At 41.6% G+C, this 129656-nt stretch overlaps 1 protein-coding gene across 1 annotated transcript; it reads right to left on the reverse strand.

Moving 5' to 3' along the window:
- Positions 1-49347: 49347 nt before the first annotated feature.
- PAH (phenylalanine hydroxylase) lies at positions 49348-120693 on the reverse strand. Its single transcript, XM_007527923.3, has 13 exons — positions 120539-120693; positions 114437-114544; positions 108849-109032; positions 89137-89225; positions 74487-74554; positions 68017-68213; positions 66884-67019; positions 66153-66222; positions 61516-61572; positions 59637-59732; positions 57124-57257; positions 55963-56078; positions 49348-50882 (listed from the first exon to the last, which is right to left on the reverse strand). The coding sequence occupies exons 1-13, from the start codon at positions 120599-120601 to the stop codon at positions 50839-50841; spliced, it is 1362 nt and encodes a 453-aa protein (XP_007527985.1). The 5' UTR covers positions 120602-120693; the 3' UTR covers positions 49348-50838.
- Between the last annotated feature and the right edge of the window lie 8963 nt (positions 120694-129656).

The raw sequence follows: 129656 nt of genomic DNA on the forward strand, positions 1-129656 counted from the left end.
TAGATCTTTAGCCTCTCTCTCTTTCTCTGCTGAACAACCATGTAAGTGGCTCGCCAAGTATGTTTTGAGGGAAAGAAAGGGAACATTTTTTCCCCCAATAATAAGGGTTCATCACACATTATCTCAACAAAGAATTGAGGAGAAAGCATGATCTTCAGGTACTCTAAACTTTTATTTGGGGAAATTAAGAACACTCACATACTAGGACATGAGAGAGAGATGGAGAGATAGAGAGAGAGAGAGACCAATTTAACACTTACATGGCTGTCTAGCAGAGAGAAAGAGAGAGCCCAAAGGTCTAGCGCTTTTTTATTTTATATTTATAAAAAGGAAATATTGACAAAACCATAGGATAAGAGGGGTACAACTGCACACAGTTCCCACCACCAGCTCTCTGTATCCCATGCCCTCCCCTGATAGCTTTCCTATTCTTTAACCCTCTAGGAGTGTGGACCCTAGGTCATTGTGGGATGCAGAAGGTGGAAGGTCTGGCTTCGGTAATTACTTCCCTGCTGAACATGGGCATTGAAAGGTAAATTCATACTCCCAGTCTGTCTTTCTCTTTCCCTAGTGGGGAAGAGCTCTGGGGAAGCAGAGCTCCAGGACACATTGGTGGGTTGTCTGTCCTGGGAAGTCTGATAGGCATCATGCTAGCATCTGGAACCTGGTGGTTGAAAAGAGAGTTAGCATTCAAAACTAAACAATTTGTTGGACAATTATGGACCTAAAGGCTGGAATAGTGCAGATGAAGAGTTGGAGGTCCTCCATTTTGTAGATACCTAATAGGCATATTTTAGTTATATTCCAAATGGCCTGTGGATATACTAGTTTTTTTTTTTGTTTTTTTTTTCCCTGAGCCTAAAGTCTGATCTGCAGGTAGATCCAAGTTATTGTCTGGGAAGGTGAGGTCATGGCTGGAAAAGGAACAGAAAGCTGGATCAGAGAAGAGAGTATCTCCCTAGTATGAGAAAGGGGCATAAATATTGTTGACTGTAAAGCCCATAAATTTGATTTGCTCTGGGGCCCATATTCAGCTGAAGGTCTAGCTTTTTAAAACTTGAGCCCTGCCTCCATCTTTCCAAGCCACATCTATAACCACTCCTGTTTTCTGGGTGTTACCTTGTTCCTCAACAATTACTATCACTGACTTTTTGTTCTGAAAGATAAAGCATATGTGCAATTTATGTTCTTCTGCATTTGTGTTTATTAATTAAATCAATTGATCAATATTTCTTATTTTTAATTTTCAAAGTCATAAATATTGTAGATAAAATTTACATAAAGAGAAACTCTTTCCGGTCATCAATAGTTTTCAAAAGTGTAAGGAGATTTTGGGACCAAAATGTGTGAGAACATTTGCCTGGAAGTAGAGCTAGACTAGAGTTAGCATTCCAAAACTATTTATTGGGGATCAGGGATATAGTACAATTGTTACAGAGAGGACTTCTATGTGAGAGGTCCCAGGTTCAAACCTTGGCATTGTCAATCACCAGAACTGTGCAGTGCTTGGCTAAATAAATAAATAAATAAATAAATTTAAATACTTTCAATCTAAAATAAAAAACTATTGATTGATCCCAGTATGTATAAAATGATATAGATAAAAAAACTACTTTCACTTGTATAATATATCATGCCTCTGCACATTACAAAATTAGAATATTGTACCCATCTGAGAAAATAAGTGTGTTTTCTAGTGGCTCAAAGTAGGCAGTTCTCAAGACAGAGTATCATTCCCAAATATAATGATCTTGAAAGGAAGTCTCAATGTCCTACAGGCAGCCAACATCTCAGGTATTTTTAGAAGCAGGAAGTCTGCTGGCTGTTCTCAGAGGCATGATCTTCTAAGTAGTGTTTTTCACCTGTAGCCAAGGAATATTTATAAAATAAATACATAAATAATTCCAGTCCAGTCCGAAGGCAGCTAGTAGGTTCATATCTATGCTCTTCACATCAGATTTCCCAAAGAAATGGCAGGAAATGCTGTTTGAACAGGAAATGGACTTTGGAAACCCAGACAGTCAAAGTATGTCTTTGACAGAGATGTATCAAATCAAAGCCAAAATTAAAAACAACAACTGTTACTCCTCCTTGAGTTCCCCTTTTAGCCAAAGCATCATAACTTGAGAAAGCTTTTTTTGTTTTGTTTTTAATGAGATTAATACCTAAATTAAGGAACCTCTGGTAATGTACATTCTAAAGACTAAAATGGAAGAACCCCAAAATCAGCATTTGGAGAACCAAGATTCAGCTACAGTAATTTTTTTTCTATCCAGCAATTTCTAAAGTAGGCCATGGTGTTTATATTTATTTATTTATTTGCCACCAGGGTTATGGCTGGGGCTTGGTGCTATTACTAGGAATTCATTTCTTTCAGGAGCCATTCTCCCCCTTTCTATTTTATTTGATAGGACAGAGAAGATTTGAGAAGAGATGGAGAGATATAGAGAAAGATACACACCTACAAATCTACTTCACCACTCATGAACTATCTATCCATCCCCTACCCTGCAGGTGGGGAGAGGGGGTCTAGATCCACATCCTTGTGTATGATAATTGTGTGCTTAACAGGGTGTGCCACCATCAGGCCTTGTGGCACCAATACATTTTTTTTTCTTATCTTCATTTATTGGATTGAGATAGCCAGAAATTGAGAGGGTAAAGGGAAATAGAGTGGGAGACAGAGAGAAACCTGTAGCACTAGCACTGCTTCACCACTTGTAAAGCTTTTCCCTTGCAGGTGGGGACCGGGGCCTCAAAGATTGTAACGTGTGCTCCACTAGATGTAACGTGTGCTCCACAATACTTTTCAAGTATCCACAATACTTTTAAAGCAGGATTAATCTATGGTTTTCCATTTATCTACAGATATTGCACAATAGTCTCGACTAGTTTTCATAAGAAGAGTGCAGGGGTCTGCTTCCAGTTTGGGAACAAAATTTTTGCTTTCACTGAAATTATACCAATAACTTAGCTATAATTAAAGTAGTAGAACCTCTTAATCACACAGACATATTTTATTCTACATTTAAAAAATTGAAGTGATGAACCAAGTGACATAAATAATTTCATAAGTTTACTGTGATTTTTATGTCTTTGGTGACAACGTTAAGTCTATAAAATCTTTCAAACAGAAATGCTGAACATGAAAAACACAGTGAATGAAATGTAAACCTCCACAGAAAGCATAATAATAAAGACTTATTTTTACAGAGGAAAGGATAAGTAAAATCAGAAATAAAATTTCAATAACTCTGAGAAAAACAATTTATGAAAATTAAAGAAACACCTCAAGAACAATCAGGCTTCATTAGAAGAGAAAGCATAAGAGTAGTGGGTATACCAGAAAGTAAAGAGAGACAGACACACACACACAGACAGAGAAAGAGAGACAGATAGAAATTAACTTACCTGAGAATTCCCAGTTCCTAAGACAAGAAATATCATAGAAATACAGGGGGCTTATGGAATGCCCAATTTTCTAAATGAAAAAATAAAAAGTCATACCAAGATATATCATCTCTAGCTCATCAAAAGACAATAATAAAGACAAAATACTAAAGGCATTAGGGGGCAATTATGTAATGTGCAAAGGCATCTCCAGTCTGATTAACCATCAAATTTTCTAGCAGAAGCTGCACAGGCCAAGAGAAAGTGGATTGACATAGTTACAATTCTGAAAGACAAAAACTTACAGTCAAAAAATGTTCCAGATTTTAAAGTTATTTAAAATGATGTGGAAATAAAAGCCTTTCTCTGAGAAACTTTTTTTTTTTTCTGATAATGGAGCCTCCTACCATCAGATTGGCAGTTTTGGTGGTGGGTGTGGTGAAGACATACGCACATACAGATGCATCAACCTATTCTGAAGTTTTATAGCATTTTAAAGCAATAATAAATAAAGGTTGAGTGGAAAGTTGAAAAGAGAAATAACATAAATGAAGAAAGAGAAGAAAATTAACTTTGTTGCAGTGCTGTTATCAGTTAGGATATTAGAATTAGTTACAGACAAAATAATAAAATTTCATTTTGAGTTGCTGGGTGAGTACATTTGTGTCCAGCTATCCATGGGGAGGATTGATGGATATACTGGGAGGATTAACAAGCATCCACAGTAACATTAAAAAGGCACGCCATGCCAAAGGCAGAGGGGAATGTAAAATGATCAATGGATGGCAGGAACAAGACGAATCATCATCAAGCCCCTTTTCTGAATTCTGAAAATTTCAAGACTAATTGTCATTCCAGAAAAGCCAGTTCAGTTCCAGCTAGAACCCAAACCATTAATTCATTGTCCTGGAACTACTCCTGAGACACTTTGGAGGAAGAAGCTGGGATTCCATGACAAAATAATAAAGGATCTGGGCATTGTGTGTACACCCAAGATGTTTAGGAAGTCCCAAGAGGGAGAATGAGAACCTGGTTAGTCTCAAAAAAGTCAGGTCTGATAGCATCACTTCCTCTCTCAAGTCAGGAAGACAAAAGGGATTGTGACAGGAATAAGAGGAATGTGATGGGGCTAAATTTACCAGCTCAGACTTGCAACAGAAAAATGAAGAATTTCAATTTCACAAAACTCACTCAAAAGCAAGTTCTGTTAAGAATATCAGTGTGCTCCAGTGATTGAGTTTATTGGGGAGTTTTTTTGAGGATTGAGTACTGACCTCTCACTTGTAGGAGGTGAGTTTCCTCAGTACCATGACTCCCCAAAGCAATTGAATACTATGGTGGGTGGAGTACACAATAAAGTGCAAATAGAGACCCAAGTCCAATATACTTGAAATAAAAGGCTCCTTAGGAATAAATGAAAGTCAGTTACGGGTATGCAGACCTTTGCAAAGGGGAGAGTGAGCTGGGGACAGTATTTTGAAAAGAATATTAATGTACTTTGCTCTTACCCCATGCACAGCTCATCATATCCATCTGCAGAGAGGAGAAATTTAGAAATGCTGCAATTAAATGCAAAGAAAAAACCCACATTAATAGTTTGCAAAATTGGCCCCTTTAATAACAGCCTCCCACTCATTTGCATAGCAATGTGTTTTCTGAAGTGTGGCAGGGGTAGAGCCTGCGTCTCAGATGTGAATTGCACATATATTAGACATACCCCACAATGGGTCCCCTCTCTCTCAGAGTGTTTGGTCTTGGCACATCTCAGGGCATCTGTCAGAAACATAAATGGCACCCGTCTTGTGTGTTTGGGCAGGAAAGAGATTAAAAACAGCTGCTTTGCATGGTGACCCTATACTTTGGGTAGTAAAACAGTTGGTGGAGTATTAGAACTGGCGGTGAGAATTGGAGCTGAAAAGGAACACTCAAAGTAGGGTTACATTATGTTGAGTCAGTTACTTCACTTCTTCCACCTTTCTGTGGAAGGATGGAGCTACAGATGGCTTATCTTCTTATATGTATGTTTCTCTTATTTTCCACTTTATTTAGATGGTAGTAGTTTATGGTACAGTTGTTGATATATAGGTACACCTTCTCATCTCTCCATGATAGCTATTTGTAAGGCAATCTTTCTCCCATTAATGTGGCACTGAGAAATAAACCAAGGGCCTTCTATATGGGTTAAGGTACTATTGAACATTATTCCCTGCCTATTTTTTTTTACTCTATTACTTAGAAGGCAAGAGTGAGAGTGGAGAGAGAAAGAGAGACCAGCAAGGGAGAGACACCGAAGCACTGTCCCCCTGCTTCCCATTCATGAACTTCCTTTAGGTGCTATCCATGGTGCTACCATTGATGCTAGGGAATCACATCCAGGATCTCTCATCCAGTAGAAGAGTACTTGCTCCTCCCACTGAGCCATCTCCTGTCCCATAAAGATACCTTCAAAGGGAAGGATATTGATTCTTCTATGCCTCTGGACACAGGTGTGAGTTTCCTCACAAGCCACCCCCCTAAAGGCACCTAATAAGACCCAGCTATGTGCAGAGTAATCTCCCACAGGGCTCAGTAGGACAACTTGGAAGAAGGGTCATTTGACTATTGTTGCTTCCTCCCCTCCCCTTGCTTCTCTGACTTTCAGTTCCTCTGTCCTCGACACCAAAAAAATACACCAAAAATGTTGGGTAGTTGCCATCTCCCCCTGGCTTCTGCTTAACCATATGCCTATATAGGGATTTTACTGATCCAAAGCTTTGGTCTATTTACATAAATCACTTTTACATAAAGCACTCCAGGGCATTGGTGGTTCTATGATAGGATTCTCTCCTGCTCCACCCCCTCCTTGTCACACACTGATCCCTTCTTTGTCACACTCTGATTTTCACCAGTCACTTTTCTCTCCACCCTCTCTATATCACATCCTGTTTCCACCCTACTTGGAGAGTATAAAAACAGCTGCTCTTCTGATTAAAGACACTTGGAAATTGCTTTCTGGCTTCGAGAGTTCCAGAGTGTATCTCCTACGGAAGTTGGTGCAGCACGAGTTCCTGATCCCTCTCCCACACAGCAGCCTAGATCAGCTCCAGTTGAGTTCTCTCCAACCCAGAGAGCACTAGCTCGGGAAGAAGTACCCTCAGGCTATCCCAGCACAAAAAAGCTCTCTCTTATCAAAAAGTGCATCCGGTTAGATGGACGCCAGAAATGTAACACTGATGTGAATGCAAGCTACTTAGGACCACCACTGAGGAGTTGAACTCCCACACACAGTCTCTCTCTCTCTCTCTCTCTCTCTCTCTCACACACACACACACACACACACACTCTACACACCTTACACTCCCACCCACCTCACAGGTGAAAATGTGCCTTCAAGTCCTGTTCATGCCTATATAGTTAGTATTCCTTTACCTGAAACATACCCCTCCTGCTGCTCCTTACCAAATACCCAGCTTCCTCAGGCCCTATCCCTGGTAAATTTAATCCATCCTACAAGACATTGTCCAAATATATGCCACCTGTCCTGTGCAGGCTTTGAAACTCCAGTCTCCAGGAAGAGCTATTTGTTCTTCTGTATAGGAGCATTCCAACTAAATAACATTTAAATTGGTGACTTCAGGCTTAATGGACAGCTCAGTACCTAGATGACTGCATTCTATGAGTTGTCTATAAATTTTTCAAACATGAATGGGGTCAAAAAGCTTGTATGATCAACAGTTCCCAAACACAAAGTTTTGGCCCCTGGTATGGGAAAGGAATACTGTAGCTCACTGAGAGCAGCAGATCTTGGAATTAGATCTAGAATGTTTAGTACTCAGTTACCACTTACTGCTAGCTGAAGCTATTTACTCACACTCCTGTTGTTTGTCCTGATTCCTGCTTGAATTAGACTCTGTGAATTTTAGAATTTGATGTATTATAAAACATGTGACTAAAAGGACTCAGGCCCTAAACTCAAAGCTTCATTTGTTGCTGTGCCACTTTTATAGGGTTACACATCAGTGTAATCACCTCTGTGATCTCTCAGACAAAAGCTTGTGTCTTTAATATTTTCAGTTCACCTGCAGGTTAGCTATCAGACTCCAGTAAAAAATACTATTTGTCTTTAATATTTTTAACTCACCTGCATGTTAGCTGTCAGATTCCAGTAAAAATTACTAAAGTCAGATCAGGGAAGAAAGTAGCTCCCTAATATGGGAAAGGGATATAAATATTGTTGACTATAAACCCCATCAATTTGATGTGATCTGGAGCCCATATTCAGCTTAGGAGCCTATGTGACCTCTGTATCCCTGTAGATCTGAGCTCACATTCTGTGGTCATCAGTAGGAACATTCCAAGCTGCCCCAATATCGACCCATCTCTTCCCTGATCTAGCTTTCTGATCCTTTTTCCAGCCATGACATCATCTTCCCAGACAATAACTTGGATCCACCTGCAGTTCAGACTTCAGGCTCATGGAAAAAAGAAAAAGAAAAAAAACTAGTATAGCCACAGGCCCTTTGGAATATAACTAATATATGCCCACTAGCTATCCACAAAATGGAGGACCCCACACACACACCTACACACTCTTTATCTGCACTATTCCAGCCTTTAGGACCATGATTGGTCAACAATTTGTTTGGCTTTGTATGTTAACTCTCTTTTCAGCCATCAGGTGCTAGATGCTAGCATGATGCCAACCAGACTTTCCTGGACAGACAACCCACAATGTGTCCTGGAGCTCCACTTCCCCAGAGCCCTTCCCCACTAGGGAAAGAGAGAGGCAGGCTGGGAATGTGAATCAACCTGTCAATGCCCATGTTCAGCAGGGAAGCAATTACAGAAGCCAGACCTTCTACCTTCTGCATCCCACAATGACCTTGGGTCCATATTCCCAGAGGCTTAAAGAATAGGAAAGTTATCATGGTAGGGGATTGCATATAGATTTCTGGTGGTAGGAATTGTGTGGAGTTGTACCCCTCTTAACCTATGGTTTAGACAATGTTTCCTTTTTATAAATAAAAAAATTTTAAAAAATAACTAATATCATGGACCCATTGGAACATACAGAAAAGAGACCTTCTAGCTTCTTCCCACACAAATTTCATCTACTATTACCTCTTTATATTATTAATATCATCTATAATTACCTCTGGGTTCCTGATTATCAAACTATTTTTCCTGCTTTATATCTTACAGCCAGCCACCGAGTCGTAGGCTCTACTATGATGCCATCTGACTTCCCTGAGCAGATGATATCACTGTGTCCCTGACTTTTGCCAGGTCTTTCCCTGGCAGAGACTTAATTATTGTTACTTCTTGAAAGAGACTACTCCTCAGTGGCATGATTTTAAGTCCTCTTCCCAGTTATTCTCTAATCATACTTAAATGTCTGCATCTCACATTGGCTTTCCACAATTAGTAAATTCATAGATATGGCTCATGTATATTGTTTGTTTCTCTCTAAAAAGGCCTGACACCTAAAACGTATCCTGGAATACTGTGAGGACCAATGACCACTGTCAAATGATTGGATCTTGATCATTCCTCAAGTGTTTGCCATGTATCATCTGTGACAGAGACAGTTTTCTTTCTTTCTTTCTTTCTTTCTTTCTTTCTTTCTTTCTTTCTTTCTTTCTTTCTTTCTCTTTCTCTCTCTCTCTCAGTCACTTGCTCTCTCTGCATCTTTTTCACCATCCAATCCTTCTGTCACTCTCTCCATATACTGTCTTTCTTCTACTATCTTATTATTTCTAACTCTACCTCCCACCTTCTTTTCCTCCTCCCACCCCTACTCTTTATATTAAGTTCTGTATATTCAGCATCTAATCTGGTGCCTGGTACACACACTGAAGATATTTGACGGTCTTGGTGTATTTGGGCTTCTATAATAAGATACTCTAGAATGGCTGACCTGTAAGATATTTCTCATAGTTCTACAGGCTGAGAGGTCCAAGACTAGGTGTCTAGTGACCTGTTTTGTGTCTTTTGCTCCAGGTCTGATAACAGATGGTTACTTATTTTTCAGCCTAGAAGAGAGAGGGAGAGAGAAAGAGTGAGAGATTGAGAGAATAGTTAACTGGGGCCAGGTGGTGTAAGTGGTTGAGCACACATGATCCCATATACAATTTTGGAGCCCCCAGTCCCCACCTGCAGGGGAAAAGCTTTGCAAGTGGTGAAGCAGTGCTGCAGGTGTCTTTTTTTTCTTTCTCTCTCCCTCTCTATTTCCCCCTACCCTATTTATTTCTGTCTCTCTTTATCCAATAAATAAATATTTTAATAAATTATTTTTTAAATTTATTTATGAGAAAGATAGGAGGAGAGAGAAAGAACCAGACATATGTGCTGCCAGGGATCAAACTCTCAACCTCATGCTTGAGAGTCCAAAGCTTTACCACTGCGCCACCTCCCGGGCCACATAAACAAAGATTTTTAAAGTGTTTTTAAGTTTTGAAAAAAATAAAGAAAAGAAAAACTATTGTGCATTGTAAAATATGATCTTGACCTTATCCCTATTAACTATGAACACCTGTGGGCTATTAGCCACATAAGCTACACCTGGTACTTTCCCGTGTGGTAGACATACTATGTGAAAAACATCTGAAGAGCACCTGCACAGATGTGTGCACCTGCTTGTTCCTGATTGGATGTTCCCAAGGAATCACATACCATCAGCATACAATTGCCCATTTAAAACTAAAGGACTGAATCTCCCAGAGTCAACATGTGGATTTACTCCTATTTGTGTTCTCACCCGTTCTCTAAGCATATGCCCAATAAACCTTGTATGGACATAGTTTGGACCCTTGTTCATTTCTATCACATGAGAGCCTAAGAATCCAAGTCAATCACCTTTGTGTTTGAGTTACCCATCATTCACACCAGGCAAACCAACATTTTCCCCTCTCTAAGTCAACCTGCAATAAAAGAAACATATCTATTACTTCCACTTGATTTTTTCAATGAGTGTGTTGGTCTGCTTTTTAATGTTCTATGAATACTGACTGCTATGTATGTCTCCTAAAGCTCTGGATAAAGATCTCTACCATCCACCTAAAATATTGCTATTGGGGCCCCCTATAACAAAAATTTTTTACTTTTTCAATTTTCCACTTTTTACTAGTGATTTAATAATGATTGACAAGATTTGGGGATAAGAGAGGCACAATTCCATACAGTTCCTACCACTCCATTGGAAGCTTCCCTATTATTTATTCCTCTGAGTACAGACCAAAATTCTTTATGCAATTCAGAAGGTGGAAGGTCTGACTTCTGTAATTGCGTCTCTAGGGATACGGTCATTGACAGGTAGATCCATACCCCCAGCCTGTTTCTATCTTTCCCTTATGGGATAGGGCTCTGGGAAGGTGTGATTCCAGGACACATTGGTGATGTCATCTGCTCAGGGAAGTCAGAATTGACATCACTGTAGCAAAGGTAGTAAGATATAAAGCAGGGGAAACTGTTTAATAATCTGGAACTCAGAAGTCATAATAGAACAGATGGAACTAAGAGTCTTTGTGTAGGAAGAAGTTAGGAAGTCTCTTATGTATATTTCAAGGGGCCCATGACTTTAGTAATTTTTGCCTGAGCCCAATAGCTAAAATATAGGTGGACTAAATGTATTGTTTGGGAAGATGGTGTCAGAGTTGAGACTATAACCAGAAAGCTCAATCTTGGCAGAGAGTGGGGTGGTTTTTAAGAAAGAAACAAGAATGGAGAAGGGAAGAGACAAAGTGGTAGGGAGGTCAGCAAGAGGCCCAGAGGACAAGGGGCCATGGGCAGGAGTGACCAGAGCACTTGGCAGGTGACAGCCAGCTGTGTGAGCACAGGCTTTCACACTTGGCCTAAGAAATCTTTGCAAGGGCTGAAATACAACTTTTTAACTTAAAAAACTTTAGCTGTAATGACTTCCAGCTGTGTGGCAGAGAAAATTCCCAAGACCAAATAGTTTCCCTAGAAAGAAATAATTGTTGTCAGTCCCTGGTCCCTGCTGCCTTAACTCTTTCCTCCATGAGGGACCAGCATACCCAGAGCTGCTCTTTGACCCCTTGAAGGTGGAATGAGGTGAGATTCATTGGTGACTTTGGCAAGCTGGACCTAAAGGTAATGTATATGACTTTTTCTGTCCCAATCAGATCCCTGAGCTGGGAGAGGGCTGTTTTCCCACTTCTGAACCCCAGTTATGTATCACAGCCAACATCCCTTTAAAAAAAATATTTTTCTATTTATTACTGGATGGAGTCAGAGAGAAATTGAGAAGGGTGAGGGAGATAGAAAGGGAGAAAGGCAGAGAGACACCTGCAGCCTTTTGCTTCATCACTCATGAAGTTTTCCCCCTCCAGGTGGGGACTAGGGGCTTGAACCTGTATCCTTGCATGATTTAGAATTTTTTTTAATTATTATCTTTATTTATTAGATAGATACAGCCAGAAATCAAGAGGGAATGGGAGATTGAGAGGGAGAGAGACAAGAGACACCTACAGCCCTACTTCACCACTTGTAAAGCTTTCCCCCTGCAGGCAGGGACCAAGGGCTCAAACCTGGGTCATTGCGCATTGTAACATGTGCATACAATCAGGTGCTCCACCACCTGGCCCCTTTGCACACTTCAATGTGAGCACTTAACTAGGTGTGCCACCACCTGGCCCTAGTCAATAAAATTCAACTCCATAACTCCACTGGACTTGGACTCAGTGGCTGTCATGTGACAGGGATTCTCTGGATAGGGTAGGATACTGGGCCATCAGCAGAAGGGTGACTAAGTGGTCCTAAGGATGAAACCACTCTTGGGTTAGAAAACAGAGGCCATGGGGAAAAAGAAAGGAAATCTTTTGATTATTTCTGAAGCTCACCCCTCCCCCCTACTCCAGAACCAGCCCCCAGGGGCAGGAGGTCTGCTCCTAGCAGGCTCCCCACTGAGCTATTTTCTTTACCAAGATTCCTGACTCACCAGGGGTATCATTCCAAGCCTTTTCCTTTTTGTTTTCATGCTCTTTTTTTAAGTGGCTGGAGCTCTTTTTGTGTGACAAAATACCTGACCTCACCCCTGCCTGGAAAAGACTACCTGGAGGTTTTGTTGGTTTTTTTTTTTTTCTTATATAACTCTTACAATTGGCTGTATTTGCTCAGGCTGCCTGCAGCCAATCCATCCAGTCCAAGCTACAGACTGACTGTTAAGGTTTTTTATTCTATTCTATTTTATTATTACTATTATTATATGTGTGTGTGTCCCTTTATCCCCCTCCTTCTTCAGGTTGACCAAAATTAACTTGTCGTTTTTTCCATTGTTAGGTGACTGGGCATCCTATCCAGTGTGAGAGAAACTGTTTCTAACTCTTCCCTCCACTCTCCTTTTTCCTTTCTCCTAGCCAATTAAAAAAAAAAAAAAAAACTCTTTCCTTTCACTGATCTCTTTTTTTCTTTCTTGTTCTTGCCTTCTTTTATTCCTTTCTCCTTCTTTTGTTTTCTGAATTCACTGATACTCATTTGTGAGTTATTTTGGGGAAGAAATCTAACTCAGAGTGGACTCTCTGTGTGTGTCTCTCTTCTCTACTTCCCTTTCTCCTCTTGCTATTCCTAGAATTTACAGTAGACAATAGATTTGCATAGTTGTCTATTCCTGCTTTCCCTTTTCTCCTTTCTCTTTCTTTTTCCTTTGGATTTGGTCACTATTTTTTCTTGGACTGGAGATGTTGTTTGGCAAATTGGTATTGATTGAATTGAATCAATCCTTGTTTCAGTTACTATTGTTGTAATTTCTGAGGTTGGGTGACTACATTTTTCATAAAGGTATTTAATATAGCATGGCTTGTACTCAAAACACAAAAAATGAAGAACGACAGAACACATCAATAAAAGAAATGGTTAAATCAAGAACAAATAAAACTGCTACCATAATGAATCAAGACAAGAGCCCAGAAGAAACTACCTGGCCCTAGTCACAGCCATCATCTCAACCAGGGATTATAAACTGGAGTCCACAGGCCACACCCTGCCTGCCCAGTGTATCTGTTCCCTGTTTTACAAGTGTAGTTGCTGATGCTACTACTTATGGTGGTGTTCATGCTACAGTGTTGTATTTGGAGTCTAGTAGTTGTGACAGAAAGAGTGTATTCTTCAAAGCTGAAAATGCATGTGACCTAGACCTTTACAGAAACCATTTGTGGAGTGCTGGGCAGTAGCGCAGCAGGTTAAGCGCAGATGGTGCCAAGCGCAAGGACCAGCGTAAGGATCCTGGTTTCAGCCCCCCAAACCCCACCTGCAGGGGGTCACTTCACAAGTGGTGAAGCAGGTCTGCAGGTGTCTATCTTTCTCACCCCCTATCTGTCTTCCCCTCCTCTCTCGGTTTCTCTCTGTCCTATCCAACAACAATGACAGCAACAGCAAGAACAATGATAATAACAATAACAAGGGCATAGGGAATAGCCTCCAGGAGCAGTGGATTCATAGTGCAGGCACTGAACCCTAGTGTTTACCCTGGAGGCAAAAAAAAAAAAAAAGGAAAGAAAAGAAAAGAAAAAAATTGTGGAGCTCTTTATATAAAATGCAGTTACTAGATGAAGCTATTCTACAGGAAAACTCTGTAGATATCAGTATATCAGTGTGGTTTTGGTCTCTTTTCAATATGGGTTAAAAAAAAGCACATGCCTTCAGAAATCATTGACAAATACAGTTTATACTAGAAACAGAGGTTTCCAGACTCAGCCAGGGTTAGATAATGACAATTGGGATCAATACTGTGTTCCCTGCCTTATCTCCACTTCCACTCTCAGGCCAGTAGTCACCAAACAGACTACTTCTCTATCAATGGAGTGAACTCACACACCAAATCAATCCATGTGACAGAAAAGTCATTGCTTTGGATGACTAGTGGAAAAATACCTACACTTAATTGGTTTTCAGAAGGGAGAGTTTACCTTTTGCTATGATTTTGCTTTAAAACCTGAGTCCATACTCCCAGAGGGATCAGAATAATAAAGCTTCTAATGGAGGGGATGGAATATGGAACTCCGGTGGCGAGAATTGTATGGAATTATACCCCTCTTATCCTATTGTCTCATGCATCATTATTAAATCAAATACATACATACACATACACATATTGGCGCTTTCCAAAACCATACTCTTCAGGAGCTGTGGAAATAGCATAATGTTTATGCAAAAAAAAAAAAAAACTTTGTTTTTGGGGTTGGATGGTGGTTAAGCATACATTTGACCATGTGCAAGGATCCCTGGCTCCCCACCTGCATGTGGGGAGCTTTACAAGTGGTGAAACAAGTATAGTACAGGTGTCTCTCTCTTTCTCCCTCTCTATCTCCTCTTCCCTTCCCAAATTCTCTCTGTCTTATCAAATCAAGAGTTTTAGGGTACCAAGGTTCCAGGTTCCCAAGTTCGATCTGTAGCACCACCATAAACCAGAGCTGAGCAGTGCTGTGATCTCTCTCGATCTCTCTCTTTCTCCTTCTGTGAGTGTGTATATATATATATCCTTCTCTTGCTATATCTTTTCAATTAAAATACTTTAAATATAAAAAAAACATGTTTGATAGCTTGTGTGAGCAATGTTCTGGTATTTCATTGGCTTTGAGTATTTGGTTCTGGTGGTTGAATCCTGAAAGGCAGAATAAAAAATCAAGTACTTTCTGCTCATTCACACAAAGTTTATGAATAGTGGCAAAAACTTGCATAGTGATGTTAGTGAGCTCTTGCAATTATAACCAGAATAGAAAATAAGTTACTTGATGGCTAAATTTTACTATTTTTTAAATATTTACTTTGTTTTTGTGAAAGAGAACAGGGTATCATTTAATTCTTGCATGTGACAGTGCTGGAGATTGAACTTGGAACCTCTGGCATCTTAGACATACAAATTTCTACATTTCTAATAATCCTTTAATAATAAATCTTGGCTGACCAAATAGGCCAGCCATTGTGAAAAAGTAAGTATTTTTAATTGTTTGCATTTCTGCCAGTTACTTTTGGCAGCTAACAATCCATTTGCATAATAAAATAAACTCACAATTCACTTGAGTCACTCTAAATCAGAGCCTTCTAATAAATGAAACTCAGTTTTTCAGGTCATACTTCCCATCCCTCAGCATTTAGGGGAAAGATCTTCATAGCAACAAAACAAATGGATGGGAATGAAATTGAAAGAACTGACAAAGCCACTTCTGGAAAATGTCTCTGCAGTCAGCCCAGATGAGTAATTTCCTGGGGTCCTCACAGTTTGTTAGGTCTATGCCCCATTCAAGGAGGGGGGACAGTGGGGGGGGGGAGAAAGGACAGTGGATTCTGGGAATCATTGAGAGGAAAAGATGTAGTCATCAGCTGGAGCTGGAGAAGAAAGGAGATTCATGTTCCTACAGACAGCCCTGAATCAGAACACCCCCAGGCACTGAGGCTTCCCTTGACTCATGCTCACAGACCAGACTAGGCTCTCCCACAACACTCAGACTCTCCCACAGCACTCAGACTCTCCCACAGCACCCAGACTCTTCTCAAAAGGAACTCTATAGCTGTATTCCCTGGGCTCAGTTGCTCAGGGTGTTCTTGGTCATCTGTGTCACCTGGAGCAAGTTACCTAATCTCTCTGTGCTTGAGCCTTTGCATTAGTTAGAAGGGAATTATACTAGCATCTAAGTGACTGGCTGTTGTGAGATTTATGTCAGGCATAAATAAACAGCCTCCTACTTCTAGGAGTTTTTGCACAGGCAGCCGTTTTGCTTGGAACAGCCTCGCACCACTCTTAGAGAAGAGTGACTTTCCCTGATTCTCTCCCTCCTAACCATGTGCTCCTTTACTGTAGTTTTAGAAGCCATGTGCAATTCATGAGTGGACGAACTATCAAGAAGTAAACAAATGAAAGATAAATTTCCCTTTCATATCTTTCATTAGTCTGGACCCCAGATTGTGTCCTTGACACACTAACCAAGCTGGCTTTCGGTGACTTCCTTTCCTCAAGATACTTGAATTCAAGGTCAATAAAATAGCTCACTTGGGACAATGCACTGCTTTGACATGTGCATGGCCCAGATTTGAGCCCAATCCCACATCACATTGGAGGAAATGTTTGCGCTATGGTCTCTTTCACTCTCTCTGCCACTCAGTTTCTATCCAAATAAACTAAAATACCTCCCCACCTGCAGGGAAGAAGTTTTACAAGAGGTTAAGCAATGCTATAGGTGTCTCTCTGTCTCTTTCCCTCTTTATTCTCTTTCCTCAATATTTCTCTCTGTCTCTATCCAATAAATAAATATGCTATATATATATTTGGGCTGGGTGGTGGTGCATCTGGTTGAGCACACCTGTTACAATGTGCAAAAACCTGAGTCTAAGCCCCCAGTCCCCACCTACAGGGGGGAAAGCTCTGTGAGTAGTGAGGCAGGGCTGCAGGTATCTCTATCTTTCTCCCTATCTCCTTCTTCCCTCTTGACTTCTGGCTGTCTCTAAGCAATAAGTAAATAAATATTAAATATATATGTACATATATTTATATATATCTTCATCTCCATTCTCAGATTGCCATAATACTGTTGTTTTGTTAAAATGAGATCTTTGAACTTCATTTTCTATAAATCTTTAATAATATAATAAATAAAAAAAATACATCTTCAATGATGTAAATAGTGCCCCATTTTCATGAAAGAGACTGAGAACAGAATACTACATAGCTCTGGTATATGCTGATGTTAGGGATTGAACCTGGGACCTCTGGATCCTCAGATATGTATCTCTTATGCTCTATAGCTGAGTTACTTCCCCAGCAGCTTGATAAAATGACAGATTGGTAAGATATGATTTCTATGTTTCCTTCTAGTTTTTACAGCAACAAAAGTTCATGAAACTAAGATGTTTTGTATATGTATGTGGGAAGGGAAACTCACCTTTAAGAATCTAGACAGACTCTGAGATGCTGAACAGTGGTACACCCAGTAGAGAGGTCATGTTACCATGCATAAGGACCTGGGTTCAAGCCTCTGGTCCCTACATGCAAGGAGGGAGGTTTCATGAGTGGAAAAGCAGTGCAACATGTGTATCTCTTTCTTGATTCCTCTCTATCTCTCCCTTCACTTTCAAATTATAACAACAAGTAAAGGAAAAAAGATTATAAGAAGCATTAGATTTATTGTGCAGGCACCAAGCCAAGCAATAATCCTGTGCCAATAAAAAATAAGTAAATGAGTAAAGTAAAACAAATCTATATATATTCTGTAGATGATATATGTGGTTGTCTGGGAAGCCAACATATTTCCCCTGTAGCTAAAAGGCAGTCAAATACTGCTTGCAAATGTTAGTTTGTTGGAAGCTCTTTGGGCTCTGCTAGATTTATCTCCCAAGGAACAAACCAGTTGTGTGTCATCCCTTTAACAAAGGGATAGCATAACTTACCCAGAATTCCATGAGAAACCCAGGCATCCACCATATCTAAGTGGAGATACATTTGCCCATTTCCAACATGAAATTTCACTTCACCTCAACGACTGATCTTCCAATCTGAATAGAAGAGACATTCATTTTAGTCACAATATTATCTCATCAAAGCTCTAATTTACAAAGTCATAGAGCTCTAGGAGACTAAGTGTGAGAGATGTCATCAGCTGTCTCACCCTCTAGCAGTTAGGGTGACACATGGTGTCAGTGTCATAGCCACATTCCTTCCCCATGACAGTTTCTGCTCTGGTTACTTCTTTTTTAAAATTTATTTTATTTGATACAAAAGAGAAATTGAAATGGAAGGGGGATAGAAATGTAGATACAGGGGGTCGGGTGGTTGCTCAGCGGGTTAAGTGCACATGGCACAAAGCGCAAGGACCGGGGTAAGGATCCCTGGTCGAGCCCCTGGCATCCCACCTGCAGGGGAGTCGCTTCACAGGCGATAAAGCAGGTCTGCAGGTGTCTGTTTTTCTCTCCCCCTCTGTCTTCTCCTCCTCTCTCCATTTCTCTCTGTCCTGTCTAACAATGAACAACATCAATAATAACAATAATAACCATAACAAGGCTACAATAACAAGGGCTACAAAAGGGGGAAAATGGCCTCTAGGAGCAGTGGATTTATGATGCAGGCACTGAGCCCCAGCAATAACTCTGGAGGCAAAAATAAATAAATAAATGTAGAGAAAGAGACACACCTGCAGCACTACTTCAGCACTCATGAAGCTTTCTCCCTATAGGTGGGGAGTTGGGGCTTGAACCTGGGTCCTTGTGTATGGTAACACATGCACTTAACCAGGTGTGCCACCACTGCCTGGTCCCATCTTAGTTATTTCTAATCATATATATCCCATCTTAGTTATTTCTAATCATATATATATATATATCAAATACCACTGTTTCCTTTCCCCTAGGTGGGAAAACTTGAAGATGCCATATACTTTTATTCATCATAGTTTTCGCATGGAGCTGAAGTCTGTTTGCAGTAGTGGTAGTTGATGAGGAATACACCCTTTGTTGATTGTCTTTCCCTTCTAGTCTCTCTTCCCAGATAAACCACATTCAGCAGGACCCTTGCCTCGAGCTCTGCCTCTGCAGGAAAAAGTAAGACACTTCATTCATCAAAAGCTGTCCTTCATGGAAGCCAGTTACTTTAAGGGAGATGAGATAGTAGGAATTTCTATAGGTCAAAGGAGAGGACAATTCTAGAGTTAAGGCTGGAGTGTGGCCTGTGTACTTACTTAAGGAACTGAGCAATAATAAGAAGCAAGAAAGCAGGACAAAGAACATAAGAAGCTCATTTGTAAAGCTCTGACATAAGAAAAGGACTCAAAAATGTTTGAACCAGCCCTGGCGGGACAGCTTTTTCATTCTTTCTTTCAACAAATATTGAATGAAAGCACTTAAAATCCTGTCATGAAGGTGGACTCTGTGCTAGTTGAGTGTTCATTGTTGGTATGAAAAGACAACCCCTACCTGTAAGGTATTTCCAGTTGAGAAGACTTGGAAGACTCTAGAACCAGGTCACCTTCCCATTCAGGCTCCCTTGACTGGAGGTCTTGTGAAGAGGTCTTGGCTTGGCTCTGGAAAGGGCCGGCTGCACACTGTATTCTACTCATTCAAAGCAAACAAGCAATAATGTAATGGCAGAAAGCCTCATTTAAAAAGTGGAGATTTCTATTCCCGGACTGCTCTGGGGTTCCATCTAATTTATAAACATTGTTTTATGAAAAATTGAGATTATTCTTAGAAGTGCCCAGAGAGAGTGACCTTTGCTTGTTTTGGTGCAGTGTTTGTGTGTGAATGTGTATGTGGCTGTTGTTGCTAAGGAGATAATGGCCAGCCTGCACATTTCCTTGGGCAGAGTGGGAGGAACTGACACCCTTTCTCCATATCCAGCTCTCACCCAGAAAGAACTGGAGTCAGCTGCCCAATGAAGTGTCCACGAGAGGCTGGCCTTCCTATGGCACATGGAAGACAGATTCCCCAGATGCATTCCAGTCCACCAAGATCAAGATATAGTAGGTTTGGACACCTGCTTCAGCTAATTTCTCAAGGCCTCTTTACCTAATGGTCATGGGCAACAGACATTAGTGCTAAGTTCTCTCTCTAGAGATTTCTATCAAGTTCCAGGACCCATCACTGATGGAAAACAAGGCTGGCAGGTGATGGTGCCTGATGTGGGAGGAAGAGAAAATCAGTCTCCAGTGGAGTATAGGATTGATTGCTAACCCCAGGAACAAGTCAGCATAGGCATGAAGGACATTGAAGTGGCCTCAGTTGGTGGCTTGGCCTTTTAACTAGTTGTGTGTCCCTGGATATATTGCTAAACTTTTCTTAGCATATTTTCTCGTGTATTAGTGAAAATATCTGCTTCATCACTTATGAGCTCAATAGAAAAATATTTACAAAGTGTATAAAATGCATGACACCCAGCCCTTGACAAGGAATCCTTTTTTTTTTTTTTGGTGTAAAATGTTCTTTACTCAACATTCTTCCTAGATCATTCTTAGCCTATTGCTGAAATTTGTGTTCAAGTGTTACCTCTAAAGTCAAGAAGTCTTTCGTGGCCCCATTTTTAAATAGAAGCTCTTTATTCATTTTCTTTCTTTTTTTTCATCCTTTAAAGATTTTATTATATGCAAGTCTTATTTTTAATTTATAAAAAGGAAACACTGACAAAACCATAGGATAAGAGGGGTACAACTCCACACAATTCTCACTACCAGATCTCCATATCCCATCCCCTCCCCTGTTAGCTTTCCTATTCTTTAACCCTCTGGGAATATGGACCAAAGGTCATTGTGGGATGCAAAAGGTGGAAGGTCTGGCTTCTGTAATTGCTTCCCCTCTGTACATTGGCATTGACAGGCCGATCCATACTCCCAGCCTGCCTCTCTCTTTCCCTAGTAGGGTGGGACTCTTGGGAAGTGGAGCTCCAGGACATATTGGTGGGGTTGTCTGTTCAGGGAAGTCTGGTCGGCATCACGCTAGCATCTGGAACCTGATTTCTACCTCCTTCTTTGATTTCCTTTTCCTCATTTAATTTTGTTTTTATTTATTTTATTTTAATGAAAGAGAGAGAGAATAAAGCACTGCTCACCTTTGGCTTATGATGGTGTTGGGGATTGAACCTGAGATTTCACAGCCTCAGGCATGAGAGTCTTTTGCAGAATGATCATGTTATCTCCTCAGACCCCTGCTTTCCTTTTTTATTCAAAGCACTCATCTTAACCTAAAGCTATGCCACACATGTAATGTTTATGTGATTGTCTAATTTTCATTTGAATTGATTTGCTTTTATTTCCTGACCTTCTCTAACTAGAATAAATATATCATGAGGGCAAAGAATATTTTGTTCATTGTTATAACCCCCATGGTCACGATGATGTCAAGAAAGTAACAGTTGCTCACTAAATATTTGATAAATCAACAGTGGCTATCACTCCCCATTTGTAACCCTGAATGTGTATCCCGGACTGTTTTAGTAATGGGTGAGTCCAGATGGTATTTCAGTGTTCATAAAATTATCCTCATTAGAGTCAACCAGACTTGATTAGCCATATGATGAGAGGAATACATGTTCTTTTGACATCTAGAAATGTCGCTGTTGGGGTCTCCTTCTGTCCAGGCATATCCTATCTACTCCTCCCCATCATTCTTCACCACAATGTTTTTTAGTCCAGGATCAGTTTTGAAAAGGGACTCTTACCACTGTAGGATTATTTTTGTTTTTCTGTTGATAAGCCAGTGCCACAGCAGAGGGGATGCATCCTGGAAACACACACACACACACACACACACACACACCAGAAGCATGGAGAGGAGTCTGCAGCTCCTTGGGGGCCTTGCTGAAGCCATCACTCTGTAAGGCAATGGATATGACCCTTTCACATAGCCAGAGCACATGAGAGCTGACTTGACAAACAGATTTCAAGGCATCTGATATAACTGGCCTGGGGAGGGGTGTCTCTGAGTGGGGCCATGTGTAGAAGACAGACTTTTCACTAGTCTGCCTCAGTCTTGAACCAAATTAAACAAGAATTGACTGCTATGAATACAAAGACAGGAACACCAATGAAATGGGTGGCCCCACCCATTCTCCAAGGCCCTTGTGCCTTTATTGTCCTTATGTTGAACCAGAGATTAAACCACAAAAATGGAAATTCTGTGAGGTGTCCATCACTGACAGAGCTGGGTTTAAATTCTAGTTTGCTTATTCTGAGCTAGCCTGTAAGAATATTCAAGACAAAGATTGAATCTAGCTTATTCTTGTGAATTTCTCAGCACCTAGGACAGTGCCTGGTACTTACATATTGGAAACTTTCTATCTAATGTGTGCATCCAATACTTACAATGACTGTACTAAAGGTTGAAAGTTGAGTGGTGCAGTTATCCCTAGACTTTTACTGAGGCAATGTCTATCTCTGGCCTCAGTTTCCCCTCCCTCTTGGTTGTCTCCTGCCATTTTGACCAGGAAAATCTTTTTTCTAAGAGCTTGGAAATGCTTTTGTCAAGGTTATGGTTGAGGGAGAAAGCTAAGCACTGTTGTTTCTCTATTCCAGAGGAGAGAGAGAGAGAGAGAAAGAGAGAGAGAGAAAGAAAGAGAGATAAAGAGAGAGAGAGAGAGAGAACCCTTTTAGCCTTTTGATGTACACATAAAAACAAAAGGTTAGGGGGTCAGGCAATAGTGCATGTGGTGCTAAGCGCAAGGACCAGGGGAAAGATCCTGGTACAAGCCCTGGCTCCCCAACTGCAAGGGTCCCTTTACAGGCAGTGAAGCAGGTCTGTAGGTGTCTCTCTTTCTCTCCCCCCTCTGTCTTCCCCTACTCTCTCCATTTCTCTCTGTCCTATCAAACAATGACGATGACATCATCAACAACAACAGTAAAACAAGGGCAACAAAAAGGGAAAATAAATAATTTTAAAAACTTAAAAAAAAAAGGTTAGCACAATCTAAATCATGAACTCACCAGAAACAGTGGCTTGATCATATGACCAGAAATGACTAGTTAAGTAACTAAATAGATCATTATATTAAGAGGTGTAGTGGTTGGCAGTTTCATTTTCAACAGAATGCAGTCTCATTTCCCCCCCAGATATTGCCATTTTATGCCTATAACCTTGTGCAATACAAAAAGAATACTTTTTGTGCTTTAGGTAAAAGTACCTTCAAAATCTCAATTTAATCCCATGACACAGAGTGAGATAATCTGAACTGCCCTAAATCTAAGACTCTTAGATTTCATACTTATGTTCTTGTAGGTGGCACAAACTGAAGGTCTCATTAACTGATATATTGACCAAATCTTATTCCTCTTTCTTTGTTAACTAGGCAACTACAAGCATTAAAGAACTAGAAGAGAAAGTTGTGACATTAATTTGTCTTCTATTCAACACTTAACTGTTTGCCAGGCATAGTTCCAAGCACCATAAAACAGATATATCTTTACTATCTATGAAGCTGGTACTTTTTCTGTCTGAAAAAATCCAAAGCACAGAAATGTTAGGTGACCAGCCCACATTCACACAGGTTATAAAAGGAATTGATATCATTGCCTTGCTTAATAAGTAAATCCTTAGTAATCCTTCTTCAGCAAAGGAAATTAAAACTGGGGGTAAGTAAACCAGTTAATAATGTGTACAAAGAATAAAAAAGATGTTTCACTTCATATTCAGAAACTACCTTATAGATATGCTAGGAACTAAGTGTATTCTAAAACCCACAAGGATATAATGTTCAATAGTCTTTTTTTTTGGTTTTTTGTTCATTTTAATTTTTATATTATATTTATTTATTAATTGGATAGAGAAATAAAGAGGGATGGGGTGATAGAGAGGGAGAGAGAGAGAGAGAGAAACCTACAGCAGTGCTTCACTACTCACAAAGCAGGGGCCCAAACCTCAACAGTCTTGAGTTGGAACCCAGAGGTTCTAATTCAGTAGAGTTATGCTTTGGTCTATGAATACAAACTTGAGCAAGTATTCTGCTAAATACAGATAGCACCAAAAGCAAAGGTGTTCAGACACAAGAGTTCAGACACAAAGTTCTAGCCAAGTGTGTGCCTCTGAGTAAATAGGCAGACATATTTAATTTACTTGACCTCACTGGAGTGACCTTCTTATCTGGGTAGTAAGGATACAATTCAGATTTTTAAATTCAGAGTTTACTAGCTGATAGTATGCTATCAAGAAAAATTTGCAGGGCAAATTTTAGAGACAACACCTGGCATGAGCTCTGCAAGGAGGCTGCTTTAAACCTGGGATTACCAGGTAAGGGTAGGATTTCTAGGCCAGTGGTGGAAGAGGGATGCAGTGGGGATCAGGGTGGAACCAAGAAAGAGCCCTCTAATCCACCCTTGGGCTGGCAAACAGAGGCCAAAAAGGACAAAGGAAACAAGGATTCAGTCAGGAGTTTTCCTTTGGCTATTTTTCTCTGCACTCTCCCTGCCCCAAGACCAACCCCCACACCAGCTGCTCCTGGTAGGCCTCCTGTGGAGCTAATTTATTTATTAAGATTCCAGGCTCAGCAAGAGTGTCACCCAAAGGAGGGGAGATATTCCCAAAGCAAAGCCTTTTTTTTTTTCCTTTTGAAGGGGGCTGGAGCTCTATCTGAGTGACAGAATACCTGATCAATCAGGGTCTCTGTCTTGCCTGGGTTAGATTACCTGTCTTCCCTCTACCTCTTGAATCTGTTTTATAGTTGCTACTTTTTAATTATTTTTGCTTGGTTTAGGAAGGGGAGGAGGCTGTGTATAACTAATCTGGAGTGGTTTAATTTACAGACTGTTAGGGTTTTTGGTATTATTATTATTATTATTATTATTATTATTTGCACTTGTCTGTTTTCCCTCCTCTCCAGGTTGACCAAAATACCTGTTGTTGCTTTTTCCATTGATAAGTTACTGGGTGTGCTATCCATTGTAGGAGGAACTTACTTATGACTCTTTTCTCCACTTTTCTTATTCTTTCCTCCTAGCTGATCTGAAAGGTTTTTCTGTATATATCTCTCTCTTCTTATATTCTCTCTCTCTTCCCACAATCTCTTAAATTTATGCTTGATAGTGGATTTTTGTAATTGTCTATTCTTTCTTTGTATTTTTTTTTCTGATATTGTTGTTTTGTTTTTGCTTTTTGTGGGGAGAGTTTTTGTAGCTAACAGGTATTGGTTGAACTTCACTAATCACTGATTTTGTTGTATTTACTGAAGTTTATTGTAGGGAAACTAAGGATATGGTTGAGCTTGGTGGAAGCTCCCATTGAAAGATGGGTGCCTGAGGAACACGGTATTCCTGTCAGCCTCTCTCTAACAGAGATTGAGCATGGGAGAGAACGGCCTTCAGGTTCAGCTTCAGCTGTCAGACTCTCTGCCTCACAGGGACTCTGCATTCCCAATATAATAGCTTTCTTCCTTGTTTTTAAACCAAATGGTCTGCGTACTCAAAAGCTACCAGAAGTTATCATACCTGACCCATCTTCTCTCCACCCTCAGGACACCTCTCTGTCTGCTAGCCATAGATAACCCTACTTCCTCATTCCCAAAATGGCTCTCCTGCTTGCATAGATGCTATCATAGGCCCCTTTTCTCACTTCTTTGTCCTTGCCCTTCTGAATAAGACTATAACCAAACCTCACCCTTCTGATACTCAAGGACCCCTACACCCATGCACATTAAAGCTTAGCTTCCTCCTTCCTTTGATAACTCACCTGATAGTTTTCCCAACCCCTTACCTCTCTCTGCCCCTTTTCTTCTTTAACCATATATGGTATAAACAGGCTACCTCCTTCTGCAACCCCTTAAAAGCCTTGCCTCTCTGATCAAAAAATGGATCATTGCTATCAGCTTGGTCTCCAGATCATCTCTTGTCTCAGACACAGAGTGAGTCCTGTAAGATTCAGCCCCTGATGCCTTGGGTGACATTCTCCTAGACCCCCACATCTGGTTGCAACATGGTGGGCATGCCAGGAGTCTGAGCCCAAGAAGAGGCCTCCCCATAAGAAGAACGGCAGTTTGTGACCTCAGTTATAAGAGGCCTTTGGTTTAGTGGGACTTTTCCTCACTCAGCACAACAATTGAGTGTATATAGCCAAGGCACAAAAATACAAAACACACTAATAAAAAAATATGGTCAAACCAAAAACAAATAAATCAACTACAGCAGTGAATCGGGACAGAAGCCCAGAAAAAAAAAAATCCAAGTAAACCAGAAGCAACTATAAATAAGGAAAATATCCAAGCATTAATTGACCTATTAATCACAAAAATGAGAACAGCTATTGAGGAAAAGTCTATCAGAAATAGGAAAACAACAGGCGAGACACTCAAGGAAAATACTAGCTAACTCAGGGTAATTAGAGGACTGAAAGCTGAAATAACTGAGCTAAAAGGCCAACTAATAGAACAAGCTAATACTGTAACTGAACAAAGTAAAAGAAAAAAAATAGCTGAACTGAGGGAGAAAGCTGAGGGAAGAGAAATCAGATTAACAGAAGGAGAAAGCAGAATTAGGCAGATAGAGGATGAGTTAGAGAGAACTAAAAAGAAGATAAAAGAGCTAAAAGAGAGATTTAGAGACACTGAAAAAAAACAACACAGACATATGGGACTATCTCAAAAGAACTAGCATTTGCATAATTGGCATACCAAGGAAGAAAGAGAGGAAGGGGAAGAAAACATCCTAGAGGAAATAATAGGAAAAAAATTCCTAACCCTAAACAGCAGAAAGGGAATTCAAGAATTCCAGAGAGTCCCAAACAGAATCAACTCAGACCTGAAGACACTAAGACAAATGATAGTTACAATGAAAAGAAATAAGGATAAAGAAATGATCCTAAAGGCTGCAAGAGAAAAACGAAATGTCACATACAGGGGAAAACCCATAAGACTGTCAGCAGACTTCTCCACTCAAATTCTAAAAGCCAGAAGAGAATGGCAAGATATCTAACTAACTCTCAATGAAAAAGGGATTCAACCAGGGATAGTATATCCTGCTAGACTTTAATTCAGACTAGATAGAGAGATAAAAAACTTTCTCAGACAAGCCACAGTTAAAGGAGGCAACTATCACTAAGCCATCTCTGAAAGAAAACTTTGATACTGTAATGTTTATCAGAGCTCTGAGTATTCTTACACTTTTTGTCCCATTGAGTCTTTCTGGTAAGTATGCTAACATGAAACACGATCTCACATTTCAAATGAAGAATAACTGAGTTTACCTGCAAAATTTTTGCCTTGCATTTGATTGGTTGGTGCATTACATTCTGTTGGCATCTAATTATATGTTAATTTTATTTGATAATCCTCAAATTTTGGAGACAAAATATTTGTTAAGGACTCTAGACTCTAAAAAATCATAATCTATAGATATTATGTCTTTAGTACCTAATAGATAATTAGATATAATAATAGATAAATAGATAATAATAGATAAAATAAATAAATAATATATATAATAATATATATTATATTATATATATAATATATATAATTATATATAATATATAATATATATAATATATTATATATATTATATATATTATATATTATATATATTATATATATTATATATGTTATATATAATATATAATATATATAATATAATATATATAATATATATATTATATATATTATATATATTATATAATAATAATAATATAATAAATAATAGATAAAATAAATAGATAATAATAGATAAATAGATAACCTATCATAATTTTGTTGCATCAGCATAGTATTTTTAATTAAATGAATGGGGGATTAAAGGTTTATAATCAACAGTAAAATACAATAGTTTGTACATGTATAACTTTTCCACATAACAATACAACACCCCTAGGTCCTCCTCTCTACCATCATGTTTCAGGACATGAACCTCCCACCTTACCCCACAGTCTTTTACTTTGGTGCCATACACCAACTCCAGTCCATGTTCTGCTTAGAGTTTTCCCTTCTGACCTTGTTTTTCAACTCCTGTCTATGAGTGAGATCATCCCATATTCATCCTTTTCATTTCTGATTTATCTCTCTGAACACGATATCTTCAAGTTCCATGCAAGATGGGGTAAAGACAGTATTTCACCATGAACCCAGGACTTTGGAGCCTCATGAATAAGAGTCTCTTTGCAGACTCTTGTTTATGCCATTTATCCCTATTTACATTTCTCAGTTTTTTCACATAACAATGCAACCTCCCTCTAGCCCCTACTCTGCCATCATGTTTCAGGACCTGAACCCTCCCCCTATCCCGGAGTCCTTTACTTTGGTGCAATACACAAGACCCAGTCCAAGTTCTACTTTGTGTTTGTTCAACTTTTTCTTCTTTTTTGTAGTTGGATTCCTTTCGTGGAAGGTGCCTTTAAAATTTTGATGGAAAAGAGTTCTGCCAATATTTTGCTCTATGTATTTCATAGTTTCTGGTCTAACATCTAAAGGGTGTTTAAATCCCCTACTATTACCTTGTTGCTGTTAATGTATTGCTCTAGCCCTTTCAGTAGATGTTTGATGTATTTAGATGGCCTCCCACTGAGTGCATAGATGTTAACAAATATTAGGACCTATTGATTGACTGATCCTCTGAGTGCTAAGTAATGTCCATCCTATTTTTAAAATTTTGTTTTAAGGTCCATTATGTCAGATTGAGAATAGCTGTTCCTGCCCTTCTTTGTTGTCCATTGGCTTGTATGGTATTTTTCCATCCTTTCACTTTGAGTCTGTATTTGTCTTGTTGAATTAGGTGGAATTCCTGCAGACAGCATATTGTTGGGTTGTGTTTTCTGATCCATCTTCCTACTCTGTGCCTTTTAACAGGTGGATGAAGGCCATTAACATTTATTGATATTATAGAATGAAGATATTTTATGTTATTATTCTAAAATTTTAGAGTGTTCTGATATATGGTATGTTTATGATGATGTGTTTGTTTATAAGAGACCTTTCAGAAGTTTGTGTAGGGCAGGCTTAGTGATAGTTGATTCCTTCAGTTGTTGCTTCTCTGAGAAGGTTTTTATGCTTCCATCTACTTTGAATGAAAGAGAAACAGAAATGGAGGCATCACACTCCCAGACCTTAAACAATATTATAAAGCCATCATCATCAAAACAGTATGGTACTGGAACAAAAATAGGCACACAGACCAGTGGAACAGAATTGAAAGCCCATAAATAAATCCCCACACCATTGTACATCTAATCTTTGATAAGGGGGCCCAAAGGATTAAATGGAAAAAGGAGGCTGTCTTCAATAAATGGTGCTGGGAAAACTGGGTTGTAACATGCAGAAGAATGATATTGAACCACTTTATCTCACCAGAAACAAAAATCAACTCCAAATGGATCAAAGACCTAGATGTCAGACCAGAAGCAATCAAATACTTAGAGGAAAACATTGGTAAAACAGTTTCCCACCTACACTTCAAGGACATCTTTGATGAATCAAACCTAATGGCAAGGAAGACTAAAGCAGAAACAAACCAATGGGACTACATCAAATTGAAAAACTTCTGCACATCCAAAGAAACTATTAAACAAACAGAGAGACCCCTCACAGAATGGGAGAAGATCTTCACATGCCAGACATCAGACAAGAAACTAATCACCAAAATATATAAAGAGCTCAGCAAACTTTGCCGCAAAAAAGCAAATGACCCCATCCAAAAATGGGCAGAGGAAATGAACAAAACATTCATCACAGAGGAGATCCAAAAGGCTAACAAACATATGAAAAACTGCTCTAGGTCACTGATTGTCAGAGAAATGCAAATCAAGACAACACTAAGATAGCACCTCACTCCTGTAAGAATGGCATACATCAAAAAGGACAGCAGCAACAAATGCTGGAGAGGATGTGGGGACAGTGGAACCCTTTTACATTGCTGGTGGTAATGTAAATTGGTACAGCCTCTGTGGACAGCAGTCTGGAAAACTCTCAGAAGGCTAGACATGGACCTTCCATATGATCCAGTAATTCCTCAACTGGGGTTACACCCCAAGGACTCCATAACACCCAACCAAAAAGAGGTGTGTACTCCTATGTTGTATGCTTTACATTTGGTAGTTCTCCCCCGCCAAGAGAATTGGATCAGTCCAGTTAGTTTCGCGGGCCTGCTTGGCCCCGCCCTGAAGGAACCCCGCCAGGGTTTCAGAGTTCCAGAGTTCAGAGGGTTCCTGAGTTCGAGAGTAAGAGAGAGTGCTTGCGCTGCCGCAAAGAGCAGCAGAGTTCTGTTTGGTGATTAGTTTGGTTTAGTTTATGAATTGTTGTTCCTGAATAAAGAAATACAGCTTCCCTGCCCAGCTGTATGTCTCTGGTCATCTCTGTTACCCGCCCATGAAGCTAGCCCACCCAGCAAGAGCCTCTGAATTTTAACAACAAATGGCGCCCACGTGGACCTGACCTGCGCATCTCTCAGATAAGTAAAGACAATTTGGCTACCTATGCACTATGGCCTTCTCTTCTGCTTGTGAAGAGATCTCCAAAGGCCTCTGCTCTTTCTTCACGAGACTGTTTTGCTGTTTCTGGAACATTTATCTCTGGACCACTCTGTGGTTTCCACTCGCTCGGGCAAACTCAGAACAGCCAGCGGGAAGAGCCAGCGGCGGGAGGCGAGGTGCGGAGCTGCTGTTTCCACCTGGTCAAACAGCCAGCCAGCCAGCTGCGCCCAGACAACCCCGCGCACCACGCCCGCAGCCTCGCAGCCCCGCAGCCCGCAGGAGGCTGATGCCAGCCCGCAGGAGCCTGATGCCACCATGCAAGAGCCCGATGCCAGCACACAAGAGCCCGATGCCAACACTCTAGAACCTGATGCCAACACGCTAGAGCCCGAGGCCACCACACAAGAGCCCGAGGCCAGCCCACAGGAGCCGGCTCTCCACCGCTTGGCGCAGGGCACTGGATGCATGATCCCTCCACGCTGCTCGGCCACTGCGAGCAGGGCAACAGACATGTCAGGGCCATGGGGCAGGGCCGCAGCGGCCTATCATGGCCGCCACCCCTGGGCACCTAGGCTCACGCCTTCTACAAAGCTGGCCTGCCTGCCCTCTTTCTATGAATTCTGGAACCATCCCAGGCCTCCCGGACCCCCGGGCTCCCTGCCGAAACTGGGCACACAAGATCTCCAGCCGCCGGTCCGGTCTGAAGGCAGACAAGCTGGAGTACGCAGGGATTTGTGCAGAGATCGCAACCTGCAATTCCTAGAAGTGGAGCTGCTCGGGAGCCTGATGCCAGCACGCAGGAGCCCGATGCCAACACGCTGGAGCCCGATGCCACCACGCAGGAGCCCAATGCCAGCACGCAGGCCAGCCCACAGGAGCCAGCTCTCCACCGCTTGGCGCAGGGCACTGGATGCGTGATCCCTCCATGCTGCTTGGCCACTGTGAGCAGGGCAGCAGACATGGCAGGGCCATGGGACAGGGCCATGGCGGCCCATCATGGCCGCCACCCCTGGGCACCTAGGCCCATGCCTTCTACAAAGCTGGCCCGCCTGCCCTCTTGCTATGAATTCTGGGATGATCCTGGACCTCCTGGACCCCCAGGCTCCCTGCCGAAACAGGGCACACGAGATCTCCAGCTGCCGGTCCGGTCTGAAGGCAGACAAGCTTGAGTACGCAGAGATTTGTGCAGAGATCGCAACCTGCAATTCCTAAAAGTGAAGCTGCGCAGGAAGCCACCTCCGGATGGTGAACCCTCCCCGAACAACTAAGACAGTATAGATTTAAATTCGTGTTTAAAATGACATGTCTTCGTAACAAAGGTTTCTCTCTTTGTGTATTAATGACCATGTTTATGTGTATGTTTAAAGTTTGGTAAACAGTAGCTTTAAGGCTAAATTCTTACTAGTCAAAGTTAAATGAAAAAGGTTTTCAATGTAATTCTCATAAACATAAAATTAACTTACATTTAAAGTCTGAGGTAAAAATTAGTTAACAAGCAATATATTTTAACTAAGTTGGTCTAAACAAAAGGTTAAATAGACTTGTCGATGTGTAAAACTCTCGATTACCTTCTCTATTAGAAATGGTAGATCGCACAATGGCTATGCTAATTATTCTCATGCCTGAGGTTTCCTTTCCTGACTCCATCTTGAATGGGTGTAACAAAAGGTTAAAAGACGTTGTTGATATGTAAAAGTCTCAAATTCCTTCTCTATTAGAAATATGCTAATAACAAGTTTTGTTTCATAGTAAGTAAATTGCAGCCAGCTGCCTTTGGGACTCTAGGCCGTTCCCCACCCCCATACAAATGCCTGTCAAGGCAAGTACGCCCCCCAGAGGCAAGAAATGTTTTTTTTTTAAGCTGATAAAGTTTTGCCCACAGAGGCAAAAAAAATGCCCCCCTCAGGCCTTCCCTTGACAGCACACTGGTTCTTGTTACTTGCTTACATGTTTCTCCATGTTTGTGCCAGTTTCTTTTTTAAAAATGCCTGTATGATATATGTTTCTGTTCACCCCACTCCCTTGATACTATAGTCATTTAGTTAAAAAGAAAAGGGGGAATTGTTGTATACTTTACATTGGGTAGTTCTCCCCCGCCAAGAGAATTGGATCAGTCCAGTTAGTTTCACGGGCCTGCTTGGCCCCGTCCTGAAGGAACCCCGCCATAGTTTCAGAGTTCCAGAGTTCAGAGGGTTCCTGAGTTCCAGAGTAAGAGAGAGTGCTTGCGCCGCCGCAAAGAGCAGCAGAGTTCTGTTTGGTGATTAGTTTGGTTTAGTTTATGAATCGTTGTTCCTGAATAAAGAAATACAGCTTCCCTGCCCAGCCGTATGTCTCTGGTCATCTCTGTTACCCGCCCGTGAAGCTAGCCCGCCCAGCAAGAGCCTCTGAATTTTAACAACACTCCTATATACATAGCAGCACAATTCATAATAGCTAAAACCTGGAAGCAACCCAGGTGCCCAACAACAGATGAGTGGCTGAGAAAGCTGTGGTATATATACACAATGGAATACTATGCAGCTATCAAGAACAGTGAACCCACCTTCTCTGACCCATCTTGGACAGAGCTAGAAGGAATTATGTGAGCTAAGTCAGAAAGATAAAGATGAGTATGGGATGATCCCACTCATCAACAGAAGTTGACTAAGAAGATCTGAAAGGGAAACTAAAAGCAGGACCTGATCAAATTGTAAGTAGGGCACCAAAGTAAAAACCCGGTGGTGAGGGGTAGACATGCAGCTTCCTGGGCCAGTGGGGGGTGGGAGTGGGTGGGAGGGATGGGTCACAGTCTTTTGGTGGTGGGAATGGTGTTTATGTACACTCCTAGCAAAATGTAGACATATAAATCAGTAGTTAATTAATGTGAGAGGGGGAAAATCAATTGTATGTCTCAAAGTTTTTCAAAACACAAACTGAATCATTTTAATATATAGGCTGTGTATTTGATATGCGGACTCTCTCAAAAGCCTAGACCAAGTAGATTAGAAGCATCCAATAGCACAGCTATATACAAGATACTGGATACTGTACAGCAAACCCTAACAAAAGGACTTTTCAGAGTTAATCCAATTACCAAATAATGTGATGATACCATTAACTATCGATTGTCTTTTTGAACCCTAAGACAGCAGGAACCTCACATCTCCACTATAGAGCCCCTACTTCCCCCAGTCCTGGAACCCCTGGATAAGGCCCACTTTCCCATATGCCTCTCCCAATCCATATCAAATAATATTGCATCCACCGATCACAACCTAACCAACGCAACGATTGCCACCTCAACATGCTTCACCTCAGACTGTGTCCAGAGACTTCACGTGTGGAATGACAACCCTTCAGCTTCATTACTCGGGTGAGACCTTTCCTTTTATAGTACACTCTAATTTCATCTCAGGTGGTTCACTTTCTAACAAAGTCCCATAACATAGATATACACCAGTTTCTGTGAGAGAGAGCATATGTTCACTGCAAAATATATACCTGAAAGCAGAAGTACACTAGAGTTTGCAGTGAGTACCCCCTAACACTTCCTCTCCACTATTCCAAGCTTTGGGTCCATGATTGCTCAACAATTTGTTTGGCTTTGTATGTTAACTCTCTTTTCAATCACCAGGTTCCAGATGCCATCAGGATGCTGGCCAGGCTTCCCTGGATTGAAGACCCCACCAATGTGTCCTGGAGCTCAGCTTCCCCAGAGACACACCTTACTAGGGAAAGATAGAGGCAGACTGGGAGTATGGACCGACCAGTCAATGCCCATGTTCAGCGGGGAAGCAATTACAGAATCCAGACCTTCTACCTTCTGCAACCCTCAATGACCCTGGGTCCATGCTCCCAGAGGGATAGAGAATGGGAAAGCTATCAGGGGAGGGGGTGGGATATGGAGATTGGGTGATGGGAATTGTGTGGAGTTGTACCCCTCCTACCCTATGGTTTTTTAAATTAATCCTTTCTTAAATAAAAAAAATTTAAAAAAAAACTCAAAAAAAAAAAGAGTTCACAGTTACATGGTCTTATGTTCTCAGGTGATTTTTGTTTTTCTTAGTTTACTGGGGAGAGTAGAGATACGCAGCTGCCAGCAGATGGTGCTATTGTGATCTTTAGGCTACTCTTGTTTGTATGATCAGCTGTAGGTGGTACGAGGTAGGGGAGTGGTTGCTTTGGTCTGTCTTGTGGTCACAAATGCTCTGTTTTATGTTGTGTTCTTTCTTTAAATTCAGGAAGGTAAAATCCCCTTGAGTCAAAGATTGAGAGGTTTTAATCCCTTTCTCATTTGTTCTGGCACTCTGAACAACCTTCACTGCTTGCTAGCTTAAAGCAAAATTACCAAAATGGTGCTGCTCAGTGCTGTGCTGCCTGGAGCTCTAATTTGATTTTGCTGTTCTTCAACCTTGCCCTTTTTTGCCCCAACCATACGCAAGCACCCACCTGAGGCTGTAGATCTTTCATGGGAAAAATGTTAAAATGCTATGTAGTCATTTATTTATCTGTGCTATCTAATCATATAAATTAATATTCCTGCTAACAAATCATGCCTCTACCACATTGAACTGATCAGTGTATGTGAGGTATACAATTGGATCCACTCCATCAATCATTTAAGGTTATCGATTTGTAGTAGCTTTTTTTGCTTGCTGACAAAGCCAGGTGGGGTTGGGAAGGTGGTGGTACACTTGATAGAGTGTACATGCTGTAATGCAGTAGGACCCTGGTTCAAATCTTTGTTCTCCACCTGCAAGGGAGAAGCTTCATGAGTGGTGAAGCAGGATTGTAGGTTTCTCTCTTACTCTCACTTCCTAGTTCTCCCTGCACTCTCAATTTCTCCATGCCTGTGTCCAAAACATATTTTTAAAAGATATTTTTAAATGCCAAGGGGGAAGGGTGCCAAGGAGTTTTGACATGTAGAGCTATGAATTAATTCCATAGGCCTATATGGAAAAGTCATCAACAAAAAAAAAGTTATGCAAATAATATATGCACAGACTTCAGAAACTTTCTTCACACATAGTGCAAAGTCAATCTCTATAAGTTAAAGAAAGAAGGGGACGCAGAATAGAGATACAGAAAGAGAAGGAAAGAATGAAAAGGAAAGGAGGGAGGGAAGGAAGAAAGAAAGAAGAAAGGGGAAGATGGAGAGGAAGGAGGTAATGAGTTATACTCAGCAAAAGAAAGTCTTCTGGAATGGGGTTTTTGTTAAGACTTAATAGAGTAATAAAGACATAGCACCTAGCACATTTAGCAGGCCCAGAGTGAACACACAGTAGTGTTGATTCTGTACCACTGAAGAAAATCCAAGATTCTAGAAGACTTGCAAGGATCTTTTAAAAATTTTCAGTTTCTGGTGGTAGCTGGGTTAAGCGCAGGTGGCACAAAGCGAAAGGACTGGCGTAAGAATCCCGGTTCGAGCCCCCGGCTCCCCACCTGCAGAGGAGTCACTTCACAGGCGGTGAAGCAGGTCTGCAGGTGCCTATCTTTCTCTTCCCCTCCTCTCTCCATTTCTCTCTGTTCTATCCAACAACGACAACAACAATAATAACAACAATAGAAAAACAAAGGCAAAAAGGGGGAATAAATAAATAAATAATTTCAGTTTGACAAAGCCAGAGTTACCCAACCTTACTTGACAATGTATCTCTCTTCATGAGCCAGTCATTTGAGAAACCCTTCTCCTAAGGATTGTATCTAAAAATACCTGTGACTCAGAAAACCAGTTGCTTCTTGAAGAGATTTTTCTATGTAAGGATATGCTGCCCCCAGGTGGATGGAAAGGTCATTCATGCTAGAAAATTAAGGTCTGGAAAGTCAGACTCCCCAGGACACAGGTAAAATAAAATGAATGGAGAGAGGGAAAGAGGCAACAGAGAGAGAGAGAGAGAGAGAGAGAGAGAGAGAGAGAAGTATATGGGGCCTGGCAGTGGCACACCAGGTTAAGCGTAGATAGGGACAGAAGGAAAGAGGCGAGAGAGAGAGAGAGAGAGAGAGAGAGAGGTATATGGGGCTGGGCAGTGGCACACCAGGTTAAGCGTAGATAGTACTAAGTGTAAGAACCTGCACAAGGATCAGGGTTAGAGCTTTCCAGCTCCCCACGTGCAGGGAGGAAACTTCACAAGCCACAAAGGAAGTCTGCAGGTGTTTCTCTTTCTCTGTCTCCACTTCTCTCAATTTCTCTCTGTCCAATCCAATAAAATGAAAAAAAAATGGCCACCAGGAATGGTGGATTCACAGTGTGGGCACCGAGACCCAGCTATAACCCTCGAGGGCGAAAAGAGCACTATGTGTATGTACATATATTTTTTAATTTATTTATTCTAATTTAATTATTTTAAGGAAAGAGATACAGTGAGAAAGGAACCAGAACACTGCTCAGGTGGTACTAGGAATTGAACCTGTGACTTTAAAGCCTCACGCATGAAGGTCTTTTGCATACCATTATGTTGTCTCACCAGCCCAAAGTAGTTTTTTCCTGTTAGGAGGCACTTTTTAAAATTACCTAATAATTACGTGTTTTTTTTTTTAATTATTTACAAAAAGGAAACATTGACAAGACCATAGGATAAGGGGGGTACAACTCCACACAATTCCCACCACCATAACTCCTTATCCCATCCCCTCCCCTGATACCTTTCCTATTCTTTATCTTTCTGGGAGTATGGACCCAGGATCATTATGGGGTGCAAAGGGTGGAAGGTCTGGCTCTGTAATTGCTTCCCCACACAACGTGGGCATTGACAGGTTGATCCATACTCCCAGCCTGCCTCTCTCTTTCCTTAATGGGGCATGGCTCTGGGGAAGTGGAGCTCCAGGACACATTGGTCTGTCCAAGGAAGTCTGGTTGGTATCATGCTAGCATCTGGAACCTGGTGGCTGAAAAAAGAGTTAACATATAAAGCCAAACAAATTGTTGACTGCTCATGAACCTAAAGGCTGGAGTAGCACAAATGAAGAGTTGGGGGGTGGGGAGGTCCATTTTGTAGATAGCTAGTAGGCCTATTTTAGTTATATTCCAAAGGGCCCATGACTACACTATATTTTGTGCCAGAGCCTAAAATCTGATCTGCAGGTGGATCCAAGTTATTGTCTGGAGATATGATGTCATGGCTGCAAAAAGAATCAGAAAGCTGGATCAGGGAAGAGAATAGCTCTCAAATATGGGAAAGGTGTATAAATATTGTTGACTGTAAACCCCATTGATTTGATTTGGGCTAGTGCCCATATTCAGCTTAGGAGCCTATGTGACCTCTGCATCCCTGTAGATCTGAGCTCACATTCTGTGGTTATGAATAAGAACATTCCAAGCTGCCCCAATATCAGGACCCATCTTCCTCAGTTGGCACAGAGTATGTTGTCCATCCTCTCTTCAGAGGATGAAACATTCTCTACTGTTGTTGATCCAAGTTGAGGGCAAGTTCCTATGGGGACCCACAAGGGGGGGTGGTTATTGTGTTGTTCCTGATAGAAATGACTGGTAATTGTTTGGCTTCGTATGTTAACTCTCTTTTCAATCACCAGGTTCCAGATGCCACCAGGATGCTGGCCAGGTTTCCCTGGATTGAAGACCCCACCAATGTGTCCTGGAGCTCAGCTTCCCCAGAGACACACCTTACTAGGGAAAGATAGAGGCAGACTGGGAGTATGGACCGACCAGTCAATGCCCATGTTCAGTGGGGAAGCAATTACAGAAGCCAGACCTTCTACCTTCTGTAACCCTCAACGACCCTGGGTCCATGTTCCCAGAGGGCTAGAGAATGGGAAAGCTATCATGGGAGGGGGTGGGTTATGGAGATTGGGTGGTGGGAATTATGTGGAGTTGTACCTCTCCTACCTTATGTTTTTGTTCATTAATCCTTTCTTAAATAAAAAATTTTTTAAAAAAGAAATGACTGGTAATAATGGAGAGAGGAATTTATTTGAGGTCTAGGCCCATCATGTCTGTTTGGGAATCTCAGGACTCCCTGACTAGGGCCCCAGCTGATGGGGTGGCCTGCTAGTGACTAAAGAATCATCTTTAAAGTGTGCCAGTTTTTTGCCCTTATTCAGCTTTTGCAGTCCTTGCTTTAATAGGGTTAGCTTTGGAGTGAGGGAGGGAAGTGTAATAGGAAGTAGGTGAGGAGGGTATCCAAGTCTACGTGGGCACTATTTCATTATGAACTTTATACTGACTCACTGCAGACTATTGTGTACTTTTGCTTTCAGGTATATATTTTGCCTTAATTTATAGATACATGTGAATATATGCTCTATCTCATAGGACCTGGTCTATATCTAGGTTTTTAAAAAATGATGGAATGTCTCAAACTTTTTAATGCACAGACCATAGGCTGAGTCTTTGATATGTTAACTTTCTTAAAAGCTTAGACCAGGGAGAAAGAACAGAAGCAACCAGTAGCATAGCTATATACAAATAATGTCAAAGGACATAAATTATGGTAATGTTGTATATGATACAGCAAATCCTAACAAAGATATTTTTCAAGGTTAACCCAATTGCCAAATAATATGACTATAGCATTAACTATCTATTGCCTTCTAAACCCCTAAGACAGCAGGAACCTCCCGTTTCCTCTATAGAGCCTATTTCCCCCAGTCCTGGAACCTCTAGGGTGGGGCTCACTTTCCCGCATGCTTCTCTCAGTTCATACCAAATGATATTGCATCTGCCGATCCCAACCTAATCAGCATGCTTCACTTCAGACTGTATCCAGAGACATCAGGCGTGAAGTGTCAACCCTTCCGCCTCATTACTCGGGTGAGACCTTTCCTTTCATAGGAAGCTCTAATTCCATTCCATGTGGTTCACTTCCTAATAAAAGTATTTTTTTTATGCTAGATAATGGCAGACAACAGCAGGAACACACTGGGGAAGGCTCTCAGCCTCTTCTCCCAACCAATGAAAAAACTATCTTTTTATTTTTATGGGAGCTCAACCAGACAGGTTGATACTGCAAAAGAAATGCCTGGGTAGTTGATTTCTCTACCAAGAGGGCAGAAATTTCTGGTGAACAGTATCGATTCAACCCAATCTCTAGTTAACTCTATGAACTTTTGCAGACCTACATGAAATTTCAGGCAATGTGGCTTGGAACATCTACCCCACCCCCAGATGATTTGGTTGTTATGAAGGAGGGAAGCTAAGTTAACAACATTTTAACAAAGGAGAAATATAGAATAAAAATCCAAAGACAATTCAGCTAACCAAAATAGCCAATCCTGGGGCTGGGGAGGTAACAGTGGTTATACAAAAGGACTTTCAAGCCTGAGGTACAAAGGTCACAGGTTTAATATCCAGTACAGCCATAAACCTGAGCTGAGCAGTGCTCTGGTGAAAAAAAGAAGAAAGAAAGAAAGAAAGAAAGAAAGAAAGAAAGAAAGAAAGAAAGAAAGGAAGACTATAATCCAAAATAGCCAACCCTGTAATACAGATTTCCTCTGAAGCAACAGTATGAAAAGTGGAGTGTGTTCCCAGTGGTTCTGCCACACAGAGGTTCTCCAAACATTTCATAAATCCATATATTCTTAGCTGAAAAGGATAAAAAAAAAATTCAGCTATTTCAACACCCCCTTATCCCCCATTATCACCATGCCAGTAAAGAGTCTACAAAGCCAGTGGGCATACACTGCCAGCTGGATTGATTCTAGGCATTTAGTAAGAATAGTTTACATTTATTGAGAATTTACTCTTCGCATAGCACGACTCAGAGGCCTTTATAAAACATCTTCCAGTGTGGTGGAGACAGCATAATGGTTATGAAAAGAGACTCTCGGGCCTAAGGCTCCGAAATTTCAGGTTCAGTCACCAATATGACCCATAAGCCAGAGTCAAGAGACACTCTCGGGGGTGGGGGGAGTCCAAATAACTCAAGACAACCTCTGCTATTTTTCTTACCACTGGCTCCATTTCACAGAATATAAACCTAGGGCTAAAGAGTTAAGTGATGTTCCGCAAGTCCTACAGCCCATGGCTCTCAGAATTTCACCCAGGGATCTTCATCTCTAATTAGACCACCACCATGAGCCATGACAGCAGCTGCAGAAAACCCTAAAACTTCTCTTGCACTGCCTGAATATCTCACTGAAAATCCAGGACACAAAACAGAGCCATAGGTTCCTCTTAGCAGGCTGGTTATTTGCATTGAATTCATGAGTTTATCCTCAAAGCAAATGTTCTGACTGACTGAAGTATGCTATATCCTTGAAGATTTTAGCATCCTATATACTAAGGGTTCTCAAAGCTGGGGGAGTCTCAACTCTAGATGGATATCAGAACTAATAGGGAACTTGACAAAATCTACCAATACCTAGACCTCATTAGAAGAGATTCTTTATTTAATTGCTCTGGGGTGGAATCAGGATGTAGTTGTTGTTGTTTTAAAGTATTTTTGTTTGTTTTTTGTTTTGTTTTGTTTTGTTTTTAAGCTTCCCAAGTAGTCCTAAAGTTTAGTCAATGTTGAGAACCCTCAGTGCAGACAGTCCTTGCCCTCAGTGGTGCCTCCCAATCAGAGAGATTCTTGGCTTCCTTTAGTGAGTGAGCTTGTTTACCTTGACACTGAGTTCAGAACAAATGAGCTGGCCCTCCTACAAGGCAATCATACACTGTATCAATTCCAAAGCAGGACACCGTTTTTTTTTTGTTTGTTTGTTTGTTTTTTGGTTTTTTTGCATAGATACATGAGACTTCCCAAGGAGAACATTTTTCTGTATTACCAAGTGTAGTCAAATTTCCTGTGGAAAACAGCAGCATCCAAGTCTTTCTTACTAATCACGCATTGCAAAATATATATTTTTTTTCTTTTTGCCTTGAACCACTTTGCAAGGCAGCCAACTCCGCCTCCGTTCAGCAAATCACACTCCACGGCCTCCTTAGACTTGTCCTCTCTGACTTTGTCAAGGGAACAGCCACTTCCCTTCCCAAGCTCTCCTGGGAACAGATTTCTTCACTTTCCCTTGGAAAAAAAGAAAGAAAGAAAAAAAAACAGGACAACCCCCTTTCCCTGAGGCACTCATCAAGCAATGGCAACTCAGCCTCTTGTTCTCTTCCTGCACAATTCCCGGGAGGGTGGGTTTTACTTGCAGAGGAAAAAATTATGTTTTCTAAAAAGAGATGAAGTTGTTTGTTTGGCAAGGCATGGAGATGCTTAGAATGAGTCCTGTCTGGAGTCACCACTGCAATCGCCCCTCCACTTGCCTACCAGGACACAGTTTATGTTAGGTGTTGTCTCTTTCCCGGCATAACTCTCAGGAGTTCAATACTCTCCATGCTCATTCTCTTGTCTTAATCCTGCTCCATTTAGCCTGGGATGTGGGTGTCTCACCTGGTGGTAGGTGTGACCTGGTAGCATCAAGCTACCCTTGACTGTGCCTTGATGCATGCAACAGAGCTTGGAGCTTGGAGCATTTTTTCTGCCATTTACACCTAAGTAGCTACAAGTCAATTAGGTAATTCTACAGATAGGTGAATATTTTCTCTCCACCCAGTCCTCTGTACTGAAGTTCTGATGTCAGTTCCCTGCTGAGGCTGAGAAGTATGCTAGCTCTTGGCCACTGCTTAGCCTCTGAACTCTAAACTTCTCCACAACATTACAAATAACAACTCAATTTTGTTTTCACTATGGAGACAGATCACTCAGTAGATAGCTTATGGTTCTCATGATAGACAGGGCCCTGGGTTTGAACTCAAGGACCATATGGAAGCATCATGGATAGATCTAAGGATGGTGGAGCCATGCTGGAGTGTCTCTTCCTCTCCTTTCTGTCACTCAATTAAAAAAAGAAAAAAAGAAAAAGAAACTGGACCCAGGTAACTGCTAAATGGTACTAAGCATTTATACAAGACCAAGTTCATACAAGACCAACTTCATCCAGCAGTTGGTTCCTTGACTGAAGCTGGCCATTTAGAAGGAAGGTATCTTAGCCCCTTTGGGATGTTATAACAGAATGGGGTAGCTTATAAATAATAGAAATGTACGTACATGATGACAACTGGCTCCCTCTACCAGACTATCATGAGGAAAATTCCATGAGAAAAAGAAAGAAAGAAAGAAAGAAAGAAAGAAAGAAAGAAAGAAAGAAAGAAAGAAAGAAAGAAAAGAGAGAATTGTATTTCTCATAGTTCTGGAGACTGAGAAACACAAGATAAAGGCACCAGCAAAATCAAGGTCTGGTGAGGAGCCTCCTCATGGTCTATGGTTGGCATTTTATAGCTATATTCTCACAAGGGAGTTCTACAGGAGTTTTTATCATAAAAATGCTCATTTTACTCAGTGACTGAAGAGGACTCCACCCTCATACCCAAGCACCTCCCAAAGTCCCACCTCCTCATATAATCACTGTTGGGGGAGTTCACCATGAATTGAGATTAGGAAGACAAAACATTTATTCCATTAGCAGAAAGGAAGAATCTGGATTCAATTTTTTTTTAATTTCTCTTTTTTTAAATATATTTTTATTTATGATTGGATAGAGACAGAGAGAAATTGAGGGAGTAAGAGGAGAGATAGAGAGATACTTTCAGCCCTGCTTCATTACTGGTGATTCTTTCCCTTTGTAAGTGGGGACCAGAGACTGGAACCTGAGTCCTTTTGTACTGTAATGTGTGCACTTAACCAGGTGTGCTATCACCTGACCCCCTTTTTTATCAGTCATAAGATCCTGATCTGTTAAACTTATCAATCACCGTGGTATCCTTTCTTTTAAAAAATATAATAAACACTTATAAGACAGATAAGGAAGATAAGATATCAAATAAATATAAAGTTGCAATGGAATTTTCCATTTTTCTTCATTGTTTCTTCTTTACTTATAAGCTTGAATATTTTCATTTTACCTAAGGCCAAATCTACACTCTTGGAAATTTCAGGTCCTGGTTGTCAACAGTAAACAAGGTGGGGAGGGAATGGGAGGTACAAATAGAGGAAAAAATAAAACTTTGACTATTATGTTTGACTAATGGCTCCTAGAGGGAGACTCTTCTCAACTACTGTTGCAGGTTTAACTTCAGACAATTAAGTTGGAATCTCGCGATTGTCTTTTTTTTTTCTTTTGTCTCATATTATTAGGAAGACTGGATAGAAAGTTCACTGGAAGGGAATGTGAGAGGGTGGAAATTGAAGTAGACCTAATACTCTCTCTGAGTCATCATCTTACCAATTTGTTGGTTCTTTGAACCATGCTCTCCCCATTTGGAATATAAGCAAAATAACACATGGCCATTTACAATATGGTGACTACAGTGATAAAAGAACACAGACTCTAACCCCCTAGATTCAAATCCCAGCTTTGTCACTTCCCATCTGGGTGATGCATGTTTTTTTATTTCCTGGGATCTTTTTTTTTTTTTTCCTGTCATGTAATAATAACCATAATATGAAGAATAATGGTGCCTAGTGAGTAGAGTTTCAATGATAACCAAATTAATATTTACAGATCCAGTGCCTTGAATCACATCTAGCACATAGCTTTAATTATCACTCATTACCTTAGCCATTACTGTTACTATCATTCATGTGGCTGTGGAGAAATTCAAATGGCATAACAAATGAGAAATGCTTTCAACTCTTTGACTGCCTTACAAGTAAAGGTCAAATTATCTAGGGAACAGTGTTTTTAGTAAAACATCACAAAACAAAACAAAATAAAACAAAAGAAGCTTACTAAAATTTGCTTAACCTAAAAGGAGATTCATTGTTTCCCATAATAATGAGTCTGTAATTGTGACAATCAGGGTTCCAGTGTCTTTCCTCGGACTCTGCCCTGAGAGTGTCTTTGTCTTCACAGGGACTTCCTTGGCACTTACAGAATGGCTCCTGGCAGGAGTTGATGTCAGGGAGTGGGGAGATGGCATAATGGTTCTGCAAAAGACTCTCATGTCTGAGGCTCTGAGATCCCAGGTTCAATCCCAGCACCACCAAAAAAAAAAAAAAATTCCTTTGTTCATAGATCCTATAGTTAAAATATCTTTTTGGATTTAGTGTCATCTACAAGCATGTGTGTGGTATTGGAAATCAAACCCAGAATCTCACATGTGTGAGACATGTACTTTACTGATGTACTACCTCCCTGGCCCAATTTTTATTTGTTTTTATGAAAAAGAGAGAGGAGGGGGGAGAAGGAGAGTCAGAGAGTGAAACAGTATCCACCAGCCATGGATCTCCTTTTGTGTTATCTTTATTACTCTCCCATGTGATACTAGGGATTGAACCTATGGCCTCTGGCATGGGAGACGGACACTCTACCACTGAGCTACCTCCTTGGCCACTACAAGGACTTTTAGTACACAGTAAATAACCACTAACATCAAAAGTGCTCTTTAATTGAAGATAAAACTTCCATTAACTCATATAGAGTCTACTCATTTCTAGAATGAGACTAAATCTAACACTAATTCCATTTATTTCTATGTTTATGAAGTTGTTTCTAGTTGTAGCTGCTTACAAGAAACCCTTCTGACATACATAGGTAAATGAGAAAGTTAGTTTATTGTAGCAAGCTCACTTTGTTCTTTAAATGTCTTCAATTTCTTGTCAAAACTGTATGGTGATCTATCATCACACATTGTTTTCATTCTTTTCTTTTAAATGTTCAGCTATTTATTTTCTTCACATCCATAATAACAGTGAAGAATTTTATTCTTTAACTTTTTATTTATGCCTCCTCTTTTCCCTCCCTTCTCACATTAAGAAATAGCCTATACAAAAGCAGGACATTTGCTTGTATTCTTTGGAAGTGTCCGGCACATAAGAGATGCTGAACAGGTGACTGAAATCATGTGTCTCACAAAGAGAAGGCAAGCCCAGTAATTCCATTAGGACAGGGAATGGATACACATTGGAAGTGTAGGTAACTGGGTTCTTCATGAGTTCAACTACTGAAGCTTCTTTCTTCCCTATGAATTCTTCTCTGGTATTTCAGTAGAGTTAAGATTCATTTCTTTTTTTATTATTACTTAAGAAAGGAGACATTAACAAAATCATAGGATGGGGGGAGGTAAAACTACACAATTCCCACCACCCAATCTCCATATCCCGTCCCCTCCCCAATAGCTTTCCCATTCTCTACCCCTCTGGGATTTTGGACTCAGGGTCTTTGTGGGTTGCAGAAGGTGGGAGGTCTGGCTTCTGTAATTGCTTCCCTGCTGAACATGGGCGTTGACTGGTCGGTCCATACTCCCAGTCTGCCTCTCTCTTTCCTTAGTAGGGTGAGTCTCTGGGGAAGCAGAGCTCCAGGACGCATTAGTGGGGTCTTCAGTCCAGGGAAGCCTGGCCGGCATCCTGATGGCATCTGGAACCCGAGTGATGAAGCTGAGGGGTTGTCATTCCACACCTGAAGTCTCTGGACACAGTCTGAAGTGAAGCATGCTGGGGTGGCACTCGTTGTGTTGATTAGGTTGCAATCAGCAAATGCAAAATTATTTGATAAGAATTGGGAGAAGCATACAGGAAAGTGGGCCCTACCCTAGGGTCCCAGGACTGGGGGAAGTTTAGGCTCTATAGTGGAAATGTGAGGTTCCTGCTGTCTTAGGGTTCAAGAAGACAATGGATAGTTACTGTTATCATCACATTATTTGGTAATTGGGTTAACTTTGAAAAGTCCCTTTATTAGACATACAATCTTCCCCCTCTCACATTAATTAAATAGTGATTTATATGACTACAATTTAATAGGTGTGTACATTTCTAATCCATCAATGTGAAGCAGAGACAACTTCTCAGTTCTCCTATACCACTGGCTCCTGACCCCTTTAGTTACTAGTCCTCTGTCCTCTGTTGTAGGTCCTCTTAGTAGATGCTCCAGGAGCCAGAGTGTTCATCCATAGTGTTCTTGGCTAATGTTGTTGTTTTGTATTATTCATTCTGAAACCATATGCTACTTAGGGGAAAACATCTAGAAGATTACTGTGATATCTTCAATTATATTCTCGTGTCATTTGAATACTTACAAGTTGCATTCACACATTAAATTTTTATTCTTACTGTAGTTCTGTGAAGTGAGTAGAACAGGTATGATCATCTCTTAATTTAAAAATGAGAAAGCCAAGTCATAGAAAGGAAGAGAAATGTGCCTAATATCATTAGTCTACAGCTGAGTGTGGGTTTGAATACCTCATCTAGAAATAGTATATATTTGAATTTCAATCAAACCTGCTTTTGTAAGTTATTGATATGGTTATATTTGTCTGAATATGTGGTCTGTAGTAGGTCTGTGGACCTACTTCCCTACATTTCAGTTGACTTAGTAAAGTGAAGTCATTATGAACATTTGATGCCAGGGATAATTAATATGTTTACAGCCTTATTACTCACCAGTACATTGTCTTCCCTGCCATGAAGAAACATCACTCTCATTTCAATTATGAGAAAGATGAGTGATGGCCAAGTAGAACAATGGAGTCTTGCAGAGTGTGGAGTCAAGTTGACTAGTTAGGAGGCATTGGGCACATTCTTTAATACCTGCCTCACACAAGCTGAAAATCAGTCTACATCATTTAATAATATGAAGCAACTTTTTTAAGACCATAAGCAAATAGTGGCAGTGCTAAGGTTCAGAACTACTTAGTCTGATTCCAGAGGCCATTCTCTGAACAAGAACATTATGTTATCTTTAAAGTCAGTGGTAGATAAGAAGTTTCATGAAAGCAAGAGAGGGAGAAAGAAAAGTTCCACATGTTGGAGGATGGAGAGACAGAAAGTACAAGGGAGAGAAGTTTGTCTAGTACCAGGTATTTTATTACAGCGAAAGAAGTGGAAGTTCCCGTATATGCTCTTTCCAAAGTTTCCAGTAAAGAATTAAATTGCTCAACAATGAGCTTTTGCCAAGAAAATGCTTCTTTTGAAAAACAGCACTGGGATAAGACAACCACAGAGGCCCATCTTTGTTTGGGTTAAACTTTCTGAAAGAATCCCAACAGTTCTCTCTGGGTAGCAACTCCTGGGGGGGGGGTGTTACAATATGGAGCAAACATTTTAGGACAAATTATATCATGTGTCCTCTAAGCAACAATGTGACCTGGAATACTTTTGGTACTCTTTCTATCCTGGGAACTGACCAACTGGCCCACCTTGATATCAACCCACTGATTGTGTCTACATGGAAGCCATGTTCCCTTGTCTGTTTCTATACATCTCCAACTAAATGACATATTTCAAGTCTATTTTCCCCTTTGGTGAATTGAGTCTACACATACCCCTTGATGTAATTGTTGAGATCTTCTATATTTCTTGGACTCTAAGCAACTATAAGCAAAAGTTTGATGGAAACGCTGTAGTTTGCATCAGGATTGTCAGAGCAGTGCCACTGAAAGATGCCACATCCTCTTTTTCAGTTAGCATTGATGTGGAAGTGCACCACTACAAAAGTATAGTAACTGGATTTGGACTTTATAAACTGCAAAGCACTAGATTACTACTAAGGGAATAAATGCCCCATTTGTACTTTTTTGCATCACTTAGTCAGACTTCACAGTGAGTGAGATAATCATCAAAATTGTGCTTCCTGATCTCTGTACTTACAAAGTCACTAATTCTTTTCTTTTCTTAACTTTCCTCATATAAAAGGCTAAGCATTTGGGGCCAGGAGATGGTTCACCCTGTAGAACACCTGTTTCCATGCATGAGGACCTGAGTTCAAGCCTCCGGTCCCCACCTGCGGGGGGGATTTTTCATGAGTGATGGAGCAGTGCTGCATGTATCCTTTCTTCCTCTGTTTCTCTCTGTCTATATGTGCTGTGTGTGTGTGTGTGTGTGTGTGTGTGTGTGTGTGTGTGTGTGTGTGTGTGTGTGTGTAAGAGAGAGGGGGGGAGAAAGAGAGAAATGCAGAAAGAGAGAAGAAAATCAGTCACTGGGTGTTGCTGAGGAGTTATTCTGATGCAGTCTCCGCCCCCAGGTTTTTCTATGCCCCGCAAAATCCTAGAGTGCCCCCTTCAACCAATCCTGGCCCTACACGTCACCCCTGGTTGTCGCCCAATAAAAAGCCCCCTCACACCCCCCCCTCTCTGGGCTCTCAGCTCTCTGTCTCTGAGGTCTCGCTCCCTGCTCTCCCCCCGTGGTAAGGTAGTGGGGACGGCCATTGCCAGCTGGCTCCACGTGGTCTGAACCAACCCCCCCATCCTATAATAAAGATTTGTGTACCCCTTTGCTCTGGACGTCCGCTCTCTTCTCCACGGTGCAGCCTGACACCAGACCACCACAACAACAACTGGGATAGGTTGAGTTATCTTGCCAGCGGCAAACACCAGTATAACTCTGGTGAAAAAATTAAAACTAAACCTTTGGGGGCTACCACTCTTCCTAGCCTTCAGTATCCATAGGAGTCTTGGATGCTGTCCATGGTGCTGAGAATTCTGCTGGGAGATGGCAGATAGTTAGGTCCTCTCTGCCACAGCCACATTATCTCTTTTGCTCCCTCTGCTCTAGGAAGCTCTCTAACCAGGCATCCTTGGTAAACAAACCAAAAAAAAAGTTATTTTGTAATACTAGGCTGTTGCATGCATTGCAAAACTTTTTTTCCCTAAGGACTCTGCAGAGACCTCCCTGGTCTACCAAATTTTCTCAGTGATATGGTGCATTCTTGAAATGGAAAATTTAGTAAAAGTTCTATTTATTCTTTCCCTCTATCTGAAATCTAATGTGTGTTTTTGTTAGGTCAAGGAAACAGAACTTATTGAACTCCATGACTTCAGGCCTGATAACCTTGAAGAATATTTTATTTTTCTTTACTTAAAACACACTAAATCATCTTTTATAGGGCTTAAGTAATCAATAAAATATCTGCCATCCATTTTAAAATACTACATAATATTTTATTGCTAGAGTCAAGAAATCCCCTAATTTAAATGCAATATGAAGTTCAGAAATGTTTGTCAAAACAGACCCTTTGCAGAGTGTTCTGAGTATAGAAGAATGCCAACAAGAGATCCATTTACCAAATTTAGTCTCATTGCTTGTCAAAGGCTCTACAAAACTATGAGGAAATAGATATGAACATGAATCTTTCAATTTCAAAAGGAGACCTCAGACAAAGTCAAACTGAATTGTTCTTTTTACCCAGTATGTAGGTATTTTAATATGCTACTAATGGATCAAGAATAACTGTTTAAAGACTCATGTTAACATTTCAGCTGGATTTCAAGCTCAAAGGATAACTTTATTTATATCATTGTTGGCAAAAAAATCAGAGTGTGAAGAAGTGAGATGCCATGGGTGGTAGAATTAGATGTGGTTGTACTGACCACCAGAAGTTAGGTTTTCTCAAACTTAATGGACTCAGTAAATTTGTTTGGGCATTAAAAAATAATAATAAGCCAAAGTACTTAAGAATGAAGGTCTTTATGCCTCACTTACAGATAAGCTATTTGCTTAGAGCTGGCACAGGTCCCAGAATTTAGTGTTGACAAGATAGCTCACCTGTGAGGGTGCCTAATTCACCATGATTGTTGCCCATATTGGAGACCCCTTCAAACCACATTAGGGAAAATTTCAGTATTGTATTTTCTAGTTATTGCTCTCTACCTTTAAATTCACCCTCTACCTCTATATCTTCCTAATTTCTTTTTCACTTTCTATCTGAGAAAGTTAACCTGGGGAGGGGGCAAGTGGTGGCACACAAGGACTTAGGTTCAAGCCCCTGGTCCCCACCTGCTGAGGAAAACTTTGTGAGTGGTGAAACAGTGCTGCAGGTGTCTCTCTCCCTCTTTATCTCCCCCCTCTTAATTTCTCACTACCTCTATCCAATAAATAAAGATAATTTTTTTAAAGTTAACCTGGAGTCAGGAATGTCATGATGTCAAAATTTGAAAATTTGAAACTGCACAATTTTGTGACTACTAAAGCTCTTTAGAATAATTTTAATCTCACTGTTGTTAATTATTTTCTCTTTAGTAATAAATTTCCAATCATTTCAGTGAGTATTTACCAAATACCCACCAGGTGGACTTTTAACCTCTGTTGTCTTCAAAATGTCTCCCTAAACATATCTAACAATTAATTGAAAACTAAAATTGAATGTTGGAGGCATCAGATGTTGAGTTCTACTACTTCCCATGGGTAGGGGTATTATGGTTACAATAAACATGAAGAAATATTTCACTGTTTTTCTTTGAGCTCTAATATTTATGACTATTTTAATGGGTCTCCAAATTAAAGGAAATCTATATAGGCAAAGGGAAAATCTGTGATTAGAATTGTAGTTAAGAGAAAAAATAGATTTTGTAGGTTAAGATTTACATTAAACTAAAAAATTCAGTGATAACAATAGGACTGTGTTTCATATGGAATGATATATAATCCCTTAGGAATTCTCTATGGAAAATAAAAAAGCATACATAAATGAAGAAGATTCCAAAATTTGACTAACATAATTTGTGACCAGTTTTGAATTTAACTTGATTGAAAGTTGAGTTTATCTCTAGATAAAATATGACTCCAAGAGCTCCATCATTTTTTTTTGGGTATGTATTAACATGATACTTCAGGATATATATTTATTTGTTCATCTTTCACCTTGCTCCAGAAAGGATTGAAGGCTGTCATTTCAAAATTTTAAGATGAGATAAAAGAAGTGGCTTGATTTCCATCAGCAGATTCTCAATGGACAGACAAGTTTCTGGCCGTGGCTTCACTTTATTTTCTGGAGGGCACTGCTAAGGATTCCAACTTCACCTACAAAGAAAACAAACAGACTATTTACATCCTTAATTTCGATATACCTTGTGTATGTGTCAGCTTAGTTATGATAGACTCTTTGCCAATGAAGCACAGTTGCTTACAAGTTTTAGGAAGTGTTAGAGCTATTAAAACAATTATTTTCACATTTTACAGGTTAATAACTGGGGAAAGCCTTAAAGCATTTTGTTCCAAGGAAATCTTTAACTATTCTGATATATATATGTAAATATATATAATTTTTATTTTTATTTATTGAGTATAAACAGAGAGAAATCAAGAAGGAAGTGGTAGATAGAGAGGAAGACAAAGAGAAATGGCATTGCTCCACAGCTCATGAAGCTTCCCTGCTGCAGGTAGGGACAGGCTTGAACCCTGGTCCTTGTACATTGTAGCATTTGCTCAACCAGGTGTGCTACCATCTGTTGTATTTCTCTTTTAAGTGAGATCTCTAACACCCACAAATCATGCCAGGAATGACTCCATTCAATTAAAAAACATAGCAGAACATTCATTTTGATGGTATTAATTCTTCCAATCCAAGACCAGGGGATGTCTTTTGATTTCTTGGTATCATTTTCTATTTCTTTGAATAGCGGCTCATAGTTTTCAGTATATAGGTCTTTCACTTCTACTCTCTTCCCTGATCCAGCTTTCTAGTCCTTTTTCCAGCCATGACATCATCTCCCCAGACAATAACTTGGGTCCACCTACATATCAGATGTCCAGCTCAGAAAAAAAATAATAAACTAGTATACTCATGGGCCCTTTGGAATATAACTAAAATAGGCCTACTAGCTAGCTACAAAACAGAAACCCTCAAATCTTCATCTGCACTATTCCAGACTTTAGGTTCATTTTTAGTCAACAATTTGTTTGCCTTTATATGTTAACTCTTTTTTCAGCCACCAGGTTCCAGATGGTACAGTGATGCCAACCAGACTTCTCTGGACCAATGTGTCTTGGAGCCTCTCTTCCCCAGAGCCCTGCCCCACCAGGGAAAAAGAGAGACATTCTGGGAGTATGGCTTGACCTGTCAATGCCCATATTCAGTGGGGAAGCAATTACAGAAGCCCGACCTTCCACCTTCTGCACCCCATAATGACCCTGGGTCCATACTCCCAGAGGGTTAAAGAATAGGAAAGCTATCAGGGGAGGGGATAGGATATAGAGTTCTGGTGGTGGGAATTGTGTGAAATTTTACCCCTCTTATCCTATGGTTTTTGCCAGTGTTTCCTTTTTCTAAATAAAATTTTTAAAAAAGCATGGCAAACACAAACAAACCTCTTATGTTAGAATCATCTGAGGTTATTATAAATTCAAACTCTTAAACCTTACCAGAAGTGTACGTACTATATTCTGGGGCTATTAATTTTTATCTAGCTCTCCAAATTATTCTGATGCACACAATGTCTCTTCACACAAGTAGAAAAAGCCTTAGAACTGAAAATATCTTATTATTCCCAATGTCCTGCTGAAAACATTGTAGAGGGCCTCAGTAATTTCACATAGCTCTAAGAACCCTTCAGTTTCTAAATTTGTTTCTATTATTTTTTAAAAATAAAACCTGTGTATTATACTAAAGTAAAGAACTCTGGGGTGGAGGAGTGTTCAGGTCCTGGAACATTATGGCAGCAGAAGATCTAGGTGGTTGGTTGAACTGTTATGTGGAAAACTGAGAAATGTTACACATGTACCAACTACTATATTTTACTTTTGACTGTAAGCCATTAATTCCCCCTCCAATAAAAGAAAAATCATGAAAAAAAATGAGGCTGGGGAGATAACCTAGTGGTTATTCAAAGTACTTTCATGCCTGAGGTTTCAAGGCCCTAGGTTCAGTCCCCAGCACCACTGTAAGCCAAAGCTGAGAAATACTCCATCATTCTCTCTGTATCTCTTATTAAAAATAAAATCTTTTTTGAGAGTTGAGCATTGATCTGGTCTCTGAGTGTCAATCTCTTCCTCCCTCTCTCTGTTCTCTCTCTTCCTTCACATATATGTAGTTAAAAATAAAATTAACAAAATAAAAAATAAAGCATGCCAACAGGGCCTATAAACATAAACTATTTTTAATTAGTAAAGTCATGGGCCCCTTGAAATATACCTAAAATAGACTTCCTCGCTTCATCTAGCATGAAGACTCCTAATTTCATCTGCTTTACTCTTACCTTTAGGTTCCTTATTATTAAACAATTTACTCTCCTTTACATCTTTTTTTTTACTTTTTAAAATGTTATTTATAAAGTGGAAATATTGACAAGACTATAGAATAAGAGGGGTATAATTCCACAAAACTCCCACCACCAGAATTCCATATCCCATCCCCTCCCTTGATAGCTTCCCTATTCTTTTTTTATTATTTTATTTTATTTTATTTATAAAAAGGAAACACTAACAAAACCAGAGGGTAAGAAGGGTACAACTCCACACAATTCCTACTACCAGAACTCTGTAGCCCATCCCCTCCCTTGATAGCTTTCTTTTTCTTTATCCCTCTGGGAGTATGGACCCATCTCCTTTACATCTGAATGCTTTTCAGCCACCAAGTTGCAGATGCTACCATGATACCAACCTAATTTTCCTGGGCACACGACCTCACCAATGTGTCCTGTGACCCCCACCTCCACAGTGCCCTACCCTACTAGGGAAAGATAGAAACCAAGTGAGAGTATGGATGAACCTGTCTATGCCCATGTCTAGTGGAGAAGCAATTACAGAAGCCAGACATTCCACTTCTGCTCTTCATAAAGATGTTTGGTTTGTACTTCCAGAGGGATAAAGAACAGGGAAACTTCTAATGGAGGGGATGGTATACAGAACTCTGATGGTGGGAATTGAATTGTATGAAATTGTACTCCCTTTATTCCACAATCTTGTCAATAATCATTAAATCACTAATTATATATATAAAAGAAAGAAAACATTTTTAAAAATTTAATGTAGCACTAGAAGAGCTGGGCTACTTATGCATGTATGATACCAGTGAATACACCCCAGCCCATTTTTTAAATTCTTTATATTCAGAGAGAGAGAGAGAGAGAGAGAGAGAGAGAGAGGAAGGAGAGACAACAAAATACCACTCCAGCATTTGTGGAATCCCTTCCCCAGTGCTATCCATGATCTTCCATATGGTGCCAGGAATCAAACACTGAGAGTCATACACTTCAAGACATCCATTTTACCTGTTGAGATATCTCAGGATACCTTAGTATTATTTTAAGCATTAGCCTATTGAGGTTGGATTTTTGTTTTTGTTGTTGTTTGCTTTTATAGAGGAAATGAGAGAGAGAGAGAGAATAGTTATGACCTGACCTCCTTGTCTTATACCCCCATCTCTGAATCATTGGCTTGTCTTTTTAATAACAGATCTAACCCAGTTGAGTATCCAAGATGGAATCTTTGGGGGTAAATTACATTCCTTGTTTTTGCAGAATGACTGACAGTTGACATCTCAACAGGAAATAACTACAGTGACTAGGAAGTGACGTATGGTAATGTCAAGGAATATCAGAGGTCTGTTTCAAGATCACCTGCCTTTTGATACCTGCCATCATCAAATAAGGTAGGAATCCCCCATTTTGTTTAGAATTCCTTCCTCTGGGCTCATCCTTTCAGTAGCTTTGATCATTCACTTAATAGATTAAGACTACTTTAAAAATAGGGCTAAGTGAATGTAAACCCAACAGGGCACTCTACTCAGATATTGCCAGGGAGACAAACATGTAATCAATTTTTAAATAAGCATAATGGCAAGTGTTCCAAAAGAGACATCAGTGGAAAACCAAGAGGTAAGAAGAGAACTCCACCAGTTTTCATTACAAAAGGGAGTTGTCCATAAAAGACAATAAGATGTAATAATTCAACCCCTGTGGAAAGCAGTCTAGAGAACTCTCTGAAGGCTAAAAGTGGACCTTCCTTATGACCTAGTAATTCCTCTACTGGGGATATATCCTAGGGTACCAAACATACCCATAGAGAAAGATCTGTGTATAACTATGTTCATAACCACACAATTTGTAGTAGCCAAAATATGGAAGCAACTCAGGTGTCCAACAAGAGATGAGTGGCTGAGAGAGTTGTGGTCTATATACACAATAAAATACTAGGCAGCTATTAAAAATGGTGAATTCCCCCTCTTGACCCCATCTGATGGGGCTTGAAATAATCATGTTAAGTGAGACAAGTCAGAAACAAAGATGAATATGGGATGATCTCACTCATCAGTAGAAGCTGAAAAACAAGATCAGAAGAGAAAACACAAAGCAGAACTTGGACTGGAGTTAGTGAATTGCACCAAAGTAAAAGACTTTGGTGTGGGGGAGTTTCAGGTCCTGGAACATGATGGGGACATAGTGGGGGTTGAATTGTTATGTAGAAAACTGGAAAATCTTATACATGTACAGACTGTTTCATTTTACTGTAACTCCCAATAAAGAAATTAATCCCCCAATAAATAAATTAAAATTTATATATTTAAATATATATGTGTGTATAAATACATATACATACATAATGACTTATGAGTTAGGGGTCTCTAAATGGGAATAGGAAGGATAATGATTAAAGCAAAAATCAGGAGTCAGGAGAGTGTCAGAGAACTCTTTAAAGGACTAGAGAGAAAATCAGGTGATAAACAAAACACCATTTAGTTTTCAAGAGGAGCTGTTAGAAGATAGTCATTGTGTAGGGAAAATGGGAGGTCAGTAAAGAGAGTGACTTCTTAGGAGACTTTGGTAGAAACAATATAAACAATATTCATGGGACACTTAGAGGAAAAAGGTGCAAAGTTGAAGGAGAAAAAAGAACATGGTGCTGAAAACCCAGTTTGAGAGGTAGTGTGGTGGTAGGAGTTAGGCACAGCCTAACAGGGTCAACAGAGAGCAGCATTCAAAACATGTTGGGCATCTTTCTTTGGCCAGGATTTTCTCCCCCAACAAACTAGCAACTAAAGCAAATAATTTATAGAGTTTAATAAATTTCTCATTTTTTTCCTATGATGGAGGTAAAAAAAACAAAAAACACAACCCTCTGCTTCTTGGAAAGAGAATGGCCTCAGAGGCTATAAATTACTTACTGTTGATAGAGTCAGCCAGAATCATAAGCTGTTGGGTGTTGTCCAAAACCTCAATCCTTTGGGTGTATGGGTCATAACGGACTGAGAAGGGCCGAGGAATTGTAGACGCAAACTTCCTGAAGCCAAAGCCACAAACATGAGTGAAGGGCACCATTTGGGAAGAAAAAAAATGATTCTGAAAGATTTCTCAGTGGTGTGACATTTGAGCATCAGAAACAATGAAACCATGGCATTTTAGTGAGGACCATTTGGGAAGATTTTCTGTGCAGTGTATGGGTAGGTGGGGTGGGGATGGTGTCACAGAAAGAGAGAGAATCTCACAAATATGCATAAATTTTTTAATTATCCATCTCCCAAAAGACAGCGGTAGTTTACAATAAAAGCTACAGAATACAGCTAGGCCAAAACTCTTATCACAGTCTGAACTAACTTGTAGAATTAGAAAGGGCCCCAGATAGCATGGCTCTGACCTGGGCTCCTCGCCTCCCTACCTCCACAGGATATTATTCCTGAGCCTGGAAGGAATGCATTGAGGATCCCTTTTGGGGAACAGAACCCCTATCCTCATAGTGCTTAACTCATATGTAGGGCATAAATACATGTTAAAGAGAAAAATAAATCACTGAGGGAAGCAGGGAATTCTGGGAACAGGACTAGGTAGCAATTATTAATATTTTTGTGGGAGTAGCAATTGTTAAATTTCAGACAGTTTGGGGGGAAAAAACACAGAGATGGTCAAATGCAGGTGGAGATTGAAGACAGTAAGAAAGCAAGTTGCATCTGGGAAAATGATATGAACAAAGAACTTCCCAGAGCTAGAGGACATTTGATCGAGTATAGGGATTTCTGTGTCCAACCTGCAACCAGAGTTCATTGTCTGGACTTAGTGGCTGCATTGAGAAATAATCCATTGTCTGCAAGGATTGATGCTAATGTCCAGATAATAATCCACGAAGTAGAATTCTGCTCGGGAACAAATTGGTGCTTTTCCAACTATGTGGAAAGGAATGACACTGGAAAGGTGGGGCTGACTCTGTTCACTGTCCACAGTCATCACAGACATGCAAATGCTTCCTCCTGATCAGCCTCCCACCCATCTGCATGTCAGCCACACCAGACCAAGCCAGGAGGTCCCAAGCATTTTTTCTGTCATCATCTCACCTCACTTTCTCCTTGGCATCATTAAAACTCTCAGCCACATAGTACAGGGGCTGGTACTCCGTGACATTGTATTCCTGGATGGCTGTCTTCTCCATGTCCAGGGGGAGGTATTTTGGTGTGCTGGACAGAGAGTACTGCAGACCCCAAGTAGAAAGATTTTATGGTTAAATCAGATGATGGGTCCCTGCCATATATCTCACACAAAACGTGATCTGTGGACCTTCTCTCCTCTCTCCCTGATTCCTTCCATACTCCAGCCCAGAGATCATAAATTCAATTATTTTGCATATACAGTTGCTATTCTAAGGAAGCCCTAGAGACAACCCAAATACTTAAGTGCTCAAGTTCCTTTTAATAAAATGGGAGACTGTCTGAGGAAATAGCTCAACTTGCGGAGTGCTGGACTTTCATGCCTGAGATGACTTGGTTTGATCCTTTGGTATCACGTGTACCAGAGTGGTGCTCGGGCTTATCTCTTTCTCTCTGCCTCATGTGAAACTATCTCCCTCTCTCTCATAATATTTTAATATTTTTATTTATTGTATTATAGGATAGAAACAGATAGGGAAGTTAAGACGGGAGAAGGAGATAGAAAGGGAGACACTCGTGAAGTTTTCCCCTGCAGAAGGGGACAGGACCAGGGGTCTTGAGCTCAGGTCCTTGAGCACTGTAGTGTGTGTGTGTGTGTGTGTGTGTGTGTGTGTGTGTGTGTGTGTGTGTGTGTGTGTGTGTGTTCAACCAAGTGTGCCACTGTCCAGCCCCCACACACTCTCTCTTTAATGTGTAATAAATAAACCAAAACTTTTTTACAAAAGGAAATAGCAGAACATTTACATATGACCTATACATATCCTTCTGTATACTTGAAGTCATCTCTAGTTTACTCACAATACCGAAGATAATGTAAGGGCTATATAAATATTCATTGTGTTGTATTGAAGGTCAGGTATGGGGAGCCTTTTGTCTGCCAAGGACTCTGAATATTTATAACATCATCTGCAGACCATACACATTTGTCCAAAAGTAGCACTTATTGTTGCTGTGCAAGAAAGCTCCAGTTACCTAGGCAGAGCCAGACCAAATGAGTCTGCAGGTCACATGTGGCCTGTTGGCTCGGGTATTCTACACCTCTGATTTAGGAGATGATGACCAGAACAACAGTCTGTACATATCTGTACAAACACAACCACCACAGGCCTAAGGAAAAACAATGTATTTTTTTTTCTAATCTGCTGTTGGTTGAATTTTTAGTTGCAGAACCCTGAAGATAAGAAGAGCTGAGTGTAATAGGTCCTTTACTATCAGACTATCTAACACCTAAAGATAGAAAGATAAATAAATAGTCACAGGCCCTCTGGAATATAACTAAAATATGCCTACTAGCTATCTACAAAATGGAGACACCACCCCCAACTCTTCATCTGCACTATTTCAGCCTTTAGGTCCATGATTGGTCAATAATTTGTTTCTCTTTTCAACCACCAGGTTTCAGATGCTAGCATGATGCCAACCAGACTTCCCTGGAAAGACAACCCCACCAATGTGTCCTGGAGTTCCACTTCCCCAGAGCCCTTCCTCACTAGGAAAAGAGAAAGACAGGCTGGGAGTATAGATCGACCCGTCAACGCCCATGTTCATTGGGGAAGCAATTCCAGAAGTCACACCTTCCACCTTCTGCATCCCACAATGACCCTGGGTCCATACTCCCAAAGGGTTAAAGAATAGGAAAGCTATCAGGGGAGGGTATGGGATACAGAGTTCTGGTGGTAGGAATTGTATGGAGTTGTACCCCTCTTATCCTATGGTTTTGTCAATGTTTCCTTTTTATAAATAAAAATTTTTTTTAATTAAAAAAAAGAAAGATAAAGATACTCTAGCCATTACTAAGTAATTCAGAGTGGTTAACAGATGGTGTGACAGCCAGCCAAACTTTCTAAGATGGGCTGGCTTCTGCAGCCATAGTTGTACCTTGGAAGCAGGAGGCTTCTCTGCTTTGGAGGCCTGTGGGCTTGAAGTTCCATTTCTGCCCTTAAGAGCAACAGTTGTGACCCAATTACAGTTCTAAGGCATCAGTCAATCTTTTTAGGATGTGTTCCCAGATCTCAAAATGGATATAAATGAGGTTTGTAAAGCATCAAAAAGAAGCCCAGGAAGTGCTACACCTTGTTGAGTGCACACCTAACAATGTGTAAGGATACAGGTTTAAACCCTACACTCCACCTGCAAGGAGGACACTTAATGAGCAGTGAAACAGGTCTGTATTCTCTCTCTCTCTCTCTCTCTCTCTCTCTCTCTCTCTCTCTCTCTTTCTCTCTCTCTCGCTCTCCCTCCCTCTCTATATCCTCCTCCCACTCTCCCTCTCTATCTCCTCCTTCTCCTCTAAATTCCTCTCTGTTCTGTCAAAAAATTTTAAAGGGAGGAACAGAAAGATGATTGCCAGCAGCAGTGGATACATCTTGCAGGCACCAAGTCCCAGTAATAACCCTGGTGACAACAAAAATAATAATTCTTACCTGTAATTCACCAAAGGATGACAAGAGCCCAGCACCATATGCCCTTATGGAATCTCCTTGTTTGCAGAGCCCAAATTCCACAGTAAACCAGTAAATCTGGAATGGAAAGTCAAGTCAAGACTACACATCAATGAAGGAAAGGCAGCAGGGTCAAAGACAGGAATTGTGTAGGTGTCTGGATCACTGTGGTCTGGGCACATTTCTCTGTGTCTTATGTCTCACCTTGCCTAGTCATGGAAAAGTGTTAAAGAGTGCTGAAGAGGCCCCCAGAGACATTCCCCTCAAATAGATATATTTTTTACATTGTTTTGTTTTGTTTATTTTTTATCCAGAGCACTGCCCAGCTCTGGTTTATGGTGGTATGGGGGATTTAATCTGGGAAGTGGCAACCTCAGGCATGAGAGTCTCTTTGCATAACCTTTATGCTATCTACCCCTTGCCCCCTGCGCCTTCCCCTCAAATAACTCTATGGCAAAATATCCTTCAGCTTTTTTTTTTCTTTCACATTTTCCTGTCTGGCATCGCCTGGAGTTATATATTCTCCTATGTTAGTGAGTGGGAGGTAAGGAAGTGGGTAGTAATAGAATCAAGGAGGGGACATTCAAGCATGTATGTTAGTACCTAGATATATCTAGATATATTTGAAGTGCTCCCTGCTAGCCACCTTACTTATCTTTCCTAAATAATCAGGTCCTTTTTCAAAATTCACATCACTTTTATTTGGAAAGGAAACTAACACTGAGCCCTAAGTAATCTGCTAGAATTTGCATTTGTCATTCCACTTTAACTATGAGAGAAATTGTTTTTGATACATTTTCATTTTCTAACTCAGCTAGGCTTTTAAGATTTTCACTGGTGCATTTAGCCTGAGACACTGCAGTTATGTGAACATGGGGGAAGCAAGATCCTGGTCTTGTGTATTTCTGTATATTGAATATAAAAGGGGGATATTTTTAATCATCTTCATAATGCATATATCAGCATCTCTAATAATAATACGAAAAGTTTCTAGAGCATGGGTTACACCGGATTGTTTGGAAGATGATGTTACTGATAAGCGATAACTCTTGATAGGTATGAATAAAAGAGATCCAGTTATTTTTTCAGTAGAATATGCCTTTTGGGTGAGGCTGTGATTTATTCAGCCTTTTGTGTTGGTGTCTCCACCCCTTTTTTCTTAATCTCCCAAAAGAATAAGTTTAAGCTCTCTGTCTGTAGTCATTCTTCACTTGCATTTCACTGCTATGGCACACAATGTGCTACTATGTACATACGTAGTATGTACATACATAGATTTTTAAAGTTGCTAAAGTCTCTCTCAGTCTAGTAGGTCCTAGATGCATAACTGGGGGCGGGGGGAGAGAGGGTCCTATAATTCTGACTTTATTGAATAGAATCAAGAGAACTATAGGACCCAGTTGGTTGCTGGGGGCAGTTATAGTTTTAGAGAATTGGGAATGGATTACTAGTATTTCACTAAGGAATATTTAGCCTGGAAAGGTTGTCAGAACTCAGTTGGTCTTGTTGCCTCACATACAGATGAGATATCTTCATCTCAGAAAGGTCAGACAACGTGCAATAGTCACACAGCACCTCAAGGGAAGAGTGAGAACCTGGGACTATTGGTAGACGACAAGGATAACTGACTAGTAAGTGGGTGTTTGTTTGGTTTTAGAAATTAGGTTGTGAATGAATACTTGTTTTGCAACTCTCAAAGGTATAAGAAAGTAAAATGTGAAATTTCACTTGTGCAAAGGTAACTCAGTACATTCTGGTAGTTTCTCAAATGACCTGGCTTTCTTGGAGGAACATATCTCAAAGATCAGAGGGCTAAAGCCCATAGCAGTTCCAATACCCACCATGGAGAGAGGGGACTAACCGTGGCGAGTTTTTCCACATACTCGTCAGGTGCACCCAGAGAGGCGAGGCCAATTTCCTGTAATTGTACAGAAACAGTGTCATTGCGTGGCTGAAATCCACTCATCTTCAGCCTTTGCTCTCAGTCCCAACCAACTTAGTACATGATCACAGAAAAGTGCCTTCAAAAGAGAGGCCCATGTTGGAAACCCCTGAATCATAATGCCTGTTATTATTTCACACAATGTTATTCTCTGCTGTTCTTTCGAGATCAGACAAGATCGGGAGTGTTCAGGGTGGTATGGCCATAGATCTCTACTGTTCTATTTCCTCATTTACTGAAGGGATATGTGTAGAAAAAAAGGAATTCTGACCACCTGCCGTCACTCATGCTTCCCTCTGGCCACAGTTCCTGTTCTCTGATGAGTATATGGTGGATGACATAAGTTTAAGAGCAGTTGAGTCAATAGGTCCCAAGGCAAAAAGGCTTAAAGCTGCCTACTGTGGCAAACACTGCTGACCCTCATAGACTGTGGGATGCATGATACAGACATAATGTGTACTTACTGCATAGCCCGAGGGCTCTGTAAGTATACTGTGATAGTCTAGCATTAACTTTGATAATTTATGTATCCCTACAGACATGCTTTTGATGTTTCTCACTTCATGTTCTAATGTAATGCAAACTTTTGTTAATAAATATTGTAAGACAGGAAAACTCCTAGTTTCCTTTGCTCTGTTCCTGCCTTTGGGTACCTGTTTCTCGAACAATTTGCTTCATGTCCTATCATCTTTCAGTCACCAAGTTGTGGACACTACCATGATGCCATCCTGACCACCCTCTCCCCCCCAGCAGACGACCACACCAATGTATCCCAAAACCCCACCTCCCCAGAGCCCTATGCCAATAGGGAAAGATAGAAATAGGCTGGGGCTATGGATCAACCTGCCAACATCCATGTTCAACTGAGAAGCAATTACAGAAGCCAGACGTCCCATAAAGAATTTTGGTCCATACTCCCAGAGAGATAAAGAATAGGAAACCTTCTAATGAAGGGGATGGGACACAGAACTCTGACTGTGTGAAATTGCACCCCTGTTATCTTACAATCTTGTTAATTAAATCACTAATAAAAATTATTTTTAAAAATATCATGAAAGATGTCTGTTCAGGGTCACACTCAGTAAACATACTGATGTGCCCATTCTATAACATTCTTACACTTGTCAATAAGTGTCAGAGTTAGTCTTTTTCAATCCTGGGTCATACTGAAGACTAGGACCCCAGGATCTGTCATGTCAGTCACAGATCCAGCTAGGCCTTGTCTGTTACATTGAGTGTTGAGTCATTCCTGGCTACACATCAGAGAACTTCATTATCCTTAACAGTGTGTGTGTGTGTGGGGGGGGGGGGGCTTTCTATAGCATTTAGTCCTTTGGATTCACTTTATACAATAGAAAACAGACACTGAGAATGAGAGTGCCACAGGTTGTAACTTAAGAACTATGTCTGTTACCAGTCATCTCTATCAGAAACAACAAAATAGACCCTTTTGTGAGCCCCCATAGGACCTTGCCCTCAACTGGATCAACAATAATGTTCATCCTCCAAATGGGAGGCTGGACAACATACTCTATGCTACACCTGAGGAAGATGGATCAAGAAATTGGGGCAGCTTAGAACGTTCCTACTCATGACCACAGAATGTGAGCTCAGTTTTACATGGATACTGAAGTCACATAGGCTCCTAAGCTGAATATGGGCCCCAGATCACATCAAATTAATGAGTTTTACAGTCAACAATATTTATACACCTTTCCCATATTTGGGAGCTACTCTCTTCCCTGATCCAGCTCTCTGGTCCTTTTTTCAGCCATGACATCGTCTCCCCATACAATAACTTGGATCCACCTGTGAATTTCAGACTCAGGGGAAAAAATAAAAATAAAAATAAAAAAAGTAAAACTAGTATAGCCACAGGCCCTTTGGAATATAACTAAAACATGCCTACTAGCTATCTACAAAACTGAAACCCCCCAACTCTTCATCTGCACTATTCCAGCCTTTAGGTTCATGATTGGTTAACAATTTGTTTGGCTTTATATGTTAACTGTCTTTTCAGCCACCAGGTTCCAGATGCTAGCATGATGCCAACCAGACTTCCCTGGAAAGACAACCCCACCAATGTGTCCTAGAGCTCCAATGCCCCAGAACCCTGCCCCACTAGGGAAAGAAAGAGACAGGCTGGGAGTATGGATCAACTTATCAACATCCATGTTCAGCGGGGAAGCAATTCCAGAAGCCAATCTTACACCTTCTGCATCCCACAATGACCTTGGGTCCATACTCCCAGAGGGTTAAAGAATAGGAAAGCTAACAGGGGATGGGATGGGATAAGGAGTTCTGGTGGTGGGAATTGTGTGCAGTTGTACCTCTCTTATCCTATGGTTTTGTCAGTGTTTCCTTTTTATAAATAAAATAAAAAGAGGAAAACAAAAAAGAACCTATAAAATAAATTTCAAATTGTTATAGCAAAAAAAAAATAAAAAGAACTAAGTCTTGATTCCACCTCACAACACTCAAGGAGACTTAATCATATACTCTGAAGAGATTACTGAGGAACTACAGTGAACTACTTTACATTCTTGTAGATTTTATGATTAGGTACCCATGAAATGTCATTATTACTTCTCATCATGATTCTATTTGCAAAATTCATCCAGTGATGATGTCTTTGTGCCTTTTACAGAATTTTCTTCAGTCTGTCTTAGATCAGCCCAAATACACCTGTGTCACTCCAACTTTGCATTCACTCATTCAAAAGAAATTATAAGGAATCTTCTATGAGCCAAGCAGTGTACAAAACTAATAAATACCCTTGACCCACTGGTGTTTACATTTATGAAGGTGGAGATAGCCTATAAATATATGCCTATACATAGGTGTGTTGGGAGGTAATGTATTCTTTGGAATGATGAAAGAAAGAGAGAAAGGGCCAGGTGGGGGTGCACCAGGTCAAGTGCACATAGTATGAAGTGTAAGGTCCCATTCAAAGATGGCAGTTTGAACCCCTGCCTCCCTGCCTATGGGGGGTTGCTTCACACGCGGTGAAACAGGTCTGCAGGTGTGCATCTTTCTCTTCCCTACTCTGCCTTCTCCTCCTCTCTCGATTTCTCTCTGTCCTAGCTAATAAAACAGAAAAAAGTGACCACCCGGAACAGTGGATTCATAGTGTAGGCACTGAGCGCCAATAATAACCCTTGAGGCAAAAAAAAAAAAGGAAACAAAGAAAGAAAGAAACAAAAAGAGAAAGGAGTAGAAGGGATTGAAGGAATTGGATGTGTCAGAAAAATGGAATAGGAAAGTGTGAGGTTTCAAAAGGATTCCATCACTGAGATTATATTTGATCAAAGACTTGATGGAAGTGAAGTGTTGTTGAGTCAATTGACATTGTGGAGATCAAATGTACAGTCAGTGAAAAAAAAAAAACTGTGGGGCCGGGCGATGGCACACCTGGCTGAGCGCACATGTTACAGTGAGCAAGGACCTGGGTTCAAGCCCCCGGTACCCACCTGCAGGGGGAAAGCCTTGTGAATGGTGAAACAGGGCTGCAGGTGTCTCTCTGCCTCTCTCTCTCTGTATCTCCCCCTTTCATCTCGATTTCTGGCTGTCTCTACCCAGTAAATAAATGAAGATAAAAAAGAAAAAAACTGTAAGAAGGAAGTGTCAGTTGCTAGGAAAAAACAGGAAGGAACCCATGTGAGCAGAGACTAGAGAAAAGGAGTGAATGGTAGGTGTGGGACCTGGAGACTCTTCCTTTAGGATCTTTTTTAGCTATATTAAGCTTTCCTTTCAGTGAAATGGAGGACCAGTGCAGGTTTTTCAGCAGAAAACAATAGAAAGATATGCCTTAAATCATTAAAGATTTTCTCTGGCTTTTGTGAAAGCACAGGTTGTAGGGAGTCAAGGTTGGGCACAGAAGACAACTTAGGAGGTGACTGCACTCACTAGTTTAAGAAACTAAGTCCATGTTTGGTCTCAAGAAGGACGATGGTCAGTTTATACACAAATTTAAAGGTAAAACATACAGGATTTTTTTTTCTGAAAGACTGATTACATGTAAGTGGGTGTATAAGAGAGGAAGGTGCCAACAATGTCCTCCAAGTGTCTTTAGGTTGAGCAAGTAGGAGGATATATCTGTCATGTGAATAACTGTGGTTAAAAAAGGTTTGAGTAGAAAGAATAAATTTTCAGGTTTTGGACAAGATGAATAGAGATGTCTAATAAAGATGGCTGTGAAGATATTGACTAGGTGGCTAGGGATATAAGCCTGAGTCTTGGGACTAAAGCTTTGGACTAGAGATATAAACATATTCATCATCAGAGTATAAATGATATGGAAAGGCAAAAGATTGAGTGAGATAACCTAAAGTCTCTATGCCAATAAAGAGGACTAAGAATTGGGTCAATTTTGAAGCAAAAGGCTACCCTATCTTCAATTCTATAACCTTCCTTGACCCAAACACCCACTTTAAATGGGGTCACAGAACTGCGCTTGGTTTCTGTTCTTGCGAGGACAGGACATCCTTGTAGGCTCAATTCATGTGAGGAATCTAGGTTCTAATTATCTAGTTAGACTGAAGCAGTTCATTCCTTACCTGGGAAAATTGGGCAAAGCTGCGATCTGAAAACAAGGGCACGTGTCCCAACAGCTCATGACAGATGTCACTGAAAGACAGAAAGCACAGAGATCTTAGAAGGGAGGAAGCCTAGAAGTGAAGTCAGACTCCATTTGGGGCAACAAGAGTAGATGGGAAGAAAGGAAACAACTTCCTGATTAATGACTTTACCCAAGAATAAGTGGTGTCAGAGGTGGCAAAACACAAGAGTAAATGAATAAAAAGAAAGAAAAGTAAGGGGCAGGGAATCCCACAGTAGTTATCAGTATGCCCTGTGCCACATAGAAGAGTCAATATTTTTGTGGACACCCTCCCTTTGGCTAGAGTGCTCATGAGTCATGAGCATTTCTCCACCCAAATTCTTCACCTTGATATTGACATCCTTATGCATAAACAATATAATCAATAATTCCCTGATGGGAACTAGAAACCAATTTCACAGCATAATAATTTCTATTCTGGAGCAAGGAACAATGGTCATAGAGAGGAACACAGACATTTATTTAGAACTTGGTGCTTCAGGTCCTGTAAGAACAGGTCTTTCCTGATCTATTGCTTGTAGGTAAGAAAAGAAACCTTTTTGGACTTTCTAAATTAAGTTATATAATTAAGTCCTCTCTTACTAATATGACTACATGCAAAAACAAGCAGGGTTCTAGTTCTGAGTATGGGAAGAGACTGGTAACAGGTAACAGGAAACTGATACTCACGGTTCTGGTGTGTGCATGGGCTTGGAGCCATGTCTGATATACTGGGTGCAGTGGAAGACTCGAAAGGCCAAGCCACCCAAGAAATCCCGAGAGGACAACAAGCCAGCCACAGGCCTCAGGCGGAAACCAGTGCAGGCTGGCAAGAAAGGAGGGACAAAAGTTCAAAGCCCATCAGGGCAGAGTCAGAGGGACTTTGAAAGCTTTGGGTAGAGAAGTGGTGCACCCAACTCTCTGGGAGCATGGGTGACCAAGCCAAGTCAACTTGACTTTCAACTTCTACTCCCTAGTTGGGTGCTATTAGCCAAGTAACTTAATTTATCTGAACCTCATTTCCCTTCTCTACAACATGTGAACAGATGTTGTTTCAAGAATCAAGAGGTACAAGAGTACCTAGATGTACAAATATAGAATCTGAGCACACTTAAAAGTCAGGGATTTGGAGCAGGGTGGTGGTTCACCTGGTTAAGCACACACATTGCCATGTGTGAGGACCTGGGTTCAAGTCCCCACTCCTACCTGTAGGGTGGATTCTTCACCAACAGCGAAACAGTTCTGCAGGTGTCTCTCTGTATCTCTCCCTCTCTATCTTCTCCTTCCTTCTCGATTTCTCTCTGTCTTATCAAACTAAAAAAAAAAAAAAAAGAAAAAGGAAAAGAGAAAAGAAAAGATGGCCACCAGCTACAGTGGATTTGTCATACAGGCACTAAAGCCCAGCAACAACATTTGTGTCAATAAAAAAATAAAAAATAAAAATAAACTCAAGGCTCACATAGCCCCATTTCATTCACAAACACATAATATAATCATCTCACAATATAGCAGGAGATATAAGGAGGGTCCTGCTAAGATTCCCTGGGTTTTGAGTTGTGTGTATATATCTCTCAAGGGAACGGATTCAGCAAAATCCACAACTGATGCCACTTCTTTTTTTTTTCTGATGCCACTTCTTCTTTTTTTCTGATGCCACTTCTTACATGAAAGTGGATGAACCAGAGGGATGTGGCACAGAGGAGTATAATGTCCCTTTCCTGGGAGAACCCACCTGCAGTGCACTACTACAAGCACACATACCTCTGTGTGTGCTTCTTCCCTGGCCTCTCCCTCCCCGGTCCTCCCTCCCCGTGTGTACTTACTCTGCAGAAACTGAGAGACCTCTTCTAGCTGGGGGATGTTGTCCTCACAGAAGCCACAGTACTTTTCCAGAAGTGGGAAAATGTGATTGTACTCATAGCATGCATGTGTATTGTGCAAGGACTTGAGTGTCCGGAAGACTGTGCCCCACGTTTTCTTCTCTTCCTCTGTGTATTCCACTTGAGGGATGGGCTGCCCGCTATGACACAGGCATGAGAGGTATGTCAGGCAGAGCAAGAGAGGCAGGAGGGTGAGGAGGAGGAGGAGGAGGTCCCAAACCTGCCACCTACCACCCAGCCTACTGCCAATTGTGCAAGTTATAGGGCAATTCACTCTCCTTCTGACAGGGGGAACAGACTCTTGCCTAAAACCAGGAATGAGAGCTCTCAGCTCACCAAGGAGAGGATGTCCTTTGAGGAAGTCACTTGGATTTTCTGTTCTTCTATTTCTCCAGCTATCACCCCAAGATAAAAATGTCCTTCCCTTTGGGGCCAGGTAGGTGCTGCCAATGTGTAAGGTAGTAGGGATAGACAATGGGAGCTGAGAGACCAGCTGGAGGAGGCCTCTTTCCTCCTCAGCAAAGGCATCAACTAAAGGAGCTTCACTTTGTACCATGTCAGTTAAAGCATTTGCATCCCTGGACCCAAGTGGATCCATGTTAAGTGAGGATGCCCCTTGCTTGATTTGCTCCATCTGTGCCCTGGGAAATTATAAAAGTGGGTAAGTACACAGTAAGTATAATGCACAAGCATTCCCTAGCATCTTCTGCAGGGACATAACAGCACTACAGCAAAGTACGGCCTAGAGATTCTGAAGTTAGAGGGGGAAAGATTCCCACCAGCTCACAGATAGCGCTCTGTATAGTCTGAGTCGGTAGTTCCAGAGACCATTTTGACATCCCTCTAAAAAGGAACTGTGTTCTGAGCAAAGAAAACCAAACAAAGCCTGACTTCAAAGTTTAGTGACTGTTCCCTGGGCTGCAAGCCTGGTTCCTAATAGGGCACAGCATGTCTAGGACCCAGCGAGACTGATACTGTTTATCTCGGTATCACAGACCATGGGTCAAACTCCAAACTAAGTCCTTCCTGCCCTTGCAGAGTTGTTGGTCATCCAAAGACATGAAAGCCAAGTGACTGTTGTAACTTGGTGAGGGTTGGAGGCTGAGGGGGCAGAATTTTTACTGAGAGTTCAAAACAAGGCAATCTCAGAAGTCCCTGCAGTGACCAACAGCAACCATTGGAAAGAGGATCAGATAAAACCTAACTAAGCCTGCACTTTAGTGCTGATGAGGGAAAAGAAGAGGCTTTGGAAATGGACAAACATGAGTTAAATTCCTGGCTTTGCCAGTTTCCTCCCTGGAACAATTGCCTGGGCCTCTGGCAATTTTGTAGACCTAGGGCTTGCAGTTGTTACAAGGGTTAATACATAGTAATTCAGAGGGTTTGAAATATTCTACATCTGACATTAGTGTTGAAAAAAAATACCAATGGGTGATTGGTAGCATCATTATAACTGATTCCTATTTTTAGAAAGGGATCTATTATTTTTTCAGAGCTTTTTAAAAAAATCTTTTTAAAATTTTATTTTATATTGAGACAGAGATATTGAGAGGGAAAGGGAATAGAGAGAAAAGAGAGAAGGACAGAAAAAGAGAGAGAGAGAGAGAGAGAGAGAGAGAGACCTACAGCACTGTCTCATCTCTTTGAAGCTTCCCCCTGTGGGTGGGGACCGAAGGCCTGAACCTGGGTTCTTGTCCACTGTAATGTGTTCGCTCAACCAGGTATGCCACCACTGGGCCCCTTTTTTCAGACCTTTCAGCAGAGAGAATGAGAGAGAAAGAAAGGTCTGAACACTATTCATCATATTCACTGTTGGGAATCAAACCCAGAAATGCATATGCAAGACCTGCTGTCTAGACCTGAGTTATTTCTGTAACAAAATGTCAAGTGATGTCACCCTGGGCACTGAAAGACATTCCCCTCCCCTGCCTCCAGCCCTAGCTAACATGTGTTCAGGGTTTTTCCACCAGAGTGAGTTTTCCTCTCATTTCAATCTGTGTGATGTGGCTGGGAGGAGATTCTACCCCTACTTTCAAGATGAATCTGTAACCAGGACTGACTGTTTAAAGCATCTCATCTCCCTGGCCACAGAGACCAGTGTCCTAATCAGAGCCCAAGGTACTCAAACAGAGAACTCTTATAGATACTGTTGCAGAGACAGTACCTCTCTACTACTTTTAAATGTGATAGCAATAACCTCAGCAATTTTTGGGAGTGTGTGAGATGGGCTCTTAAGCATGAGGTTCTAAATTCAATCCCTGGCAGCCAATGGGCCAGAGTGATGCCCTGGCTCTCTCCCTCCCTTACTGATAAATAAATCTTATTAAATCACAAACATGTAAAAGTCTGCCTGCATATAGTATTTCAGGATTTGTTTTCTTGCATATATACATGTGCATACACAGTAACACACAACACACACACACACTCCAACTTCCTTGGCATATTTAGAAACAACATTAAGCACTTTTTTCCCTAGTGTCTACTTACACCAGCAGCTCTGAGATTTGACACAATACTCAGTTTATTTTCTTAAATGTCAATTTTTTTAAATCAGCATAAGATCTCTTTAAGTAGAATAAAGCAAAACGTTTGAAGAGGGTTATTGATTGATCTTGAGATAATAAAAAAAATTCTACTTGAGTCAACTAGGATGCCCTTTCCAAAGTATTTTACATAAAGTCTGCTATTTCTCAGTTACTCCAGCAACACAAGATGGCATTCAGCATGCTCTAGCACTGACAATGGTTTCACTAGCAAGTCTTATTTTACACTGAATACCCACACACATGGAATGATCACCAAGACAAAGTAAGTTGGTGGCCCATACACAAAAACAATCCAGTGCCTCTTTGCACTGATGTTTTGAAACCTGTATTAAATATTCTTAGTGGGGTGGGAGTCAGAACATTGCACAGCAGATAGACAGGGCAGAGTGACCCACAGTGGCAAAGCTTAACTAACTGTTTCCTTGTTGTCTACAGTGATCCATCTTTGACTCAAAATATCCATGTCTTAAAACCAAAGCCCTCAAGCTAACAAGACCTAGTCTCTCACTCACTAACCCTTTCTCCATGTTTAGTAAAATCCTGCTTAATCTTTAATTTTCAGCCCAAACTTTACTTTTACCTAAATTATCCCTATGCACACATTAATGTCTACATTAAAGCACCTGATCTCATAGCCTGAGTACATCTGTGCTTTGGCTTTGGTAACACCAAGCACATTTTTGGTTACTTATTATCATTTCATTGACAGTCCTCTCTAGAAATGTTACTCTACTCTAAATGGGTTCTGTTGGCCTTGCTCTTAGGAGATATTTTGGAACATGCTGACATTTTATCAATTGAACAATTTGTCCTGAGGGGCATTTGAAAGCCAAGGAAAGAGGTCAAAGTTGAGTCTTGAAAAATGTTATGATTTCTGGGGTGTGAGGACAAAGCCAGGGGAGTCAGAGAAGGGTCTCAGAAAGGGAGGGAAATCAGCAGGGTACAGTCAGATCTCATTGTTCACCTTAGTCATTTCCCATAAGGTCACCCTGACCACAGTCACTAGTAAATACTGAACCACTGCTCGTAGGAGAAAGGCAAGAGCTGGGTTCTGTAAACATCCAGTCACATTTCATCAACAGAGAATACCTAACCTTGTTTTGTGGACAATATATTTATTTACGTGATATAGTTTACTCATTAACAATGAACTCACAGTCAACAGTACGTGGATTTGTGCCTGAAAGATTACATAACACTCCTACTTCTCCCTAGAAGGCCCTTAGGAACTCAGATCAGAAGTTCACTGATACATTGAGGTGTGTGGTTAAACAACAAAATTACCACCAAGATGCCTAAAGCTTTAACAAACAAACTTCTGATCTAAAGAGATCTCCAAATGGTCACCTGTTTGTAGTCTAAGAAGTGAAACAAGAAGTCAGTGTTAGCAAGTTTCACCTCCTTACCCTGGGAGCCTTTGTATCAAGTCGCTCAAGTGTTGTCCTGCTCATTTGTGGCTGGGATTGCCTGGGAAAATGCTACAAGTATTCATTCATTTAAGGGCTCCTTCACACATGTAAACAAGGGGTCCTTGAGTGATGAATCAAAGATACCAGATACCAAGGTAAGATACTATTATAAAAGAAAGGAAGGGTGACAGATGACACAATTAGTTTGCAAGTGAAGAAAGAAAATGGGGTCTCAAATGGTATTTATATTTTAAAACACACTCATTCTCCTAAGGTAACACAGGACCGTGAGCTTATTACTTAATTATTTGGATTCATCTATCAAGGTGGGAAATTGATAAGATTTTTTTTTTAGTGATTTCATTTTTTGTTTTTGTTTCTTAATTTTATTTACTTATTTGATGGGGATAGAAAGGGAGAGAGCCAGAGAGATGCCTGTTGACCTGCTTCACTGTTTGAGAAGCTTCCTCCTTTCATCTGGAGTCCAGTGACTTTGAACCCACGTAAGGACACTGTAATGTGTGCACTCAATCAGGTGTCACCACCTGGCCCCCAAAAGATCTTTTATATTTCTCAGAAAGCCATACATCTGTGAGTGGTTTGTAACACTGAATTGAACTCTTTTTTATTTTTATTTATTTTTACTGATATCCAATATCATGAGACTTTTATTGATAGTCACAATTTTTAGCATTTGGGGATCAAGAAAGTTGAAGAGGATCCATTTCTTCCTTCAATCCCCAATAGCCAAGAATAAGTGGCTGTACCTGCTGAGTGACTCCTGGATTATATGGTGTGGCCTCCAGGTCCCAAGAGTCCCCAGCCATTCAGCAAAGGGGTGAAGGAAGATTTTGATCTTAAACAAACTTGAGTTCCAAGCTAGAAGATGCTACCTACTTAGTATATAACTTTGGCAGATTAGTTAGCTGTTTTAAGCTTTGGTTTTCCCATCTAAATAAGGAATAGTTATTCTTCAATCCATTTGATTCCAATTTACTTGTCTGTTATAAGTGTGTGTGTGTGTGTGTGTGTGTGTGTGTGTGTGTGTGTGTGTGTGTGTGTGTGTGTGTGTGTGTGTGATGTGTATCTGAGAGAGACCAAAGGTTCAGTCAGCTCTGGCATATGCAGTGCCAGGGATCAAAGCTGGGACCTCATGCCTGCTTCCCACGGAGTTACCATTAAGACTAAATGAAATAATGCATCGCAGTTATGCAAATGGTTTTCATGCCTAAGGCTCTGACTTCCTAGGTTCCATACCCAGCACAACCATATGCCACAGTTTAGCAGTGCTCTGGAAAAATATATCATAAAGTGAACAAAATAATGTATGTAGAGTTCCATGATCCTCAAGGCTATAACAAACAGAATCTAGACTTCTTCACTGTCTGAGAGACTCATCCACACCTGATTTGATGGTGTCCATCTCAATAGGCTGGACAAAAATGGGGACAGAGGAGAGATCCCATGTTCTGTGAATCACATATTAAGACCTGAAATGATAGACTAGGATCAGCATGGTTCTAGATCCTCTCACCATGAGGAGTCACTCAGAAAAGGGAATGTGTTCATTTTCTGGGGAGGTCTGGCCCTTTGGAAGGTAGCTCTATGCTCAGCAAAGCAAGCTCTTAGCTCCTTATCTCCCTCACATTCTAGCAAAATTCATAAAGTCCCATGGCCTCTGGATTATGGACAGTCTAGCAGTTTCTTCTTGCCTATCTTTCCTCATCCTTTTAATGAGAGCTCAGGCCCTTTTCAGATATTAAAGTTTCCATTGTTAAGGTTCCAGAGGACTCAAAAGTTAGCAGGACATCTCTCTTCTCAGCGACTTAGGGACACTGGGTATTTGCATTTCCCTTTGGCTAACATACATATTGGAGGAGGAGGTGCACTAGAACCCTTGGCAAAAACAAACAAACAACAACAACAAAAGATAATTAACTCGTGCTAAAATTACACTTCACAGCTGGATCAGATCAAAGTAGAACAAGCTGAGTCCCTGAGTCGCAGGGAACCTCAGATCCTCAGATGATTCATTATTTCAGCAAAGCAGTCAACTCCTCTTTGAATGTAAATTATTCTTTTTCCTCCTCCTCACCCCCCACCCTGTATTTAATGGGGAGAATACCAGAGGCAGTTGTAGTTCAGGGCCAGGCCTTCTATAATGACTACAGACATCACTGCGTAATTACACAACAAAGCTGGAGATAAAGCTAGGCCCCTCCTGAGCGGTGGGTAATTTTGTTTTGTTTGGTGGCTTTAACTCATTTTTATTAAAGGAAGGACTTAAACACACACACACACACACACACACACACATAAACACAAATGGTGTACTCATAGGCATATACACACAGAGAAAAGGGTATGCTAATATTTTCCAAGCCTGAGTAACTAAGGGAGGTGTAGGTGTCCAGAAAGTTCTTCCCTATTACTCCAACAAGCAAAGTGGACTTACTGTCTGTAGCTATAAGCAATGTCTGCAAACTCTTTTCTCCTTGCCCGGTACACAGGATCCGTAAAACCCTAGGAGAGAGGAGATTAGTGAGTTCTCAGAATTTAGGGTGAAGGGCTCTGGCACAGTTGGATATGCTTAGAATGGGGGGGGGGGCTCTTGAGCTGTGATAGTCCATTGCTCCTTTCCCCTGACTCTACCCCCCAAAAGAAAAGTCTCAGATGAACTCAGGCTAAGCCCCTTCAATGCAGTGTGAGTCTCTCTGTCGTTGGCCTCCAAAGTACAAAGGGCATATAGTATCTCTGACTTTAAACTTGCTGACTTAGGCAGAGGCAGGAAGCTTTTTCTGTAGAAGATAATTAATATTCATGAAATTTTCAGCCAAATGCATGTGCCTAGCTCTGCCTCCTAGCTTCTAGATGAGCAAACACTAGGCTTACTGCTACTGCAGATTTTCTGGTTTTGTTTGTTTGTTTTTTGCCTCCAAGGTTATCGCTGGGGCTTGGTGCCTACACTATGAATCCACTGCTCCTGGAAGCCATATTTTCCCATTTTTGTTGTTGTTGTTGTTGTTGTTGTTGTATAGGACAGAGAGAAGTTAAGAGAGGAGAAGACAAAGCGGGGAGAGGAAGATAGACACCAGCACATATGCTTTACTGCTTATGAAGTGATTCCCCTGCAGGTGGGGAGACTGGGGCTCAAACCAGAATCCTTGCACAGGTCTTTGTGCTTCACACTATGTGTGTTTAACCCAGTGCACTACCGCCTGGCCCGCCCTATTGCAGTTTTTAAAAAGACATTCTTGGGGGTCCTGAAATTGGAGCATCTTGAAACGTTCCCACTCATGACCACAGAATGTGAGCTGAGATCTACAGGGATGCAGAGGTCACACAGGCTCCTAAGCTAAATATGGGTCCCAGATCAGATCAAATTGATGGGGTTTACAGTCAACAATATGTATATACCTTTCCCATATTTGGGAGCTAATCTCTTTCCTGATCCAGTTTTCTGGTCCTTTTTCCAGCCATAACATCATCTCCCCAGACAATAACTTGGATCCACCTGCATATCAGATTTCAGGCTCAGGGGAAAACAAATAAAACTAGTATAGCCACAGGCCCTTTGGAATATAACTAAAATAGACCTACCTGCCATCTGCAAAATGGAGACCCCACAACTCTTCATCTACACTATTCCAGCCTTTAGGTTCATGATTAGTCAACAACTTGTTTGGCTTTATATGTTAACTCTCTTTTCAGCCACCAGGTTACAGATGCTATCATGATGCCAACCAGACTTCCCTGGACAGACGACCCCACCAATGTGTCCTGGAGCTCTGATTTTCCAGAGCCCCACCCCACTAGGGAAGGAGATAAGCAGGCTGGGAGTATGGATCCATCTGCCAACACCCATGTTCAGCGGGGAAGCAATTACAGAAGCCAGACCTTCCACCTTCTGTACCCCACAATGACCTTGGGTCCATAGAGGGATAAAGAATAGGAAAGCTATTGGGGGATAGGATGGGATACAGAGTTCTGTTGGTGGAAACTGTGTGGAGTTGTACCCCTCTTATCCTATGGTTTTGTCAATGTTACCTTCTATAAATAAAAAATAAAAATTTAAAAAGGACATTTTTATAATGCCCTTTAGATGCCAGTCTGTGGATACCAAGAATTTATTTTATTTGTAACTTTCACAGCAAACTTGTAAGGTATACCAGTATGATTATCCCCTTCTTTTCAGTAAAAGTAATGACTTGAAAAGTAAACTCAAGTGAAGGGGAAGCCAGGACTTGAACCACCTAAATCTGTGCCCTTTTAACTATGTTTCAGTCTTTCTCAACTTTTACAACTTACCCAAGGTTTAACTATCTGATTAATCAATCCCAGTCCATTAAAGGAATGATAATCATTTCTCCTGTAAGGCTAACTCACAGACAGCCTGTCCCTGCTAACTCATAAGAGCATGTTTTCTAATGGAAAAAAGCCAAAGATGACTTTTCACGGGGGGTCATGAATCAAAAGATGATTTCAGCAAATCACAAAATGTTATTTTCTTGATTTTTTTTCTGGGAGTTTTATAGTTCTCAAACTTAAGTAATTCATTAATTGTGGGTCTACTTTCGTTCACTTTCACATGACATCCCTGTTTTTCCCACACCACTTACTGAACAGCTTGCCACTTCACCATTGAATGTACTTAGCTCCATTATTAAATACTGGTTGATAATATGTGCATGGGTTTATTTTTAAATATTATAAATATTAATTTTTAAATATTTTAAATATTACTTCTGGGTTTTTTATTCCTTTTTTCTTGTACTGACTTTATGGCACTACCATGCAGTTTTGATTATAATAGCTTTGTAATATAGTTTGAGATCAGGACATTGATTTCACTCCAATTGTCTTCTTTCTCAAGGTAGGTCTTTCACACTGATTTAGGAAATATTTTTGCATATGACAACAACAACATAAAAAACACAAGCAAGCAAAAGCAAAATTTAACAAATGGGAAAGCATCTAGCCAAAGGCTTCTGTATGTCAAGAATATGGTCAACAACATGAAATGGTAATCACTCAATGAAACATTGGAAAACTATATGTCTGAGCAGAAGTTAACATCAAAATATATAAAGAACTCATAAGACTGAAATGTTAGAGGGAAGATGACCAGAGGGCTCTGAACTCCAACTCCATCTGGACCCATAGAGAGAAAAGGAAAAAAGGGAGGGACATTTTGATGTAGTATTAGGTGTATGTGTGACTTGGAAAGGAAAAGAATGTGGGATCATAGAAAAAAATGGACAAATATATACAAATACAGATAGAGAGTTGTAGAAATAATAATTAACAACCCGCCAATGTGTCCTGGAGCTCCGATTCCCAAGAACCCTACCCCACTAGGGAACGAGATAGGTAGGCTGGGAGTATGGATTGACCAGTCAATGCCCATGTTCAGCGGGAAAGCAATTCCAGAAGCCAGACTTTCCACCTTCTGCATCCCACAATGACCTTGGGTCCATAATCCCAGAGGGTTAAAGAATAGGAAAGCTATCAGGGGAGGAGATGGGATACAGAGTTCTGGTGGTGGGAATTGTGTGGAGTTGTACCCCTCTTATCCTATGGTTTTGTCAGTGTTTGCTTTTTATAAATTAAATTAAATTTAAAAAGAAATAATAGTTAAACCATAACTGCAACCTTAGGAGAACAGCTATAGCTTCCAGTGGAAGGAAAGATGACACAGAACTCTCGTGTAAAGTTGTATCAGTTACCTTGTAATTTTATAAGTCAATATTAAATCAGGGGAGTTGGGCCATAGTGCAGCGGGTTAAGCGCACATGGTGTGAAGTGCAATGATCGGCATAAGGATCCTGGTTCTAGCCCCCAGCTCCCCACCTGCAGGAGAGTGCTTCACAAGCAGTGAAGCAAGTCTGCAGGTGTCTTTCTGTCCCCCTCTCTGTCTTTCCCTCCTCTCTCCATTTCTCTCTATCCTAACAATGACGACAACAATAATAACCACAACAACAATAAAAACAAAAAGGGCGGCAAAAGGGAAAATAAATAAATAAATAAATCACTAATACAATTAATAAAATTAACCAAAAAAGACTTAATGACCAAAACACAAATAATACGATTAAAAAAATGATCAGATATTTCCAAAAAACACATCCAGATGGAGAATAGGTTACTGAAGAATGCTCAACATCACTAATCATCAAAGAAATGCAAATCAAAATCACAAAGAGTTATTTACTGACATCTATTAGACTAGCTAGTCTCAAGAAGATGAGGATAAGTGTTGACATAACTCTTGAAGAGATCTTGTGCACTGTTGGCCAAAATGTAAATTGTTACAACTGTAATGACAAAGAGTATGGAGACTTCTCAAGGAAAAACAAATCTATCATATGACCACCAATTCTACTTATTTCTGAAGAAAATGAAATCACTATCTTAAATATTCACTGTAGGATTTTTTTTCTAATAATAGCCAAGGTGTGAAAAACTTAGGTATTTATTGGTGGGTGAATAAGAAAATGTTATATATATGTTTCTCAATATTATTCATCAATAAAAAGTAAGCAAAAATGGACTTTAATAGCATTGTACTAGGATAAACAAGTAAGACAAAGACAAATACTATAGAACTTAAAAAAAAAATCCAAACTCACAGAAGCAGAGAGTAGAGCATGGTTTGCCAGGGGCCAGGGTATGGGAGAAATGGGGAGGTGCTGGTCCAAGGGTTGAAACCTATGGTTCTAAGATAAATTTCTGAAATCTGGAGAATTTAATGCACAACATGAGGACAGTAGATATCAATTTGTTCTGTGTATTGAAGATCTCTGGGAGAGCAGCTCTTACATCTCCCCACAAAAATGAAGTGAGAGCTATGTGTGTTGTATGTGTCTACAGTGAGTTTGGGATTAAAATCCATCTCAAGTTGGGGTCCACTGGTAACACAACCAGTGACTATGTGCGAAGACCCAGGTTCAAGTCCCTGGTCCATACCTGCAGAGGGGGAGCTTAATAAGAGATGAAGCAGGGCTGCAGGTGTCTCTCCTTCTCCCTTTTTCTTCTGTATCTCCATCTCTAATCCTCTACCAAACTCAAATACAAGTTAAAGTAAAATTAAATCCAATCAATATAGAGAAAAGTCAGAAATAATGACAGAGTAGATGCATCAACACACGCACTACACTGATTTTGCATATGAAAGATGATTAGCCTCGGGCCTTTCTAGATCAAAGGTTCTAAAAAGTTGATTCACCTGCAGAGAGCCTTGCCACCTCATTGCATGGATGAGCTTGACCTTGAAGTCCGCAAGGCTCCCAGAGATCTGGATCTTGCATCCCTTGTGCTGCCAGGTGACCAAGGAGGCCACAGCAGTCATGTGCGAAACACTCTGAATTAAGCTACAGTTGGTGATGACTAATCATCCAGTCTCAATTTAGACTAATAACAGCAATTTCAGTAGCGCCGCATGTAATTTATTTATAATCACCCTGTCTCAATTAAGCTAATAGCAGCAATTTTGCTCTCACTACATGTAACCAAGTATGTTTTGACAGTGAATCATATTGTTGGTGAAGGAGTGGATGGAGGGGAGGGGACCGTGGGGAGAAGTCGAGAGGTGGGGAGTGGAGAGAATGCTGCAGGCGGCCACATTAGAGCCCCGCTTATAGTCTGCAAGCAATTCATTCATTCAAACTGCATTTTCATGACATGGGCTGTTGAGGGGTGGGTGTGATTTTTGTTTCCTGGAAGTTTGGCTGAAAGGATAACTATATGGAATACTCCTCTAGGGTGAGATGGTGGTTTGGTCATTTCTTGATACCACACTGAAGTTAAGCCTCAAAGATACCATCTCTATGCATTTACTTAATGACTGATCGATTGTTCCGCCAGGATCATTGTTGGGGCTCAGTGTCTGCACCATTTCCAGTGGCCATTTTTTTCTTGTTCTTTCTTTTGGATAGAGAGTTAAAAACAGAAAGAGAGAGAGGGAGAGAGGAGAGAGAGAGAGAGAGATACCTGCATTACTGCTCTACCACTCATAAAGCTTCACGGTCTCACACATGCAAGTCTTTACTCCACCAGGGAGCACATCGCCAGTCCCTGCTTTTTCATTGTAAGAAAGCACATCAAGGAGGTCAGGTGGTGGCACACCTGGTTAAGCACTCACATTACAGTGCACAAGGACCCAGGTTCAAGCCCCTGACCCCCCCCATAGGGAGAAAGCTTCATGAGTGGTGAAACAGGGCTGCAAGTCTCTCTCTCTCTCTCTCTCTCTCTCTCTCTCTCTCTCTCTCTCTCTCTCTCTCTCTCTTTCACACTCTATCTGGACCCACTTCCCTGGGCACAAGTCTCTCCTGCAGCCCAACATGCATTGTTCCCCAGACAAAAGGAGGTAAGAAAACACCTCCACATCCTGCCCTCTTCAAAAACTTACAGGATTAAAGGATGCCCCTGCCAAGCTCTAACCCCAGAACTCAGTCCACTCTCTGTGTGACCCATCTGATCAATAAGTTGATGGGGGGTGTGGGGGAGAGAACACCAGGGCATCACTCAGCATTCGATGATGTACCTGGCATTAAACTTGGGACCTTGTACTTGCAAGTCTGTTGCCCTACTACTGAGATAATTCCAAATGCAGGCACATAAGTCTGCATACAGTTGGACAGATCTGATGCCAAGCCTGTCCCTGTTCCTCTTTTGACATCCTGGACCTCTCCCTTAAGACACTGAACAGCCCATCCTTAAATATTCCAGATTGTCTCAGGATCCCAAGCCTCTGCACAGGTTCATCTCCCAAAGCCTCTTGCTTCCTGGCCTGACTTGTACCTTCTTGAGTTTTAAGGCCGAGGGTTTCTGTTCACCCATCTTCCTGAGGCTGGCAAGTTGGTCAGTACAGTTCCCAGTTCCCCAAGAACTGGATCTAAACTCCCATCAGTCATCATCATTAGTAAAGATGATTTGCATACACACACACACACACACACACACACACACACACATACACACACGTGTGTGTGTGTGTGTGTGTGTGTGTGTGTGTGTGTATCTGTGGAAACAACACACACACACACAGCTTCACATACAGATGTAAATGATAGCTTCCAGGACTGGGGAGACAGCATAGTGGTTCAAAAAGGCCGAGGTCAAAAGTTCAATCCCCCACTCCACCATAAGCCAGAGCTGAGCAGTGAGGTGGTTTCTTGTTTCTCTGTGTCTTTCTTCTGCACCTCTTTTATTACAATAAAATATAATAATAATAATAATGGATAGATTCCAGACACAGATTCATATTTGATCTCATACTAATCATGGTCATTACGATGATGAAGTGGCACTCAATAAATGTTGGTTGTGCAAGCAAAACAAAAATAATAATAATAAAAGGGGTTGGGCAGTAGCTCAAAAGGTTAAGCACACATGGCGCAAAGCACAAGGACCAGCATAAAGATCCCAGTTCAAGCCCCCAGCTCCCCACCTGAGGGGGATCGCTTTGCTAGCTGTGAAGCTGGTCTGCAGGTGTCTGTCTTTCTCTCCCCCTCTCTGTCTTTCCTTCCTCTCTCCATTTCTCTCTGTCCTATCCAACAACAACGACATCAGTGGAAACAATGGCAATAACAACAATAACAAGGGCAACAGAAAGGACAACAAAATGGGAAAAAATAATAAATACATAAATATTTTTAAAAATAGGGGGTTCCTGGAAGATGGCGGACTGAGAAGCTGCTAGTGATCTGATCACATCTTCTGGAAACGGTAGGATTTTCTGCCTTTAGTAGGCCAGTCAATAAGTGGTGACACCAAGGAGGTGACTATAACTTAATTTGGGTTAAGAATTAAAGTAGAGGTGGCACGGACTAGCAGGTGGGCTGCTCCAGACTTCCCAGGCTGCAGCAGGCAAGGCGGGTGCGCCGGGCACTGTCCTCCGGCCAGGAAGGCGGCTCCTCCACCCATTGCAGAGCGCTGCTGGGCACCAGCAGAGGACCAGGAGGGAGCACTGTAGCTCGGGGGCTTTCTCATGGGAGTCTGGGAACCACCACGACCCTGAGGGCGGATCCGAGGACATCCTTGAGTACAGCTCTCATTGGATCAAAAGGACTTGGAGCTAGTTTTCATCTTTGAGAAATCCTTTAAAAAAGCTTCCGGGCAGGGTTCCCGGAAGATGGCGGACTGAGAAGCTGCTAGTGGCTGAGCTCTGACCACATCTCCTGGAAACGGTAGGATTTTCTGCCTTTAGCAGGCCAGCCAATAAGGGGTCCTAGCGGTGACACCAAGGAGGTGACTATAACTTAATTTGGGTTAAGAATTAGAGTATGGGGGGGAAAAAAGAGGGAAAAAAATTTTTTTTTCTTCCTTTTAATTTTCAATCATACCTCCTTCCCGCCCCCCCCCCATAACCAGTCCTTTTCTTTACCAAATTCCTGTCCCACCAGGGAGTATCATGAATTCTAAGTCTATACCCTTCTGAAACCTCTGGCCTTTTTTCTTTCTAAGTAGCCAACCCCCCCCACCTCACCCCGCATAGCTAATTAAATAGTTAAAAATAAATATATTAAAAAAACCCTTTCCTTTCACTGCCCTTTTATGACTGTTCTTTTTCTTATCTTTTTATTTTTTCTCTCTCTGTCTTTCTTTTTTTTTTCTTTTTCTCATTCTTGTCATCACTTCTTCCTTAATCCTACAGCTTCCAAAGTCACAGCCCCCAACCCCCACATCAACAAACAGTGTGCTTTTTTGAATTCACTGATACACATTTGGGAATTTCCTTTCACTGCTCTTTAATTACAGCTCTTTTTCTTATCTTTTCCCTTTTCGCTCTCTTGTCTCTCTCTCTCTCTCTCTTTTTTTTATCTTGTCATACACTTCTTCCTTCTTCTTTGCCTTTCTGAATTTGTGAATTATTTTGGGGAAGAAATCGGACTCAGAGTGGACTCTCTATGTGTGTATCTCTGCTCTAGATTCCTTTCCCCTCTTGTTACCCCTAGAATATACAGTGGATAGTAGATTTGCATAACTGTCTATGCTTGCTATCCTTTCTTTCTTTTCTCTTTCTTCACTGGGATTTGGTTAATATTTTTTCACGGACTGGAAAAATTGTTTGGCTAACTGCTAACAATTAAACTACTTCAATACTTGCTTCAGTTGCTACGGTAATTCCTGAGGTTGGTGAGTGCAATTGTCATAAAAGTATTTAGTACAGTGTTACTTGTACTGAAGACACAACAACTGAGGAACAACAGAGCATAAAAAAATAAAAGAAACATATAAATCAAAAATATGGGTAGATCAAAAACAAATAAAACTGCTACTCCAATGAATGAAGACAAGAGCCCAGAAGAAACTACAAATCAGCCAGAAGTAACCATAGATAAGAAAAGTATGCAAGCAATAATAAACTAATTAATCACAGAAATGAAAACAACATTGGAGGAAAGGAATGGCAGTATTAGGGAAACAACAGTTGAGACCCCCAAGGAAAATACTGATTATCTTGAGGCAATTAGAGAACTGAAAGCTGAAATAGCTGTAATGAAGAAAGAAGCTGAGGCAAGGGAAAGCAGACTAACAGAAGCAGAAAAATGAATTAGTCAGACAGAGGATGAGCTAGAGAAAACTAAGAAAGAGGTGAAAGAGCTTAAAAAGAGATTGAGAGACACTGAAAACAACAACAGAGACATATGGGATGATCTCAAAAGAAGTAACATTTGTATAATTGGCCTGCCAGAGGAAGAAAGAGAGGAAGGGGAAGTAAACATTCTAGAGGAAATAATACAAGAAAATGTCCCAGACCTGAATAATAGAAAGGACATCAAGATTCAAGAGGCCCAGAGAGTACCAAACAGAATCAACCCAGACCTGAAGACACCAAGACACATCATAGTCACAATGAGAAGAAGTAAGTATAAAGAAAGGATCCTGAAGGCTGCAAGAGAGAAACAAAAAGTCACATAGAAGGGAAAACCCATAAGATTATCTGCAGACTTCTCCACTCAAACTCTAAAAGCCAGAAGGGAATGGCAAGATATATATCGAGCCCTGAATGAAAAAGGGTTTCAACCAAGGATAATATATCCTGCTAGACTTTCATTCAAACTAGATGGAGGGATCAAAACCTTCTTAGATAAACAACAGTTAAAGGAGGCAACCATCACCAAGCCGGCCCTGAAAGAGGTTCTAAACCTCTTTTATATATATATAAAAGTATAAAGTACTATTATATATATATATAAGTATAAAGAGGTATAAACCTCTTATAAACAAGAACATCACTATAATACTGGCAATATATCAGAACAACAAAAAAAAATTTTTTTGAACAATGGCACTACAATACATGAAATCCATAATATCAATAAATGTCAATGGCTTAAACTCACCCATCAAAAGGCACAGGATGGGGAGATGGATCAGAAAACATAACCCAACCAAATGCTGTCACAACAAGATAAACACAGACTTTAAGTGAAAGGATGGAAAACTATCATACAGGCTAATGGACCACAAAAAAGGGGCAGGAACAGCCATTCTTATCTGAGACACGGTAGATTTTAAATTAAATAAAGTAGTAAAAGATAGGCAAGGACATTACATAATGATTAGAGGATCAATAAGCCAAGAAGACTTAACAATTATTAACATCTATGCCCCAATGAGGGACCATCTAAATACATTAAGCACCTACTGAAAGAATTTCAAAAATACATCAATAGTAATACAATAATACTGGGAGACTTCAATACCCCACTCTCACACTTAGACAGATCAACAAAGCAGAGAACCAATAAAGATACAAGAGAATTGAATGAAGAGATTGACAGACTAGACCTCTTGGACATTTTCAGACTCCTCCACCCCAAAAAACTGGAATACACCTTCTTTTCAAATCCACATAACACATACTCAAGGATAGAGCACATGTTAGGCCACAAAGACAGCATCAATAAATTCAAGAGCATTGAAATCATCCCAAGTATCTTCTCAGACCACAGTGGAGTAAAACTAACATTTAACAACAAACAGAAAATTATTAAAAGTCACAGAATTTGGAAACTAAACAACATACTCCTTAAGAACCACTGGGTCAGAGAGTCACTCAAACAGGAAATTCAAATATTCCTGGAAACTAATGAAAATGAAGACACAAATATCAAGAATCAAAATATCAAAATATCTGGGACACAGCTAAAGCAGTACTGAGAGGGAAACTTATAGCCATACAATCACATATTAAACACCAAGAAGAAGCTCAAATGAACGACCTTACTGCACACCTCAAGGACTTAGAGGAAGAGGAACAAAGGAACCCTAAAGCAACCAGAAGGACAGAAATCACTAAAGTTAGAGCAGAAATAAACAACATCGAAAATAAAAGAAACATACAAAAGATCAATGAAGCCAAATGTTGGTTCTTTGAAAGATTAAACAAAATTGACAAACCCCTAGCCAGACTCACCAAACAAAAAAGAAAGAAGACTCAAATTAATAGAATTGTAAACAATAGAGGAGATATCACAACTGACAACACAGAAATCCAGAGAATCCTGCGAAACTTCTAGAAAGAACTATATGCCACCAAGCTAGAGAATCTGGAACAAATGGAACAATTCTAAAAACATATGCCCTTCCAAAACTGAACCAAGAAGAACTACAAAATCCAAATGCACCAATCACAGACAAAGAAATTGAAACCGTTATTAAGAATCTCCCCAACAACAAAAGTCCTGGACCAGATGGCTTCACAAACGAATTCTACAAAACTTTCAGGAAACAGTTAATACCCATACTTCTTAAGCTATTCCATAAGATTGAAGAAACAGGAATACTCCCTTCCACCTTCTATGAAGCCAACATCACCCTGATACCAAAAGCTGATAGGGACAGAACAAAAAAGGAAAACTACAGACCAATACCTCTGATGAACATAGATGCCAAAATATTAAACAAGATCTTAGCCAACCGGATACAGCAACATATCAAAAAGATTGTTCATCACGACCAAGTGGGATTCATCCCAGGAATACAAGGCTGGTTCAACATCCGTAAGTCAATCAATGTCATTCACCACATCAATAAAAGTAAAGCCAAAAACCACATGATTATCTCAATAGATGCAGAGAAAGCCTTTGACAAAATCCAACACCCATTCATGCTCAAAACTCTACAAAAAATGGGAATAGATGGGCAATTCCTCAAGATAGTGGAGTCTATATATAGCAAACCTACAGCCAACATCATACTCAATGGACAGAAGCTGAAAGCATTCCCTCTCAGATCAGGGACTAGACAGGGCTGTCCACTGTCACCGTTACTCTTCAACATAGTATTGGAAGTTCTTGCCATAGCAATCAGGCAAGAGAAAGAAATCAAAGGGATACAGATTGGAAGGGAAGAAGTCAAGCTCTCACTATTTGCAGATGATATGATAGTATACATAGAAAGACCTAAAGAATCCAGCAGAAAATTACTGGAAGTTATTAGGCACTATAGCAAGGTATCAGGCTACAAAAATCAATGTACAAAAATCAGTGGTATTTCTTTATGCAAACACTAAATCTGAAGAAGAAGACATCCAGAAATCACTTCCATTTACTGTCTCAGCAAAATCAATCAAATAGCTAGGAATAAAGTTGACCAAAGATGTGAAAGACTTGTATGTTGAAAACTATTAGTTGCTACTCAAGGAAATAGAAACTGATACCAAGAAATGGAAAAATATCCCATGCTCATGGATTGGAAGCATAAATATCATCAAAATGAATATTCTCCCCAGAGCCATACACATATTTAATGCAATACCCATCAAAGTTCCACCAAGCTTATTTAAGAGAATAGAACAAACACTACAATCATTTATCTGGAACCTGAAAACACCTAGAATTGCCAAAACCATCTTGAGGAAAAGAAACAGAAATGGAGGCATCACACTCCCAGACATTAAACTATATTATAAAGCCATCATCATCAAAACAGCATGGTACTGGAACAAAAATAGGCACACAGACCAGTGGAACAGAATTGAAAGCCCAAAAACAAATCCCCACCCCTATGGACATCTAATCTTTGATAAGGGGGCCCAAAGCATTAAATGGAAGAAGGAGGCTCTCTTCAATAAATGGTGCTGGGAAAACTGGGCTGTAACATGCAGAAGAATGATATTGAACCACTTTATCTCACCAGAAACAAAAATCAACTCCAAATGGATCAAAGACCTAGATGTCAGACCAGAAACAATCAAATACTTAGAGGAAAACATTGGTAAAACACTTTCCCACCTACACCTCAAGGACATCTTTGATGATCAAACCCAGTTGGAGGAAGACTAAAGCAGAAACAAACCAATGGGACTATATCAAATTGAAAAGCTTCTGCACATCCAAAGAAACTATTAAACAAACAGAGAGACCCCTCACAGAATGGGAGAAGATCTTCACATGCCATACATCAGACAAGAAACTAATCACCAAAATATATAAAGAGCTCAGCAAACTTAGCACCATAAAAGCAAATGACCCCATCCAAAAGTGGGCAGAGGATATGAATAAAACATTCACTACAGAGGAGATCCAAAAGGCTAACAAACAAATGAAAAACTGCTCTAGGTCACTGATTGTCAGAGAAATGCAAATTAAGTCAACACTAAGATACCACCTCACTCCTGTAAGAATGGCATACATCAAAAAGGACAGCAGCAACAAATGCTGGAGATGATGTGGGATCAGTGGAACCCTTTTACATTGCTGGTGGGAATGTAAATTGGTACAGCCTCTGTGGAGAGCAGTCTGGAAAACTCTCAGAAGGCTAGACATGGACCTTCCATATGATCCAGTAATTCCTCTCCTGGGGTTACACCCCAAGGACTCCATAACACCCAACCAAAAAGAGGTGTGTACTCCTATGTTCATAGCAGCACAATTCATAATAGCTAAAACCTGGAAGCAACCCAGGTACCCAACAACAGATGAGTGGCTGAGAAAGCTGTGGTATATATACACAATGGAATACTATGCAGCTATCAAGAACAATGAGCCCACCTTCTCTGACCCATCTTGGACAGAGCTAGAAGGAATTATGTTAAGTGAGCTAAGTCAGAAAGATAAAGATGAGTATGGGATTATCCCACTCATCAACAGAAGTTAAGGAAGAAGATCTATAAGGGAAACTAAAAGCAGGACCTGACCAAATTGCAGCAGGAACCTCACATCTCCACTATAGAGACCCTACTTCCCCCAGTCCTGGAACCCTTGGATAGGGCCCACTTTCCCGTATGCCTCTCCCAATCCATATCAAATAATATTGCATCCGCCAATCACAACCTAATCAACGCAATGATTGTCACCTCAACATGCTTCACCTCAGACTGTGTCCAGAGACTTCATGTGTGGAATGACAACCCTTCAGCTTCATTACTCGGGTGAGACCTTTCCTTTTATAGTACACTCTAATTTCATCTCAGGTGGTTCACTTTCTAACAAAGATCCATAACCTAGATATACACCAGTTTCTGTGAGAGAGAGCTTATGTTCACACGTATCCATAAACTACTGCAAAATATATACCTGAAAGCAGAAGTACACTAGAGTTTGCAGTGAGTACCTCCCTAACACTTCCTCTCCACTATTCCAAGCTTTGGGTCCATGATTGCTCAACAATTTGTTTGGCTTCGTATGTTAACTCTCTTTTCAATCACCAGGTTCCAGATGCCACCAGGATGCTGGCCAGGCTTCCCTGGATTGAAGACCCCACCAATTTGTCCTGGAGCTCAGCTTCCCCAGTGACACACCCTACTAGGGAAAGAGAGAGGCATACTGGGAGTATGGACCGACCAGTCAACGCCCATGTTCATCGGGGAAGCAATTACAGAAGCCAGACCTTCTACCTTCTGCAACCCTCAATGACCCTGGGTCCATGCTCCCAGAGAGATAGAGAATGAGAAAGCAATCAGGGGACGGGGTGGGTTATGGAGATTGGGTGGTGGGAATTGTGTGGAGTTGTACCCCTCCTACCCTATGGTTTTGTTAATTAATCCTTTCTTAAATAAAAAATAAATAAAAAATAAAAAAATTACAATAAAAGAGAAACATAGGTGCAAGGGGAAGGTTATTGGGGGCTCTCATCTCGGATGCTGGAGGACTCACCGGGTGGTCTGCATCTAGTTCAGCTCCGTAACTGAGGATCTGGTTGGCATACCTGTCAAGATCCTGCATGGTTCTTGGGAACCAGGGCACTGCAATACAGAAAGGGCACAGTTCTCAGTTCCAGTTGGCAGCACCCTGCAGAAACACACCCATTACCCCCACCCGTTGGTTAGAAGCATGGGAGCATCCCATTAGCCAAGGCGACCACAGTGCAAATGGGGCCCCAGGCAACACCCAAGTCCAGAAGGTTGCAAAGCTAACTTCCATTTTTTTTTTTTTTTTTTTTTTAGAATCCAGTTATGTTTCCGGTTTGTTTTACTGAGGTGTCATTGTTACAAAGAAGGGCCCAAGATGTGGAGTGTACTTCGCCATGATTCAAAATACACAGGCCCTGAAGACTCCCTTCATTTATCATAGCTAATGGACCCATTACCCACTTAACTTTGGTAGTGTGGGGGTGCCTGAGAATATGGAAATTCTACCCTGTTCACACATTGCAACAGAGTAAACACTTACAGACCCTCTGACCTTACTTACGTCATACTTCTAAGCTGGATCCATTCTCCAATCCCCCTATTTCCCTCCACCTTCCATTCCTGGTAACCCTTATCTCCTCTCTGTTTCTCCTTCCCTCTCTTCCTTTCTTCCCTGAAAGAGGCAGAGAAAGAGTGAGAGGCCACAGCACCAAAGCCTCCTTCAATGCAGTTGGGGCCTGGGTCAAGCACAAGGCAAAGCAGCACTATTTCATGGTGCAACCTCTGTTTCTACGACTTTGATTTTTTTTTTTTTCTATTCTCCATATAATTCACATAATCTGATTGTTGTCTTTCCTTAGCACATTTGAAAACCAACTTTTTTAAAATACAAGTTAGAACTTATTCTCATCTCCTGGAGATTTTTCTCTCAATCAATCATCTCCAACTTCATGTCTCTCCAACCCACCCTGTGATAGTAGAGTGGGGTTTGGGTGGCTTTCCTTCTTTTGTTTTTTTAAAATTATCTTTATTTATTTATTGCATAGGGAGAGCCAAAAGTTGAGAGGGAAGGGGGAGATTGGGAGAGAGAGAAACAAAGAGACACTTGCAGCCCTGCCTCACCACTTGCAAAGCTTTCCCCTTACAGGTGGAGACTCAAACTCAAGTTTTTGCACATTAAAACATGTGCACTCAGCCAAGAGTTCCACCCCCACCGTCACCCTTCATCCCCCCCTTTTTTTTACTAATCTTTTGTTGATTGTTAAATGTTAGTTTAATACCACTGTGGTCTGAGAAGATGTTTGGGATGATTTCAATGTTCTTGAAGTTGCTGATGATGTTTTGTGGCCTAATATGGTCTATTCTTGAGAATGACCCATGTGGACTTGAGCAGAATATGTATTCCAGTTTCTTAGGGTGAATAACTCTGAAAATATCCAATAGTTCTAGTTTATCTATCTCCTCATTTAGCTCCCTCATTTCTTTATTGATTTTCTGCCTGGATGATCTGTCGAGTTGAGAGAATTGGGTGTTGAAGTCCCCTATTATGACTGTGTTGCTGTTAATATATTGCTGTAGCTCTTTCGGTAGATGTTTGATATATTTAAATGGCTTCTCCTTGGGTGCATAGATGTCAATAACTGTTAAGTCCTCTTGATTGACTGATCCTCTGAGCATTAAGTAGTGTCCATCCCTACCTTTTTTAATTTTATTTATTTTAAAGTCTATTGTGTCAGATATGAGAACAGCTGTTCCTGCCCTTTTTGTGGGCCATTTGCTTGTATGATAGTTTTCTTTCCTTTCACTTTGAGTCTATGTTTGTCTTGTTGAGTTAGGTGGGTTTCCTGTAGACAGCATATTGTTGGGTTGTGTTTTCTGATCCATCTTCCTACTCTGTGCCTTTTAATAGGTGAACTCAGGCCATTGACACTTATTGATATCAAAGATTGAAGATATTTGAATGCCATTCTTGTAGATTTTTAGAGTGTTCTGATAGATGACATATTCTGATAGATGGCATATTGTGGTCTGTCTGTTTATAGGAGACCTTTCAGAACTTCTTTCAGGGCAGGCTTGGTGATAGTTGATTCTTTCAACTGTTGCTTGTCTGAGAAGGTTTTTATGTCTCCAGCTAGTCTGAAAGACAGTCTATCAGGATACAGTAGTCTTGGTTGAAAGCCTTTCTCATTGAGAACTCAATAGATAATTTGCCATTCTCTTCTTGCCTGTAGTGTTTGTATGGAGAAGTCTGCTGCTAATCTTAGGGGTTTTCCTCTGTAGGTGACTCTTTGGTTTTCTCTTGCAGCCTTCAGGGTCCTTTCTTTATCCTTATTCTTTTCCATTCTAAATATGATGAGTCTTGGTGTCTTTAAGTCTGGGTTAATTCTGTTTGGAACCCTCTAGGCTTCTTGAACCTTTATGTCTTTGATGTTGTCTAGACTAGAGAAGTTCTCAGCTATTATATCCTATAGAATGCTTTCTTCCCCTCCCTCTCTTTCTTCCTCTGGTAAGCCAATAATGCATATATTATTTCTTTTGAAATCATCCCATAGGTCTCTGTTGTTGTTTTCAGTATCTTTTAGTCTCTTTTTGAGATCTCTTACTTCTTTTTTAGTTGTTTTTAATTCATCCTTGATCTTGCTAATTCTGTCTTCAGCCTCATTGATTCTATTCTCTCTCCCCTCTACTGTTTTTGTGGAGTTCATCTATTTTGTTACCCTGTTCTGATACTGTTTTACCTTGTTCAGCTAGTTGTGTCCTTAGCTCAGCTATTTCAGCTTTCAGCCTTCTAATAACCTTGAGATAATTAGTGTTTTCTTCCAGAGTCTCATTTGTTGTTTCTGAATTTCTGATGACAATTTTTTCAAAATCTTTACTCACTCCTGTGATTATTTCCTTAACTAATGTTTGGATATTGACCTCATTATTTTGTGCTTCAACCTTTGGGGGGCTTTTAGCTGGGCTCTTGTCCTGGTTCATTTCTCCAATATTTATTTTTGTTGGTTTAACCATTTTATATATTATGTTATCAGTTCCCTCTCTCAGTACCTTTCAAATTACTGATCACTCTTGCCTGGATTGACTTGTGTCTAAGTAAGGTTCACAGTTGTGAACCTTAAAGGGTTCAAGTTGTGGAAGTTGACAGTTATTTCAATATTTTAATCTCTGAGTTGGATCACAGTGGCTGTTTAAAGCCTCTTTTGTTCTTTTTCTTTCCTGTAGGCTATGGGAGCCTCTGGGTTTTAAAACTGTAAGTAGGCTTCTTAGCTTAATCCCTCACTCCTGACCAAGAGATAAAGCAGGGTGGGGGAGAGATAATACAGTGGTTATGCAAAGAGACTCTCACAAACCTACTACTAGGCCACAGAGGTATAGATCTTCTGAGGGCAGTAGCAATGGAGACTCATAGTTCCATTTGGTGAGTCTCAGGGGAGTCCTCTCTTCCTTTCAGCTGTCTTTTTGTTGGTGAAACAGACTGGAGGTGGTGTCTCAACTGGTAAACTGCCGGACTGTTCCCAGTCACTTAATCTCTCCCTAGGCTCCTCTCTGTCCACGAGCCACATGTACTTGCACTCACTGGTGATTTGGTGTGTTCTTGAAGTCATTCTAGTCATGCCTTGTTATGATCCCCGGTGGTCTCCCTTGGTATTCCTAGTTGGCCTGGGAGAGGAGAGAAACACAACTGCTGCTGCTCTGTAGCCCTGCCTCCAGAAGTTGTCTCCACTCCCCCTTTTTTTTAAATAGAGGACAAAACTGCTCTGGTTTATGGTGATAATGGGGCACTGAACCTGTGACTATATAGCCTCAGGCATGAGTGTCTCTTTGCATAATCATTATGCTATCTACCCCTGCCTGGATTTGGGTTGTTTTGCTTTTGGCAGTACAAATATGTTTTTGTAGAAGAGACGTGGAAGAGATGTGAATGGATGAATGGATGGATAAAGGAACACACAATTCCTTGTTATACTAACTCTTTTTAAAATATATTTATTTATTCTCTTTTGTTGCCCTTGTTGTTTTATTGTTGAAGTTATTATTGTTGTTATTGATGTTGTTGTTGGATAGGACAGAGAGAAATGGAGAGAGGAGGGCAAGACAGGGAGGGGGAGAGAAAGACAGACCCCTGCAGACCTGCTTCACTGCTTGTGAAGCTACTCCCCTGCAGGTGGGGAGCCATAGAACTGGGATACTTATGCTGGTCCTTGTGCTTTGTGTCACGTGCATTTAACCCACCATGCTACTGCTGGACTCCTGTTACAGTAACTCTTAACCAATATCCACAGAATATTAGCTCTGATCTAGTGGCTGTTTCTAGTATCTTGAAAAGTAGGATGGTGTTAGAACTCTTACTGCACAGAAAAGACACTGATACTCTGAAAGCTAAAAAGTAGTTGGGTTAAGTGCACACAGTAGGTAAAAAAGTGAACAGTACACACACACACGCACATGCACACACATACAGGAGCTAAACTAGACATAGTGGCACCTGAGGCATGGACCTAAGGCAGTCCATGCTTCCTCCCAAGTAAAATTAAATTCAAGGGACAAAAATGCCACAAAGTTGAGGTCCAGTCTAGTATGGTTTACAATTGATGCTTCATCAGCCTAACTGTTCTCTCTGATAAACAGGAATCAGCATCACACAAGAAAACGTCATTTTTGAGGCCCTACTGTGTGCCAGTCACTGTGCCTTAGCCTCTGAGCAGATTATTTCCTTCCATCTGCAGATTGTTGTGAAGCCTAAATGTCAGTGTAGTCAAAGTGCACCCCCTAGTGTCTATTAATAAAAGTAGTTTACTCTAGCCATGACAACATCTCCCCAGACAGTAACTTAAATCCACCTGCATATCAGATTTCAGGCTCAGGGAGAAAAAAAAAAAAACTAGTATAGTCACAGCTCCTTTGGAATATAACTAAAATATTCCTACTAGCTATCTACAAAACGGAGACCCTCCCAACTCTTCACCTGCACAACTTCAGCCTTTAGTTTCATGATTAGTCCACAACTTTTTTGGCTTTGTATGTTAACTCTCTTTTCAGCCACCAATTTCCAGATGCTACCATGATGCCAACCAGACTTCCCTGGACAGACAACCCCACCAACGTGTCCTGGAGCTCCGATTCCCCAGAGCTCTTTCCCACTAGGGAAAGAGAGAGGCAGGCTGGGAGTATGGATCAACCTGTCAACGCCCATGTTCAGCGGGGAAGCAATTACAGAAGCCAGACCTTCCACCTTCTGCATCCCACAATAACCTTGGGTCCATACTCCCAGAGGGCTAAAGAATAAGTAAGATATCAGGGGTCCATACTCTTAGAGGGATATAAATAATAGGAAAGCTATCAGGGGAGGGGATGGGATATGGAGTTCTGGTGGTGGGAACTGTGTGGAGTTGTACCCCTCTTATCCTATGGTTTTGTCAGTGTTTCCTTTTTATAAATAAAATAAAATAGTTTACAGATAACATCATCTGATTCTGCCTGGTGGGAGCTGGAAGAAACACGTGTATCATCTAGTGGCCACTTTGGGGACACGTCACCCATGAACTACGACACTAGTGCATCAGACAAGAATCAGGCACATTTCAGCAGCATGAGAGGCTAATCCTAAAGGCTATCTTATTTATTTAAAAATGTTATTTAACAAGAATGAGAAGAATGATACCAGAGCATCATACCAGCATTATGAGGTGCTGAGGACAGAGCTCAGAGCCACAGGTGCTGGGCGGTGAGTAGTGAAGCAGTGCTACAGGTATCTCTCTGTCTCTTTCTCCTTCTCTATACCTCTCTCAGTTTCTCACTGTTTTCTTTTTAATTTTTATTATTGGATAGAGGCAGAGAGATAAATTGAGAAAGGGGAGAGAAAGAGGGAGAGAGACAGAGAGATACCTGCAGCTCTGCTTCATCACTCATGAAGCTTTCCCCCTGCAGGTGGGGACTATTGGCTTGAACCCGGGTCCTTGAGCATTGTACTGTGTGCTCTTAACCAGGTGCGCCACTGCCTGGCCCCCAGTTTCTCTCTGTTCTATCAAATAAAATAAATAAAGTTAAAAAATAAAATTTATTTAAAAGGAAGAAATAAAAAAAAGAACCTCAGGTAGTGCGAGTCCTAGGCTCTACCTCTGTGCCGCCTCCCCAGCCACTAGAAGTCCAATTAGGGCTTTGTTGCCATGCCTCTGAGTTTCCATCTCTTTGCCATCTGCGTTAGTAGTAGAAATTAATGCTGCTGTTCTAAATATTTTAGTACAAGGTATGGGATCATTGATCTCTTAATTTACATACAGGGAAACCGTAGTGCAGAGAGGTCACAGGGCAAACACACACAGAGATATAGGGAGGAAGAGAGAGAGACAGAGAGAGAGAGAGGAGAAATAGCAGATAAAGATTCAAACTCAATTCCAGATAACTGACTGTGCCCTCTGGTTCTGACCACTAAGCCAGTCTGTGGGGAAAAGGATGGAGCTCCCAGATGAGGAGATGAATATAGACTAGCTTCCTGCCGGGGGTAGGGGAGATTGGCCCATACCCCTAGGCCCCATAGTTCATAATGTCCAGCCTATGATAGCATAGCAGGAGCAGGCACTGCTGTGTGACCTCCCCCACACACACATACACCAACATCACCGACTTCTACCCCTGAAAATCTGGAATGACAGAGCCACGCACTACTGACTTAGCATGGAGCTTGATCCAACCTAGATAGAGCCTCTTATGCAGTGCTGATGCACTGCCTCCCTGCCCATCTTGGATAGGGCATGAGAGAAGTGGTCTTATTGTAGTCAGTCTGGGCTTAGGTCCTCTCTGAGACCAGTCATTTTCCCCAGGACATCTCCATACCCCGTCTGCTCCCCTCCAAGTTCTTTATGCTTCTTCACTCATGTGACCTCTTTTTTGCCCCCAAGAAATCATCCAGAATACCAACAGAAATAACTGCCCACAGAGATGGGGCAAGCCACCTCCTTTTCAGCAGTATTGCCTCCCGCCCCTTAAGTCTAACAAAACAGAACTCACAAATCAATACTGAGCATTCACAGCTGCCCAGCCCCAAATTAGCACAAAGGGTGGTATATATACACAACTGAATACTATGCAACTATTAAGAATAATAAACCCAACTTCTTCAGCCCATCTTGGATGGAGCTGGAAGGAATTATGTGAAGCGAGATAAGCCAGAAAGACAAAGATGAGTATGGGGTGATCTCACTTATAAACAGAAATTGAGAAAGAAGAACAGAAAGTGAAACACACAAAAAATAATTTTTTAAAGAGATGACTGCACTAAAAAATTAAAATTCAATCCATTTACTAATTTGAAGCCTTAAGTTCTTAGACTGATTGAGTTGGGAGTATTCCACCAACATAAAGGAAAACTTAGGGAGGGGGGCTAACAGTAGATTTCCATCTTCACTGTAGGGGGTGGAGGTAGGGACACGGACCTTTGGTGATGGGAATGGTGTTAATATACACTCCTATTAACTTATAGTCTTATAAATCACTATTTAATCAACATGAGAGAGGAAAATAGACTGAGACAGCCAAAAATCAAGAAGGAAGGAGGAGACAGAGATGGAGAGATTCGGAGACACCTGAAGCCTTACTACACCACTTGGAAAGCATCTCCACCTGCAAGTGGGGACTAGGGGCTTGAACCCAGGTCCTTGCACATTGTAACATGTATGCTCAGCCAGGTGCACCAAGCCCTGCCCCCCCCCCCGATTGAATTTTAACATTGGGCTTTTATTGTTAATGCACTTATAATATTAACTTATTTGAAATATTAAATCACCTATAATTTTAGACCAGGGAGCCCAGAAGTAACCGGTCTTGTCAGTAGATAAGATATAGTTATTTATATATAGCATTAAATGATATAATTCATGGCGAGGTCTTGTATAGTACAGTAAATTCTAACCATAGGCTTTTCAAAGTAAACTAAGTTCCCAAATAACTTGGTTATAATAATAACTATCTATTTCATTCTTAAACTCTTAAGACAGGAAGGAACCTTCCCCATTCTCTATAAAACCCATTATTTCTCCCAATCCTGGAAACTCCGGGGCTTGGCTTGTTTGCCTGCATGCTTCCTTTGATCCATACCATTTGATACCGCATCTGTTGATCTCAACCAAATCAGTGACACCAGGACCACCCTGACCTGTTTCACTTTGGACTGTGTCCAGAGAGAGACTCCAGCCTGGGATGTCAAGCCTCCAGCTCCAATATTCTGCTACCAAGTTGCAGATGCTACCATGACTCTAACCTGACTTTCCTGAGCAGGCAACCTCACAAATGTGTCCTGGTGTCTCCAGAACCCCATGTCTCCAGAACCCTACCCTACTAGGGAAAAATATAAACATACAGGGGGTATGAATTGACCTGTCAACGCCCATATCGAGCAGAGAAGCAATTACAGAGGCCAGACCTTATGCATTCTGCTCCTCATCAAGATCTTTGGTCCATACTCCCAGAAGAATAAAGAATAGGGACATTTCTAATGAAGGGTATTGTAGATGGAACTCTGTTGGTCGGGAATTATGAAATTTTACCCCAATTGTTCCACAGTCTTGTCAGTCATTATTAAATCACTAATAAAAGTAAGTACCTTCCTATTCCCATTTTCATCAGAGCTGCATGTCTCCCAAACTACCACCAGAGGGCAGCGGAACCCGCTTGATTTCAGCTCCCCGGGCATACCACCTCTGGCTTAAATAAGGACTTGATTCAGACTTCTGAGTGGGGGTCCAGGGGCTCCTGGCCCTCGTTATCCAGAAGGGCTAGCATACAGCTAGCCTGGGAAGATGCAAAATCTTATCTAATCACAGCACCTCAGAAGCTGCAGTGTTGCCTAGGTTTGAATTTCAGCTCTGCTATATAAAATGCTAGACCTCTGGCAAACTACTTTCTTTACTCCTTCATCTCCTCTCTGCAAAGTAACCGTGATAACACTGGGAACTCTAAAGGGTTGATGGGAGAGTTAAGTAGGCTTTGGGCATATAGCAAGTGCTTTGTGAGTGTGTGGTATTCTTAAAGATGTGTTTACTAACTAACTTGTTTATTTAAATAGGGGCAGAAAGGGGGGGAGAAGCGAGAGCATTACTGTGGTACCTGCAGTGTTGGGACTTGAACTCTGGACCTCATGCATTCAAGTCCTGTGTTCTTTGGCACTGCCACCTCTTTCTTGGGCTTTTTGGTTCTTTTCAGAAACCGTGACTTTGTTCATGCACCCTTTCACTCCCTGGGCTTCATTTTTCTTTAGGTAAAGAAGAAGTGGGAGACACTGAAGTAGTGGAGCTTCCCCCATTATCATGGCACTTCCCATGTGGTGCTAGGGCTCAAATATTGGGTCATGTACACTTGGTGAACTCTCTCTCTCTCTCTCTGTCTCTCCAGTTCTTTCAATCTTGTTTTTATTCTCATTATCCTGGTAGACACTTCCTCCAGGAAGTGTCCCAGCCCTTCTTTCCTTTGAATCTGCTCCCATTACCTCTGCCACCCTGACCTAAAGTTAGTCACAGTGCTGTGTTCCCAAGTTCTTGAGTACAGCCTGTGTTTGGGTTGGGGGGGGGGAGGACCCAAGGCAGGCCTCACGATCAAGAGGAATAATTCAATAGTTGTCACCATAGTGATCAGAGACAAAGTGTCATGAAGTGAGAGCCAGGAAAGGCATGTTCTGGGTGCTGGGGGCAGAGGGGTATAGCAGGGTGTTCATGGCTCTACCCTGTTTCACTTCCCAGGGAAGAAGTTGACCTTAACAGAATGTCTGGTTCCCAGGCACTAAGGGGAGGGATCAGGCAGAGAACATGAACACACACACACACACACACACACACACACACACACACACACACAGCCAAGCCTTTCATTGTATCCAGAGGATGTGCATGGACTCTGATGGAAACACAGGTTCTGCTCTGGGGAAGCACATCAGGCCTCACTGGTGGCAGGACCAGAGTCCATGCTCCTGCCCAAGTCTCTATACTCAGACTCCTCTGTTCTTTCTAAACCCTTTTTTGTAACTGGCAGAAATTGATGCTCAATGAAACCAGTCACTATTTCCCATTTCATAAAGAAAGGTTCAAATCCATACATTATTATTGTTGTTGTTGTGGCTTCACCACTCTGGAATGACTTTTTTAAAAAGAGAGTGGGGGGAGTCGGGTGGTAGCGCAGCAGGTTAAGCGCACATGGTGCAAAGCGTAAGGACTGGAGTAAGGATACCGATTCAAGCCCCCAGCTCCCCACCTTCGGCGGGTCAATTCACAGGCGGTGTCTGTCTTTCTCTCCCCCTCTCTGTCTTCCCCTCCTCTCTCCATTTCTCTCTGTCCTATCCAACAACGATGACATCAATAAGAAAATAACAAGGGCAACAAAAGGGAATGAATAAATAATAAAGAGAGAGAGAGATGGGGTGGGGTGGGGTGCAAGAGAGCACCGAGTTTTTTCCAATGCGGTGGAGGCTGGGCTCCAACCAGGGCCTTGTGTAGCACACTATCCCAGTGAGCTATTTTCCTGCCCAACAAATCTGTACCTTTAGGATGCAGTGTTTTTTTTTCTACAGTGGTCTAGCCAAATTAGAGAAAAATATGTCTATGTTGTCAGGATTGTCTGAACTGTTTCCTAGAATGATTCTAGGAAATGATCAGGATTCTTCCCAGTTCTTCAGAAATGAGTCTTTCAAACTATAAGATCTTAGAGCATGCCTATGAACTGTTTGTCTCCCATCCTAACTGTGTAGAGTCTCAGAACTTTAAATAAAATTGACTCATGAAGTAAATAATAATAATAATTATTATTATTATAATTTGCATCCCCAAATCACAGCTATTCATTTGGGTTTCTTAAAGTTGCCTTTCAGGAGAACTTACTAGACAACAAAAATCAAAACAAAGTGCTTTGTTCTCATTATCTCTTCAGTTCTTAAGATACCCTTAGGAATAGGCATTGCTATTTGTGCTCTATTGAGGGGTAAACTGAGGCTGGAAGTTGAAATGACTCACTCAAGAGTACACATGAGGACTTAAACATGTCACCTTAACTGTGATGCTCAGACTGGCTTAGAATAACACAGTGGGAGGAGGGTGTATTTTATTTTATTTTATTTTATTCTGTTCTATTTTGTAGTTCTGGGCCCTCACATATATGTGATTCCACTGTTCTGATATAGAAAGACAGATACAGAAGTAGAGAGACAGAGATAGATAGAGATAGAGACAGAGATAGAGATAGGCCAGTTGTTGGTACACCTGGTTTAAGCACACATTACCATATACAAGGAGCTAAGTTCAAACTCCACCTGCAGGAGACAAGCTTCACAAGTGGTACAGCATGGCTGCAGGTGTCTTTCTCCTCCCCCTTCTCCTTTCAATTTCTCTCTGTTCTATCAAATTAAAATAAATATATATATATATATTTTAAAAGACACAGAGATAGAGATGGGGAGACCAACACTGGAGCTTCTTCCATTGCTGTGGTGTCAGGGGTGGACCTTGGATCTCATAAGGTGTGTGCAAGAGTGTGCTGGTCTAGAGGAACTACCTCCTGGGCCCAGATCTGTATTTATTTTAGTTTCCTGTTCTCCCACATGAAGAGGAAAAGGTGACAAACTAAAGGAAATTAAGGGGATTTGGGGAAATCCTCCAGACCCTGCAGTCAGGGTTCTGGCCTCATGTACCCCAAATCTCTCTGAGTTTAAGGGTAAAGTGACATTCCAACTCCAGGTCCCCAGTGCCTCCAAGAGCACCCCCACCACACACACACACACACACCATCCCATTCTTTCACTCAATCTCAATGGCAGGACTCAGGGACTGACCCTGCGACCCTGCCTGGGCTTTAGGGAGGCAAATCAGATTAGCTTCCCAGTGACCTCTGGAGAGACTGCCTCCGGGAGCCCCTGCCCAGGCTGCTGAGCTCCGGGTTAATGAGTGACCATGCAGCCTGGTGCCACAAGGGCCCTCTGTGCACGGGAGGTCGGGGGTGGGAGTGTCATTAATAAATATTGATTCAACTTCCAGGGCCCCGGCAGCCTGGACACCCACGATGGTGGCTCATTAAGTCAGGGGCCCTCAGTGGGCCCTCCCGCCTGACTGGAGCCCCTGGGGCTGAGCTTACAGCAGTTCAAGGTGCAGGCTGAGGCCTCACCCCACCAACACCAGCAGCACCACCACCCAGGGTGAAGCCAGACCTCCTACTTCTGCTTGCAGCTTGACCAGGAGAGAGCAATCAATTCTCCATTTCCCAGGCCAAGGGCACTTTCAACCCCCCTCACCCCCGCCCTCTTCTCAGGCTCCAGGGTGTCTCCTCAGCTCCCAAGCCCCTTCTTCTTCTAGCATTTGCCCAAGCCCCTAAGACCTAAGACAAAACCAAGGGGGCAGGTGTGGACAAGATTTTTGAAGGAGTGATGGGTGAATTTTATTTAAGAGCTTCTATCTAGTTTCTTTGAGGGGGTGGGGTGAGGGGTCTGATACTCAGTGGTCTCTTCTAAGCCAATATTTTTCCCAGAGAGAAAGAGAGGGAAAGACAAACACTGAGAGAGGGAGAAACAGAAAGAAATTATATATTTATAGGGGAGATGTGTAGATAGCATAATGGTTACGCAAAACAGACTCTCATGCCTGAGGTTCCAAGCCCCCCCCCCCCCACACACACCCTTGCACCACCATAAGCCAGAACTGAATAGTGCTGTGGAAAAAGAAAAAAAAAAGACATCACAACACTGTTACACCACCCATGTACCTCTCCCCAGTGCTGCCCATAGAGCTCTCATGGGGTACCAGAGTCTAAGCTCCCAGCCTCAGAATAGCAAGGCCTGTGCTCTACTGGGTGAACTCTCTGTGGGAGACACACCATCACTCTGAGTCCTTGTAATTTTCACATTCTTCTGAATTGTCCCAAAGTATAAGCTCTGGTGAGGAGTTTGGAGGTCCTAGTCTTGCCCCTGCCATGAGTCTCACTGGGTGTTCTTAGAAAGAACCGAAAGAACTGCCTGGGGAGGATCATTCACACCAGATGTGTACAGGTAACATCACAGAGCCTCATCAGTCCAGGAATAAGAAAAGCCCCAAGATCATTCGAATCTGATTGTCACTCTCCTGACACAGAAAGTGTGACAATCTCTTTTAATCTTTAACTGCCTGAGCAAGTTGCAAAACTTCCAAGAGATGACCTTCAGCCCAGGAGTTGGCATAGTGGATGAAGCAAACATGAGGTCACAAGTTCATTTCCTGGCAGCAGGTATGTCAGAGTGATGATTAATTCATGTGTGTGTCCTCTCTCTCTCTCTCTCTCTCTCTCTCTCAGAAGTAAATAAAATGGGGGCAGACAATGATGTACCCGGTTGAGTACACACATTACTATGTGTAAAGACCTGGGTCCAAGCCCCTAGTCCCCACCTGTAGCAGGAAAGCTTCATAAGTGGTGACATAGTACTGCAGTACTTTTACAACTGCCTTTAGGTTGAATCCCTGTGATCTGCAATGCACTACATGGCAAAAACCGTGTTTGCTCAGGTGGCCCATCTTGGGAGCTCTGACTTTGGTCTCCAGAGACCCAGGACCATGGACAACAACCATCCCTAGTGACACACAGAGACCAAGTAATACAGAAAAAAGGCTTGGTACTGAGAAGTACCCTCTATCTTCCCTTCCCCTTTTAAATTCTCTCTCTCTCTCTCTCTCTCTCAATTTTTTATTATCTTTATTTATTTATTGGATAGAGACAATCAAAAATTGAGAGGGTAGGGGAAAAACAGATAGGAAGAGAGACAGAAAGACACATACAGTGCTGCTTCAGCATTTATAAGGCTTTCCCCCTGCAAGTAGAGGCCAAGGCCTCAAACCTTGGTCCCTATGCACTGTAACATGTGCACTCAACCAGGTACACCACCACCTGGCCCCTGCATCTCTCTGTCTAGATCCAAAAATAAATAGATAAGTAAATTAAGACAAATAAAATGGTAGAGAGACAACTGAATGGGAGTGGATTTGGGAAACCCTTATGTGCGACATACAAATGAGAGGCTCTCTTAGAACAAGGGGAGAGATACTGGGGAACCAAGTTTAGGGCTTCACACATGTGAAGTGTGTACTCCATCACTGAGCTACTTTCCCCACCCCTGAAGATCCTGCTTTTGTGACTGCCCTTAGGTTGAATCCCTGTGGTCTGCAATGCACTGGATGGCAAAAACCATGTTTTCTTAGGTGGCCCATCTTGGGAGCTCTGACTCTGGTCTGGACACCAACCATCCCAAGTGATATAGAGGGACCAAGTAACACAGAAAAAGCCTTAGAACTGCAGAGTGGTGCGAGTCGGGCAGTAGCGCAGGTGGTGAAGCAGGTCTACAGGTGTCTCTCTTTCTCTCCCCTTCTTTGTCTTCCCTTCCTCTCTCCATTTCTCTCTGTCCTATCTAACAACGACGGCATCAATAACAACAATAATAATAACTACAACAACTATAAAAAACAACAAGGGCAACCAAAAGGGAAAATTAATTAATTAATTAAATTTTAAAAAATAACTGAGAAGTGGATGAAGGAAGATGGATATTGGTAGAGAGTGGGAGAGGAAAAGGCAGGCACAGATAGTGGCAGAGGGAAAAACCCCAGGTATGGAGCCTCACCCCCTCATCAGCCTTAGCAGTGTCCCTCTAAAGATTCTCAGCTCGGGGCCAAGCAGTGGTGCACCTGGTTAGGCACACACATAACAGTGCTCAAGCTTCCTTTATTGCTTCTATGCCCCAGCCCTCATAGGCACCTCAACTTGAGCCAAAGCTCACCACTAAATGCGTCTTTACTCTTGGAAAATTCACTCGCAGCAGAAAAGCATCTCAAGCGGACAGACCTTCTGTCCAGCTAGCCACCATGCCCATCTGCTTCTCCTGGCTACAGCCGGCCTCCCTGGAGGAATTCTGTACCATGCCTCCCAAATGCAGTGCAACGCCGGTAACTCAAAGGGAAAGGTAAACGGATTAGTAGATGGATCGATGGAAGATATTAACGCGCTTTTCATGTTGGGTTGAAGAAGGATTTGAGGTCGTCAGGCGAGAGGCTCACAGGAGAATAGACTGCAGGCATTCAAAAGACTCTCTGGATTAAAATCCTATTTAACACACATCAGCTTCTCCAGGAGGCATTTCAGCAGTTTGGGGTTTCTTTAAGATGTCACCATAATTAACCTTCCCTTAAGCTGGTTTGGGTGGGGAGACTTTAGCAATTAAGAGACCGGAGACTGTCATCCTCTGTCACCCACTTGGCCTTTTGAATGCTTTCCAAACGAGAGCAGAAAGCAGTTTAGTCTAATTGCTTCAAGGGGTCCGATCCCCCCCCACTTCAGCCTGCTGTCAGACTCGCCCCTGAGCTCAGAGCCCTTCGAGAGAAAGGTCAGTTTTGTCTCAGGAAAGAATCAAAAGGTTCAGCTCTGCAATGATTCTTTTCTTCCCCTTAATCATTCTCCCACTGAGTCTTACAGAATGAGCAACTCTGAGAAGGGATGGTTATTTCCCAATAAGAAAAGCAGCCAGCCCAAGAAGGAAGGGCCAGGAGGCGCAGGTTGTAGCTAAGGAGGGGGTCTCAGCACATGGAGCACATACTTGGCAAACCCGATACCTCATATTTGATTCCTGATACTGCTGTGACTGGAAAGGTGCTCTGGTTCTCTCTCTCCCTCTCTCTCATAAAGAAGTTTACCTTTAATAGCAAAAGACAGCACATGTTTCTTTAAAACATAAAAAAAGGATTTGTTTACTTAATGAGAGAGAGAGAGAGAGAGAGAGAGGGAGAGAGAGAGAGACCAGAACAGCTCTCTCTGGCATATGTGTGTTGTGGGTGGAATTCAGGACCTCAGGCTTGCAGGTCCTGTGTTCTACCATTGCACTGTCTTCTGGACCATTCATGGTCTGTTTCATTTTATTTTAATTAATTTGTTTATTGTTTTGCTTCCAGAGTTATCTCTGGGACTTGCTGTCTGCACTATACCACCATTCTCCATGCCCTATTACCCCAACACACATATTTTCTGTAGTTTTCGTAGAAGATGAAACAAAGAGGGAGAGATATAGATGTAAAGAGTGAGTAGGAGAGACATCTACAGCACAAGTCCACTGCTCGTGAAGCTTTCATCCTACAGGTGGGAAGCAGAAGCTTGAACCTGGGTCCTTGCCCATGGTAATATGTGCTCTACCAGTGAGGTACCACCCCACCCTTTGCTTTATTTCTTTTATATACTTTTATATTAATTTATTTTCCCTTTTGTTGCCCTTTTTTATTGTTGTTGTAGTTACTGATGTCATCGTTGCTGGATAGGACAGAAAGAAATGGAGGGAGGAGGGGAAGACAGAGGGGGGAGAGAAAGATGGACACCCGCAGACCTGCTTCACCACCTGTGAAGCAAGCAACTCCCTTGCAGGCAGGGAGAAGGGGGCTTGAACCAGGATCCTTACGCCAGTCCTTGTGCTTTGCGCCACATGCTCTTAACCCGCTGCTCTACTGCTCAACTCCTCCTTTGCTTTATTTCTTCTGTCCCTACCTGGCACTATTCGTTATATTATTTGGAAGATTGACTTTCTGTTTATTTTATGAGAGAGAGAGAAAAGAAGGAGGAAGAGGAGGTGAAGGGGAAAAAGGTAAAGGAGGAGAAGGAGGAAGAAGAAAGCACTACTCAGTTCTGGCTTATAATAGTACTAGGGATTGAACCTGAGACCTCTGGTGGCTGAACCATACAAATACATTACTCTGATACACTGAACTTTCTCCACAGCCCTTCTGCATTGGTTGAAACACAGAGCTAGTCTTAGCAAATCTTTCTCCACTAGGTAAACTATCAACCCCAGTTCCAATAAAAACCCTCCTGCCAAACTTCAGCAGCGTCCTTTCCCTCACTGCCCTGACTCTCTGATCTCCTGACTGTCCCATCCTCTCTGGTGGACTCTGAGACTATGAGAAACCTTGTACCCCCTCCGCACCCCCCTCCAGCCCACACAGAGAGGCACTTAGCTGCCCAGCCTCCCAGCATTCACTGCATGCTTCCGGGCCTGTCATGGCCTCAACTTTGCCACAGTGGGACATTAAGGAGTCTGTAAGGCTGCAAGACCTATGAGGTCATTTTTCTAGTTCTCAGACTCACTGGGGAAATTTTTTTTTTTTAATGTTGTATGTTGGCTGATTTTGCGTGGCCCCGCCTCTAGGTGACAATTTATAACAAGGGTGACCTTGGTCAATACTGGGGCCCTGGGTGCAGACCCAAAGCCTGCCCCAGACTGTCCTCGGGGCCTCACTGGCCCAGGTAGAGAGAGATTGGCGTTGCTGCCCTCTGGAGCAGTGGGAGGTAGTGATGGGCAGGAATTTTTACCCAGTCCCGCCCAGTGCAGTGGTCCATGACTCTGGAGTCTGAACTCCTTTCTACTCTTTATACCCCCTGTTAATAACCTTCTTCCAAAGGAATGGTGACACATCTGGTTGAGCACACATGCTACCAAGCACAAGGATCCAGGTTCAATGCCCCCAGTCCCCACCTGCAGGGGTGGAAACTTCATAAGCGGTGAATCAGTACTGCAAATGTCTGTCTGTCTCTGTCTGCCTCTCTGTCTCCCCCCCCCCTTTTCTTCTTTTTCTTTCTTTCTTTCTTTCTTTCTTTTTCTTTTTTTTTTTTTTGCTATTCCTCTAGTAAGAAGAAAGAGCGGTGGGGGAAGAAAAAAGAAAAAGGCTACCTAGAGCAGCAGAGGTAAATTTGTTATGCAGGGCAACAAGCCCAAGCACTAACTCTGGTGGCAATTAAAAGGAAAAAAAAAGGCTTCTTCTTCCTGAGTCTTCAGTTTGCATTGCCAGCCCTTCTGCTGGTCTCAAGCCATGCTGCCACTGGGGCAGGGCGGTGGGCGCCTGGGGGGGGGTGGGTGGGAGGGCTGCCTACTTATCAATTGCTTTGATTGCATACTCTTAGGCCCCAGGTGGCCTGACCTCCACCTGCTGGAGCAGAGGCAAGAAGACCCCCCTGAGCCTGCAATTCCTCTGTCCCCAGGGCCTACAGCTCCTGTTGAGAGCAGGTGACTGGAAAGCAAGATAAGGCAGAGTCCTAGGGCAGCATCTCCTTGCTCCTTGAGGTGGAAAGGGAAGGAAGGCAGAGAGAGTTGGTTTGAGGGGAATTCTACAGGCCCTCCCCCAGTGACCTGAGCCTAGGAGTGTGGCCTTCCAGCCTTGGCAAGGGGCAGGCTCCAGGGGTGGGGATGGAACTGTTCTAGGAAGACCCAATAGGTGCCTCTATGTTTCAGTGACTTATGTTAAGACTAGGTCATGAGGGACCCAGGTTCAAGTCCATCTCCCCCCACAATGAAGAAAGCTTCAGCTCTGTAGTGTCTTTCACTTTATACCTCTCTATTTCTCTGTCTCTAAATAATAATAATAATAATAATAATAATATAAAATAAAAGATTTGTGTCTTGCCTCATTCTAGCTTCTAACCAATAAAATGCTGTTTTCAACAACAAAAGCTAAAATACTCCTGACAGAAGTCATGACAACCGACCTGAACAACACCAAGTGTGAGCCCTAATGTCAACTGTGGACCATAGTAGTCATAGTAGTCATTGGTGCATCAATTTTTTTTTAAGTGTACTATACTAGTGAAAAGTAATAGTAGTTGTGGAAATGAGTAGCAGTAGTGGCAGACACAAAAGTGGTATATGGGAGTCCTTGTACTTCTGGAGCAATTTCTCTCTAAACCTAAGATTACTTTAGCAATATTTCACTCCAGGGAGTCTGGCAGTAGTGCAGCAGGTTAAGTGCACTTGGTGCAAAGCACAAGGACCAGCTTAAGGATCCCGGTTCAAGCCCCCAGCTCCCCACCTGCAGCGGAGTCACTTCACAGGCGGTGAAGCAGGTCTGCAGGTGTCTATCTTTCTCTCCCCTTCTGTCTTCCCCTCCTCTCTCCATTTCTCTCTGTTCTATCCAACAACAATGACATCAAGAACAACAATAATAACTACAATTAAAAACAAGGGCTACAAAAAGGAAAATAAATAAATATTTTTTAAAAAGAAAGAAAGAAATATTTCACTCCAGAAACTTCTAGAAAAGACTCAGGGGTGGGGAAGAGAGCATAAGGGTTATGCAAATAGACGCTCATGCCTGAGGCTCCTAAATCCCGGTTCAATCCCCTGTACCACCATAGACCAGAGCTGAGCAGTGCTCTGGTGTTTCTCTCTCTTTGTGTGTGTCTCTCTCTGCATCTTTCTCAAAAAATAAATAAATAAATAATTTTTTTTTAATTTAAAAAAATAAAAGATTCAGAAGGCCAGCAGACACATGAGAAAGTGCTCAAAGTCACTGACTATCAGATAAATGCAAATAAAGACAATAGAGAGATACCCCTTTATACCTATGAGAATGGCATACATCAGGAAGGACAGTAACAACAAATGCTGGAGAGGATGTGGGGGAAAAGGGACAACTTCTGCACTGCTGGTGGGAATGCACATTGGTTATACCCTTGTGGAAAATAATCTGGAGACTTCTCATAGCACTAGAAATGAGCCTATCCCATGATCCAGCAATTTCTCTCTTGCGGGTTTGCCCAAAGGAAAAAAAAAGTGTATCAGAAGAGATCTATGCGCATCTACATTCATAACATAATTTTAACAGCCAAACTTGGAAGCAATCACCCAATGACAGATGAGTGGATATGAAAGTTGTGGTATAGGGTGGGGGGAGGAGGGTAGAGTCTCTCGTCTTGTAGCATTTCTCTATTTCTCACCTGTGTCTTTCTTCTTATCTCGGGAAAGCTCATGGACTGTAGCGCCTATTTCATGCCTCAAGATCTTGATGATGTCTGTCAGGGCAGGCATGCTACGCTTATCCAGATGGGTGAAGAATTCATACTCATCTTTCTTTAGACGCGATGGCCTAGATTCAATGTGGGTCAGGTTGATGTCATTCTCCTAAAAGAAAGTGAGAGAGAGAATTGGGAGTGTGGATGGGGGATTACCACAGACCAAATTGGTAAAACGCACATCCCAAATGGATCACAGAGATGAGGAACAAGACTTTGTTATTAGAAGGAAGTACCCAGAGTTGTAAAAATTTTTTCCTTTTCCTTCTGAAAGCTGTAACAGATGGCAAGAGATGACAGAGATGAGTAAAATGCAGTGATATGGAAGCTTGCTAACAGCTAAGAATCACAACCATAAGACTTACCCGGTAGAGTGCACACAATGCCATGCAGGAGGACCAGGGTTTAAGCCCCCAGCCCTTGCCTGAAGGGGGGGCTCTTCACAAGCAGTGGTACAGTGTGCAGATGCCTCTCCTTCTCTCTGTCTCTATCTCTCCCTCTCTGTCTCTCTATCTTCTACCCTCTATCTAAAGCAATGGTAGCTAGGAAAGGTGGAGTCATGCAGTTACCAAACCCCAGTGGTAATCCTGGCGGTAAAAAGAAAAAAAAAAAGTGATTTGGTTCTAATGTCTAAGAATATGGTTGCCAAAAATATTTACATAGAGGGTTCCCTCTGATAGAGTCTCTGCTATTATCTCTTGGCCCTTTCTTGCTGATATCTTCCCTTCACTAGATTATTTCTTCCCCATCATCCTTTCTATGTACAAAGATACATGCAGTTCAGAAAAAACTCCACCCCTGAGAAAAGAAGGATAATTGCATAAAGCAAGCCCGTAAGGTTTTAGAAAAAAAAAGTTCTTTTCTGTCTATTTGCTACAAATAGCAGCTTAAACACAAACAAACAAAAATGCCCTTATGACCTAATTCTGTTCAGATCAGCTTTGAACAACCATAGTTCATGGGGTCACAAGGTGAAGTTGAATTCCTTTCATTTATTTTCTTTTTTCTTTCAATGCCTGGGGTTGTTTACACTATCCCACCACTGCTGGGTCAACTTTTTCATGTTCTTCATTTCAGAGAAAGGGACTGGACCTTCCCCCAGTTCTCTGGAGCTGGCTCTCAAAGTTAGGTAATGCACTTGTCTTGCTAGATGATCTGCCTTCCAACCCAGGATCTAATTTCTCAAGGAAATTTTAAAAATTAAATTCAGCTTATCTATTTCTCAGACATGCCTAACTTAGGACTGTTTTGTAGCTAAAAACAGATTTCCAGTAGATTTCCTTTTTTTTAAAGATAGAGATGAAGAAGGGGGGGGGGCGTAGAATAGACCATATCACTGAAGCTTCGTTCAGGGAGGTAAAGGTCAAGCTTAAAACTTGACCAGCACATGGCACAGCAGCTCTCTATCCCAGGGAGCTACTTCACCAGCTCTATTTGAGATTCTCTTTTCACCACTTAGAGAGATGTACTGCACCATCAAAGAACAAAAATGGAAACAAGGTCAATAGCGTTGGCATGAAGGGGATAAAGTACACTCTGGTATGATGGACTCTGCAGAGAGAAAAGTGAACAGGTAAGAAGTGTGTGTGTGTGTGTGTGTGTGTGTATACACATAAATCTTTGTTGCAATTCTCACCATCCACTCCCCCCAATAAAAACACAAATGGACTGTTAAGATGCAAAGCTTGCAATGTTATGTCATATATTATTAGTGGATACTTATATAAAAGAGCATAAAGAAAGGCATGATAATAGTGCATCCCAAATTCAAATGAACCTCCTTAGGCAGGAGGCTCACTGAGAAGGTTGCAAGCTATATAGATACTCTTTCTATTATCTACATTGGAGGTTGGTCTTAAAGAAAATGAAAAAAACTCCATATAGGTTTGAAGAATGTTTTGTCCTTCCAGTGCAACTTGAAGTTCTTTTTATTATTATTATTTTAGTAGCCACCAGTATTGTTGCTGAAGCTCAGTTCCTGCACTGCAAATCCACTGCTCCCAGCAGCCATTTTTTTTTCCTTTCTCTGTTTATTTTATTGGATAGGACAAAGAGAAATTGAGATGGAAGGGGGTGATAGAGAGGGAGAGAGAAAGAGAAAGACCTACACACCTGCTACGTTATTTGTAAAGGTTCCCCACTGCATGTGGGGAGCAGGGGCTCGAACCCAGGTCTTTGTGCCTGGTCACATGAGCACGCAACAGGGTGCACCCCCAACCAGGTCCAGCTCTTCTCACTTTCATTAGAGAGGGAAAAAAAGATGTTCTTGTAAACATTTCCCTGCGTGTGGTTATCCCAGACCTGGGGCCAGATGGGGCCCAAGCAGCACTCGTGACTCAGCCTGCATGTGGCTCTGCTTGTCAGTCTTGGATGTCAGTTGGGTCTTAAAGTCCAAACCTCAGAGTAGACAGCATGAAGCTTCTGCTCAGTGTCCCTTCTGCAGTTCAGCCTCATCCCCAGGAGCATGGAAGTTGCCGACAAGAGACGATTTAAGGGTCCTTTGACCCTACCACTTGTTTATTCTCTCACCTCCTCTGACTTCCTTCTGGAATGTGCTGAGCCCACTCCCTGCCTTGGTGAATGCTTTTAGGATTCAGCTTAGACATTATATTTGCAAGAACCTCGCCAACTCACTGTGGCTCATAGCTGAGTTAAGAATGCTCAGAGTGCCCAGAGAGAGAAGAAAAAAGAAAAGACATTTTGAAGGTGTAGGTGTGACTTGGAAAGGAATAGAAGGCAGAACCATAGAGAAAATTAGGGGGTCAGGTGGTAGTGCAGCAGGTTAAGTGCAGGTGGCGTGAAGCACAAGAACCAGAGTAAGGAACCCAGTTCGAGCTCTGGGCTCCCCACCTGCAGGAGGGTCGCTTCGTAGGCGATGAAGCAGGTCTGCAGGTGTCTATCTTTCTCTCCCTCTCTCTGTCTTCCCCTCCCCTCTCCATTTCTCTCCGTCCTATCTGGCAATGACGACATCAATAACAACAATAATAATAACCACAACAACGATAAAAACAAGGGCAACAAAAAGGAAAATAAATAAATAAATAAATAGTTTTAAAAAAGAAAAAATGAGCAAAATATATAGCCAGGTAGATAGATAGATTGATAGATAGATAGATAGATAGATAGATAGATAGATAGATTGATCATTATAGAAATAATATAGTCAATCCATATTTGTGACCTTGGGAGAACCACTGCAGTTTCCAGTGGAGGGAATGGTGTAGAAATGATGCCCTGCTATCTTGTAATTTTGTAAACCAATATTAAATCACTAATTTTATATGTGTGTGTCCCTACCAAAAAAAAGAAGTCAGGGATTAAACATTAAAAAATAATGATAGGACTCAGAGTAGGCTTACTTGACTAGTGAGCTACTCTACCATATACATGACCCAGGTTCAAGCCAACCTCTCACTGCATTGAAGGGAATCTTACTGCTATGACCTCTTTCATGCTCTCCCCCTGATTCTCTGTCTGTGTCTTTATTTCTCTCAAAAAAATTTTCTAGAGTAGTGAAGCTATGGTCATGAACACAAACAAAATCTTAAAGAAAAAAAGAATTCTTATAGAAATTGACACATCACCCCCTGGGGAGAGCACACACCTTCCTGTGGCTAAGGCTCTGTGTTCAAACCCCAGGATCAGGGAGCGTCATGGATAGTACCAAGAGTGGTGTTGTGGTGACTACTCTCTCTTCATGCCTGCCTCTCCTCTCACCTTCCCTCTTTCTCTCTCTCAAATAAAGAATGAAAAAGTTGGGGAATGGTGTTAGAGTGCACACAATACTGTGCATGAGAACTCAGGTTCAATCTCCCCTAGCCTCATCCCTGTAGGGAGGAAGCTTCAAGAGCAGTGAGGCACCTCAGTGGGTTAAGTGCATATGGTGCGAAGTGCAAGGACCAGTGTAAGAATCCCAGTTCGAACCACCTGCAGGGGGGTCACTTCACAGGCAGTGAAGCAGGTCTGCAGGTGTCTATCTATATTTCTCTCCCCCTTACTGTCTCCCATCCTCTCTTGATCTCTCTCTGTCCTATTCAACAACAACAGCAATGACAACAACAATAATAAGGGCAACAAAATGGGGAAAATGTGACCTCCAGGAGCAGTGGATTCGTAGTGCAGGCACGGAGCGCCAACAACAACAACAAAAAAGATCAGTGGAGAAGTGCACTAAGGTATCTCTCCTCTCTACAGTTATCTCCATCTCCCACTTTACCTCTCACCTTCTCATCAAAAAGAAAGTAAACGACAGAAATGGCTGCCAGGTGAAAAATCCCGTTCTCCATTGTTACTGATCATCTCTATCTGGAACAACAAAATAGACCCCTTTGGACCTTGCCCTCAACTTGGGTCAACAATGATAGAGAATGTTCCATCCTCCCAAGGAAGGATGGACAACATACTCTAAGCTACAACTGAGGAAGGTGGGTCCTGAAATTGGATCAGTTTGGAACATTCCTACTCATGACTACAGAATGTGAGCTCAGATCTAGAGAGATGAAGAGGTCACATAGGCTCCTAAGCTGAATATGGGCCCAAGATCAGATCAGATCAATGTAGTTAACAGTCCACAATATTTATACACCTTTCCCATATTTAAGGACTACTCTCTTCCCTGATCCAGCTTTCTGGTCCTTTTTCTAACCATGACAGCATCTTCCTAGACAATAACTTGGATCCACCTGCATATCAGATTTCAGGCTCAGGGACCAAAAAAAAAATAACTAGTATAGTCACAGGCCCTTTGGAATATAACTAAAACATGCCTCCTAACTAGCTACAAAATGGAGACACCCACCCAACTCTTCATCTGCACTATTACAGCCTTTAGATTCATGACTAGTCAACAATTTGTTTGGCTTTCTATGTTAACTCTCTTTTCAGCCACCAGGTTCCAGATGCTAACATGAGAACAACCAGACTTCCCTTGACAGACAGCCCCGCCAATGTGTCCTGGAGCTTCGCTTCCCCAGAACCCTGCCCCACTAGGGAAAGAGAGAGGCAGGCTGGAAGTATGGATTGACCTGTCAACGCCCATTTTTAGCAAAGAAGCATTACAGAAGCCAGACCTTCTACCTTCTATATCCCACAATGACCTTGGGTCCATACTTGCAGAGGGTTAAAGAATAGGAAAGTTATCAGGGGAGAGGATGGGATATGGAGTCCTGGTGGTGGGAATTGTGTGGAGTTGTATCCCTCTTATCCTATAGTTTTGTCAGTGTTTCTTTTTTATAAATAAAATGTTTTTTAAAAAGCCAGAGGAAAGGGTTAGCTTCCTGGATGCATGACTAGTGCACTCTGAATGGTTCTTATTGTCAATGGATAATCAAAAGCTCAGAAAGCTTAAAAGACCTCAGTTAACTGAGGTCATACAGTTAGTCCATGTAAGAGCCTGAGTCAAAGACAACTCTTTCAGTTAAAATTCCCATGATATTTTTTTTTCTATGTTGAACTAGAAAATAACACGAGTCTGCTATGCTGCTACTCACAGGAGAAATGAATAAAACACTTACCTCAAATAAGCGCAAGACCTTGGCCAAGGCACCAACTTCTTCTTTGAGAGAGAAGATGAGGGATATGGCACTATTTTGACTGGAGTTTTCTTCAATATAACTTGTTTCCTATAGGATGGAATGCACTAGATTTAAATGTGTTCCATGGGTTAGATTATTCCCATGAGACCTCAGGGAAGAGGCAAACATGAGTTTTCTCCTTTAGTTTGATCTTGGAACACTATGAGCTCCATACATTATATACAGAAGTATGTTGCATCTTGAAAAATACAAAACTGGAAGGTAGTGGTGTTTTCAATAAAACAAAAAGGTCATATTTCAATTTGAGGAAGTTTCCATTACTCACTGAGGTCACCAGTTACCTATATAGCTAGTTCTTTTTTAATAAACACCTGCCAAGTAGAAGTACAATAATGGCTCTGAGATGCAAAGATGAATAAGTAGTGCCTTAGGTTTCCAGAACTCAGAGTCTGCCTTATGAGAAGCATACATAGCAAACCAGACAACTAGAAAAAATGTCTTTAGAGGTGGTAACATGTGGTTCAAAAAGTATCCTGAGGGGCCAGGTGGTGATGTACCTGGTTAAATGCTCACATCACAATGTACAAGGACCCCTGGTTCCCACCTGTAGAGGGAAAGCTTCAGGAGTGGTAAAGCATGGCTGCAGTTGTCTCTCTATCTCCCTCTCCTCTCTTGATTTCTCTCTGTCTGTATGCAATAATAAATAAATAAAAGCATTTTAAAAAGTGTCCAGGAAAAAATATCAAGGGTGGACAGTATTAAAATAGAAAGCACACATAAATGGAATCTACTCTTCCATTTGCCAGCGAAGATACTTTGGCCAAATCATTTACTCTTTCCTAATGTTCTTTCTTTCTTTTTTTTTTCCTGCCACTAGGATTATCACTGGGACTTGGTGTTGGCACTATGAATCCACCATCCCCGAGGCCATTCTTTTTCTTTTCTACTCTATTTTATTTTATAGAACAGAGAGGAATTGAGAGAGGAGAAGAAGATAAAGGGGACCAAGCCCCAGTAGCAACCCTGGAGGCAAAAAAAAATAGTAAGAAAAAAAGAGACACCTGCCAAACTACTTTATTGCTAGTGTAGTGTCTCCCTTGCAGGTGGGGGGTGGGGGCTCAAACCTGGGTCCTTGTGCCTGGTAACAAGTGTACTTAACTGGATGCACCACCACTCAGCAACCCCCCCCAATAGTGTTCTTACCTTTAAAATCATTCTAGTTATAAGCCATGCCAAAACACTATCCAAGTAGTAATAATAATAATAAAGAAATTGGATATTGGATAGAATAGTTAGAGATATATAGGGCCAGGCAGCTGCACACTCTATTAAGCACACATAGTATTAAGTTCAAGGATCTGTGCAAGGTGCTGGATTCAAGGCCAAAATAGAAAAGATGGCCTCCAGGAGCAGTGGATTCATAGTGCTGGCACCAAGCCCCAGTAGTAACCCTGGAGGCAAAAAAAATTAGTAAGAGATGAATATAAAAGTCTATGGTTTATGTACCACAAAATTTATAAAAAGTCTACACTTTAGAAGTGATGTATATATACATATGTAATGTATATTGTCTATCTACTGTATACTGTAAAATAATGCACAAAAATGACTTCTCACATAGAGCTTAACACTTTTATGCATGCATGTGACAGCTAAGCTGAGATTAATATCGACATCCTAGTACAGAAAGTATTTTTCAAAGGTTTTTAAAATGTCTAATTGTTCTAAATTAATCATTTAAAGACTCTATCAAGTTCCCCATGTGTGTTAAAAGAAAAAAGTAAATAACCATGTATCTAAAACTGAGAAGAAAACTCATGTAGAACAATCACTCTCTTGTAATCAAGTTAAGGAAATTGGTGGAATGGTTATGTTGTCTCAAGAGGAAAGCTATATGGAACAAGTTTTCCTAGGAGCTCAGCATAATAAGTCATGTATAAATACTGATGACCCTTAGAACAAAGTTCTTTCAAGTCAGGAAATACAGAAATTTTCATAAACAGGGTGTTGAGAAAGAATCAGAATTATCAGCAAGTTTTATTACAAGGAATATCAAATGAATCAGAAAAAAGGAATATATATGCCATAGTGTAATCTTCCTAACTTTTTTTCCTAGTGTGTATTAAAAATCTATAACATCACTAAAGCACATTATTTAGATTATCCATTTAATTTTTAATACTCTAGATGGTGGGAGGTAGGTGTTATTCTCCACACCAACCCCTTTCCTTTTTTGCTGAAGACAACAAGATCAAGATTTCCATGAAAGTAAGTAACCTGTTACACAGCTCTCATAGACCTGGGTTCAGAATCTAAGCCATTTGGATGTTGTCATTTTGTCTATGTGTCACAACTTCTAGACTCTACCCTGCTGTCTTTCTCATACAAACTTTGCCAAAGATATGCAGATGAGTCTCTGACATCCATCTCCTGACCAGTGAACACAGAGTCATTGGTCCTCTCTGGTGTCCTTGAACTGATAGAAGGTTTTCACTTCTTGACTTGGCAGTGCTATCTACTCCTGTTATCTCCAGCAAAAGCCAGATGTGCCTGGTACACCTATGGTCACCTATGACCAAGGTGATTCAAACTTTAATTTGCTTTGCACAAAACTCCATTGCTATCAGTGATCCACTTCTATGTGTGTCCAGCCAATTCCTGCATCTAGTCTGACCTTCTTGAGAATGGCACTTGGAGTTAAGTTCTTCTTTTGCTGCCACTGCCACCACTGCTCTTGGTGGTTGTCATTGTTCAAAGCCTAAGAGTCCTTTAGCTCAGAATTTTCCAGAAACTCCCCAGGACAAGTAGAATAGATGACTTCTTTGTCATCTTTATCATTCTCACCCCCTGAGACAGCCCCACATGAACCTTCCCTCCAGCGAGCTGATTTCCTTTGTACCCTCTCAACTGTTCACTAGTGTAAAGTTCTGACCTTCTTCCTTTTCACCCACTTTAAATCTTATCACCATTCCTTGAAACCCCTCTTTAGGGATGTGGGGATGCTCACTGCCCTCTGAAAACCTATTTACTGCTCAACCAAGGTGAATAATCAACTCCTTATCCATCAGTGGATTCACACATGCCATCTGACATGGTTTCCAATAGTGACATGGAGCTTGCTAAGAGTTTTTCTAGTTCCCCCTCACAGCACCTATCCCTGCATAGAAGTATCTATCCATTTGGTTAACTTCTTTACTGTCTGTGACCCTCATTAGGCTGTAAATTTCACCAGGGTAGTAACTCTGCTGTGCCTAGGCACATAGTAGGTGCTCAATAAGTCTATTGGGTGAATATGTGACTCAGACATCCTCACAAGATTGTTGCTTCTGGTGTGTATTACCTGCAAAACTATTGGCATAGTGTGTGCCCTCCAGCCTTCTACCAGACTCTTATGTAGTATGTGTTGTCCCTCTAAGCTGGGGACTTTAGGAAACCATGAACTATGCATGTCCTTTCTGCAAATGGTCAGAGTTAGGCAGGAATCCTAAAGACTCTTCTAGTTCAGATACCCTCTAAAATTTTACAGATGCCAAGTCTCTTTGCTAGAATTAGATGACTTTTCCCATGTGTAGCTTAAGAGGAATGCCCATGAGCCTGACTTTAAGTCCTGTGCCTTTCTGTGCCTAGGTTACCCAGCCACTGTTTCACTGTATTCAAAAAACAAACCAATTTTGCCTGGACAGCATAGGCTCTTGCCTGTGCTCTAGGAACTGTGCTAATGCCCGTGTACACAGTGTTTCATTTAATTCCCCATTCCATCTTTAGGTTGCACATTTTTATTTATTCCTCCACTTCAAATGAATAGATCTAATTTTCATGTGTGGGGGGCCTTATGCATGCCCTATGTTTTCTCCTCTATATGATGAGCTAGATAGGCAGAAGCAGAGATACACAAACATGTAAAACAAGAGGCCAGGTGGCGGTGCACCTGGTTAAGTGCACACATTGCAATGTGCAAGGATACAAGTACAAATACCTGGCCCCACCTGCAGGGGGGAAAGCTTCACAAGTAGTGAAGTAGGGCTGCAGGTGTCTCTCTGTCTCTTTGCCTCTCTATCTTCCTTCACTTTTCAATTTACCTCTGTCTCTAATAAATAAATAAATAAACATTTTAAAAAGAGTGTAAGAAAGAGAGACATCAAAGCACTACTCCATCATCCACTAAGGTTTCTTTGGTGCTGTCCATGGTATTCTCAGTGGTACCAGGGCTTGAACTCCAGATGTCATTCATTGTAAGGCTTGTGTTCAAGCTACAGAATGCACTCTCTCTCTCTCTTCCTCTCTCTTTCTCTCTCTCTCTCTCCAGCTTCTTTTGGTGTTTAGGAGTGAGGATCTAACTCTTCCTCTTTTTTTTAATTTATTTATTTATTTCCCCTTTTGTTGCCTTTGTTGTTTTTATTGTTGTGGTTAGTATTGTTGTCACCATTGTTACATAGGACAGAGACAAATGGAGAAAGAAGGGGAAGACAGAAAGGGGGAGAGAAAGATAGACACCTGCAGACCTGCTTCACCGTCTGTGAAGGGGCTCGAACTGGGATCCTTAAGCCAGTCCTTGCACTTTGCACCATTAACTTGCTGTGCGATTGCCTGACTCCCCTAACCCTTCCTCTTAACACCATCATTGGCTATAAAGATACTTGGTTCTTTTATGTAAGTGCTCCAGAAATAGAGCTTCCAGCAGCATTGTTAGTCTCTGCCCCTAGCCTTTCCCCAGCTATGAGAGCCCCACTGCCAACAGCACAGAAACTACAACTGTTCTGGGGGTCTGTCAGACACCCAAACTGAACCTCTTCAGCAATTTGCCTGTCTCCCAAGCACCATTTTCCAAGGAAGGCTTTTTTCATCAAGACTCAAAAGAAATCAGCCCTATGTTCTGCAGTCTTCCTACTTAAACTAAGACACCAAGCACCTTCTCCTTTGTAGCTCCCCAGGTTCCTATATGGTGCTCCCTGATCCTCTGGGTCACAAGTGAGTGCATATGACCTTCCAGGGCTGGTCTTTAAGTCTGCAGTCCAGAGCTCAGGTGTCTGATACATCAAAGACAGACTTGGCAAAGTATTCATTTAAGAGAATGACAATGATGCCTGGAGTCACAGTTTGGATTCTTTCCCATCTCAAGGCCAGGACTAACTCATGATTTTTTCTCCATTTAATTTTCTACCTCCCCCAGGGTCCAAGTAAGTCTGAGATGACTTCCTGTCTCATTTTCTACCCCAGATGATCAAAAGATGCGATTTCGCACAATTTTTGCTATTTCAGTAGCTGGGTGAGATATTTTATGAGCATCATGGGAGACCAGATCTAGAAGGTCCCCACCTCCCATTCCAGGTGGTTAAGAGTTATTCTGGGGAGCCAGGCAGTGGCATATGGTTAAATACACACATTACAGTGTACAAGGACCCAGGTTCAAACCCCTGGTCCCTACCTGCAGGGGGGAAAGCTTTATGAGTGGTGAAGTAGAGCTGTAGATGTCTCTCTCCTACTCTATCTCCTCTCAATTTCTCTCTGTTTCTATAATATATAATTAAAAATAACCCTTAACTATTGAGAAAAGGAGAGAGAGCCTGTTCAGACTATAGAAGAGAGAGCCGTCAACAAAGAGGCAGAGTATCTTGCTCAAAGACACAAAGCTCATTCCTGACAGCTCTGAAAGTCATATCTCCTACTCCCTGTTTCTCCACTCTGCTCTTAAAGCCACATGAGACAGGTGTCTTCCCAGTTGGAAATAATAATGAGAAACCAGACAAGCTACTAACTTCCTGGACATTTCCATTATTAAAAGAATTCTGTGAACTAACAAAGGTAGAAAACACCAGTATTTTTCAGATCTCTCCTCCCCCCTCTCTCTTTCTCTTTCTCTCCCAAACAGAAATCAAGAGGGAAAGGGGTGATAAAGAGGGAGAGAGAGATACACCTTAAGCACTGCTTCACTACTTGTAAAGCTTTCCCCCTGAAGGTGGGGGCTGGCAACTTGAACCTGAGCCCTTGCATATTGTAACATGTGCGCTCAACCAAGTGCACCACCACCTAACCCCTCACTCTTGCTCTCTCCATTAGAGGCAAAAGCCCACCCTACCTCACCTGTCCAAAGTCAGAGAGCTTCCTGCCTAAGCTCCGGGACTCTAGGACAGCAGCTGACGACATGCCGGCTCCGTGGTAGCAAGGTCTCTAACTCCTGGGCAGATGGCAGGCAGGCAAGCAGGCAGGTTTGCAAACAGCATGTGCTGCTGAGGCTTTTAACCTGACCTGGGGAGGCAGGAGAGGTTCCAAGGCTGTCCCCTGCTGGTTTCCTGCCACAATCACGCCCCCCACCTTCCACCTCAGGTGGGTGTTGTCCTGGTGCAGTGAAGTGGACTCTGGGTCCCTACAGGGCACCCAAGAGAAAGGGTGGGAGGGAGGAGGGAGGCTGTGGGAGGCCAGACTTGGCAGCTGGCCCTAATGGAGGAGGGGCACCTCCATGGCTCTTCCCAGTCTCTCTGATGCTTTGTAGCAAATCCACAACCTCCCAGTGACAACACTAACAATTTCTCAGTTTGGCGCTACCCCCCCCCAACACACACACCTAAGTAGATCTATGTCTTCATTCATATTTTATGGGTGGGGACCTCCTTCTTTATTTATTTTGATTTAATTTTTTAAATTTATTTTGCATAGAGGCACACAGAGAGAAAGAGAGAGGAAGTGACCACAGCATTGAAGCTTCTTTCAACGTAGTGGGGACTGGACTCGAGCGTGGGTCTCACACATGGCAAAGCAGCACACTATCCAAGTGAGCTATTTCACCATCCCAGGATGCAGAACTGCCTCTCTGTGATTTGACTTCAGAAGATTACATCTAGGTGACATCATGGAGCATGATCACATGATCAGAAATCAGAGCCTGGATGCCATTCAGCTATGGTCCTGGGGTTTGCTTTGCTGAAGCCCCCAAAATGTGAACACTGGAGCCACCTTGCCTGGGTGTTCTAAGATTATGAGTAAGAATGAAGTGATCCACTTAATATTTCACTCAATTTTCCATATAGCTAAACACTCACAAAAAAAAATAGGAAGGAAGGAAGACAAGAAAAAGAGAGCAAGGAAGGAAAGAAAGAAGTCCCCAAAAAACAATCATTGAAAACCCCTACTGAATGTCCAGCGGCATCTAGATGCTGGTCACACAGCTGTGACTGAAGCTGGGGACACTGCCTCCCCGGCTCCTGAAGTCATTCTGGGAGAGAAACAGCTACAAAGTAAGCATAGGTATCTCTGAGTCTTCCAGAAAAAAAAATAAAAGAGGAGATTGGACCAAGTGATGTGTTGGAGACCAGAGTCCTGCATGTAGGTAGGAAGTTGTCTTCCCCTCCAATTTTTTTTAGATCAGAAAACAAGGGTGAGGCATTTATGACTGGGAGGGGGTCAAAGTTTATTTTGGGGATGGGGTGATGGCACAGTCAGTAGCGTGCTCATGTTACAGTGTGCAAAGACCAGGGTTCATACCTTGGTTTCCACCTGTAGAGTGGGAAGCAGTGAGGCAGTGCTGCAGGTGTCTCTCTTTCTCTCTCTATTTCTCCCTTTTCTCTCTGTCTTTCTTAAAAGATAAATAAGATGGGAGTATGGCAGTAGCACAGCGGGTTAAGCGCACGTAGTGCAAAGTGCAAGGACAGGCTTAAGGGTCCTGGTTTGGGCCCCCGGCTCCCCACCTGCAGAGGAGTTGCTTCACAGGTGGTGAAGCAGGTCTGCAGGTGTCTATCTTTCTCTCCCCCTTTCTGTCTTCCCCTCCTCTTTCCATTTCTCTCTGTCCTATCCAACAAAGATGACAAGAATAACTACAATAAAACAATAAGGGCAACAAAAGGGAACAAATAAATATTTAAAAAGATAAATAATATAAATAAAAAATACTTTTAAAAGTCATTGTAATATTGGAGGTTCTCCTAGAGGATGTGAAATAAAAAGTATGTGCATCAAGTCCTTGAGAGACTGTCTAATATTTACCCTGGAGAGGCCAGTGGGTCAAGACAGTAAGCCAATAATAGAGGGTGCTAGCAATCCACCCCTCTCCTCCCACCATTCTTTGATTGAATGATCAATGACAGAGCACCTGCCAAAAAAGGGAGGGGTAATACAACACAGATTTGAGATTCAAAACAAGCAGATTAACTCCTGGCTCCAGCGCTGGTAAGCTGTACAGCAATGGCCAAAGCCCTTGCATCAGTTTCTCTGTCCCTAAAGAAGGTTTCCTTTTCTTTTTTAAAATTTTTTTATTAGTGATCTAAAAAATGATTAACAAGGGAGTCGGCCAGCAGTGCAGCGGGTTAAGTGCAGGTGGTATGAAGCACAAGGACAGGCGTAAGGATCCTGTTTCGAGCTCTCGTCTCCCCACCTGGAGGGGAGTCACTTCACAGGCAGTGAAGCAGGTCTGCAGGAGTCTATCTTTCTCTCGCCCTCTGTCTCTCCTCCTCCATTTCTTTCTGTCCTATCCAACAACAACGACATCAATCATAACTACAACAATAAAGCAACAAGGGTAACAAAAGGGAATAAATAATAAATATTTTTTAAAAATTTTTAAAAAATGATTAACAAGATACTAAGATAACAGGAGTGCAATTCCACAGAGTTCCTACCACCAGACTTCCATGTCCCCATCCCCTCCATTGGAAGCTATTCTATTCTTTATCCCTCTCTGGGAGTATGGACAAAAATTCTTTATGGGGTGCAGAAGGTGGAAGGCTGGCTTCTCCACTGGACATGGACATTGGCAGGTGGATTTGTACCCCCAGCCTGTTTCTATTAAAGAGGATTTTTCTTTTTTTTTCCTTATCTTTATTTTTTGGATAGAGACAGTCAGTAATTGAGAGGGAAGGGTGTGAGAGAGAGAGAGAGAGACAGAGAGACAGAGAGAGACAGAGAGACACCTACAGCCCTGCTTCACCACTCACAAAGCTTTCCCCCTGCAGGTGGGGACTAGGGGCTTGAACCTGGGTCCTTGTGCACTGTAACATGTGCGCTCAGACAGGGGCACCACCACCCAGCCCCAAATAGGATTTTTCTTAGGGTTGTCAATGTGCCTAGCTTTCTACTAGCTTCTAAGAATACAGTTATACACAGAATGTGAGCTCAGATCTACAGCGATGCAGAGGTCACATAGGCTCCTAAGCTGAATATGGGCTCCAGATCACATCAAATCTATGGGGTTTATATTCAACAATACTTATACCCCTTTACCATATTAGGGAGCTACTCTCTTCCCTGATCCAGCTCTCTGGTCCTTTTTCCAACCATGGCATCATCTCCCCAGACAATAACTAGGATCCACCTGCATATCAGATTTCAGGCTCAGGGGAAAAAAGAAAACAAAATTAGTCAACAACTTGTTTGACTTTATATATTAACTCTTTTTTCAGCCACCAGGTTCCAGATGCTAGCATGATGCCGACCAGACTTCCCTGGACCCCATCAATGTGTCCTGGAGCTCCACTTCCCCAGAGCCCTGCCCCACTAGGGAAAGAGAAAGACAGGCTGGGAGTATGGATCAAGCTGTCACCACCCATGTTCAGCGGGGACACAATTACAGAGGCCAGACCTTCCACCTTTCTGCATCCTACAATGACCTTGGGTCCATACTCCCAGAGGGTTAAAGAATAAGAAAGCTATCAGGGGAGGGGAGGGGATACGGAGTTCCGGTGGTGGGAATTGTGTGGAGTTGTACCCCTGTTATCCTACAGTTTTGTCAATGTTTCCTTTATATAAATTTTTAAAAAATGCAGGTATAACTCAGTTTAATTTCAGTCCCAAGCTCTTGTAGTATGATCAACATTTCCTCCTGTTCACTGAAAACTCAGTGGTGCTGGGCCAAGCAGTGGTACATCCAGGACCCAAGTAGAAGCTTCTAGGCCCCACCTACAGAGGGGGAGCTTCACAAGCAGTGAAGCTGTGCAGCAGGTGTCTCTCTACCTCCCCCCTCAATTTTTCTGTCTCCATTCGAAGTAAATAAAAAAAAACATTGAAACTATCTAAAAGATGACGATGGGAGAGCAATACCTGTTTCTCTACTCTTGGGAGAATTTCTATCCTTGATCTGACTCTGGTATTTGTCCTGATGTGGCAAGCAAACACAAAATGAAGTGGCTTTTTTTCTTTATAAAATGGAAGTATTGACAATACCACAGGATAAGAGGGGTACAATTCCACAGCATTTCATTTAAAATATTTAAAATGTCTGTTTTTATTCTCTTACATCAGCTGTATTTTTTAAAAAGCAACAATCAACCTAATAAATACCCCTATCTCAAAGAAAATGAAGTGTTTTCCTCAGTCCTAGATGGATCCTAAGAGCATTATTGCCCCCCCCCCACCCCCGGGATACTTCTGGAACAAGGAATGTGACAGCACCTGAAGTAAGACATGCAATAATCAAAGCAAGCAATGACAGGTCATGTTTTTGTTTTGTTTTTTAATTTATTTTGGGCAGAGACAGAGAGAAATGGAGAAGAAAGGGAGGAAGGGGGAGATAGGAAAACAGACAGAGAGAGAGAGAACAGAGGAGAAGGCCATGCTATGGCGCTCTGGGTTAAGTGCACATAGTACAAAGAGCAAGGACTAACACAAGGATCCCGGTTCAAGCCACGGGCTCCCCACCTACAGGATGGTGAAGCATGTCTGCAGGTGTCTATCTTGCTCTCCCCCTCTCTGTCTTCCCCTTCTCTTTCAATTTCTCTTTGTCCTATTCAAAAAAAAATCTTTTAAAAAAATGGCCACAGAAGCAGTGGATTTGTAATACCAGCACTGAGCCCCAGTGATAAGCCTGGAGGAAAGAGAGGGGTAGGGAGGGTGTGAGAGAGACCTGTATCACTGTCTCACCATTTGTGAAACTTTCCCCTTGCAGGTGGACTGGGTCCTTTTGCATGGTAACATTTGTGCTCAACCAGATGCGCCACTGTCCACCCACCCACTCCCCCAATGACTGCTCCTTATTTCCATGCACACTGCAGGCTTGACATGTTCAAATGAGCCACAAACAGGACTTTATTTCTTTTACTCACAAATCAGCAGACATGCTTATTTGTGCCCATTTGATAGGTAAGAAAATGGAGGCCTGGAAAACTTACAAAATTAGTTCAAAGCCAAACAATGTCCCAGCCAGTTCCAAGACCCTCCTTCTTAAAGATTTTCTTTCCACTTTTAAATAGAAAATAACGCAGCAGTGATTGTTTATTGATGCATGTACTTATTTGTTTTAAGCAATAGCAGTGCTTGCTTCTCTCCTCATGCCACCTCAAATTGGGTTTCTTAGTCTTAGCTCCCATAAAATGCCTTTAACTGGGGTTGAACAGAGAGTAAACATTCCTGAAAACTTCAGAGAAATACACTAGTAGCTTCTTTTTAAACACTATTCCATTGTGTATTGCACGAAAGCAAAGCACTCTGAGGAAAATGGGGAAGGGAATGGAAGGAGAGGATGTTGGTGTGTTGAGGAAGATGGGCAAGAAGGAGAAGGTGTTGGGGTCCTGGTGCATGTAATGGAAAGGAACCTAAGTTGGAGAAGAGTGTCCTTTTTTATTAAATTTTTTACTAGTGACTTAATTCCATACAATTCTCACCACCAGAGTCCTATGTTCTATCCCCTCCATTGAAAGCTTTCTTATTTAGTCCTCAGAGTATAGACCAAAATTCTTTATGGGATGCAGAAAGTGGGGGGACTGGCTTCTATAATTTCATCTCCATTGGACATGGACGTTGGAAAGTCTGTCCATACCCCCAATCTGTTTCTGCCTTTCCCTAGTGGGCTACTTAATAAGCAGGAACCCAAAGGTAGGAGTGAAACTATAGCAGATGAAATTGGGTGGGAAGAAGCTAAAGAGTCCATTTTAGATATGTTCTAAGGGGCCCATGACTTTAGTAATTTTTGCCTGAGCTTGATAGTTAATATACAGGTGAACCTCTGGGAAGCTGTATTAGGCAGAGATTATCTCCCAAACACAAATAAAATATATAAACAATTAACTTTATACCTCACTGATCTGACCCAGGGCCCACATCTATTCATATTTAGCACAGGAGCACATGTGACCTCTGAGTCCCTGTCAGTCTGAGCTCACAATCCATGGTCACAGCTAGGAATATTCTAGGCTGTACTCATTTCATCAGTCTTCTTCAAGTGGCAGGAGGCTAACCCAGGCTCCCTTAGGATAGTAGGGCAGTTTCTACCATTGCTGATTTATAGTAAGGGCAAGCTCCTGAAGAGGCCCACAGGATGTGATGTTGTTCCTGATGGAGATGACCAGAGATGGTGGAGAGAGGGATCTATCAGAGGTCTATTCCCTGAACTAGAGCCCCAGATGATGGGGTGGCCTGTCACTGACCAAAAAGGTCAGTGAGCTAGTCTCTTCCCCTATCTAGCTTTTGTAATTCTTTCTTTATTTGACAAGGTGAAACTTTTTCCCAGAGGAAAAAGTATTTTGCAGACACCTACCATGGGGAAATGAGAGGCTGTATTTGTGTGTCAACAACTGTATTGTAAACTATTAACCATCATTCCCCACCCCAATAAAATGATTTTTAAATATTTATTTATTCCCTTTTGTTGCCCTTGTTGTTTTATTGTTGTAGTTATTCTTATTGTCATTGTTGGATAGGAGAGATAGAAATGGAGAGGAGGTGAAGACAGAGAGGGGGAGAGAAAGATAGACACCTGCAGACCTGCTCCAGCACCTATGAAGTGACTCTCCTGCAGGTGAGGAGCTGAGGCTTGAACTGGGATCCTCATGTCCTTGCGCTTTGTGCCACGTGTGCTTAACCTGCTGCACTACCGCCTGACTCCCAATAAAATTATTTTTAAAAAATCATTCAAGAAACAAAGGAAAGTGTCCACACACTATGATAGGTAGACTCACTAAAGATGAGTTTCCTTATGATATAAAATTTGTAGCAGATTTTCCAACTACCTTCTCATCATTTGGATGGAATCTAATGTGTTGTTGTTAATGAAATGTCTGGCACTGGATATTGAGGACATGGTCAATCAAGAAGCATCCAAAAACTCAACCTCTCAGCACTGACACACTGACAATGGCCAAGCAGAGTTAAGTATCACGTTCCAAGACATGCATGTGTGTACTTGGCAGCTTTAGAGCTGACTTACATGAATTGAGATGTTGAAGATTTCTCAACCACTGCAGGTCATTGGTCTCTTTCCAACTGACCCCCTACATAAAAGGCTGAGTTAATCATAATCTATTGAGTTCATGGAATGGGTTCCAACAATATCACTCGTCTGATCTATTGCTTCCCTTTGATCTTCATTCCTCACTTGTATTCCCTTCCCTGAGAGGAAACTTTGCTAATACATGAGCTATTTACCCTTGGATTGGGGTTTCTGTTTTTTGTTTTGTTTCAAATGCTTAGAAAAACTTAAGCGTATGTTTGGCATAGATGTGAGTAAGAGAGAGAGTGGAGGTGTACTATAGATTTCATAGTTTCTGACTTTCATCAGTCAACTTTGTTCTTCAACTGTAGCCGTACTGATGGATGTCACCTATTCTTTCTTTTTCTCATTGGTGTAGAGGGTGTGCTACACTGAGAATGGAGTATCTACCTGCCACATATGACTTCATCCCTCAGCCACAGACACCTAGTCTGTCTTTAGCCTCTAGCCCCCCCCCCCACGCACACACACAGTAATGCTGTAATTGTCATCTTTGTGACTTCGTTCACCTGGAAGAGAATTTTTCAGAAATGAATGGTGGGCTAGAATCCAAAGCAACATATATACTCAGTTAAGACAAAATGCTGCCAAACTGCCCTTTAGAGAGGCTTGTTCTAGGGGATGGTCAGTGACACACCCAGTTGAGCACACATGTTACCAAGAGCAACAACTCTGGCTCAAGGTCCCCAGTCCCCACCTGCAGAAGAATGATTTACAAGCAGTGAACCAGAACTGCAGGTCTCTCTTTCTCTATTTCTATCTCCCCCTTCCCTATCAATTTCTGTCTCTCTCATATCAATAAAAAAGGAAAAAAACCTTTTAAAATAAAAGCTTCTTCTAGCGTATGCTCCCAACCCAAATGAAAGAATTATTATGGCCAGGCATGTCCAATACTTAGCATTTTCCAAATACTAGATTCTGGGCATCTCTAAGCATGCTGATTTTACCTATTTTTAGTACATTTTTAAAAATTGTTTTAAATCTTTATTTATTGGATAGAGACAGTCAGAAATTGAGAGGGAAGGGGGTGATAGAGAGGGAGAGAGACAGAGAGACACCTGCAGCACTGCTTCATCACTTATGAAACTTTCCCCCTGCAGGAGGGGACCAGGAGCTCGAACCTGGGTCCTTGCACACTGAAACATGTGCACTCAACCAGATGTACCACCACCTGGCCCCACCTGTCTCTTTAAACGAATGAGTTTGAGCATCTCTTTATCTCTCCCAGGCTGTGAATCGGTCTTTGGTCTTTATAATGTCCATTGCCTAATTTTCCTTGGAATGTTTGTTTACCCTTATTGATATGCAGGAATGATTTGCATGGTCTAGAAATTACCGCTATGCCTTTTGCAGTCACTGAAGGTACCATCTTCTTTTCTGTCACTATTCTTTAACTATCAACTGCTGCCCTTTCTTGGGGGGGTGGAAGTACATAGGAGGCATGGAGGCAATGGGCCTGTCTTCATGCACATGTGCCATGCACAAGCTCACACTCCCCACCTGCAGGGAAGAAGCTTCATGAGAAGTGAAGCAAGTCTGCAGATAACTTTTTCTCTTTCTCTCTGTGTTCCCCTCCCCTATCAGTTTCTCCTTGCCCTATCTAGTGAAAATTTTTTAAATTAAGTACATAGAAAATACACATTTTATCTGATCTGGGGCCCAAATTCAGCTTAGAAGCCTATGTGAACTCTGCATCCCTATAGATCCGACCTCACATTCTGTGGTCAAGAGTAGGAACATTCCAAGCTGCTCCAATATCAACCCATCTTCCTCAGGTGTAGCATACAGTATTTTCTCCAGCCTCCCTTCAGGGAATGGAACATTCTCTACCGTTGTTGATCCACATTGAAAGCAAGGTCCTATGGGGGCCCACAAAGGGGTCTGTTTTGTTGTTCCTGATAGAGATGACTGGTAACAATGGAGAGAGGGATTTATTTTAGGTCTAGGCCCATCATGTCTGTTTGGGAATCTCAGGACTCCTTGACTAAGGCCCCAGCTAATGGGGGGGCC

The sequence above is a fragment of the Erinaceus europaeus genome, chromosome 7 (genome assembly GCF_950295315.1).
Source record: "Erinaceus europaeus chromosome 7, mEriEur2.1, whole genome shotgun sequence".
Taxonomy (NCBI): domain Eukaryota; kingdom Metazoa; phylum Chordata; class Mammalia; order Eulipotyphla; family Erinaceidae; genus Erinaceus; species Erinaceus europaeus.

Excerpts from the sequence above, each read along its gene's own strand:
- PAH (XM_007527923.3), bottom strand. The coding sequence starts at position 120,601 with ATGTCGTCAGCTGCTGTCCTAGAGTCCCGGAGCTTAGGCAGGAAGCTC. Across the intron at positions 66,223-66,883 it reads CCCATGCACACACCAGAACC|TGACATCTGTCATGAGCTGT; the intron begins GTGAGTATCAGT and ends TCTGTCTTTCAG. Across the intron at positions 61,573-66,152 it reads GCTTTGCCCAATTTTCCCAG|GAAATTGGCCTCGCCTCTCT; the intron begins GTAAGGAATGAA and ends GTACAATTACAG.